Source organism: Fundulus heteroclitus, chromosome 8 (assembly GCF_011125445.2).
Source record: "Fundulus heteroclitus isolate FHET01 chromosome 8, MU-UCD_Fhet_4.1, whole genome shotgun sequence".
Classification (NCBI taxonomy): domain Eukaryota; kingdom Metazoa; phylum Chordata; class Actinopteri; order Cyprinodontiformes; family Fundulidae; genus Fundulus; species Fundulus heteroclitus.
This window is the reverse complement of record NC_046368.1, coordinates 8,345,347-8,489,525: the sequence shown is the minus strand read 5'-3', so window position 1 is coordinate 8,489,525 and position 144,179 is coordinate 8,345,347. Positions and strand designations below refer to the sequence as shown.

The following is a 144,179-nucleotide window of genomic DNA, read 5'->3' as shown; positions in this document are numbered from 1 at the left end:
AACAGTAGGTGTGGTGGCACCACTTTTGCAGCCAAAACAGACCAGATCTGTCCAGACATGGAGACCACTGAAGGTGTGCTCTGCTATCCGACACCAATATGTTAGCAGGAGATTCTCTGAGCGCTCAGCGCTGTGGGGTGGGGCTTCGGTAGATGTGGTTTGTCGAGTACATCCCACAGAGGCTCAACTAGACCGAGCTCTGGGCAACTTGTAGGCCAAGTCAATACCTTGACTCCTCATTGTGCTCTTCAAACTATTCCTGAAACATTTGTGCTATGACTACGGGTGCATTATCCTGTGAAAGAGGCCCCAGCCGATAAATAAGGTGTTCATGGTCTGCAAGGAAAGGTTCGAAGGGTGCTATGTGTCAACAGGAATGGCAGCACCCAAGGTTGGGACAGCAGAACGAGGCACAGATCATCAATATACATCCTGGTGCCACGTTGTCCCTGGGTAAGTAACCTTTATTTATTTGGATCTGTGCTAAATCCCAGAGATAACACAGTTTACCAGACAGAAAATAGGAATCTAGATTCAACAAGTTTATTTGTAAAGAGCTGTTAGCTGAACACCTAGCTTACAGCTGATGATCAGTGGATGAATGGAGACTGCTCACCTCCTGCAGATAGTTGTTTTTATGCCGGCTGCTTCTTCTGTTCTCTGCTTAATTTTTCTTGGTCCAAGCAAAAGTTTCGCTTCATTTGGAAAACCATTAATCAACATCAATTTAAAAAAAACTAATATATTTGGCCTCCCTGGGAGCAAAGGTTGGAAAAATAAGAAAAACTTTTGCACAGTACTACAGATTTCCATTAATTTGGTAAAATTTAAAGGTTCTTGCAGAGAACCTTTGCTTTTTGCTTTTTGTCTGAGATTACATGACATGCAGCATGAGGACCCTAGTAACTGAAAGCAGTTGGTTGCACTGAATTTTATTAAGGGGTATCAGAGTAATAGGGGGATTTACTCAGATTATCTTTGTCTGATATGATAATTTCTTTTGTTGATCTGAAGCATTTACATGTGAACATTCTTCAAACCAAAGCAATGTGTTAGGAGGCTAATACTTTGTATGAAGACATTTCATGTCAGAAGTTTAATGCCTAGTGGATGTTTAGGGCCAGCATACACAGAACCTGGTGGGTCCTGATCTATTGGACCTTAAAACAAGTGATGGAGCTCTGTTCAACTCATCAGTTTTTATGGCCCAAATACAATGCTACAGAGACATTACCAAATAAACATATAAACACGTTAGAGGCCTGCCGTACTTGTGAAGGAGCTGCAGAGATCCACAGCTGAGGTGAGAGACACCGTCAAAAGCACAACTATAAGCTTTATTCTATGGGTTCAAATTTCAGTCATATAGCTCTTTGGAAAAAACGTGATATATAAAGTTACTCTCAAAGCGCTAGTAGCCAAACAGAAATGATATTTAAAGCTACGGTCTCTGAAAAAGTTTCCCCAAGTCCCTTTTTGAATAACTGCACAAGCGCAAGACCGTCTTCTGTCACTCTTCAGTAGGTTAGTGTGAAAAAAATCTCCTAAATCCCCTCTGGTCTTATTTCTTTCTACTGAGGCCTTCCTCTTCTTCTCATAAACATGAACGTGGTTCACTTCTTGTGACTTTCAACCATGTTCAAAGTATACGGTGAGAGCAGCGGAGCTACAATGAACGGCTAACGTCGAAGCTAACCGCTAAGCTAACCGGATACATAAACACTAGAAGTGTGCATGCTAAGGTGACTAGATTTGTCAAATGAAACCGGGGACGTTTCCAAAAAGTGTTTCTGAACAGGATTATCAAATATAGCTTTAACTAAAGAGTGATACATGTGTCACACATTTCTTTCCTTTTCAGAAAAAAATTAATTGTTTAAGCTTTTTTTCTCCACCTTCCTGAATGTTAGTATACTGCACAATGTTCTTTAACGTTTAGGTACAAGGACTGGACAAAAGGTGAGGTAAAAATGCAAGTCCTCCATAAAACATTAAAAGACAGCCTGACTGCTTGGAAGAATTAGGACCAGTTTCCAGCTTTTGTGCAATACTGTAAGGCACAAAGAATTGAGGTCAAGATCTTCAGCAGTCCTCCACGTTGGTCTGTTCACAGGGGGCAAGGACACTCGTGGAAGCGTTGCCTGTCAAAGCGCGTTAGTGCAATAAGTGGAAAAAAGGTCTTTCAGGGATTTGCTTTCTAAAAATATGCTTGTAACGCAGGAAGCTGGTGCGTCTCAGGAGTCAGATCAGAAACTCTGCAGCCTGAGGACACCTCAAGCAAAGGCAGGAAAGTAAACAGGAATAAAAAACCATGCCCCAAACCCAATCTTTTACAGACACAATGCTGCAAACAGTGGGAAACAATTGTTATTTGAGGGCAGAGAGGAGCAGGACGCAGAGTGCTGGCATCTGGGGGCAGAGGGCTGCAGGGCTGGGAGGGGGCCACTCGGGCAGAAGTGGAACGGGGGGATGCTTTAATGGGCTTGGGGAGGCTGTCGAGCCCCTGCTGGAGGCCCACAGGAGGCTCCTAGCCTGTGGTCTTGCCTTGGGCAGGCCTGCCACAGCAGCAGTCAGGTGGACTGACAGACTGAGGAAGAGGAGACCCACCCCATGTGGCCTGCCATCACCCAACACCCCCAACCACCACCCCCCAACCCCCTCCCCCCCACCTTCTTCAGCGCAGATGTTCAGAGTTTGGGGAGAAGCAGGCTGAGCACAAACAAATAAAGTTACAGGTTTAACATCTCAAAGCTCTTTCCCTTTCAGTGAATTGTTCTGTTTCAGTTTATCTCTCTATTTTAGTTCAGACTCAAGCTGCTTAAAACATTTTGCCAAAACATTCAACGTACTTCCTGGTTATCTTGTCACCGGTATCAAAGTTTAAGCTTCGCTGACAACTCTGCTAAACCACTTGTTGCTGCACACAGCCAGACAGCTGTCTTAAAGAAGGCTGCAGCACCTTCCCTGTGCTCAGAAGAAAGAGACATTCAGCTACTTCAGTCATTTCATTAGGTGCAACTGACTGGTAACTGGGTGGACCTCATTTGGCATTCCTGCCTCATAGCTTCAACAAGGAGTCTGAAATGATTTTGGTCTGTTTTGCCATGGCACCTTCATCACATTGTTGCTTCAGATTTTCTGGCTGAACACCCTTCATGTAAATCTCCCGTTCCACCATAAGCCAAATGTGCTCTATCGGACTGAGATCTGGTGACTGTTGGATACGACTGGGTTACAGTGAACTCCCTGTCCTGTTCAAGAAACCAGCTTGAGATGCGTTGAAGACTTTGTGACGTGATGCCCTGTCCTGCTGGAAGACGGGTACACCGTGGTCCTAAAGGGATGGACACGGTCAGCTAAAATGCTCAGATCGGCTTTGGTGTTCTAACAATAGTTAGAACTTAGAGGTCCAAAGCGGGGCCAAGAAAATATTCCCCATACCATCATACCACCACCCGTGTGAACAATGGCTACAAGGCAGGGTGAACATATTCTTTAACTGAGTTTTGTTAAATTCAGATGAACATCAGTTGTGTTTCTCCTTAAAGTGCAGAGCGACCATACAATTTAATTTGCTGTGCCGTAATTATTACTGGAAACGTGTCCCTAGTTTAGTCAATGTTTACTTCAAAGCTTTGCAGCATATCAAAATAAAAACCACCATATACATCCATCCATCCATCCATCCATTTTCGAACACGTCTATCCCTTGTGGGGTCATGAAGGTTGCTGGTGCCTATCTCCAGCTGTCAATGGGCGAGAGGCGGGGTACACCCTGGACAGGTCGCCAGAGTGTACCCCGCCCCAGTCTATCGCAGGGCAACACAGATACAAACAGGACAAACAAACATTCACAAGGAGAATTTAGAGAGGCCAATTAACCTAACAGTCATGTTTTTGGACTGTGGGAGGAAGCCGGAGTACCCGGAGAGAACCCACGCATGCACAGGGAGAACATGCAAACTCCATGCAGAAAGACCCAGGGCAAGGGTAGGACTTGAACCCCGTACTTTCTTGTTGCATGGCAACAGCGCTACCCACTGCGCCGCCCCATCATATCTATATATTTCTATATATCACGCTTATCCCTCCTGGGATAAGAAATATAAGATATATAAGAGATATATATATACACACATGTGTAGATATATACATGTATATTGATTTGGTTGATTGCAGATTTCCACACAGCGATGCTGCACGGATGAAACAATGGGTGCAGAATATAGGAAGGGTGCAATGGGTGCAAGTATGTGCATAGATACTTGTATGTACTGTATAGTATATGCAAATTCTCAACTAGAACCCCAACTCTGTAAATCATTACATCACTGAAGATATTTGTGACCATTTGTTGACTGTTACTTTAAATATTATTATTATTATTATTATTATGCAGAAATGTGTGTGTGCATACACACGCAGTCTATGTAATGTATTGATATACATGTACACTTGAGTGTGTATTTTGCAAATGTATCTGATTTTTCTAGTGTAGAAACTGAAGCTCTATGGAGAGCTTAAATTGGTTCATTAATTTAGCTCTATTGTAAATCTATGTCAGATTTAAAGGCTAATGCACAGACACAGTATAAAAGTATATGTCAATTGACATTTTAAAAGTCTTAAGCCCCCCTGAACAAAGCATCGCTGTTCGATGCTGTAGCGCACGTATTTCCTAGTTCAACAATTTCCCCCTGGGATTATTAAAGTATGTCTGATTCTGATTCTGATTCTGATTAGTTACTGTAGGAAAATAGGGAGTACCAATATGGCGGCTGGTGGCTTTACCCATAGACATAATATAAGAGTAGACGCGTCGTTGGGCGGGTTCTTCCTATGCTGCGATGCGTCAGAGCGTCCGCCATCTTAAATGTGGCAAATCTGCTGTTACTCAGTCACTTAAACAGTATCAGAGGAACTTTAATCTCTGAATATACTTTGTATTCGTAGTATTTTGTTTGTAATATTACAAGTTTATTTTCGTATCCCTTTAGCTTCATTCTCCTGAATTTATTCTCCTAAAGAATAAAAATATTTAAAATAATCTAACCTGGCCTTATTACTCCAGGGGTGAAATAATTCTGCAAACTGTGATTATTCTGGAAATGTTCCCCCTTAATTCTCATAATATGATGTTTTTATCATAACATTATCACTTTTGTGTTTGTTTGTTTATTTTTACTTTATTGACCTAGGACTTTTTTTCCTCATATTATTATTTTTACCTCTTTAATACTCACCCAAAAAGTCTGTTCCTAAAGGTTCACATGTGACACGGTTTAATGAAATAATGAAGACCACAATGTTTAGATTTAACAAATTGATCCTTATATTCATAACACATTCACACACACATACACATACATATACACACACATATATATATATATATATATATATATATATATATATATATATATATATATATATATATATATATATATATATATGTGTGTGTGTGTGTGTGTGTGTGTGTGTGTGTATTTATTGCAGCACAGGAATGAGGCATCTTCTCTGATCCACGTTCACAATAACAGAACTCAACTTTTTTCTGCCACATACAATATGGCGGTGATGTTGACGTGCGAACCTGCGCTCTATGACGCGTCTACGTATATGATGTCTGTGGCTTTACCGCGACGTGTACTACCAATGGCCAATCAGCAATCCAGTGATCAGTGATTTTCCACCACACACAGCGTTTTGCATGTGACCAGAACTTTCCTTTCCCCCAAATGATTGCTGTAAAATAAATAGGAAAAGGTGGGGGGGAAAAGCCAGATGACTTTGTTTCAAAGTTACTATAGATGGTCATTCAAAAACCAAACCGGGAGTCCACACAAATTTGTACAAAGTTTGCAGAGTGGGCTTAAAAGGAGCAAAGGCTGACAGCTTGAGTGTGCCGTTCAACACACACGTTTTCTTTCTCTGTGATGCATTGTGACTGTACTGATAGAATCAACCTCTTGCCTCCCCAAATCCCAGAAGCCCCCTCCATACAGCCCACTGCAGGAGATAAAGCTGGGCTCGGCCCGGCTCGGACTCTCCCCTCCTGGCCGCTGAGGCCTTGTGAAGCCTCTGGCATAACTCTCAGCGCGGGGAAAAGAGCAGCTTTATCACCGCTGCTCAAACATTCATCACACGACCTCTGCTGCAGCACGATCCAAAGGCGGAGGGGGGGGGGGGGGGGGGGGGAACGATAGCGCCCCCGTCTATTCCCATCCCGCAAGCTTCCGATTTGGGAAGACGGTGGCAGAGAGGCAGCTTCAAAGTTTTTTTTTTTTGGGGGGGGGGGGGGGGGGGGGTCGGGTCAACGCGCATCACACCAAAGAAGAGAAAGAAGACGAGGGACAGAAGAGGGGGAGCTCTCAGCAGTCAGGAGGGAGGTCATTATCGGGCCGTGTTTATACCCACGCTGATGTGTGCTGCTGCTTCAGCGTTCAGAATATAGAGCTGCAGCCGCTACTGCAGGCAAAATAGTTTATGTCCCTCTCTTTGTCTCTGGGTTGTGTTGTTGGAAAGGTCCACAGAGGAAGCACTTTATCTGGTTTTTACATTGTTTTTGCTTAAAGCAGGGAAAGCCACACTCTCCCAGCCAACACTGATGGCTTTGCTCAAACACTGGAAACACTTGAAAGCATGGAAACTCAGTAACCCGTCTGGTTCATTGTGACTTCTACTTATATTTTCTTTCAAGATGGAAACAACTGCAGTCTTTCCAACATGTTTCCTATGCTGAGAGTAATGTGAGGACTACATCTGAGGGTGAAAGGGGTTGAGAACTTGACTAGATCACGTTAAGAGCTTCTTCTTTAGTCAATGAAGAGGGGGATTTGCTGGTGTGCTCTGGATCATTTTCTTAATGCATAATAACACTTAAGTTTACCAAACTGACCAACAATTAGAAATATTTTTCGATAATCTGCTGAGAGTCTAGTGCAGGGGTCTGCAACCTGTGGCTCCAGAGCCGCATGTGGCTTTTTCTAAATGTAAAGGTAATTTAAAATGGCTAGCTTTGGGATGCATTTAGTTCTGCAATATATGCATTACATTTCCAGAAAGAAAGAAACTACTGGAGTATAGAATATTTTATTATAGATAAATTAAGTATCTTTTTGTCAATAGGTTGCAAACAACTTGCTTTTTCATCATTTTGATGCCATTTGCTATACAAATCAAATGTCCAATTGAATAAAATGCATTAAACTTAAATATAAAAATAGTGTTGGTAAAATAATAAAAACTGTTGATCTTTAATTAAAAACAAGCTCTTGTTTCAAATGTGTAACTTTTGTGGCTCTAAATAAAATTTGTTTAGCTGGACCGAGGGCAAAAATGGCTCTGCGTGTAGTAAAGGTTGCTGACCCCTGGTCTAGTGTAAGCAAATGTGATTATATGACTAAGAAAGGGGTACAATCAGCATTATTTTATGGGTAAAAAGCCGTGGATCAAGGTAACATCAAGCATAATACGGTATGAAATAAACTTATAAAAATAACCACCGTTTTAAATAAATTATACATGGAGTTGGAGCACTTTGAATATTATTTATTGTGCTATTCATCAAAATTACATGTTTTGAGGAGTGATTGGACTCAACCACAGGCTGGAAGCATGCAGAATCACATTAACGGTTTTCAGTTAGTAAAAAGTCAAAAACTAAAACAAGAAATAAATTTGTCCCATAATAGGAAATTAGGCTATAACAGGGGAGAGTGTGACCAGGATCATCTAACCCAAAAACAAGACCAAGACCTGGAAGGAGGCGAGAAGAAGAATGAAACGTAACCTATGAGAAAAAGTTTTCAAGACTATCAGCACATCTAAATACTGCTGTAAATGATTAGAGAAAATATTTCAGATCATTAACAGCTTCTATTTTAAGATGAAGATAACCAGAGGAAATACTAAAATACATTTTTAAATAGCGATTCCTTAACGAAGAGAAGAAAATGTATTAAAATCTGTGAAAAATTAACTACACCATAAATTAACTGTGAATAACTATGTTCCCTGGAAAGCCAAAAAACAGTTTCACCAGTCACATCCTGACCTGATAACAGATAGATTAAGGAAATCACTTTATGTGAACCTGTTTGACAACATGAAGTAGGCTAAAAGATCTTCAAAAGTAGTCTAGAAAGGGGATTACGAAGCAATTTCTAAGGTTTATGGGACTCCAGAGATCCACAATGAGAACCGTTATTCACAAACTGAGATAAAACGGCATCCGTGGGAAATTTTCCAACACCAAAAAGGACACAAAGTTAGGCCAAAAGGAGATATCATCTTAGTGATGTCCAAGACTTTTGGGAAAATATTATATGGACGCAAGAAAAGCATCCAAATGAGGTTTTGGGATCGGCTTTTTGGATTCTGCAAAGAAGAGTGGGTCAAAGTTCCTCCAAAGGGACTGTTTCTGTTTACTCAGCTTAGCTCTCTATGAAAAAAATGTGTTTGGTCTTAAACAATTAAGTATTGCAAGAAAGGGAGGTGGAGGGGGGTTATGATGGGCATAAAAGTTTCCCGCGATCTTAAAATAAATCAGCTGGACTCACGTCAAAAGCCAGAAAAGGTAGACAACAATGTATGTACCCTTATTTTGGCGGCAGAAAAGTTTACCCATATTTCTAAGACAAACCGTGGACTATGAGTAGCGAAGAGGAGTCAAAGTATGCCACGCCAGCGATGTTAAACATGGCGCATTAAAAGTGGAGATCTGGCGCCGGTGGTGACGCTAACAAACTCGTTCGGAAGGCGAGGAGAGGCTTAGGCGAACAAAAGCCTTGAAAAGGAGTCCAATTCTCCAGCTCCTTCCCCAATCCTTGCCGTTACCCCCGTGCAAAGTACACAAGAAAAAAGAAAATAGTAGCATGCATATCATTCATTAGCAGCAAATAAAAGAAATTCCCTCTAATAGTGCCCCCAAATCCCCAAGCTCCCGGCACCACGGAGCAGGGAACTAAAGAAAAAGGCGGGTGGGGGGGGGGGGGGGGGGGGGAGAAGAGATGCAAAAAGGAAGCCGTCTCCCTCAAGTGCTTGTTAGGCCCAAATTATTATGGCGATGAATAATTTTAAAAATAAATAAGAAAATAAATAAATAAAAAAGAAACATTTATAGATCTAAGTATTATCAGAGGAGCTGCGGGTCTGTTGCCAAGCTCTCCGGGCCCGTTTGAAATCCGTCTTTGTTTTTCACTTTGATCTTTAACTGCTAACCTATCCATCGCTTCACCTGATCCCCCCCGTTAGAGCTGCTTCACCCACTTCCTCTCTGCTAAACTTTTTCTTTTTTTTTTTCTTTTCTTTTTTTTTAATGCCCTCCGCACTAAGCGGTAATCATCACCGTCATCATGGCGAGCTTTCTCACCCTCCTCATCATTAACTTTGGGTTCTCGCACAACAATAATTAACATGCTGCACGGGGAGCCAGATTAGGCAGCAGAAAATGAATGTGGAGCAACGCAGGAAGGGAAAAAAAAAAAAAAACAGTCACAAAGGATGCAGATACAGGAGAATACAGAGAACAGATCCTCCACTCACTTTCTGACTGACTTTCTGTCTCTTTCTCTCATCAGCTCCTTTTCCCCCCTAACTTTTCCTCTCCTCCAACATCGTTTTCTTTCTTGTATTTTCTCATCTGCTTCCCCTCTCTCTTCTGTTTCCCTCCATCGCCCATCTTTTCTTCTGCTCTTTCATTTGTTTCATCAACATATTTGTTTCCTCTGTTGTTTTCTTTTTCTTAGTGTCGTTCCATTCATCCCCTTTCTTAACATTTTCCCAGTTTACCATCTTAGTTTATGAGCTTTTTCCTCCCTTTTTTTTCCTGTTTCAGTTCTTCCTCTCTGGCTCAATCCTTTCTCCCTACTTCTGCCTTTTTCTGCTCACACATTAACTGTGTTGTTTTTTCTCCTGAATGTTTTCCTTTTCATTCTTTTACCCTGAAAATCTTCTAGATGTTCTAGAGGTAGAATATTCTGTGTTTATTACACAGAACATCGTATCTTTTATCTGTTCTGCAAACGAACAGCTAACATTAGCCAGTTCAAAGGCCGTTCAGAGTTTTTATGTTTTTACCCAACTTTATTTCTTAATCATTTTTTTTATTCTGGAATATGGAAAAATAAACGTAGGAAAAAAAACATGGATTCCATCCCAAAATGATCTGCTTTGGTAATCAGCCTACCATCCACTGCTTAACAGACCTATTGTAGCCTGTAAACTTGAGGCCGGCGGATAAAGTTATCACTTAGTTTTTATAATTGGCCATTTTCATGCAGTTATGATAGAACGTGGTGTTCTGTTTAGCTGTGACGTCGTCCTGGAAGGGGGGGCATCCGCTGACCTACTGTTGCCAATAACTTCATATTCTCCCATCAAACAATGGGCCCTGTTGTTCTGTGTTTAACCCTATCTCTCCTCTAGACGGGTATTAGTCTGTGCTGTTTTTTGCTCCTCTAGTCGTGAAATCTGATTTGTTTAACCGTGTTCCTCTCCTAGATAAAGCCACCAAATGAGCAGCTACTGCCACCCTGGATCAGTTCTTCTATGCTTTTTGTTCAGTGGGTTTATAAAACGGATGGTTGGCACCTCTTCTGGTTTTCATTCCACGACTGCTCGTGTTTTATTGCACCAGAGATATTTCAGCCAATCTTCTATTTGCTTTGAGTGAGGCTACACTGTAAACGCCTTCCTAGATGGGTTACGCTGTTACCAGCACTGACAGACTGAACCTGGATCATTTTTGCACCACAAAAACAGATCTAAAAGTAAGTAAAATGTTCTTAAAATTTGTGTTTTTGTCCTAGATTTGAGCAGGTAAATAATATTATCTGCCAATGGAATGAGTATTTCGATCCCTAAAATAAGATAATTAGACATGCAGCACTTGAATTAATACGATGGAGATGAGTTGTTCCTATTTTAAATGCAAAAATCTTATTCCATTGGCAGATCATCTTATTTACCTGCTCAAATCAAGGGCACATACACTCACTTTAATAACATTTTACTTATTCTTAGTTCTGTTTTTGCAGTGCGGCCTGCGTAACCCAAGTGTGCTTTGTGTTTAAGGTCACACAACTGATTGTCGGACATTTTCCTTCAGGGATTTTTTTTTTTCCTGAAACACCAAAGCATCCCCAGACCATCACTCTACCACCGGCAAGTTTGACTGTGGGAGTTTCTGAATTGCTGTTAGTTTTACACCAAGCGTAACAAGACAACCAAGAAGGCCCACTTTTGTCTCATCGGTCTACTGAATATTTTCCCAGAAGTCTTTGGGAACATCCAGATGTGTTTTCCGTCAATGTGAGACGCAATGGACGCTGTTTTGGTCTTTTTTATCGTTAAATCATGAACGCGAATGAGACCCACCAAGCTGTAGACGTTGTTCTCGGTTCTCCTATCACCTCCTGGATGAGTAATTTATGAACTCTCTGAGTAATTTTCCTGGGAACGTTCACCACTGTTCCATCTTTTCTCTATTTTTGAATAAAGGCTCTCAATGTTGTTCATTGAAGACCCAAAGACCTCAGAAATAACTTTGTAACCCTTTGCAGACTAACAGAAATCCAATTAGTTTGTCTCTCGGTCTATATCTCTTAGATCCTTGCATAATGTGTTGCTTTATGAGAGGTTTTAGCCTGTTTTATCTTGACTTGAAAGGTGTTCAGGGGACTTCTCGATTCTACAGGTGTGGCAATGATCAGGTCAGGGCATGGCTAGTGGAAGCTTTCACAAACAATGTGGTTAATCACTGTTAATTCAGGATTTATGTCACACCAGGCTGGTTTGGATAGCCTTTTTCCACTAATGAACAAAACCATCATTGGAAAAAAAACATTTTTTTTTATTTGATCCAGCTATTTCTGTTTGATATTAAAATTAGTTGTATGATCTGAAAGATTAAATTGTAACTAATAAAGCACAACTAAATCTACAAGGAGGAAAACAGCTTTTCATATGAATGAAATGAATAATTTTTTTTTTATTATTATTATTTTTTTTTTACATTTGTATTAATGTGCTTTAATATAATTGACCTTAGCTCAGTCAAGCTACATCCCTCTTTGGGTTTCTGATCTCCACTGAAGGGACACCCCAACCTTGCCTTGTGGTCTCCTCCTGGCCCGTGATTCATATCATAATGAGACCTACACCCCAGCCATCCTCTCTGAACCCCCCCCCCCCCCCTTCTTCCTCTCTCATCTCCCGCTGTCACCCCCCTCTACCTCCTCCTGATCTCCCCAAGCCCCCGAGTGGCTCGCTCCATTCCGTTTCATCACACATCAAACGAGCCCCGGCGCTCTCCACGCAGGGAGGACCCAGGGACCCAAACATCTGCACTGGGAGGCGTGCGTGGGAGGGGTACCCAGGCGTCCGAGCGCATGTGGAGGAGGCAGGTTTGAGCAGATGTCAGCGGGACCCGAGCAGCCGGCTGGGGGACGCCGCGGGGAAAGGAAGATGTAGTGAGGGGAGCAGTCTGGCCTGCGGAGGGAGGAGAGAGGGGAGATCAACCTGCTCTCCTCACCTTAGAGCTTTACGCGCCCCTCCTGCTCCTCGTTCTGACAGTACAATTAGGTAATTAGTCACCTCAGCACTAATAACCTAATCATTGCTTGCCCTTGTGTGTCTTCTCTCTGTTTAAAATTCTGCCGCTCCCAGAAGCCCCGAATTAAAAGTGGAGAGGCCAAAGGAGGCGCACGGTTACCTCTGTCTGGCATCTCCCCGCGGCCCGCAGGAGGCTGCCAGGGCTCTGATCTGGACCAGAGAGAGCCCGCTCTTTTGGAGAGGGTCAAGATGACTCTCAGAGCCATTAACACGGAAGCCATGTCATCAGCGCCTCGCCGTGTCAGGCGCAGGCTGCAGCGGGACTGTGATCACCGCAGTCCCGCCTGACATAGCTGACATTCCCCCGGTTAGGAAAGTGCCAATCCGGTACGTTTTTTTATTTATTTTTTTATCTGCTGTCAGCGAGTCATCAAAGGGCTTGTCTGGGAACAGCTGTTGACGTCAGCGTAAGGCTAAAAGTGTTAACCCTACTCCAGATATAAAGTTTTTTTTATTTTTTTTTTACTAATCTGCATGTGCATCAGGCAGATCTACAACTTCACAGGCATGTTATCTGTCATCCAACCAGAGTTATATCTTGACGGCATTTTTCCGGAGGGATGTGGCGTTAATAAGATGAAAAGCTAACACTGAAGATATATGCTCATCTCTGTACAGGAGAATATCATTAAAAAGTTTATTTATTTCAACGAATCAGTTCAAAATGTAAAACTCACCCGTATAGATTCATTACACACGGTGTGAAAAGTTATTATTTGTTAGTTTTGTTGACTTTTTCAGTCGCAACCTCAGCAACTTTCTGTCTTTAAAACCTTCCAAAGTGAGCAGCACCTGTATGGGGTTCCATTAGTGTCAAAAATATGCTTATTTCTATGGAACCCCACACATCTGGACATTGTTATAGATTGGGTACACCGGCCTGCTCCTACATATCTGTTGAAGGCCCATCTTACCCCGGTTCCAGATTTGGCCGTAAGTGAGAAAACATTGATCAAGAGGTAGAACAGTGTAATATGCATATTTAATTTATTAGAAATTAAATATGGAGACAGAGTATTACATTACCATATAAGATGATTTCACCGCGCGATGTAGGAGTCTGTCTGAAGTAAGTTTTGCCAAGACATCCTTTTAATACAGTGTCTGCCCTCCTCTAAATTAGGGAGGGAGGGGTAATCTGTAAACTACCTGTTTCTCAAACAAAGGGGCTGCTCTTCCCAGTACGAGGTCAGGCCTCAATGACCTAACAGCCATAAAACTAAAGTTGCATGTTATCTTACCCGGCAACAAAGAGGACAGACACTCTGCATTCCTCAACAACCCCCACTAAGATATTTTATTATTCTCAATAACATCAAAAAAGCTGGTATCAGCAGGGACCAGTACTGGTCGCCATTTCAGAGTAACAGGATAGACAGAACTGTTGTTTGAACCAACGCCGACTATCCTCCAAGATTGGAGACCCGCAAAGCCAAAACACAAGTGGTTCTGAGACGCTTTTGTGAAAACAAATACACTTCTATACATTTTGGGCTTTCACCCCCACGAAAAATCAGTTTTACATCACTAAAAACCCCAGCCAAAGTGTAGATTTCTGAAAACTCTGCTTGTACGTGGCAGAACTTAGCTGTAGGGTCCGGCACATCACAGTCTGCGACAAACATATGCGACCATTGTTGGGCTCGGCCATGCAGCGAAGGGAAACATTTATGCTATCAGAGAGGCGCTGATTTCTACGTTGGTGTCGTGATTGACTGTTGCGTCTAATCATTGTTAAACTGGAGACAAAATCTTTTATTGCCATCGGGCGTTACACCGGCAACCGCACAGTATTTCCTGTCTTCACAACGGTGACGAGATTTCAAAGCGGTAGCACACATGGAACGTTAGAAACATTATAGTCGGTTCGGACGCTTTTTGCTTGTTGTTTTTGACGGACACAACTGCTCCAATACAACGAGGCGAAAAGGAGGAACAGCGCTTGGAGGTCAGCTGTTTATGCTGTTCAGCGTCGCCATTGTTTTGAAGGACTCTGCCTGGCTGACAGGTTCTAGCTTTGTGGTACACTGCCCCCTATACATTTGGCATTGGGGTGAAAACCGTATTTACAATGATATTTAAAGAAATTATGTGGGGGAGATGTTTTTATAAAGGCGTGTGTAAAAGGCCTCGGAGAATAGTGTCATCTGACCCATTTCTGTTCTGATGTGGAAAGACGATAGATCAAAGTGGTTTTAAGTTTCTTATCTTTTCAAGTCAAATTAATGCTGTTTTTTGCCGTTCTTGGCTGTAAAACCCCCGTCTTTAAACTCCCGAGAGATTGTAAACTTTTCATAAAATTTTGATTTTTAACCAGCTCAAGTTATATTTTGAAAGATCACCTTATTTTCTTCAACTGAAGATGTTAAAGGGGTCTGGTCATGTACTCTGACTTTAGGAATTTCTCAGGCTGGCTGCACACAGAGGTTTTCCGATTAAATGATCCTGCCCTGTTGGCTTGTTAGATTTTATTTCTGTGATTTACTTTTTGTTTTGGCCCCCGTGAACAACGCACTTTTGTGTATATGTACAATAATTAGACCATGTGACCGAAAGTAGGATATTGTACATGTGCACAATGAGTAAAACAAGGGGGAGCAATGGAGCCAAGCGAGTTAGCAACGTCCAGTGGAGGAGCGGAAAGAAAGAGGTTTATTACCCCTAACCCTGTAGATCGAGTTGTTACTTTACTGCAAGGTATTGCGAAATGTGTTTCTCTCGTTAGTCTGGCTTATTGCAAATATAAATAAATTTGTCTTTAATCTGTTTTAATGTCAGGCAGTGAGAAAACAAGCTCTGTGTCTTTTTACTCAATGCATGCAAATATTTGGTATTTAACATGGAGCCGCTACTTAATCCAGTTATGTAACGACTCACATATGGGTCCCATTTAAATGTAGGCTGGGATGCGGCGTGTCTGGAGAAAAAATGTTGAAACTAGACGAACGGTGGACATTAGAAGTCTCAGGCCTGAAAAAATCGTGATGCCTCTGAGAAACGTCGATCAGCTTCAGTCACCTGGAGGTTTTACTCGATAAGAGCCTTTGGAAATCACATCGTTTGGGTTAGCATCCTATTTTCTGCTATTCAAATTGCATGTTTTGAGCGGTATGTTCTTATCCATACATGAAATACAAATGTTCACACTTGACTGTGTTAAATCTAAAATCATTTGATGTGGTTTTGGGTTTTGCAATATCTTCTCTTCATTGAGGATCGGCTACTGGTATCCAAGGAGCGAGAACATTTCCCATCAAACCCCTCTCCTCTTTTTCTCATTATGTAGTTTGAAGTAGTTTGAATCACCTGCGGCGCCGGCTCCAACAGCTGTCCTGTCATCCTCCTCATCGTCACGCCGTCCCAGAGTCAAACATCTGTTTTACGCGGCGGATTGAGTCAGAGCTCGTAAAGACGCCTGGCGTTTGGGATTTTAGAGAAAAAGCAGCTCTGGATCAGCACAATGGGGGATAAAAAAAAGATCAAGGTGAGTTATTTGTAAAGCCTAATGTTGGATTCCTCGATATACTGATGAAGAAGTGCAAAAGACCTCAGTTTTTAAGCGCACTGTGGGGGTTATTAACGTGGAAGCCTCACTGCGCACATCTATACTTGTATACAAATGAAGTTTTCTTGATGAATAAAACATCTAAACGTAATGTGGAGAAATTTTACCCACAGAGGAGAGCATAAAAGAGCAGGGGAGATAAATCTAATTGATTCAGCCACTCGCAATATTCTCCCCTGTAACAAACTCCTGCAAAATGGATTTCGGATCTTACTCGCCTTTATTAGGCCCAGCTGAGTGCGCCGCGTTCGCTCGACGCCACGGCTGCCGTGCTTTATCACGGCTCTGGGTAATGAGAGATAACTTTCCTCCGACTCCGGCGCTGCTAAAGTTGGGCAGTTTTCACCCCAGTAATGACTTGGACTTTGTTGATGTTTCCTCCGTTGGTTTCAGGGAAGAAGATTTGCATGGGACAACCAGAGGCGTGCTGCAGGGCTGGCCGAGCAGGGTGTAGGAAATGATAAGGGCTCAGGGTTTTTTGACAAAGTATACCCGAGGACCTGCTGATGGCCAGACTGCAGCACCAGAGGTCACAGCTTCATTCTGACACGTTGGCCGTTATAAAATGTGTTTTTTTTTAACATCAACAACTTCATTTTTTGTTGCTGTACAGATGCCAGAATGATCTTAAGAGTTGCAGGTATTGGACTTATTTTCTTGCAATTACGAGAGTTTTAGTAAAGGTTTGTGAAATAGTCAGACTTTGGTTCATTTTTGGTTGCTTTACACCAGATATGCTATTGCTAAGTGGTGCTTTTACAGCATTTATAGTGGGGATGGAATGAAGTAATAAAAAAAAAAAGAAATCAAAATTTAAGTCTTTGATTTAATGTCAAAGTAAAGCACGCGTTACCATTTTTGCGGCATGTACATATCGTTCTGAGTTGACCCAAGTTTGCAAAAGCTTTTCATTTACAATTCAGTTTGTCAGAGGAGTTAATGTGATGAGGCACACAGGTCCATGTCTCTAAGCTGCTCCTCAAAAGTGGAAAGAGAAGAGAATATATCATTTTGAAAAATTCAGATTTGTGTGTTTATCTTCTGAAAACAACAACCTTTAAGCAGGTGTTACACAGACTTTTTCGGTAAGCCACCTTTTCTAAGTTAAGAATGTTCTTTGTTTTTTTGTTCAGTTGTAATACTCTAATCTTAAATGTTGTGTTTTCATTGGCTGCAGACAGAAGACCATCCTAATTAACAGATATAAAGACTTAAAAACATCATGTCCGCAACGAATCTATATAATGTCTTTCACTCCTTCATTTCGCTTACTGAAATAAATTAACATTTCAGCAATATTCAAATGCACTGAATGGGCCTGTATATCTACAGAGAGAGCAATAACTTCAACATGTAAAAGAAGTGGAACTATAAACATGGAGTATGTAAACTTTTCTTTAGATTAGGCCGAGCATTTGTCCTTGATTTGCGCAGATAAATAAGATGATCTGCCAATGCAATAAGATGTTTGCACTTAAAATAGGAACAACTCATCTCCATCATCTTATTTCAAGTGAACTATATCTATTTATCTTATTTTAGGGGCAAAAATACTCATTCCATTGGCAGATCGCCTTATTTATCTGCCCAAATCGAGGACAAATGCACTCAATTCAAGAAAGGTTTACTTACTTTTAATTCCCTTTTTGCTGTATATGAACATGTGGAGTTTGCTAACCCCTGCTGGGACTTTTACTGAAACCAAACACTGGTGTAACTTCTCATTTGGTAAAACAAATTGTCATTTCCTCACACGAGACGCTCTCTGCCCATGCGTAAATGTACTTAAATAAAAGGTTGGATTTCTCAGCATTCTCTTCGTTCGACATTTCGCTATTGCAATTAAATACTTGTTTATTTCAAATATTTTTTTATCCACATCTCCACCAGTGGTTGCAGTAAGTGTGGACAGCACAGTGTTTACTCAGAGTGATAAGACTCATAATTTTTCTCTTCAGCCCAAAGTCTGGACCATAGAATCAGTCTCTTTACCCTAATTAGTAGCATATTTGCTTGTTTATTGCTGCAGCGCTCAGGTTGAAATAATTCCTGCATATCAGTATCTCACAGAACAGGGTGTATGACGCCCGACTGACAGGCAGCCCTCAACTCCGATCAAGGTGGGGATTGAAGGGGTGGCTGCTTCCTGGTGTCTCGCATTTGTTGTGCGTTGACAGGTGCAGCCAGCCATCCAGGAGTTCCTGCCGGAGCTCCGCGTCGTTTATGCAGATTAACGCGTCAAAAGTACAAATGAATAAATAGACCGGCGAGCACAAATCAGGCGTTTAGCCCGAGGCGATGGCTTCATTAACAGATTAAACAAAGTGACTAATCACAAAAACAGTCGGCTTCAGAAGCGGAAGGAGTTAAGAGACGCCAAAGCGCGGGGCTAAAAAGCTAAGCTACCTTAATTATTCAGCCACGTGCAAACACAAAGAATTCAGAAATAAATGCCGGAATGAAAATAAAAATATTAATGGCTAGACAAAGCTTTTTGTCACAACACCGTGGGAGCAAATGAAGACATTCTTGACCGCGTTGAAACGTCACGGTGATCCCAGACAGGGTGGGATGTATGGATCACCAACGCCTGACCGTGAACGGTTCACTCGGGGTGTTTTTGCTGCAGTGACAGACTTTAAGAGAGAAAGACTTTGCTCTCTTAAAGGTAAGTGGACTTGCCAATGATTAGTTTTTGCTGTTATTATAATTAACGGCAGCAGAGTCTGAGATGGAGCTCTTGGGTATTTTTTTTTTTTTTAGTTTCTCCAGGCATCTCATGGCGGGACCTAAAGATTAATTGGAAAGGAACCTCCACTCCCGGGAGCATCGGTTCTTGTCTTAGCAGCTTTTCTCTGTGCAAAAGTTTGGAAATGGCTGCATAACCCTCACCTGATTAATGGGTGGAAACGGTTGTTTCCCTGAGGTCGTTGTTGATGTCTTTCTTGCTTGGCAGCTCTTACAAAGCTGGTCCCACTTTCTGATTCTTGGTTTGTCAATGCTTTTTATTTCTTTCTTGAGTTGCACAGAAGCAGAAAAAGGCGTACTTAGTTGTACAAAGCAGCCTTAACCTCAGGTTCAACCTCCCTCATTCCTGCACACAGCTCGGCTGCAGATGACGTTCTGAATTGGCCTAAAAGCAGCTCCGGTTTTTCCAGGCATCCCTCCACGCGCGCCGCAGACACCGGCCTCCTTTGACCTTCACACCGAGCCGTGGCCTGAAACCTCGGCTATTGATTTTTCTAACTATCTGTTTACTCCTCGTCTGCACACTTTCCCAGCTGCTTGGAGAGCATCGCTTGCCCCGAGGCGATCAGCAGGGCTCAGCTTGTTCCAGTCTTTGATCATCGTTCAGCCAGCGGATTAACATATGCACGCTCTCTTCCTCCCTTTGTCGCTGCGCTTGATAATAAATCTGCAGCCCTTCCTCCATCACTTCCTCTCTCTCTGTCTCTCTCCCTCTCTCCGCCCGTACGCCAATGAGGGACGAGCCGTGAATCAATCGGCCCGCTTTACGCCTCGTGTCCGACACGGATGCAAATCACAGAAGGATCTGCGGGTAAAGCTCTGCTTATTAAAACCCGATGCCGTGCTCATTACGAGGCCGCCGTATGCGCATGCATGTCGCCAAGGCGAACAGCAGGTAGCACTCTGGAAAAAAAAAAACAGCAACACTGGTGGAGATGAAACACAGGCCGACAAGATTAGCCGATTTCTAAGACTATTAGCTCGACAGAGGCCAAAACTAAGCCTCATCCGCTCTGCCAAACCTAAAGGAGAATTGAAAGCTGATGAAGTTAATTACCGAGACATCGTGGGAGGTTAAATTGTTGTCTGAAAGAAGCTTAATCGGAGGGGGGAAACCGCAGGGCAGAGGTTTGGGTTCGTAGCTGCCCTCGCTGTGCAGTAAGTGTCCTAATTAGGGTTAGTTTGAGCCTACAAACCATCGCAGTTAGCGCGCTTAAAGGGCCGGGGCTTCTGGGGCTTCAGACAACAACCGGGACTCTGAAAGTAGAGCGGGTGGATACGTCTGTGGGAAGCAGGAAGGAGAAATACAGGAAGGCGTGGCCTGATTTCCTCACAACTAACCTGTCTGCTTTCTGTGAGGCCACCGCCGGAACGAGCCCTCACTCCCCGCTGCCTTTCTTATTTATTACGACCTCATTATATCAGCGTGTCAGCGAGCCGTGCCTTGCCCTAAATGCGGCGATGCTCTCGTGGCTGAGCTCGTACTCGCAGACCTTATGTTTAGGAGCCGTGTAGCATTTAACCAGCAGTCTCTGGAAGCCACACGGGGTTGTTTAGCCTGAACCTTTTTCTTTCTTTTCTTTTTTTTGCTGCCCGTCAACGATGCAACGCAGCAATATGGAGACAAGGAAGGGTCAAAATTATGCAGTGAATAAAAATAAAGATGCAACATGAGCTCAGGGACTTGTAGGATGAGGAGGTGGAAGGTGGAGTTCCCCTCTTTTTATCATCATCATCATCATCAGAGTGTCGGTTTGAGTCGGCCTGTAAGCAGCCAGAACCTCAGGAAACCTGTTTATGCAACACTGATGGATGAGATCATGAGATAAAATGTCAAACTGTTGAACAGTAATAATTTTAATAGAGCTTAATCAGAACTGTAAGGTATTTTCTCAGAATGATGAGAGAGTTAAATTATTATTATCTTATGTTCTGTATATTTCAGTTTTGGCTGTTAAGTGGAGATTATGAGACAGCATCTCATAATGATCACTAAACAATTTAATAATTGATACGTAGCATCTGATAATAATGAAACAGCCAGCTCATATGTATGAGGGAGACCAGAGTCTTCATTACTTCATGACACAGGATTACTGATGATGTACGTTCTGAGTTACCAACTGTTTTGGTTGTTTGAGGTCGTTGTTGCAGCTGTGTTCAGACATTTTGGCGAGACGTCATTGAGAGACAGAGGGACATCCTTCCTGTTATAGAGAATGCGGTCACAGACGGTAATTTGTGTTTTCCTTTATTTTCTATTGGTGTAGACGGTATAAGCACTCACTTCCTCCTAGTTCGTCTCCTCAGAGCGGGGCAGCGACAGGGAGAGACGTGCTCCAGGTGCCAGTGAGATTAGCAGGGTAGTAAAATTAGATTTAATTTAATTTTTTTCCCTAGATCTGTTTAGCTGTATCGATTTTTATTTGAAAGTTTTTGGGTAAACGGGGTTTATTGATGTAGGTTTGACCTGCAGTAGAAATAATAAATCCACCTCAAAAATGCCTCCCCGTTAAACTTTGAGCCTCCGTCGGTCAAAAAAAAACAATTTGTCACAATTATGAAATCGCTTTAAGATTAAACTTTAAGATAACTATCGTGATTAGGATGTTTCTATTTCATTAATATTGCATAGTAACCTGTTAATTTGATTTTGCTATCTCATAATCATATCTAATAACATAAGGAACGGCCCTTTGCTGTAGCTGTTTGTTTTAGAAATAATGTTGGATTGGATTATGATGAGATGATATAGCATGGTATCTCATTATAACGGCATGACTCATAACCTCTATAGTCTTTACCATGAAGATTATAGCAGAAACAAGTCATAACATCTTATATATATGAGATGATACGTCGCATTAAGTATCCCACAGTATTTCATAATTTTGAAACAATTCAACAAAATGGGATATTATCTAATAGTTATTAGATAACTAGATCATGGTTTTATACATACATATACACACACACACACACACACACACACACATATATATATATATATATATATATATATATATATATATATATATATATATATATATATATATATACATACACACATATACATATATATATATATATATATATATACATACACACATATACATATATATATATATATACATATATATATATATATATATATATACATACACATATATATATATATATATATATATATATATATATATATACAACATATATATACACATATATATACATATATATATATATATATATACATATATATACATATATATATATATATACATATATATATATATATATATATATATATATATATATATATATATATATATATATATATATATATATATGATTTCTTTTTCTCTGGGACATGTAAATCTAATTATGAGGTCTTTTTTTCATGACAGTACCAGAAATTGGTTTCCATCATAACATGGATCCTATTAAGAAAAATAAAAGCTTGAGGCCAGCTTGCTGGTAGAGATCCATCCTCTCGACTTAGAAAAAGAAAAAGCCCACCTAGCCCCCTCGGCCTGACAGCCAGACAATCAGCCATGTGCAGGTGGGAGTGGAGGTGAGGCGGCGGTGACCTGGCATGCCGTGAGGAGGCCTGCTCTCCACACTGATGAGCACTTTCCCAGACATCAAACGGGAGGGGGAAGCGCCGCAGACCTCCCCGCGACCCGCCTGCGCTGCCTTGTCTCCTGCTCTCTGCTTTTATTTGAGCCTGATGCAGGCAGACACATCGGCAAATATCGATCACGGCGAGCTCGGTAAATTTCTCCCTGCAGGTTTTTGACAGGTGATTACAGAGGCTGGGGATGTGTGTGCACATTTAGGTTTTTCTAATCCCCCCCTTCCCCTCCCCGTACCCACAACCTCTGAGACAGTGAGTGGAGCAACCTGAAATTCTTTGGTTTGTCTCAAATCATCCATAGAAGAGAGACGTGTTTTAAAAAAAAAAACATATCAAGACACGGAGGCACACAGTACAACCCAGAAACGAGAGTATGAAACACAGACCTTTGTCAAGGCCTAGCGGTCAGAGCAGGAAGCTTCAGTCCTGGGAAGGCTGCAACTTCCCCGGTTACAATCCTGCTGACTACCCTTTGGGTCCCTGAGCAAGACCCCTAGCCTCAGAATGTTCCCTGGGGGCCCAACGGTGGTAGCCCACTTCTCCCTAAGGGACGGGTTAAAAGCAAAGGACACATTTTATTAGGAAGTACAAAGGTTGTAATGACAAATAAAGATGATAGTTATAATAAAAGACAATGATTATTATATGTCTGGAGAGTAAATCAGAGCCACCCAATGGAAGTCCCTCAGTTATTTCAGTTTAACCAAGAGTCCTAATTTATTTTTTTATTCATTAGAGCAAATGGGTCCAAACAAGCATCAGAGCCAAAATAAAAGGAAACTTGGCACGAAAAAACTTTTCAGAAAATGTTGACGCACACAATCGTATTAACATATTTGAGATTCAAGCATTTTATGTCACGTTTTTGGGTTTTGGGTTAGTTTAGTTTTGCACTTTTCTTTATTTTACTAGTTTATCAGTCAGTGTTTAGTTCAGCTCTCCTACCACCCTTCCTCTGATCAGTCTCACCTGTAATTAGTTTTCACTCCGGTCACCTGCACTCTTCTATTTATACCTGCCTCACTCCTCTGCTTGGTGCCAGATTATTACGAGCCATTTGGTGAGTCTTATCCAGCGTTCTTGTTTTTGATTGACCTGTTGAGTCTGACCCGATTTTGCCTCCGGATTTTCTCAGCCAGCCTGTTTCCTGAATTACCTGTTCCCCTGTTTGATCTGACTGCCTGCCTGTTTTTGCCTGACCCCTGTCTGTTTATTAAGCCTGCCCGTGTATCATACCGGACCTGCTGCCCGACCCCCGTTCTGATCGTAAGCCTGCCCGTTACTGAACCTGGACTGTCCCCAACCACAAACTCTGCTTTATACTGTTGATCATACTGCTTGCCTGTCATCCCGGTTCCGACCCAACACCTGGTATTTAATAAACCCTCTTTAAACGTAACCTGATTGTCTGGCTAAATACTGGGTCCTCCATTTCTGTTCATGACATTTTAATGACAATTCAACTCCAAAACACTTGAAAAAAATTAAATAATCGTTTATGCCATGATGAAGCACATGGGTACTGACAGGAGGTGACTGTTTGAAATGTTTTGAAACATTGTGTTTTCTTGTGTACAGGGGACATAAACCCTGTATGTGATATGCGGGGTTACATGAACTTGTTGATAATTGCATGCGTGTGAAAGAAATGGCTCCAATCCAGAAACCCACACCCTGCTGATTGTGACACTAAACATGAAGAATGATGCATGGGCTTACAAGCATTGGAAAAAAAAATGTTAAGGTGAGAAGCCAACAATGCACAATAAATCTGAGCACAACATTCCCACGGCGAAGCACGGTGGTGGCAGCATCATGGTGAGGGAATGTCTTAAAGCTGGTCAGAGGGGAAATTTCCAGCCAGCGGTGCAATAAAATTGTTTAGATAGAGGCATATTGAGCTGTCAGAATGGTCCAGTCAAAGCACGGTGATAATACAATTGAGAATATGTGGCAAATCATGAAATTTAATGCAGATACTCTCCATCCAATCTGCCTGAGCATGCGGTACTCAACACAAATACAGTCCTACATGTACTAAGATGGTAGAGACCTGCAGATGCACTGCAGCGAAGGGTGCTTCTAGAAAGTGTTTACTCACATTGGCAATGTCATTACGGGTAAAGACTAATAATCCACTTTCAAGTGGACAAGGCTTTTAAACCCTGAAGTTGTTGCACTGGATCCCCTAATTGACTATTTGTTGTAATCTGCAAGCAACCAGATCAGACTCCAGCAGATGGGCCCACTTCCACCTATATCTATGTGGAGTCCAATAATCAGGAACGATGATGCCAAAACGTAACACATTCGTGGTGGAAAACTAACCAATGCTGCACAAATCACCCTGATCACGTCATGGGGATGCTTTTCTTTAGCGGGGTCAGAGAAGCTGCGTACAAGGAATTTTTGTTTTGTTGTTGTGATGCAGAACATGCCACATATACACGGAGTACTAAAATCTGAAGTATACTGCATGATAAAAAGATATAAAGTGAAAATAAACATGTAAGGAGTAAAAAGTTGTGTGTAAGAATGACGTTCTCCAATTGATAGTCTGGGCTTGAGACGTTTTGCAAATAAAGCTGTCTTTAAATCGATAAAAAATAAGCATTTCATAAATACAGAATAGAACAGAGGAGTGATTGGGCCCCCAGCGTCTCACCGATAAGCATCAGCCCTTGGCCTGGGTCCAGGGTGGGACCCCAGCTCCGCTGCACCAGGGGACGTCTCGTACCTTGTTCTCTTAGTTGTCACGAAGGCTTGTGAACCGCTTTTAGTCTGACCCGTCACCTAGAGCTTGTTTGCCATAGGAGACGCTACTACCAAGGCCCCTGGACAACACAGACCCTGGCATCATCCGCACACTCAAACCCCTCCACCGCGTGGAGGTGGCGGTACAAGGAGGAGTAATGCGTACGCTGCGCTAGTCTATTGAGGCGGAGAGAAGGCTGAGTCAAAAGGCGAAGCTCTCGATTTACAGATCGATCTACGCTACTACCCTCACCCATGACCACGACCAAAGGAATGACATCCAGGACACAAGCAGCACTGGAATAAGCTTCCTCTAAGGGGGTCGGGTTCTCCCTTAGAGGAGTGCCATCCAGGAGGAGCTCGGAGTGGAGAAAAGTTGACGTTGAGGAAAGACAGCTGAGGAGGCTCGGGCATTTCCTCCCTTAGGAAGGTGTTTCGGGCATGTCCCGCCGGGAGGAGGCCCAGGACTCAGTGGAGAGAATATGTCGTCTGGCTGGCCTGGGAACATCCCGGGCTTCCCCCAGAGGAGCTGAAGAAGGCGTCCGAAGTAGAAAGAAGTCTGGGCATCTCTGCTGAGTCTCCTGCCTCCCTGTGACTTGGTCCCAGATAACCAGAAGACGCTTGGACAGAGTAGAACAGTTCTTTAATGTCCACCAAGGTGGAAAACTGTCTTTTGTTCACCAATAACTGACAAGAACAACACTAACTTACATGCAAAATAAACGCCACAACTGCAACAAAAACGCATTAAAAACAATGATGTTTCAATTATGCTCTATTTTCATGCGGATGAGGTGAAGCTGATGTATAGGGCTGCCCAGCTGTAGATCTATTGCAGTTTGCATAGATAGAATAAACTTGTGTTTGGTAGGGCACCAAAGGTGGCTCCCACCCAGGGGCCCACATCCTCACAGGTCCGGCCCCGAACATGGAGAATAATCCGCGTGGCTTCCAATCATCGGAATTCAAATGACTTGGATGCCTCCCCAGCCTTCTGTCGAGGCCTCAGCGCTCACCAATGGGATGCGAGGAAAACAGGCTGCAGATTCAGGAGGTTTGCATTAGGAATGGCCCGTTATTAATTAAGCCGGTGGAGAAGAGTCTCCTTTTTTTTCATGACAGGGGCTCCCGAGGCGGCGAGCAGTGTGGATCTTGGCGCTGACCTGGCCCAGCAGGGGGGGAAGGAGTTGTGTCTTTGAGGTGGTGTTTGGGGTAGCAGAGCTAGAATGGGTGGTGTGTGGGAGGAAAGAAAAAAAAAAAAAAGGAGGAGGAAAGGGGGGAGGATGGTGGTGGGAGGCTGGCTTCATGCCGACAGCCAGGCCTGCCACGTCTGCGTGCCCGCTTTGAAGTGTCACCTTGAGGGAAGAGCCGATGGCCGGGAAGCCGGGAGGGCGGGAGCAGCGGAGAGGAGTGGCACTGTTGGCATCGCCAGACATGCCGCTTTAATATTGCATGGGCTCCCGTCCATCTCTGTACACACTCAGGACATTCCTTCTGCTTGATTTAGTTTGAAAGAAGATCTTTGTTGGGGTTTTCTTTTTTTTCTTTTTTTTTTTCTCCAGCATGCTGCGGCTCAACACCTGTGCTGGTTTGGTGTTCGCTCCAGCCCAAACAAATGTCAGGCCTTGCAAGTCGGAGGAACTTTCAAACAACTGTCTGCATTATGGACGTCGACATGTGGACACGTCTGGCATGCAGAATTCAGGGTGCTAAATAATCTGAAAGCATTTTAACAGTTTTCAAGGGCTGATTAGACATAAAGGGCCCGCCAAAAAAGGCAAAATAAAATTATAATAATTTAAAACGGGCATAGTAACTTACTAAAGTACTGCTACTCCTTCACACTTTGTCACAAAATCTCAATGTGTTTTATTTTATACGGAAAACCAACACACACAAATGAGTAAATGGATTTTGCAGCTGATCAAAGGTTACCTTTTCTTCTCTTAAATCAATACTTCTAGAAGATGCATTAAAGAGTGTTTGGACAGGCAATGGCAAGAGCATTTTTTAAAGGTTATGATCGCCCCATTCAGGCTAATAGGTCGACGGGGCCACTTGAACTCTTAAAACTAAATTCCACATAAACATAATTTCTGTTGAAAAATACATCCAACAAAGATTAGTGGTTGGAATTATGGATGTGTCACATATCATGAGGTATGACCATAAAAGATAAATTTTAAATAATTACAAAACTTGTGTTTGGCCATACCTTTATCTCTGCATGAAGTTAGAAGCTCACAGATAAAAATCAGTAAAAAAATGTGACCAAGACGTTGTTGATGGAGAGGACTGATTGTTTATAGGGAATGCTACTTCCATCCCAGGTGACAAATGAGAATGATTTAGGTTGATTTTCCACTGTCTATCTTACCGATAGCTCATTTAAAAGTTGAAATAACAACAAATAGTGCAAAATTGGAGAACAGTAGGAGAACTCAGCAGAGTAAGAGAAATAGACCCTGATGTCGTCCAGCAGTCTAAGTCTATAGCAGCATAACTACAAAGTTAGCTGAGGGTATCCTAAGCCACTGTAATATAAGCTTTGTCAAAAAGGAAAGTTTTAAGCTTAATCTTAAAAGTAGACAGGGTGTAGACAGAAATATTTTTACCACAGAAAGATCCTTTAATGCTTTAAACAAATTCTAAAGAATATACAGAGGAGTGTATATCCAAAAATATTATTTGAAAGTTTAGTGGTAGGAAAAAGTTTGTTTTAAAATATTGCACGAGCGACGGCGATAACGGGCCTTAGGGAATTATGACGCAAAGCAAAGAGTCTCATGAGTTTGGGGGACAAGGACAGAATGTAGGCAGAACTTTAAGACCTATTTTAGATGTATCCAGGGCCAGGAGTGTCTTATTAGGTGTAAGGAGAAAAATAACTGGACTGTTGCTCAATGGTCCAAAGTGCTGTTGTCAGATAAAAGTAAAATTTTATTTAGAAAGTCTGGAGGAAGAGTGGTGAGGCACAGAGTCCAGTGTGAAGTCTCCACTTTCAATCATCTGCTGGTGCTGGTCCACGGGGGTTTCTGAGGTCCACAGCTAATGCAACCATCTACCAGAACATTTTAGAGCACTGACCGGCTGTATGGAGATGCTGATTGAATTTTCCAGCAGAACTTGGCCAGTGACCGCACTGCCAAAGGTACCAAACGCTGGTCCGATGTCTGTGGTGTTACTGTGCTTGATGGGCCATCAAACTGACCTGAACCCTGTGGACCGGTGGTCTCAAACTCCAGTCTTTGAGGGCCGGTGTCTGCTTCAACACACCCGACTCCACTGTGAGGAGAATCTATGGTGATTTGTCAAGAGGAAGATGAGAGACACCATTACACTTCAGCAGAACCGCAGGCTTATTTCCTCCATACCACGCTACAAAGATACAGTAATTCATGCGAAAGGAGACCCAACCATGTGTTGAAGACATATACTATCTAAAAATATCTTTATATTGTCCTTTAGGTCTTAGTTTCTTCCCAACTCTTGAATGTTCTTTCCTTCGTAGCCCTTGAAAGTGTGGCCCTGTTGGCTTTTCACTTCTTTCTGTACCACAGTTCTTCCTTCCACTCAACCTTCCATTAACATGCTTGGATGTAGCACTGTGAAACAGCCAGCTTCTTTAGCAATTGGTCTTTAGTGCCGTTTCCCATCTTTGGAGGGTATAAGTGACTGTTTGCTGAGTAGCTCACTGATTATTCCACAACAGAACATTTTACATTACAAGTCACATATTTATTGGTCACTATGTGAGAACAAATGACTTTATTAACCATTAAAATTAACAGCAATAGCGGTTTGAAATCCATTACTCTGTGTGTAATGAAAAGAAATGGGTTTCACTTGTCAAAACTTATCAAAATAAACAGCATTTCTGAAAATACGTCGGAGGGCTCTACCTGTAGGCACAGAAAATACTTTTTCCCCCCCTTCAACTTGTCCAGATTGTTTCAAATCTGTCTCTAGAACTGAATAAGACTTTAGATAATTGGTAAAACTTTCTTCTGCAAAGCTCTTTTTGTGTCAGGATTAAAAAGAAAATGCCGCAGACGGATAACGGCGCGCCTTTCTCGGCCGACTTTCTCGCTCTGGCTTTTGCTAATTGCTAACGCCGCCGTCTTTCATGAAGCGGGAACCGACTCGCTGGGGACCGAAGCTTCAACTTTCATTTCTGCCGTTCCTTCTTCTTGAGCAGCTACCTTGTCCTGACCTGCAAGCCGGCGCGGTTTCCAGAATCAAACATGGCGTGGGTTTGAGGAGGGGGGAGAGGATGCACGTGGCAGAGTTTACCAACAGCGGGCGCGGGAAGCAGGCGATTTAAAGCGGGGGGGGGAGAAAAAAGGCGCGCCTCTACTTTCCACCCGCTTTAACAACCGTCCCAGTTCACAAATAGCAGTTTTAACTCCCCTGATTAGCACTGACATCTGCAGCCTTTCATCTCTTCCTCCATCTTGTTTTTTTAATCAGATTAACCCAAACGGGCATCCTTTAATGGCCTCTTTTTTTAGGAAAGCTGAAAGAAGGGAGATAATTAAAATAATTAAACCGCAGGGACCGGTCCGCGCGCGCTCATCTCCGGCTCTTTTCTTCTCTTCTCGCCTTTAAGTTTTCATCCTCCTTGCTTACGGATTCAAGCAGCACACAGAGAGAGGAGAAAGGACTCATCATCCTCACTTTAATTGCATTAAGTCGACTCTCGGAGGTCCAATTTTTCTCCCTCCAAAACTGACAGCCGGCATCGGATCGGATGTGATCTTTAGGTGAACGTCAGCCATCTAAATCTGGAGGCAGAGGGAGGGGGTGGACGTCTTTCTAAACAGCCTTTATGGAGCGTATTTATTTAGTCAGTGAGTTTATTTTGCATAAGGCCTTAAGATTAAGAAAAAAAAAGAGAGGGAAAGTATCCTTTTTAAGGATTATTTATTCATGAACTTTTAAGCTTTTAATGAGGACAAATGAAGCCGTTTTCCACAGTGTCAGTATGGAGTATGCTAACCAAAAATTTTCTTGTTTAGCATTTTCTTTTTGCACACTGAGGAATAAACACTTATATTTAATAAGTGCAGCTCGGAGTTGGGAGCGGGACTTTCAGGGCAATCAGTTTATTTTGATCTTCCATAAATTTTGATCAGACTCTGATGACGATGATTATGATTTATTTACTCCAAGCTGAATTGTTAAAACGAACATTGAACCCCAGGAAAAATAATGGATCCACTAAAAGTTGTTAAACACACTGAAACAACTTTTTCTTTTTACTCAGTAAGCTCAAATTTGAGGTCATAGATGGTTTTTTACTCGTCTCATTGTTTATCATTGCTATCCTGGATACTATAATCGGCCATCTTTAGATGGATTCAAATATTGGGTGTAGACAGCACGGTGGTGGCAGCATCATGCTGAGTTGATGGGAAGATAGATGGAGCTAAATAAAGAGGAATCCTGAAAGGAAACCTGTCAGAAGCTGCAGGAGAGGAAACTATGACTGAGGCTCACCTTGAACACACCATGGCGATGCATGGTGGTGGCAGCATCATGCCGTGGTAACGTTATTTTTCATCCATGACAGGGAAGTTAGTCAGAGTTGATGGAATCACTAGTAAGTTAATCTTTCAAATGACATTATTATTATTATTATTATTATTATTATTATTGTTATTATTATTATATTTGGCATCAAACTTTTGTCATGCAGAGCTATGAAAAAGTATTCACCCCTCATACAGATTTCTTCAGTTTTTGCTTTTTTGTCAGGCTTAAATGTTTCAGATCATCAAACACGTCTTCATTTCAGACAAAGATAACATGAGTAAAAACAAAATGTGGTTTTCAAAGAGTGATTTCATTTATTAGGGGGAAAGTAACACAGGCACAGTTTGGAAGCATTAATTGACTTTTTTAATGTCATACCACGTCCTTTTAATTGGACTTGAGTCCAGACTTTGACTAGGCCACTGCAAGACCTTTTTGTCCTGCTGCATAACCTCGATGAGTTTGACCAGAGAGAGACCAGAGCTGATGATACCACCAATTACCGCCATAAGTCCGAGGCCTGAAGCGGCAATACAGACAGAAGTCTCACATTTGATCTGAAAAAAAAAAAAAAAAGAAAGCATGACGCAGGTCTTTGTGTTTTGCCCAGTTTAATTTCTGCTGTTGAATTGTGAACGTTGACCTAAACTGAGGCCTGCAGTGCTCTAGAAGTTGTTCTGGGTTCTTTATGACCTCCAGATCCTTAGAAATGGCTTTGGAACATTTTTCAGACTGAAAAGATGTTAGTGACTTTGTTTTTCCCCTGTTGTTGAATTTCTTTAGATCAGGACATCATATGTTGCTGTTTGAGATGTTTTAGCCTACTTCGTGTTGTCAGACAGGTCCTATTTAAGGGAGCTCCTAATTCTACAAGTATAAGCTGATCTCAGCAACAAAAATGTTGTTTATTGCAATTAAGTCATGATTTACCAAGGAGGGCAATGAATTTCTCTGCATAGACCCAACTTGGTCTGGTTCAGTGTTCACCTAATAAATAAAATCAAAATTCTGAAACTAATTTTTGAATTTACTCTGGTTATGTTTGTCTAATTTTAAAAAGTTATTGATTATCTGAAACATTTCAGAGAGGAAAAAAAGAGTAAAAATAAAAGAGATCTTTAAGGGAGCAAATACCTTTGGCTGTGTTAAATTTAAATTCATGAATAAAAATCATCAAATGTATAAAACTGACCATTATCCTCATGGGCTGAACGATAAAGATCATTTAGCTAATCTTCTGCAAAAAAAAAAAGCTAAACTGATAAAATGTACATCAATAAATAATGGATCAGCTAAAAGTTTTCAAATTTAATACAAACTGAAATAACTTTTTTTAACTCTGTAACCTCAAATTCGATCTACTTTGCCTCTTTTTTAATTTATTCTCCCCTCGTCTCCCGCACTGATAAAAGAGGCGAGTTATGATTTACATTATAGGTGCGTTGAATATTATAATCACTCGTCTTTAGATAGATTCAAGCTGTACTTCCTGTCAGAGGGAGTGTGATAAATTCTTGCATGAGGATTTTACTGAGAGCAACAGCCTCGAACTTTTACACGAGCCCCGATGTCTGTTTCCTCCCCTCCTTGCTCACTTTTCCTTTCGTTCGGATCATTTTCACAGGACTTCTTTTCAAGTCGGTTGGGGTAAAAAAAAAAAGTGGAAGAATCCCTTTGGCTGGAAATACTTAAGATTTATATTTAAATTTTCATGCAATCTTTGAGAACATTGAGGAGCAATTTCACATTTGCACTGACATCTAATTTCTCAAGTAGAGTCTGAAAGCACAAATTGCCGAGGATTCCCTGTGTGCCCAATTATCCGGCATCAATCTCCTTGACCCTGTGGATTGCTGGTAAATTAATCATATTACTTTTTTTTATCCCTCTTTCACATGAAGTACAAATACACACATTTGATAAACTAATTATATTTGGTCAGTTTAACTAAAACAATAATTAAAAAAAGGATATTTGGGTGTTTGGAAGCAACAAAAGCCCCAAGGTCTGATAGATCTTATTCACGTGTCACAGGTAACATAGAAAAAAGGTTTTGTCACAACAAAATATAATAAGAATAGTTTTAGTACATGTAGAAATAAAACCCCTGAAAATATTTGAATTAATTCTAATTTGAAATAATTGTTTGACGCCCAGAGTCATCAAATTGATTTGTAACCAGGAATAAATATAAAAAAAGTATAGAAAAATTCAAGAAAATAACAAAATCATGGTGCCTAGAGTAATAAAAAATGTATACAGACATAACATGTTTTTTCAAATTGGATCAAATAATTTGAGCCCAGGATAGCCCAAGAATTGACATTTAAAAAGAAAAATATTCTGACATATCCAAAAAAAACTGTTTTATACTCATTTTTCTATAAACTGTAAAAAAACAGAAAATATTTAGGAAAGATTTGAGCAAAAGTTGGAAATGTCTGATGTTTTGAACGCCCCTACAGCCCACACGGCAGGCATTTATTTTAAAATTAAAAAAGGTACCTAAAATATTTCTAATAAATATTAAAACTACAAGCAACCCATGAGTTGACTGATAATAAATTAATTTAAAAACATTGTATGAAAAAGCAAATATAACAGAAAAGCTGTTTGTCGCCTCAGCAATGAACTAAAACTCTTTAAGGAAGCTAAAGAAGGAAAAACAAAAAACAAAGCTGTAACAGGTTCACAAACATATAAATACGACAATGCTTTTAATTTGCAGTCCTCTAGGAGAGCTTATCAGGTCAGGATGAAGCCCATGACTCCTCTCTGATCACTGACTGGCTCCACGTTAACCGACCTGTTGAGCCCAACATGGATGAAGGAAGGTTCTGGAGTTGGATTCTGGAGCAACAGTGTCCTCTGGTGGAATAAGGTCCGCACTCAGGAGAACATGAGAGAACAAATTAAAAAAAATAAAGATTAAAAAATACCCCAGGATAACGAAGGAAGGGTTAAAAGAGAAGGTTCTGTAGCGACACCAACTGTGGAGTCACCGAGTCAGAACTTTATGGAACCACTAAAGTTACAGCTGTAGGTGTTCTTGGGTCAGAATCCACCAGCTTCACACATCTTAACATTTTTCCCCTCAGTCCCGGTGAGGATGAGGAGTGACGCGTTTTCACAGATTCTCCGCTGGATTCAGGTTCCAGACTTTGACTAGACCAGAGATCTGTAACAGTTTATAATCCGAAGAACTGTTTCTACCCTCCCGCTAAATAAAACCCGTTTAGAGCTGCAAGTGTTGCAAGACCTTTGGAAAAATGACATTTCATAATTAAATACAACTGCTACAGGAAATGTGATGTCAGTTTTGAGGAACATCCCTTTTATATTTAAGAAAATTTAAGAAAAATAGAACTTTAGGAGAAAGAGGATGGGTCCATGATGTATGTAAAATGAAGTGTTTAGCTTCCCACCTGATGACAAGAAGAATAGATCCAAACAAAAAAAATATTACTGCCACTTTTAGTGTTATTCTGTTGTGGTAAATAAACATTTATTCTATGAAAAAACTGAATAACTAGTGAACCCAGCTTCTGTTATTAGGTTTGCGTAAAAAAAAAAAACATTAGTTGGTTTCTTCTTTATTTGTAGCCAGAGTTTTTCTGAGCCATATGTGGCTCCGGTGGCCATTCTAACACAAATGTGCTGTTTCCTTGCAGCTCTGGCTCCATGTTTCCTGTCACAGTCCAGCTGGAAGCTGAAGCTCCGCCCCCTCTCAGGTCTCTTACAGGTTTTCCTCAAACACTGCTTAAACTATTTCGCTCCAACATTAATGTGCCTGCGGAAGAAAAGTATCTCGTTTCCAACACCATGTTTTCCCTTTTGGGACGGTGTTTTTACAGCGACATGCTCCCGGTTGTTACAAAGGTCTTGTGGCGGGAGCGGCCTTCATTGGCGGTATTTCAGACGAGAAAGCGGCAGAGAGACGACAAAGGTCCTGAATTTGGGAATGGAGCCCTGGACGGCTGCGAGAGGGACCAGTAGCCAGAGGTGTGGATCACTTGATGGTCTCGTCAAAGTCAGAAACTGGGTTAGGGAGCCCTCGGTCCACTGCAGGGGACCAGTGGTTCCCAAGAACCAAGTTAAACATTTATTTTTTGCATGTGTAGTTTCAGATAAAGATCATTTTGACTTGAAATTTAAACCATTGGACTTAAGACTTGCTAATCTCGACTATTAAAGACTTGTGACTTTGCCTCCATGCTGTAATTCGGACACCTGCCACGTCAGCAGAGCAAGCTGCAAGCACCAGGGCCCAATCTGCCAGTAGGGTGACCTACGTCCAACAGGACGCCTCTGGGACATTAGGTTAAGTCCATCAGACTCCGCCTGGTCGCACTTCGCACTTTCCAGGAACTCGGCAATAAACTGATCCTTTGATTTCAGCTCTTTAGCATAAAAAAAGCTTCATTTCCATCCATTTCCTTCTAGTTGCCATCGTCGGTATGCCGGCTCCCCGCAGATGTGTGCATCTTAATCACCTTCAAAAAGGCTCATCTTTCTCACAAATATGTACGGGAAACTTTCAGTAGGCTACGGTCTACCAAACAAAGGCAGCACTGCATTAAAAGCTCGAGCAGAACACTTATGTGGAGAGCTGCACCAAGCGACAATCTGCTGACCAGCACCAAAGCAAACCGGCTGGACTCTTAGCTTTCACTGAGAAAGACAGAGGAACCAAATCAAAAGGTTTGTCAGCACTTTTTCAACGCTCGACTTAAGTTATCCAACTGAAACGCATTCAAGCCAGATATAAACACCATGGTACTGGGGAAGAATGAGCAACGGTCCAAATCATTTTGACCGGTCTGAAATGCTGCACTGCAGCAGGAATCCTTTTAAAGTGCATCCTGGGTCAACTCGGTATATCAAAAATAACTCCAAAGTGATGTTATCATGTTTTTATTATCAAATAGTAGCGCAGTCTTATTGAAAACGTCCTAAATGATAAGCTTGAGCTTTTTTTTTTGGCGGTTGTATTTAGGGCTGGACAATATAAAAAAAACATATCGATGAAATCGAAATCATATTGATCGATATCGATAATTATCTACAAATTCAAAACATATATTTTAAGTGCAGCCCTGGACATTTTATGCTGTTGCTTAATGACCTATTTTTTAGATGCACACTGAATTTAAACTAAACCCTTTATTCAACCAACTTTTTACCAAAACTATAAGTTTTTAAAAATAAACACATGCTCTCTGAACTCTTTGGAGGGGGCGGAGCTTGGTTCCTGGGTCTGCGTTCTGATTGGTTGGGAGGATGTAACGACTATAATATTAACTAACATGGCTAGAATGCTTAAAGAAGGAAAACTGTTATTCTATTGAAACTTTTATTGACCTTTTTTTCTATTATTGATATACGGCTATCGATCGATTATATATCGGTATTAAATTATTGGCCAGCACTAGTTGTATTGTTGGATAATTATCCATGGATTGGCTCTTCTTGATTAACCAAATCAAATCTCCAGTCAGTTCTTTACTAGTCACCATTTTAAGTTCTAAAACCTACAAATTAAAAAAAAGCTACTTTCTTTGTTCCTTGCTGGATAAAACAATATATATACTTTTTACTCTTGGTCGAAGCGCACCCAAAACGAACTTCCGGTCATCTTCATACGCGTGATCAAACATCGCTCCTTTAAACCAGGCCAATAACGACCCTAACGACTCCTCGTTACAGAGGAGTGGACCAGTTTCGGTTCAATCTGCTGGCTTAATGGCTTTAACGACCGCCTATTACTAAGGGGTGGACCTGTTTCTGTTGAATTTGCATGTTATCTAAGCCATTACAAGGCCTTTTTTGGCAGTAATATAAAGCTTGTTACTCCACATTACTCCAGACTTTTTGAATTGAGAAAGCTTCTTGGAGAGGAAGCGAAACGTCTTCAACTACGGAAAACAAGTCCAGTTGCTTTGTTTTTTACTTTTTTTGGAATAATTAACCTAACACTCGTGTTTTTGGACTGTGTGGGGGGGAGGGGGGGGGGCGCAGGTGTACCCGGAGAGAACCCACGCATGCACTGGGAGCACATGCAAACTCCATGCAGAGAGACCCCAGGCCAGGAAATTTGGCAGTGCGGCGCCGGGATGAAAGACCACAAACATCGAGTTGTAGTGCAAAACATTGAAGACGATCTTTATTGTTCACAGTTAAACACAAGCCACTGCTTTATGAACTTCCGTATTTTCTTCTCTGCCGTTTTGTCCCAGATTCTGCAGCTCCGCTCAGAGTCCCGGTTGTCGCGTGTTTGTGCTGATTGTACCTTCTGTTCGTGGTTTCCTGTTGTTACTACGGTTGGCATTTAAAGAGGATTGTTGAACATGCTTCAGACGGCGAGGCAGAAGGAAATGACAGCAGGAGTTCCCAGTGGACAACAGGCTTTACGCAACTTTCAGGATCAGTCGGGAGAGAATTAAAGAAAAACTAAAAGAGGGAGAGGCGGGAAACCCGTTGGACCAGACGTTTGGAATCGGCATTATTGTTTGCGTGGAGGAGTATAGAGATGTTAAGTACCCGGGAGTACAAAACAAAGCAGCTGAATGCGGGAAAAGTGGGATACAACTTTGTATATTCGGGATATTTTTGGCAACCTCTCCCTTCCTGGCAATTAAAGCTGGGAACGGGAACGTTTCAGATCAGCTCGTTAACACGGCTACATTTTGAGAGGAAGTCTGACAACGTTGGGAAAACCTTCGGACGGGACTCCCCAGGGCATAACGGCGCTCTCTGCGACGCGTCTTTTCCAGGTTCAACATTTCATCCTTAAAATATTCTGCCTGGTTTCACTGATTCTAATGTCTTTCATAGGAATGATTATTTTATCTTTTTTTTTTATTAATTCTCAAAAAGAAGACAGGAAGAAAGAGAAGCAGGGAAATCCTGTTGTCCACTCAGAGGAAAAAAATAAAATAAAAAATAACACTGAATGCCAAAAAGTTGCGGACGTGTGACTTTTTAGCGGATTTGTAGCTTTTCTCCGTGGTTCGGCTTTAGTCTCTCTCTCAGTGGTGTCCTTCGCCCCGGCTCAGTCCTGCGTCTTTAACTGTGCTCGTGATGCATTTCGTTGTAGTCCATGATCTTTAGCTGCTGCTGCCGCGGGCGGCCCATCCCTGCGGGGCCCTTACCGCCACCCGCCCCGGTCCCCGCCTTCCTGCGGGGGCTACCCTGGCCGGGGGGTCTCAGCCGGGGCTCGGACGGCGGATCCTTGGCGCACACAGTGACGGCAGCGGCGGGGGTTGAGCTCGGCTCCACGCACAGCTCCGTTTTCAGGCTGTGGGCGAGGCCGGCGAGGCGCGGCGGAGGCGGCTGCTCGTCGTCGCACTGGCTCTCGCTCTTGTTGCGGAACAGCTCGCGCGCCTTCATGCCCAGGAAGCTCTTGGCGCTGGGGTACGAGCCCACGGTGAGCGGCGCGTCTGAGGCCGGGTTGGCGTGGGGGCAGGACGGGGACGGCTCCATCAGCAGGGGCGGGGTCAGGTCCTGGCTGCCGTTCATGGAGGCGGCCGCCGGCTTGGAAGAGCTGCTTGCCTTGGCTTGGCCCGGCGATAAAGTGCTGCCGTTGGTCCCCCGAGGGGAATCGTGAGGCGGTCTGATGTCCGGCTCCTGGCGGGCGGGAAGTCCGTCGGCCACCGCGGCGCTGCAGGACAAAACCGAGAAGAATCTCAGGGTTCAGTTTTCACAAACAGCAAAAACAAGAAGAAATGTCCACAAAAAAACTCAAAAAGACTTTCTGGAAGATTATTTTGTTGAAGACTAAATCTATATATGAGGCAGAATTAAGAATCTGTTCTATTAATTTCTGGATTTTCCTTGTTCAGTTAGACTTAATGCGTAAATAAATAAGAAAGAAAGAAAGAAAGAAAGAAAGAAAGAAAGAAAGAAAGAAAGAAAGAAAGAAAGAAAGAAAGAAAGAAAAAAGAATGGGGAAAAAAAGAAAATTTTCTTTTTTAATTTCTTTAATTTAATTTCTGGATTTTCCTTGTTCAGTTAGACTTAATGTGTACATTTAGAAAGAAAGAAAGAAAGAAAGAAAGAAAGAAAGAAAGAAAGAAAGAAAGAAAGAAAGAAAGAACGAAAGAAAGAAAGAAAAGAAAAACAAAAACAAAAAAGTATAGAAAAGAAAAAAGAAATTAATAAATAAACAAAGAAAAAAAATATAAAGAAACAAAGAAAAAATATATAAAGAAACAAAGAAAGACAAAAGAAAGAAAAAAATAAACTAATAAAACCACAACAAAGAAAGAAAATAAGAAAGAAAAAACAAAGAAATAAAATGTTTCAAACAAAAAGTTTCCTAAACAGAAAGCTCCCTTCGTTAAAACTAACATAAACTGATGAACTGAGAGCCTTTTCCACTTAATTCGGCCTTAACGACACACGATGATGCTAAAGTGAACAACTTCCCTCCAACTGAATAAATTGTTCACTTATTACTGACTTGGTGGGTCACAATGCTAGAAATCCTCACTGCTGTATTTAACTGTTAATTAGACTATCCATTGTAGCAAAGCACTATAATATATGTCAATGACTTGCCGTAAGTGTTAAAAAAATAGATACATGTTTTTCTTTCACTGTGACATTAAATGAGACTAAACTTGCCTTGTTTCTGGTCAGTTTTAAGGTCATGTTTACCATCATAGCAGTGCATGAAAATCAGTAGCCATGGTGACTGCAGAGCTTCACTCACTGACGTAAGAAGCATGGGAGAAAATCTATTCTTCTTAAAAGCAGCTAAATGTATGGTTTGATTAGAGGACATCCCTCTAATAGGTTGTTTGTTTATTTTATTCTGAGCAAAGAAACAGAGGAGGCGGATGAGCATTATCTGCTCCTACTCTGGCATCAAAATAGTTGGTAGGGGGAAGTAAAGTGTAACTAAACCACAAATGTAAAAAGTTTTATTGCTGAAAAGCCGCATTAAAGCCGGCCGGACCTGGAGTCTGCAGCGGTGCGTGTGTCAGCTCTGCCCTCTGGTGGTGAACTGCTGCTGGTGGCGCCGGAGGGACCGGCAGGAGCCTCCATCTCCACTCGGCTGTAGAGCTGCAGGAGCTCTGTCTGCAGCAGCTGAGTGATTCTCCTCTGAGCCTGAAAGCGGCTGTCTGAGGCCTGCAGCTCCGCCCTGCGAAGAGAAACAGACGTGGAGGGAAGAAAGAGCAGAGGAGCAGCATATTCGTGAGATTTAAACATATCTAGATCAGCGGTGTCAAACTTGTTTCTATATTGGGCCACTTTGACATCATGAAGTCATTAAAAGGGCCGGTTGCACCTGTATAGATGATACTTTTGATTTGATAATTTAATTTCTGTTTATATTTTTAAAAAAAGCACAATAACATAAAAGTAGCACCTTAGGTCCAGTTTAAACAGTTTATATACATAAAAGTTGATATTGGGGTGAGTTACAATTTAAACTCATCATTCTGCATCACTGTTTCTCTTTCTGGACATTTCTGGGTTGTTTTAATGTGTTGTGAGAAAACTGACATCTAGTGGCAGGATGATGTTACTACAGGAGGCACAGCTTTAGCCACTTTACACACTTTAAAAGGATATATGTGTCTACTTTTATGACATGATATCCCTATTTGGCTCTGGAGGGCCGGATAAATTGCCTTGGCAGGCCGGATTCGGCCCGCGGGCCTTGAGTTTCACACGTGTGATCTCGATTATATGAAGCAGCTGACATCATACAAGGGATCAGACCAGTACTCACTTCGCTTGGCATTTCACATCCTCGAGAAACTTCTTCTGCTCCGCGATGAGGTGCTCCTTCTTGGAGAGGTGGGTCTCCAGCTCGGCGACTCTCTGTTGCGCCGCCTCCAGCTTCTGCCCCTGACCCAGCAGACTCTGCCTCAGCGTGTCCACTTCCTTCATGTGGGACGTCTGCAGCATCTGGGTCTCCTGGGAGGCGCAGCATGGCCCAGAAAAACAAAAACAAAACAAAAAAAAAAAAAACAGGATATGATATGAACTGTGTGTCAGAGTAAATGTTAAAGAGATTTTTCAAGCTGACGTGTCTTTTCCTGGGTGTGGTTTGACAGCAAACTCTCAATAACCACTTGAAAACATCCATGATGTTGCTTCAAAAGATTACAAAGAAAAAAAGGTGTTTGAAAACTGAAATCATGACCGAACGTGAGGTTAAAATCTTCTGCTTTAACACAGACGGGTAAATATTAATGCTAAAAACTGCCGTTATGTCCGAAAAGCACGCAACGTGACAATAAGCTCTAAGGTTGCTTCCGAAAAGTTCTTTAGCCAAGATGGCGTTGATAAGTGCAGTCAGTAAGGAAGGAGGCAGGAAAAGGAGCCTATATGCTTCCTATTATTGCTCCTACAGCATGGGGAGCTCGCAATCTCCCTCACTGGCGCTAAGGAGCCATAAGGAATCCCACAATCCTTTGCGTGACATGACCGATAAGCACAAACGACATGATGCGATATCATCTGTCCATTTAACGCTACAAATCGCTTTGATATTGGCACAAAAAAAACAAATAAGATTTTACTATTTTATTTCCAAGAAGAGATTTTAAACAGCATTCTTTTAATTTTAAAATAATAATAATAATAACAGTAGATCACCTGTCCACATTAGTCTCATGTTTTGTGAATTTCAATCTAAAAGGTGCATCTTAAAAATGCCGATATGGATCGATATTTTCATTTTGCATCGATCTAATTGGATCGTCAATCATCTGAACGTTATATCCATGTGGACTGATGTATTGTTACATCCCTGGTAATGACGTATGAGTTAAAGGCAGAGAGTCCAAAGCTCCTTTTCTACTGATGGTACAGTTCTTATTGTTCACCTCATGAAACGTCGAGGAACAGGAGCTAGGAGCTGGAATTAGAACATTTCGGACAGAACCTTACACTGATTTGCCAATTTTCCTTTGGCAACATCAGGCGTTGCCCCTATCTGGCAGGTATGTGGAAGGTGTGTGAACTGGATTACCACATTTTATGGACTACAAGTCACTCCGAAATATAAGTCGCATCAGTCAAAAATGCGTCATAAAGAGGAAAAAGCATATACAAGTCTCACCGCATCGTATTTCAGCATATCGGACCGTTATGCTGAAAATTTCAAACTTACGACTAAATTAGACCGTGAGCGTAACGGTGCTACGTGCTAAGCTAACAGTATGACACAAATGTTTCAGAGCAACATAAAGCTCACGCACATCAGCGAAGTTGTAAACCGCCTGGAAAATAGAGCTGTAAGCTAGCGCTAGCTATAGTTAGCTTCAGAGACAGCCCAATAACAGGGTTCTGTCGCGGTCTGGATGCTTTGAGCTGCACCACGCAACGCTCTGCTGCGTGAATGCAGACTGAAACAGTGAAAAAAGATACAACCATTTGTTTAGTCTTTGTTGTCTATAAGTTAATGTTTCAATTAATCTTGAAGTGGCACAGGAGAAGGATAGTTTTCACAAGCCTAGAGAGCCCTCTTGTGGCTATAGACGGTAATGTTATCTCCTTGGTTCATGTTGGTCAGCATGATTTACCATTTAAATTTTATGTATAAGTCATATGATCAGCCAAACTATGAAAAAAAGTGTGACTTATAGTGTGAAAAACACATGTTAATACCACATGTTTAGTAGCTCTTACATACCTGAAACCTGCAGGCTAGTTTTCAGGATCTTCCAATATTCACAAGCTACTTTCCCCAGAGGTTTCCAGCTAAGTTCCCAGAGCTTATACAGGCTACTTTGCTCCAAATTTACAGTCTAGATTCCAAGAACCAGCTAAATTACAGGATTTCCCAAGTGTACAGGTTTCAATTTGAGAATTTACAAGCCAGATTTCACATCATAGAGGCTGTTTTTCCCTTCATCCTATGTTCCAGAACATACAGATAACATCCTGAAATGTGTAAGGCAGCTTTCCCAGACCTCATATGTTACTTTGATATATTTACAGGAAATGTTTGTTGAATTTACAGGCAACCTGTATTTTATTTGAAGTTTAAGTGACGGGAAAAACAAGCTAACACTAAAGATTACAATTATTTTGTGTCAGAGTTTGATTTCTGGTTTCTGAAAGGCAAAACCAGCTAAGAACATTTCACTTTGCAAAATTGTATTTATCTATAATGAATAATATTTGAGCTAATTTAATAAAATACTGCACTTTGACTGGAAATACCTGAAGTGAAAAGTAAAATAAAACATGTATTTACCCCACTTCTGACAGACAGACAGTGCTTTCCAGCATACCTTTGTGTTACTCATCCCTGCATGCTGGGATTCCTGCATGGACAGCTTATGCGCCTCCCCCAGGAGCAGCAGCTGCTTGTTCAGGAAGCTCATCTGCTGCTGGGTGCCCTCGCTGTTGCTCAGCTGAAGAACGAAGGAGACAAACCAATAACATCGAAGGACAAACAAGCAATTAGGCCACAAATAAAAAGCTGCCAAACGGAACCGAGGAGCGTGTCAACTGTACGGATGAGAACATAACTCAGGCTTTCGCTCCATTCATCAACATTTCAGCAAAGAAGTCAACCTGATACCGCCGTGAATGGATGGAGACCAACCTTCAGACAGCGCAGTGGAACGGGGAAACATACATATTTTTAAATCTGTCGTCTTCCCAGACCAGAAAAATGTGCCGTCGGCAGCGAAACTGGAGATCCGTTTTTTTTTTTTTTTTTTTTGCTGCTTTTAAAGCAGAAATCAACCAGCTTCCCCTGTCTTCACTGGTTACTTGTTAACGGTTTGTGAAGCTCAGAAATGTGACGTTTATCCAACAGAATAAACTCCATTTTACTACGAATGGACCCATTTGTAAGGCCGTCTAAAACAGGGAACATTTGTTCACAAGCTGGGGAAGATTCTCAGTCATCCAGGTCATGGTCATTCCAAAAGAGCTAAAAAAACAAAATATATGGACTTTTTTTTAAGTTTGATGACATTTCGCTTTGCTTTGTGTGTCATCTTAAGCTATTCCAAGGCCTCTGTTGGGCAGTACAATAAAGCGTGGAACTCCACACTACTCCAGACTTTTTGAATTGAGAAAGCTTTCAGGATAGGAAGTGAAACGTCTTCAAACTTCGAAAAAAAAGTCCAATTGTTTTGTTTTTTAAGTTTTTTTAGCTCTTTACGAACAATACATGTTGGCCTGGAACATTTACTCAGGGTATTACTATGATCTCCAGTCATTTTAGCTCATCTTAAGTCAAATTGAGTTACTGTAGGGATTCTTCACACATTAAGTCAGACAAATGGGACCAAACTAAGCGTCTGCAACTCTACCTTGATGGTCATCTGGTTGAGAAGGTGCCCCGTGTGGCAGACTTTGTTGTTAGCCCTCTGAAGCTCCGCCTCCAGGTCGTCCATCCTCTTCTGACACTCCTGTAACTTGCTCTGTGGAAACCGTTCAGATGAAGACCGTCAGAAATCAGGGGTGGCGACGGAACGCGGCGATGCGGCTGACGTTCTGCAGGTGAGCACCTGAAGCTCCTGGTTCTTGGTGTAGTAGTCGTCCCGGCTCTGCTGCAGCTGCCGGATCTGACTGTGCAGCCGGGTCACCACCGTCTCGCGGTCGTCCCACAGCTGCCGGTACCGCTGCTGTTCCACCTGCAGGCTGTCCCTCAGGGACGCGATGTCCACGCTCTGCAGGTTCAGCTGATCCTTCTGCACCCGAGAAGCAAGGACAGGACGTCCAGGCAGAGAACAAACACTGTGGTTACAACAACTGAGTGGTTTGGCTGGGATTGTTCACTATCAGTTCCAGACGCAGGTTTCCAGAAAGATTGGACCTTTATGCTGATTTAAAACTATGAAATACAAAAGTTCACCATGCAGATATTTCTACAGATCACAGGCTTTACACACGAGACCTGGGAGGGAAAAAAGCAGAAACTACAAGGAAGTTAAGGTTAAAAACAAGGACATAAGGTTGGAAAGAGGAGAGGTGGCACACGAGGAAGGATAGAAAGGAGGGAAGGGCAAAACAAAGGAAAGGAAGGAAGGATGTCAGCAAAGAAGCGCGGATAAGAAGAAGGAAGGACGGACGGGATGGAGTAAGAAAAGCAAGACGGACTGACAGAGAACGAAGAAAGGACAAGGACATAAAAAGGGGTACAGAGGTAGGAAACGGAAAGAAGGACAGAAGGAAGAAATGACAGGGATGAAAGAGTAAAAGGAAGAACGAAAGGAAGATCACAAGGATGCATAAAAGAAAAAAGAAAGCAAGGATGAAAACAAGGGAGGAAGGACACAGGGAGGAAAAGTAAGGAAGAAGGGAAAAAAGGAAAGGTAAAAAAAAGAAGGACAAAAGGAAAGAAGAAACTGAAGGATGGAGGAAGAATAAAGGATGGACACAAGGAAGGAAAGAAGGCCGGAAGAACATAAGAGAGGGAGGTAGAAAGGAATGAAGGTTGCAAGGATGTATAAAAGGAGAAAAGAAAGCAAGGACACAACAAAGGAAAGAAGGGAGGAAGGACGCTTCTATGCTGCATCCTTCCTTGTTACCGGGCCTTTTCAAAACATATATTTTAAGTGCAGCCCTGCCCATTTTATGCTGTTGCTTAGCAACTTATTTCTAGATACAGACACACAAACACTGAATTCAAACTTAACCCTTTATTCAACCAACTTTTTACCAAAATTGCAAGTTTTAAAAAAAGCAAAAATAACGCATGCTCTCTGAACTCTCTGGAGGGGGCGGAGCTTGGTTTCTGGGTGTGCGTTGTGATTGGTTGGTAGGATGTAATGACTGTAATATTAACCTACATGGCTAGAATGCTAAAAGGAAGGAAAACTATTATTCTATTAAACTTTTTATTGACCCTTTTTTTCTATCATCGATATACTTCTATCGATCGATTATATATTGTTATTGAATTATCATCCAGTCCTAATCAGAATATGCCTTGAAAATACTTCACTCAGATAGACAAAAACAACCAATCACAGCCACCAAATCAAACGACAGCAACAAACGGCAGAAATTACAAAACAAAATGGCAGGATTTTTAAAAAAAAAGTTCATAATTAAATAAACTCTTGGGCGTTTTAGCCTAAGAATATTTATTTTAACCCTAACCCTAAAATTTATTGAGCAACTAACGTGTGAAAAATGCTTTTGTTTGCTTTTTTCCCCCCGGATTATTTTTTTTGTCTTCCAGCTTCAGAGAGGTGATGCCAAACTTTCTTTGGTTTCTACCAAAGGAATAACCATTCTATATCCAGAATATATATATTACTGTACACTTTGGGCGATAGACCCACATGAAAACATTCACAGACTTCATCTGAAGAGTATTTCTCTCACATAAGTCCAGCATTTCAACGTCATACTGACCCCTACAGATTACTTAAATTCACATGCAGTTTTTTCCCTGACTGTTTAACTAAAGTTTCTTGTTTCTAAGGAAGGCAGCTCCGGTGAAACTTGCCATTGCGTTGTTCTGCTCCTCCAGCGCCGTGGCGTTGATGATGCGTCGGAGGAGGCGTCGGTTGCGCACGGCGTGCTGCTCCCTCTTGTAGCGCTCGTACAGCAGCTGGTTGTGCAGCAGGAGCAGCTGGCTGCGGAGCGTGTGGAGCTCGTCCAGAGGAGCCGAGCCTGAGGAAAGGCAGGGAGCGCACGTTCGTTACGATTCAAAGAAGCGGACGGCAGACGTTGCAGGTGAGGAGGCTGAAGGAGCTTTGCTGCCTAAAACATGAAAGAGTTTTCTTCTAAAATGTGACGTAGTCTGGGTTGCTTGCTTTTAGACACTTCGTTGCCTGTTCTTCCTCTGCTGATGGATGTTACCTCATATTGAGCAGCTTTTCTCCTTCAGATGAACTGCTGTATTTTTCGGACTATAAGGCACACTTAAAATCCTTAAATCTTTTACATTTTCTGTGGTACAATGCGCTCAAAAATCTGTTAAAATGTTTAAGTACAACTTTGGTTAGCAATGAAGCCGCTCCACTTAATGGATATTCTGAGCATTACGGTACACTGAGTCACTACCTGATAGGACCCCTGAGCTGTCTACAAGACTGCCTGACTGTAATGTAGAAACTAGAAGTGTATTCATGTACAGGCCCCCACATACTCGGGTGTAGTTCACTCCACGGAGGTCCGCATACAGGTATGCGTTACTCTATAAACTTCTTGGCACCAAGAAGTCTTCGCATCGAACTGTTTCATATGTCACACTGAGCTTGAGTATGCGCACAGTGCGGCCGAGTACGCGCTACCAGCAATGATCCTAGTATGTTTATTCAATGTAAAAGTTTATTTTGGCCTTATGTTAGAAATAGGGCAGTGTAGTCCAGCTACTCTGTCCTCCTGACAGAGACGGATAGAGAGCTGTGGACTTTAAGGAGTGATATTACTCACTTGGGAAGAATATTGGGTGCACCTTATAATCCGAAAAATACGGTATATGAGCCCGAAGACAGAAACCTTCAAAGCATGTGTCCCTTTTTTCTTGGGTTTCTGATAGAAAAGGTGGTCCTGTTATAGTTTTGCCATTCTTAAACCATCCAATCAACGGCACAGATGCAACTCTACCAAAACCCGCCCATCCGCCTCACAGTAAACTGACAGAACACGTAAAGAAAGCAGTGAGGAGAGCCACAGCTCATTTATCAAAGCGTGGCCAGAGTAAAAGTCATTGTTAGACAAACTTCCAAAAAAGCCTGATTTGGGGACGCAGCCAACATGTTTTCTGGTCAAAATGTCATTAAAATTTAACTTTGTGCCATGCATGCAAAGCCCTCTGTGGGTTGCAAGACCAACGCCTGTAACCACCCTGAACGCACCACGCAACATAGCGGCGGCACTATCCTGCTGTGGGGATGTTGACAGGAAGATGGCTGGAGCCAACTTCAAATGGCTCGAGGTTCGTCTTTCAGCAGGATAACGACCCTAAACACGCAGCGGAGTCATGTGAATGGCCTAGTCAAAGTCCAGACCTAGACATGTTAGGGAATCTGTGGGAAGACTCGATCATCTCACACCAATATGATGGAGCTTCATCTTTGCTGCAAAGAGGAATGGACAAATTTTCCTGTCTCTGGCGGCACAAGGCAGGTAGAGACACGGACGGAAAGGTTTAGTGGGTGGGAATACTTTTGCGGGGCTCGGGACGTCCTGAAACGGCTTCTCAAGTGCAGGCCTGCAGTGACGGGAGCAGATTTGCTTAGGTGCAACAGAAATGCCGTGACTTCCATCAGGAAGCCCAGTGGGGATCATTCAATTGCAGAGGCGTAATTGCACACTGGCAGAGGTTCGGCCTATCTGTCCACTTTGTCGAGGGCTGCAGCTGCAGAAAATTAGATTCTTGTGGCCTGGCATCCAAACAAAAGCAGAGTCATCTGAACTGTGGGAACGTTGTTTTGATAAACCTCGGCTGAAAGAAGGAAAAAAAAAAAAAACTCCCTGTCCAACTTGGCAACACTTTAACACACGGCTCATGTCTCGGAGCATGTGACGGATCCCCGCTCCTCCTCGCATACTTCAGACGGCTTTAACAGGCACAGCGAGATCCTTGAGCAGAAAGCCTGGGGTCCGGCTCATAAAAATCCTGATTTTTGTTCCGGTCAGAGAAGGTGCTTCACCTCCGTGTAGCTTTGAGGCTTCATGCAGAGCTACTGTCTTCTTTCCTTTTAGCTTTTCTTTCCCTCAGCACCTCCAGCAGGAGGAATCTGACCAACGGACGGCGTCAACAACCCGTCACAATGCATTAGGAGCTTTCCTGCCGACGCTTTAACATCAACGTCGCCGCTTTCTAAAGAGATCAACTCCGCCGATCACACTTCACGTCCACGCATTCCCAGTAAAAATTATCAAAAAGACCCAAGGCAGCCTTTTTTTACAAGGTGCTGAGGTTAGATTATTAAAATAAGAAGTTGAAATAAGAAGTGAAACTGGTTCATTACACACAGAGTGGTTTAGCCTTACAGCCACTGATGCCTTCCACGAGGAGGGTAAGTTGCTGAAGGTGACGCTTAAAGACGCGGGCTGTGTCAAAGCAGAGGAAAGTTGAGTGGAAGGAAAAAGTGTGGATGAAAAAGATGCACACTCTAGGTGTGAATTTTGGGAACATCGTTCTTCCCTGTGCTTACAGCATGATCAGATCGATGGTAACAGTTTGATTGACCATCAAACTGGCCCGATCTGAACCCCATAGAATACATACGGAGTATTGTGAAGAATACGGCTGGGCAAAATGGCTTAAAAATAAAATCTCCCACTTTAACATACTAAGTCTGATTACATAGACTTTTTTCCCCCTCCTTTTGATTTCACAAAAAGAAATTTTAAGAATTTATTTTATGTCAAGCATTTCATCTGGGAGTTGGCCTGAATTCAAAGTGCGACTAAATACAAGCCGTTAAATATGCTTATAAAACAAGATGGCGGATGGTAAAATGTGTGATTAGCTAGCTGATGATTTAGAGCCGTTTCTTTTCCAGCAGGTTCCCACCTGTCAGTGAGAACACAGAGGGACTGTGATGCTGCATCCTGGAGGCCGCCTGATTGGAGCAGCTCAACCTCAGTGTCACATATAAAAACAGTTTGATGTGAAGACTTTTTGGTGCCAAGAAGTTTATAGAGTGACACATAGCTGTATGCGGACCTCCGTGGAGTGATCTACACCCGATTATGTGGGGGCCTTCACATGAATACACTTCTAGCTTAGATATTACAGTCAGGCAGTATTGTAGACAGCTCAGGGGTCCTATCAGGTAGTGACAGTGTACCGTAATGCTCAGAATATACATTGAGCGGAGCGGCTTCGTTGCTAATCAGAGTCGTACTTACACATATTAACAGATTTTTGAGCACATTTGAGCGCAATCATATATAAGGTGCACCATCAATTTTTGAGTAAATGTAAGGATTTTAAGCGTCCTTTCTAGTCCGAAAATATGGTAACTTCAAACTAACTTAAAAAAACAAGTAAATTAAAGTGCCTCACATTATGGTTAAAAAAGTTTCCTCTTTACAATATATTTTCCTAAGCGTATATTCAGCATTGCGGTTGTTCTCTTCATGGAAGCCCAGTGAGTGCATTGGCAAAATAAAATCCAGATTTTCCAAAATTTAAATCTTAATAAATTGTAAATTGGAATTAACCAATTAAATCAAATTTATCTCATGAGGGAGATGACGGACACCAGAGTCAAACGCAAATGAGCTGAAGGCTGGTGTGGAAGCGGTCTGGATACCTCAGCGGACCCACAGGCAGCTCTCCTCCATGCCACGCTGCACAGTCATTGATGCAAAATGAACCTCAACCAAGAACCGACGGCACATCCTGCACCGCACATGCACTCGTTTTTCAGGAGGCAGGCATTTCTGTGTTAAACATCCCTGTTTTATTGGCCTCATGCAGTTTCCTAACAGGCTGAGAAACCGTTTGGGCTTTTGTTAGCTCCAAGTTCTTATTGTCAAAACTCAACATAAAACAGTCAAAGTTTCACCTTTCAAGTTGATTTATAGAATTTTTTTTTTATTCTAAACATTGTGCATTTTTGGATTTTCTGTGATGTCTGTCTTTTCTGTTTTAGGAAAGCTTGACACCAAAAGGACGATGAGTCTAACCTGACAAACTTCAAGGTTTCAAATCTTTTCATTCTGTCTGAAAGAAGAATCAGTTTTGCCTTTAGGTTATTTGTGATCCGTCCAGTCAATTCAATTCAATTTTATTTATATAGCGCCAATTCATGAAACATGTCATCTCGAGGCACTTTACAAAGTCGAAATCAGGATCTGTTTAAGAGGCGCCGCAACAACAGAGCTCCAAGCGGTGACTCTTAACCCACTTTATGATCTTTTGAACGGCTGCCACCAGGACCTGAGCGCTTCACAGCTTTCTGTGGCAAGCTGTGAAGCGCTCTGCCGGTTCCCGTTAAACTGCCTGGATTACCTTCACATATTTGGATCTATTTGATCATTTTTAACATCCGCCAAAGATCCCAGAGAATCGCCCTCATTTCGCAGCGCCTTACCTCCGAAGTGTGTCCAGTCAGCTGACTTACTTGGCAAAGGTAATCTGTAAGAGAAGAGGGGAAAAAAAAGAAAAAAGAAAATCTGGATCAGTTTTGAATTTGATGTAATCCTTTCCTTCAGTTTACATTCAACACAAAGGGAATTAGGGCTGTGCATAAAAATCGATACAAAGATTAATATTGATGTTTTTAAAAACGACTTAATATTGATAGTCTGGTTTTCAATATCAATATACCTCCCAGCCCCTAGGGGGCGTTATTACAGCGCACCGTTACTGTTCACAGCGAGGAAGAGCAAGTGAGACGAAATTGCAGAATGGCCAACAGAATTTTAGAAACACCTTCGTCCCTAAAATCAGACGTTTGGGCACATTTTTGGTTTCTGTGATACATTAAAGGCATTGAACCAAATGCACTTTATTTTCCTGTTAATACATCAGTGTTCAATAAATTTAACATAAAAATAATATTTGGCTGGTTTTGTTGATTGAATAACTTTGAGGATTAATTTGAAAGTAATAAATATCGATATTGGAGTCAAATAAAATTAAGCTGAGCTATGTATTGAGAATCGTATCGAATTGGATCATCCTAGATGATACCCAGCCCTACCGGGAACCAAACTAAACACACCCAGTAATCCCTGATTTAAGGCAGTGGAGGCACAGACTGAAACAGAGTAATGGTAAGTGTGTTTATTTTACAGACTTTATTTGTCACTACCTCCTGTGGTGAATCAACTAACGGTGTCTTTCATAGGCGTAACTTCCTTAAGGACTGGTATGGACATGTCCCCACCAATCTTGACCGGTAGGGGGACAGTCCCCACCAATATTTTGTACACGTATTTTACTTTCGGTGCTGTGTATATCTGATTAAAACTCCATTCAGGCCGCTCCTCAGAAAGAAAATAAAAAAGTTCTCCCCGCTGTTCACCGTCCACAAACCCCGACAAAAAAAAAAAAAAAAAAACTCCGCCGCTCCTCAGAAAAAAAAAAAAAATCTGTTGCCTCTCGCTTTCTCCCCATCACCCCCTACGCCCCCCCTCTCCTGACGCTTCCTTTCAAAAGCCCCCGCTATTGCTACTCCCACCATTTGATGTGATCGACAGGAGGAGAGATAGCAACACAGCGGTGTTCATTAAATTTAACCGGTAGCTAACCTATTGGACTCAGGGTTGGCAAAAAATGCCACCGAAAAAGCTGCCTGACATCCGGAGCTTTTTCTCCAAACAGCAGCAACGTGTAAGTTTTTTTGGGCGAATTAAAATGAGTAGGAAAACATGACAGCATTTAATGCAGGCTATTCTTCTTTCTAACAGGGAACAAATATAATTCAGATCGCTTCCTCGGTGGAAGATGCTACGGGTTTTCAGCACTGAGTTATATTATACACTGGAGTGCTAATCACCGTCTGTTTAAACGAGTTGCTTTGAAGCCACCAGCCGCCATATTGGTACTCCCTATTTCCCCCCGGTAACTAGGGAATATGTGCGCTACAGCATCGAATAACGAGGATTTTCTCATGTTCAGGGGGGGCTTAAGACTTTTAAAATGTCAAATGCCATATACTTTTATGTTATGTTCTAAAAATATCAAGTACTGAGTAAGTCATGTGCTGAAATATTTAGCATTTTATTCATTAAATATATATTTATAACATTTATAAATATATAAATAACAATATACAAAAACATATTTATACATATATACATACTTATATACATATATATTTTTAATATGAATAACATGTAAAATGTTTCAGCACCTAATTTCCTAGTAGTTGATAGTGTTAGTACATCCACTGACTGTAGAATTACCTATGAAACGTTTTCCCACAGCCAGAAAACTGCTTGTTGTTGCAACCAAATCCTGTGGGATTCTGTGAGAGTAGGGAGTAGCAAGATGGCGGCCAGTGACTTCAGTTTTTCGGTAAAATCAGCACTCCAGTGTATTATATAGCTCAGTGGTTTTCAGGTAAAATGCAAACAGTGTTGCGAAAATAATCTTAATGAGATGTGTGAGATAAAGGAATAAAGGACAGTTTAAGGTTCTATTGTTGTATATGTGTCATTCAGCAGGCCACAAGCTGCTAACCGATTCAGGGATAGCAGTGGACTCAGACTTGCAGGTGAGGGAGACTTATTGAAATATTAAGACCTAATTTTACTCAGGAGAGACTTAATGTAGTAAAAGAATAGAGAATAGAGTAAAAAATAAGTGAATACCTTATTTAAAATATAACTGAACCGTTGGAAAAAAAACTCAAACCACTTTTTCCCGCCCTGTTATGTCAGCTACACTACATTCAGTATCGTTACCATAGAAACAGACAACAGCGCCAATATATCAGAATTATACTAAAAGACACGCAAATAATTTCCCACATAAAAAACAGGACTTTCAGTCCATTACAGTTTTCCGTTTTTAGAGGGTCGTTTATTTTGCGTTTATTAAGTGATGGCTGTGGTATATTAGCTTTCACTGCTATAAGCTTTCGCAGCAGTGATTGATTAATTTAAACACCTGCTCTACTGAACGTCTATCGGAGTTGGTGTTTAGGTTGAACATAAAGAACACCTTTTATTTGAAGCTTCTTGTACTGTTTTAATTCCCGGCTTCACTTAATTAAAACTTTTTCCTGACCTTGTTATCTAGTTGTCATAGTGTTGACATTCAGTAGCAAGCACTGCGCCCCTTTTTCTTTTATATGTCCACGTACATTTAAGATTTAGCGTGTTATGTTGACAACTCATGAGCAAGCTGCTTTTTGCAATCTAGCAGGAAGGTAAGGATAGGATCTTGCAGGTGTGACGTCACGCTGCAGGGGGTCCAACAATGACTCAAGTAAGGCTTAACAATGCTGCTGTGTGCCATGTCCACCAAACAAAACTAGACAATTTAGACATTGATCAAATATGTCAGCAGTTTGTGTCAGTGAGTGACAGAAGAAGACAGGTGTTTGGCACTTTTAAATGAGTCTGTGCTGGGGCTTCTTTCAAAGTTTAGGTTTAATGTCAAAATCTCAGATGGAAGGCAGGGGTATAAAGCTGTTAATATTGAATCTGTTTTCCTGTTCAGAGTTTGTTAGTTTCTGATGTAGAAAGCTTTGATTGTTTTGGGTTTTTGGTTGTTTGTCTCTTGTATCGGCTTATATTTGGGGAAACTTGTTAAGTTTAGATTTATGTGATATTTTTGCACAAAATATATTAATGAATATTGTAATCCTTTCCAACAACAAAAAAAATGCGTCGCGCAGGTAGCTCCCTTTCCCTATGAGCCGTCCCCACCAACTTTCAACACAAAGTTACACCCTTGGTGTCTTTACATTATGAGGACCTTCGTCTCTCTACCCTCGTTAGGACAGACCCACTGGTCTCGTGGCTTGGCGGGATGGTTGGTTGGAGCTGTTGTGTTCAGGGGGGAAAAGCTCTGCATGGATAGTGATGACTGTGCGTGTTAGCAGGAGGACTATCTATTTATTTATTTTTGGTAGAACAACCAGAGCTAACATACTGCTGCCAGAGCAGGACAGACGAAAAAAGTCTTGAATATAACTCTATTCTAAGGAGGTGTGTGATAACTGGCGATGGGAAGTCAAACTAATTCTGTTTAACTTTCAAACGTTTTAGCTCCTACCCATGAATAGGACTCTCAGCTTTAAACAAAGACAAATAAACCGGCCTTCTGCATCGTAAAAACCAAAACTGAGTCAATAAACGAGACAGCCCTCTCCCACCTCTTGAGAACTTTATCGTGGGCGTCGCTCCCCTGCTGAACAAGGCGATCCAGCACCTCCAGTGGCGAAGCTGACGCCACCCCTTCCTCCTCCCCGTCCTCCAGACCCTCCTCCTGCTGCAGCAGCCTCTCCATCGCCGCCTTGTGGAACGCCTCGGACGTCTTCTGGCCCACGAACAGCGAGGCGGCCCTCGGCAGGGCCAGGGCGAAGAACGCCTCGTAGGGCACCGCCGCCGGAGTCTTGCTGCACGGGCTCGGCAAGAACATGTCGAACTTTGGTACCTCGTCGTCCGGGGCAGAGAGGCTCCTGTGCAGGTGGTGATCGATGGGGGTGAAGCAGGACTGAAAGGACCAGGACTGCTCCAGGGTGGAGCTCCGGCTTTCTGCCCCTGCTCCTGCTAGTCTGTCATTACCGCCGCTGTGTGCCGTGCTTTCAGCTCTGTCCGGCGTTGACGCGGCGTAACGGGCTTCCCTGGCGGGTCCTCCCGGCTGGGCGTTGGTGGAGGGTGTCCGGTTTTGGGTCTGGCAGCCTGTCAGGGTCTCAGTGGTGTGAAAAAACGGGGAGTCATAGCCCCTCAGCCGTGGCGGCTCCTGCTTATCTTCAGTGAGTTTCATCAGCTCCTCTGTGATGGCAGCTGCAGCGGAAACACATGAAGAGGCTCATGATGCGTGAATCCCACACTGGACAACAAATAAGAGCAATACTGGCAGTAGAGATGAAAACAACGACATTTAAATAATTACCCAATAAACAACTAGTAGCTCGTAGCTCCCTCAGGGTCTGCATTTGCTATGATACTGAGGTGCATTTCAGAAACCATTCTTTTTTTTACTTGTGTATTTATTTTAAATTATATACCATCCTTTAGAAAAGTGTTTCTTTTATTTCTGCTATTTATTTGACATTGCTGCAAAGCCAACAACAATGCAGACGACTGTCCACTGTGGCTCTACGCTCTTTCAGGAGGAGTGAATGCTGCTTGGAGAGACTTGATGCAACCTGCTGGGTTTCCTTAGAGAGGAAACTTTCTGAACAACCTGTTTGACTTTGGAAAGTGCCTTTAGATTACATGTTTCATGAATTGGCGCTATATGAATAAAATTGAATTGAAAATTTGAATTGAATTGAATGTTAATTACATGTACTTTTATAGATTACCAGTTTTAACTAAAGAAGTCTGCATGCAGAAGTTGGAAGTCTTTGGTTTAAATTTCTTTTCCATGGCCAATTAGCTTGTTTTTTGTTGTATTATATAGAAACTATTTTCCATTGCCATATTTCTTTTGCGTCACAAAAACTGGCGACGTCAACATCCCCTGGTGAGCAGCTGAAAGCTCACCTTCTTCTCTTTCCTTCTCCGTTCTCAGCTGGAGGTCCAGCTCCTGCTTCTTCAGGAAAACCGACAGCTCCGTCAGCGTCATGGAGACAGTCGCTGCACCTCCTGCGTCTGAAGAGGACAACACAGACGTTTCAAGACCTCCAGAAAACATAAAAATGTTTCTTTCAGTAAAGAGGACGTGATCTCAGTTAAAAAACCCTAATAGCTGCACAGGCTTGGCAGGACTGGGTTAGTGTAGGTCTCTACACGCTAGACAGCTTCTTAGTAACCAGACTGGTTTTATTTTCCTTTTCAACTGGTGGAGCGGGGCTTGGATCTGGCAGGGAGAATCCGTGAAGGCTTTCTAACCTCTGTTTGTGGCTCCTTCTCCGCTTTTCTCCGTCTCTCTGACTTGTTCCTGTCTCACCAGCCCGGGCTTGCTGGTTTCTCCTTGTCGACGTTCCTGAAAAATTTTCCAATTATTACGACTTCATCTTAGTAGTAATAAGCAAGCACAACACGTTTAGAACTTTTATTCTCATCTCAATATTCAAAGACGCCATGTTATCAAGTCATAGACCGCATGTTTCGGCAGGGACAGAAATGGTTTGGAAACTTGGTGACTTTGGGTTATTTAACAGTGGCAGCTCAGGTTGCAGCTTATTAAATAGAGCTACCAGATGTAGATGGCAAAGGCAAGGCAAATTCATCTGTACAGCACATTTCAGTACAATGACAACGCAACAGAGTAAAGTTGGAATAAAATGTAGAAAAAAATGAAACAAAATAAAACATGGAAAAATGGAAACTAAGAGCAAATCTTAAAAACAGTTGGACTACAAACTTAAACTAAATATGTTTCAGAATCAGAATCAAGTTTAATCGCCAAGTAGGTTTGCACTTATAAGGAATTTGACTTGGTATTGATGGTGCAGACAAAAAAAATAAGAATACAGTAAAATAAGAAGTAAAAGGATATATACACATAAGCTGTATACAGTAAAACAGTTTAACTAGAAAAGTCAAAGGCAATCCTGAACAAATGTGTTTTTAAGCTTGATTTAAAGGAACTCAGGCTTTCAGCACTTTTACAGTTTTCTGGGAGTTTGTTCCAGTTAAGTGGAGCGTAGGAACTAAATGCTGTTTCTTCATGTTTGGTTCTGGCAAAGGGCTTTGAGGGTTTTATTAACTTAAAAAGTTAACTTTCACTATGATTCTACTATTGCACATGAAAAAAACTACTTTTTTTTCAGTAAAGTCCGCTGATTTTGGCTTAGAGGAAGCCCGCTGTGAGGATCGAGGGGGATTGTGCGAGGTTCCTAACATAACGAGGAACCTCGCTACCCAAAAGTCGTCTGTTTTGCCCTGTTCAATAAATCGACGTAACACTATAACTGTAAAACTACTAAATTTGGAAAAAGTAGCATTTAGTAGCATTTTATAAGGTAGCCTTTAGCTCAGGTGATGAAGCAGTCTTTTTTCTGGGAGGGAGGCATGTTGTCACTGACGCAGAGCTTTTCAACGCCTTTGTAACCGATTATCTATATAGAACATCATGTGCAAGAGAGTTAAACGTTTTAAAGCCCCGAAAACACTTTAGTTTCTGTCAAATGTTTCGGTCAAGGCTGCGTTCCTGTCTCACAGACCCAAGTATGAGTTGTCATACCTTCCTCGGAGGACTGGACTGGACCGTGTTGGCTGGTAAGGAGATTACAGGGAAGTCATCTGACAGAGAAGGAGGCGGGGACGAGGTGGCTGGAGTGCTGGAGGCGGGCGTTCCTTTCCCTCCTGCTCAGAGCCAAACGAGCCGGAGAAAATGAGCCGTGGAGAGAAATTCAGCAACATTTAAACGGGGAGCGGGAATGTGACTCCGATCTTGTTCGGCCCGTACCTGATGTGCAGTGGAAGCGGCTGGGAAGGTGTGAGGCACTGTGGGAGAGCTCCAGGTTGGGCGACATGCCCCGTGACGAAGGGGGCGTGGCCATGCCGCACAGAGAGGAGGGGCTCCACAGAGGGTCCTTCCCCCCGCAGGAGGAGTTCAGCTCACTGTTTGAGTTCTGCACAAACCCAGACGGCTTCATCAGGACGTTAGCAAAAACATCAACCCGACGGCTGCAAGAGCTCTAATTATAGGTTTAGGCCCGATAATGATGTAAAATCTACTTTTTTAACAATACAACTCATAAAAAGGAGGAAGAGTTTTATTTTGAAGGGTCCGTCTTAAATCCTACTCGCATGGGATTGGTTTTACACTGCAAAAACGGATCTAAAAATAAGTAAAATGTTCTTAAAGTTAGTGCATTTATCCTTGATTTGAGCAGGTAAATAAGATTATCTGCCAATGGAACGAGTATTTTGACCCCTAAAGTAAGATAATTAGACATCCTGCACTGAAAATAAGATGATGGAGATGAATTGTTCCTATTTTAAGAGCAAAAATCTTATTCCATTGGCAAATCATCTTATTTACCTGCTCAAATCAAGGACAAATACATTCATTTTAAAGAATATTTTACTTATTTCTAGTTCAGTTTTTGCAGTGTACCAAGGGACCTCATGTAATTGATAAATCACCCCCCCACCCCACGTAAGCTTTTTAAGTGGCTCATTCACACGGGTTAACATGTGTCCGGTTACATTCTCCCGGACAATTTCACTGACAGAAAAAGTTCAGATGCAGCATTAAACGCATGCTTTTCTATAGAAACGGGCTCTGGATGGCTTATCGGCCTTGTTTTGGGCCTTTTTTCTCCTGATAGGGTTTTTGCTGATCGACGACTCAATGCAGCCTCCGTTCTCCACCACAACCAAAGAAAAATGCGCCCAGGGAACAAAAACTGCTTTTTCACGCATCGGAATCATCACAGGACCTCTGAGTTCAGCAAAATAATGCAGGTCATTTGTGGGGGAATTTTTACTTTACAAATTACAGACATGGCGCATTCACACAGAATTAAAAACAACAAAGCTCTGTAATTACTACAAACCACACGTGGTCCCTAGGTAAAACTAATCCGTGCGAATGGGGCTTTAGCTTTATCTTGAAAGTCAAACTCAGAACTCTTATTTTGAAAGCCAAACCTAGTCCCTTTTGTCATCATTAATTTTAATTAGGAAACTTGAACTTATTTTTGCAATAATTTAACCCACTGGAGAGAGACTCTGATTTTTTTTGTGTTTTATACCTTTAAGCATTAACTTTCAAGCCATATTCCTGTCAGAGGTCCAATATAGATGTTGAACCCGCTTTACACTTTTATTTTATAGTGTATCTGTAAGGATCCCTTTGAAAGCTCGCCATATTTCTAATTTATAGTCCTAGTTGAGGTCCATTAGTAATGGGGACCAACTTTTGCAATAATTCTCCCTTTTTTCATTTATCTTTATGTCTACTTGTTCATCCTTATGGTATTTTGTTGTTGTTTTTTTTTGTAGTGAATCACATCACCATGGTTGCCCATGGTGACACTGTGACATTCTGTCCCGGCTTCAACGCTCCGATCGTTAACGACCCACCGATCATTCGGACATCCCTGGATCTCGTTGGGGATGATCTTACCTGCCGCCTGGAGGTCTGCGGGCTGCGGTAGGTCGAGGAGGACTGTGTCCCTGAAAGGGGAGGCAAGGACAGGGGCGGGGGGAGAGGCTGTCGCGGAGTGGAGAACGGGGTCGAAGAAGAGCTTCCTGTTAGGAGGAAACAGCGTCGTTAACCTAGATAAGGTCAGTGATAACGGTTTCTCTTGTGGCTTTTCCAATAAACGGTTTCTAATACGCTAAGCTGACAAAGCGGTGTTTCATAAAACACTTAAAAAAACGTCACTACGCTGATTTTACACCTACAGGACTCCAATGAACTGCCCCTTATTTTTTAAATAAATCTTTCATGCAGCCAAACTTAAAAAAATAAACAAAATCCATAAGATTCACACGTCTACAAACACATGCACACTGCGTCTGGTGCTCCCTCACCGTAGCTGCTGTGGAGGTCTGTGTACGGGCTTGAAGTGGAGTCTTGGGGCCGCAGGTGGGACTGGGGGTAGAAGTTCTCAGGCATGGTGGCGTAACCCTCCTCGCAGGACGCCTCCTTTGGGTCTAGGGACACTTTGGCACATTCAATGACGATGTCGTGGATTTCATACTTTTTCCACCTGGTAGGAAAGCAGATCGCCGTCAGGAAAAAAGGTCAGGCTGGTGGGGAAAACGAAGGCGCAGAGAGGTGGGTTTACCTCGTCGGGTCGAGCTCATGGTCCTTGGTTCCCGTCACCAGCTCAGGATGGATCCGGACATGTTCAAGCATTGGCTGCGGGGTTTTCACACACACAGTTAGGAAGAAATACTCCACAATGAAGCAGCAGCAGCAGCAGCAGCCATGATCTCACCTTCACCACCTCCTCAAAGGTTTCCATGTTCTCCTTCATGCTGTAGTGGGAGCGAAGGTAGGACACGAAGTTACACGGATACATCCCATAGAGCCTGTGGAAGAGGGAGTAGACGCTGGCGTGCAGATGGATCAGGTAAACCTCGGAAACGTGGCCTGGACGGGAGGGAAACCATCGGGAACGTTAGCTTGATGGAGCAAACCCAGACCAGAAAGAACCACCTCCTCCCCCGTTCAGGTCCAACCTGGATTCTTCAGGTTCCACGATGCCAGACGGCCGAAGATATCAAAATACTCCCACAGGTGTTGCTTCCCGGCTTGGGGGATCATGGGCAGCAGAGTGATAAGCACCAGCACTCCGGTTATAAGAACTACGACATCTGTATCCGTCTGCAGGGAAAATGTAGCCTTTAATAATAGATTATGGACAAACATGAAGAGAGCGAGTAAAAAGGGTCAGTTTGCAGAGCAGGTGGATGCTTGGGGAGAAGCCACCAGTGTCTTCCTTGAGTAAATTAGAGAAACAAGATGATTAATCGGGGTTGACTAATTACGCTTATTCAAATGTTTTAAAAGGAGTAAATGTAGAGGGAGTGACTTCCACTTCTACAGCCATCAATCTCTCGCTCCATTTTTGCTTATTAGTCCAACCTTTACATCAATCAGTCAATCCATCCATCCATGTGTGTGTCCATTTGTCCATCCATCACCCTGCAGTTAGCACGGCTAAGAATGTCCATAGTTTGAGGGGATAAAAACTGGTAGGACGGGTTTACATACTTAAATCAGTGTGAAAAGGGAGACAGGGGGACACTAATTGCTACCAATAAATAAATAAATGCATGGGATTTCAAAAAAGTTAAAAAACAAAGCAACTGGATTTCTTTCCGAAGTTTGAAGACATTTTGCTTCCTATCCAAAAAGCTTTCTCAATTCAAAAAGTCTGGAGTAGTGTGGAGTCCCAAGCTTTATAGTACTGCCCAACAGAGGCCTTGTAATGGCTTAGATAACATGCAAATTGAACCAAAACAGGTCCACCTCTTAGCAATGGGGAGTCATTAAGGTCATTGTTGGCCTGCAAATTGACAACAATGACCTTAACGACTTGCATGTTATCTCAGAATTAGAATTGCTGTATATAGATCCTTTTTATTTTATTGTATTATTATTTTTTTGTCTGCACCATCAACACTAAGTCAAATTCCTTGTAAGGGCAAACCTACTTGCCGATTAAACTTCATTCTGATTCTGAATTAAATAATAATAATAATAATAATAATAATAATAATAATAATAATAATAATAATAATAATAATAATAATAATAATAATTACTATTATTATTATTATTATTATTATTATTATTATTATTAAAAAACTAAACAACTGGACTTTAACTGGACTAATAATAATAATAATAATAATAATAATAATAATAATAATAATAATAATTATTATTATTATTATTATTATTATTATTATTATTATTATTATTATTATTATTATTATTATTATTATTATTAAAGCCATTACAAGGCCTTTTTGGGTAGTACTATAAAAGCTTGGAACTCCACACTACTCCGGACTTTTTGAATAAAGAAAGATTTGTGGATGGGAAGCGAAACGTCTTCAAACTTCGGAAAAAAAGTCCAATTGTTTTGTTTTTTGAACCTTTTTTTGGAATGACAATGACTTTGGTGATTTTGAGAATCTTCACCAGCAAATGCATGGGAGATCCTGACGGTCAGTTATAAGGACTTCCAAACGACCGCTGACGCTAACAGAATCCACCCCTGCTTTGTGTAAACGGGGCCGTTCACCTTGAGGCATTTCAGCAGAGAGAGCAGCAGAGGGTAGCGGGCGATCTTGTGGATCCAGGACGGCTGCTTGCGGACTACATGGCCGAGCAGCATGAGGGTGGGCAGCCGGCAGGCTGGTTTGGCCATGCAGTCGTTCATCTTGTCTAGAAGGTGCTGTGGAGGAGGATGGGCAGCCAGGTTAGATGTAAGTATAAGAAGAAGAAGAAAAAAGATGGTTTTAAGGCTTAAAGTAATAAAGGAATGAGAGAAAGTTGATCAACGGTTGCTTAAAGTACTTCTTGATGTTGAGATCATACAAGTTGCTAAATGTTAGAAAGTCCACATATTATTATGACCTGAGGAAAAAAAAAGTTTAAAATTCGATGGAAAAGTGGATTTTAAGGCTTTTTAGCTCAAGGCTCTTAAAAAAATGTTGCATGATCGATGACGAAATTCGTGGGTAGGCGTTGATCTGTTGACATGGTAACAAGATACTTCCTGGTTGCAAACTCGCTTTCTCAAAGACAAATAGACGGATTAAACATGGCTAAAAAGTGTGTGGCTTATGGTTGGTCAAATACCAACAAGGATAATGTCTCTTTACACACATTTCCGAACCCAAAAAGTCCCGGTGTTGTGCGAATTGAACTGAATGCTATGGTTTGTGCTAAATGTACATCTTTTTTTATGTGCTGTTTTGGCGGGTTTCAGCCGTCACAAACGATGCCAGACAATCGAGTTTCAACGAGTTGTTTCCGTGTTTACATCCACACGGTCAGCCATGACCGCGATTATGAGCACCAATTCCAATTATACATTAGCAAATCATTCCGTTTATTCTCCTAAAATGTTTTTCTCAGACTTACCCGAGTCGTAACAGACGCTTGCGCTGTCTTTTGTGTTAAAATCATCACTTTGTGAGTCGCCATCTGAACTTCTCGTGGTGTACTTCATTGAACTCTCGGTAGCGTAGCCTGGGCAACGACCCAAATTGTGGATTTTTAGCCTAGCGGTCGCCGAGGGACAATTTTAAGTCCTTAAAAAAAACCTTTAACGGCGCAATCACGATCTTAATGCTACATTTTTTGAAAATATGGTCACTAACGCATGTATTTCCGAGTTGGTCGATCTCAGAAACAAGAAGTACTTTAACATACGTTTAACTGATATTATTTCTTCTTGGCAGAATATTTACTTTTATACTTCAACCAGGCAACAAGGTAGTTGGTAAATACCAGCGAGGCGGTTCTCACCTTATCGTGTGGCTCTCTGACTAAGGAGAGGATATGCAAGGCCTGGGCGGAGTTGGTTTCCAAGAAGTAATCCACCAACCCGTTCAGCAGCATGGAGCCCCGGTCTGTAAGGAAAGCACGGAGGACATCTGGAATGGTTTCTACGGACGATTGTTTTACTTTTAGTTAAAAAAAAGGTAGCCGAGTCGACCCACCGGTGCTGAGCTGCTCGTTGATAAGGCTTCGGATCTCTTCGAGCTGTTGGAGATCAGAGGTCTCCAAGAGCGGGAGGAGATCCCCGACGTTGGGCTGCTCCTTGGCCATGGTGGTGGTGGTGGCAGTGCTGGAGGTGGAGGCCGCTTTTCTCTCTCACAGTGTCAGTCCCGGCTTGCCTGGAGGACTCCTGGGGCCCGCCCACCAATACAGTCTCCAGGCACCTCTGGCAAAGCACAACCAATATCCAGGATTAGCAGAGAGTTTAGATCAGGGACTGTTACTCCTATGGTGTCATTAGTGGACCCAACACTTTTTATTTCCTCATCTTTTAACGTGAACACTTGCACAACCCGCTGTAAAGGCTTGTTACTGGACCATGGGGGGCCACCTAAAGTCCCTTAAATGAAAGTTGCGTCATGGGCGTTCCATTTTTTTCGGGTCACGTGATCTCATGCGGCCATTTTGGGTCTAGGCTCAGCTAAGCTCAGCGCGTTTACAACACTGCGAGCGACCGATTTCTTTTATTTTTATTTTATTTTTTCTGATTATTTCGAGTATTTCTTTATTTCGAAAATAAGCCACCATGCCAGGGTGTTGTGCCCACGGCTGCAGCAACAGCACTGATAAAGGGACGCGGATGTTCCGTTTTCCAAGCGATGAAGAGCGGCGTTTATTGTGGATCAACGAGTCAGTCGCTTGGACCAAGAGACGAACAAAACTTGGAGACCTACAACAAACTCTCGCTTGTGTGAGGTATGTGGGCTTTTTTTTTCTGAAGTCAGGGTTTCCCGCAGAGCTAAGTTTGGCGGCCACCTCGCCAATATAAAAAAAAACCAAAAAAAAAAAAAAACGCGCAAAGCTTGTCTCTCCCCGCCAGTCCCCAACCGCTAAGCCGGGCATACCCTGTACGAGTTTTTCAGTCGTGGTACTAATATACATCTCAAACTGTACGATGGAACTGCGGGTTTAAAAAGTTCACCGCTCACAATCTGTGCGGCGCGACCGGACTGCGTGCCCCCTCTGGGACCGCTCGCTGTGGTGGCAGAGGCAGGCGAGCGACGGTGGGTGACAGGGACCCGGAGCAGGGGGTCGAGCCCAGCTCACGCACCGCACCGGCGGCCGCGCGGCACGGCAGGTCGCCCGGCCCGCCCCGCGAGCGGAGGCGTGCCGAAACAGGCGGCCAGCGCGTCGCGCGGACCGGAGCGCTTGCCCTCCCCCCGCCCCGCGAGCCGACGTCCGGGCCCCGCGGGTCCCGGGCCGGGCGGAGGTCGCTTTGGGGATGCCTGCTCCCCTCCCTCCCCTGGCGGGGACGGAGAGGAGGGGAGGGCGCTCTCTCGTAGCTCTGCTTGAACAGCAGGATGCGCTCACGAAAACCTCACGACGGCCGACTGAATTTCAAACATGTTTGATTTTCACCGACCGTCCGATTTTTTTATGTGAAATTTTCTTCTGGACTTCTTGCTTTATTTCATTGTGCTGTAGCATAATGTTTGTCTGATTTTTGTCCTATGGGACCAATTCTGGACTTCAAGACAGTAAAAGAGAAGTATACAGTTCACTTAAAAATGTCTCTCTCAAGTCTTATTAAAATGTAATATCAGCTTTTCTGGATGGCTAGTAGGTGATCATCAACACTCAGTTGTGTTTTATTCAGAACACCTGCCTGAAGGGTATTAGAAGGTGCGAAACGCGCATAACATAACAGTGTTAAAGCGCCTGCCTGTGGCAAGTTTAGACCCAAAATGGCGCCACTTGCTGAGTTGGCGCAACTTTCATTTAAGGGACTTTAGGGCCACCCAGGTGGCTCTGTACAAATGTTCTCTGGCACAGGCAACCCTCGCTGTACCTGTGAGGGGTCTACAGGTGCGTTCTACATGTTGAACGTTTGTGTTTAAACGATTTTGTGTTTTATTACCATTTGCGTCGATTTCTATGGTCAAGTTTGTGTTTTACTTTGTTTCGATTAGTATTTTAAACAAAATTAAATTATTCAACCAAAAGATGAAATGGAGACAGGCACTGCAAATTAGCTTGGGCTACAACTGAGAGTATATCTCAAAGAAACGTGAGGAACTGATCTTGGTCAGGCCACAGCATTAACTTTTCTCTTATTTAAAGCTACAGTTGGTAATCCTGCTCAGAAACACTTTTTGTTATGCTGGGTGAAATGGTCCTTCCATCCTGAAAGTAGTTAATGTATTATGTATTTAGAAAAAGGTTGAGGTTGAAAAAAAAACATAGATCTCTGTGGAAGCTGCAGGCTTGTAAAAAACTCTGACCAATCCCTGCCATTAGCACCGAAGGGCAGGGATTGGTTCTGCTCTCCTCTGTCCTTCAAGTTCTGGAGGTATCACCTTATCTATTGGTTGTCCCACATGCCAATCATTCTGACGCACTTTCAGAGTTTTTGTTTGCCAGCTGCGCATGCGCCCTTCTAATGTTTATGTATCTGGTTAGCTTAGCGGTTAGCTTTGGTGTTAGCCCTTCATTGCGCATAATTTGAACATGGCTCAGAGTCGCAAGAAGCGAACCTCCTTTAAGTTTCTGAGAAGCAGAGAAAACTCAAGCTGTTTACGTTTTACATTGTTGTTGTTTTTGGGCATGCGTGGGTCAACTCTGTGTACTCCGGCTTCCTGCTGCAGTCCAAAAACTTCACTCTCAGGTTAACTGGTGTCTCTAAATCGCCCTTAGATAGGGGTCAGTGCGTGTCCTCTGTGTCACCCAGTGACCAGGATAAGTGGTTGTAGAAAATGTTATCCTCATCCTGGAAGAGCGTGACATCCATCCCAAGCTGGAGCCTTGGACTTCAGCTGGAGATTAGCCTATTGGCAACATGTGTAATCATTCAGCACGTGTACACGCCCTTTGAAATTCAAACCTCATTTAGGGCACTGATGTAAACTTAAGAGAACATGAAACTAGATCTAAATAAACAGCCTGAATGGAATATCAACAAAGATTAAACACGATTGTCGTTCCAAGCAAAGGAGCGCTTCAAATCTACGTCTGCAGCCCATTTATAGTCTAATCCTGATGGTCAGGTCATTAATGCCAGGGTGTCTGCAGCCGGCAGCTTATTTGCCAATGAATCAGCACAGACACCTCGTCAGCTCTTCAGATCTCACTTCAAAGTCTCGCAGCAGCAAATACACTTTGGTGGAATCTTAATTCTGAGCAGAAATATCCGCTTTAACCACACACTGGTAATAAAGATGGCATTAAACAGAAAATATCTTCATCTGGTGCATGATGAAGCAACAAAAACGGCATTGATGTAACATGAAATCCCAATCCTATGAGAGGAAACGCACAGTTGTACTTATTCCATCACAGATAAGCAAAAGTACAGCTCAACGTGTTTGTTTGCTCCTGATCCAGCGAAGTGTCCGCAGCACAACTGTCCCACTGTTATCAATCAACTAATGGCTCATGTGGTCGGACGTCTGGGTGTGGAGAGCAGACAGCGAGCGTCTTGCAGTCGCGGGATGCAAACATGAGCAACACTGGATGTGATCTCAGGCCATGAGCGCTCAGGATCGCACAAAGAAGCTTTATGCGGCCCGGGCGCTTCCATGCAGGCGAGGGAAATTACGTTTTTAATCTGTGTGCGAGACGATATCTGTTCCAGCCCGCTACGCTCCTCCGTGGATATTCAAAAAAAGGGGCATCATAAAAAGAAAGATAAATACCCTCATTTGGGAATTTGAATAAACGATTTGGGTCTGGGTAACTGCCCGGCTACTGAGCCAACAGCAAGCAGAAGCTCAGCCATTTATTTAGCAAAGGGAGCGTGAACTAGAGATGCACCGATCAGGCATTCCCTGGACGGACCAAGTTACGTCTTATTTAGATCGGACATAACGTTTCCGATTTTCTTCAGGTCCGTCTTTGTTTTGCTTCACGGAATAGGTTCTTTTTTTTTTAATCAAACTCCAACAAATTGCATGAAATTATCAATTTAAATAGTACACAGCCCAACTTTTACTGCATTTTTTGCACATTTTATTTGCAGTGCACCATAATTTTCCATACAAACGCCTTTTTGCACCATTATTTTTGCACATAGACTGAACATTCTTCTGCATTATTACATCTGATCAATGCTGCACTTTATATTGTAATGTTGTCTTATTCCATCTGCAATCCCATTACACTGTCGAAAGCTGTATGCAATGAAATTTTGTTCAGTATGCACTCCATACATGCAAAATTACAATAAAGTTGTCTAAGTCTAAAAACACATTGTTGTTGGTCAAAGCATGGTTTGGACCTCTGTATGGTTGAATCTCCACAGCTGAGCAGCTGAAGAGACTACACCCTGTCTCACCGATACAATAAAAAACAACAAAGCTGGCATAAGTTTAACATAAACAGCTTAAAGTGCTTTGAAATTAGGCAAATTTCAACTTAACAGACGGTCCGGAGCAGAAGTACTTGACTCCATGCCTCCAGGGCTACGCTGAGATGCACCTCTGCAACAACCTCTGGATTTAAATGGCTGTCTACCTCCTCAGCATGTCATCGTCTTCTGCAGAAGGAGCCATTTATTAGACTCAGGTGTGTTTTGGAGCAGAGATGCATCTAAACCTTGGAGGGCAGCAGCTCAAGTCTTGGTTTACATGCATATTGTTGATGTGCAGACTCTGTGCAGCAGACCCGATCCGTTTTACTTACTCATCCAACGTTAATGACATTAAACCGTGTAGATAATGTTAAAATCTAAAGGAATGTAATTGCATCCAGACAGAGAATCCATTATATTTAAGGGATTAACAGAGACAGATTCTGTTCCCCTCTGAGTTGCACTCATGACTGAAGTCCGTTTTGTTTTTCCCAGTTTAATCTCATCATATTTGACGTTTTTTAACTATCAGGCTTTTTCGTTTCTGTATACAGAATTAATTGATTTTTAGAATGCCAGAGGTGACACTGTACTATTTCATGCTTTAAAGTGCACATTTTAAGTAGTGCTGCTGATGCAGAAGTAAATTAACTTTATAGAAAAAAACACTTAAATAAAAATGGCTTGTTTTGTCTTAAAAGTAATCAATAATCTTAATGGACTAACCACTTTCTTCTTTTTTGATGTTATTACTCCCACCCCCTTCTTTGGAAAAAAAAGAAACAAAAGTATAAATAGCAGCACAAAAGATATAGAACTACACCCTGGGCAAAAAAATACATTGAGTCACTACTTTTGGAGGATGTTGAGACAGTTGTTTTCATTTGCAGCCAAAAAGAGGCAGAAATGAAGCCAAATTTTTAATTTATCAATTGGATATTCTGGATATAAGTAAAGAACATTGTTGTTATTTTCTGAACGTCCTCATTTTGGATCAAGCAAAAAGAAGATAAATGTGGAATCAGAGCATAATTTGCATGTCTAGAACAAATACGTGCACTGGTCTATGGAAAGGGTTATGAAATCCTCACACATGGTAAAGCAACAAAGTATGCGCATGTTCTCAATCAGCTTTGACAAAAACAAAATTTGGAGAGATCCAGAAAAAAATGAGAGGGTTGTAAACGGAGAAATCCGGGTAGAAAATGGGAGGAATCGAAGCAGCCAGGCAGACGATTCAAAGCAAAATGGCTTAAAAATACAAAATGAAAGATGAATGGGTGAAACTGAAGTCAACTTTTAGGAGCAAACTAGGAAATCAGGAAAAGTATTAGGGGTTTAAGTGCAGAAAAGCCCAAATTCAAACATTACACTGCAAAAACAGACCTTAAAATAAGTAAATTGTTCTTAAAATGTGGGTTTTTGTCCTTGATTTGAGCAGGTAAATGATATTATCTGCCAATGGAATGAGTATTTTGACCCCTAAAATAAGATAATTAGACATCCTGCACTTGAAAAAAGACGATGAAGATGAGTTGGTCCTATTTTAAGAGCTAAAATCTTATTCGATTGGCAGATCATCTTATTTACCTGCTCAAATCAAGGACAGATACACTAATTTTAAGACAATTTTACTTATTTTTAGTTCAGTTTTTGCAGTGTATTAAAAGAAAGCATGATCACAGAGCTAAAGATGAACAGTCATGGATTATATATCGAAGTTGAAGCATGATATACTGTAGATCCATCCTGCAGAGCTGATCACCAATAGGACACTACTGGAACCTGACTGATGAAAAATACAGTTTTTCCCTGCTGATAAGCAAGTACAGACCTGCAAGATTCCAAACGCTGAGTTATTCTGTAAAGGTTATCCCTACCTGATGTAAACACAGAACAGTCCCATTAAATACAACTTAAATACATTTTCCAGTTTTCTTTTGTTTGTTTTTTACTTACAGACTCAAATCAACTGCTAAATTGTCATATTTTACGGTAAATTTAAGAGAACAATCTAAGCATCCATCAAGAGCATCGACTGAAGAATTTTCTTTCGGAGATTGCAAACATCGTCCAGACTGACCCGGACACGGATTACCTGCTCTTAGAAACGCTATAGATTCCGATTACTGTGGTTTTATTACTCAAACATGTTGTACGGCTGCTGATATCTGGCTGTTAACAAAAAGTGCCTCTGTTGTGAGAGCTTCCAGCTGGTTTGACATGTGATGCATGAAACAGCGTGCACAGAAGCACGCCTGAACGTTTCTCCGACGTGTACCTCCCAGCGCGGGATTATCCACGGCGTTTAAATTCTCAGACTCTCCTCAGGTCACCGGCTGTAATCTCCACTGGAAATTGTTAACAGGTGTTGGGGACATTTGCAGTAAATCCAGAACAAATAGCGGCGCTTCAGTGAAAGTTTCCCCCCAGCTTTTCCATATTTCACATCGAGTAAATCACTAACTTCGTCTGTTCATACTTTGCTGAGCAAATCTGTTGGGGTGAAAAGATTAAGCAATAAGATGGTGGATTAAGTGAGTATATCCCTGAAACTAATTCTTTGTTGATGCGCTTCCTGATTTAATTTCAGCATTAATTCTCAAATTTACATCTGCCAATTATATTGAGTCTGCCTGGTGTGATATAAAGTAAAGCTTTCCTGGCAGGGCTTTTTAGTCAGGTTTGCATCTTTTAGCTGAAGCCGCAGTTCGCAGAGATCTTACGCACTCAGTTTTTAAAAGTATCTGTCAGGAGCAGAATTTAAACAATTGCTGCTGTTGAAAGAACAAGACTGAAAGTGGCCAGGAAGGCAGCCCGCAGGCCAACAGCAACTGAAGGGGAAGCTGGAGTCCTGGTGAGAATCAGCTCCTACATTCTCCATATACTGGGACTAACAAGAAGTTAGAGCTGGGCGATAAATCGATTTAATCGATTAATTCGAATTTACAATTCTTTAAGATTTCATTTTTGGAAAATCTAGATTTTATTTTGCCAATACACTCATTGGGTTTCCATGAAGAGAACAGCTTGTGATGCTGAATATATGTTTAGGCAAATATATTGTCAAAATATTGTTAAGTGGAAACTTTTTTTTTACCATAATACGAGGTACTTCATTTACTTATTTACTTTTTTTTTTTAAACTTAGTTTGAAGTTCACAAGTGCAGTGAAGCCTGTTCTTAGCTCAATGTGTAATACCACTAGCAGCAAATGTTTTGTTATATTTTTATTGTTTATAATGGCACGGATACCATGTTGATTTGCATGTTTCACAGCTTGTTTTTAGTTGCACTTTGAATTCAGGTCAACTCCCTGATGAAATGCTTGACAGAAAAGCAAGGTTTTAAAATAATTTCTTTAATTTGTTTTTATGAAACAAAAAGAAGGAAAAAAATTGATTAATCGGATTTGGTATGATAAAATCGGAGATTTATTTTTTAATCCATATCGCCCAGCCCTACAAGAAGGAATACACGACTGAAGCATTTTCTTCCAGCGAAGACACCCAGGTCTGGATAAAATCTCCAGAAACCACGTGAGAATGTCCTCTGGGTTGATGAAACTAAACCTTGCTGCCTTGTGATGGGCGTACCCCACCTCTCGCCCGGCTCTTTAACCCCACAACAAATTTATTTGTTTTTAACTGTGCATAAATACACTACATTTCCAAATTACATTAATTTAAGTCACCTCCAATTCCTAATCCATTGGATTCAGCTATAACAGCTATGGAGCTATAAGAGTTTCAACTCTTCTAGGAAGGCGGTCCACAAGGCTCTGGAGTGTTTATGGGAACTTTTGACCATTTTTCCCAAAGCTCATTTGTGAGGTCAGACACTGATGTTGGACGAGAAGGCCTGGCTCTCAGTCTCTGCTCTAATTCATCCCAAAGGTGTCCTAACAGGTTGATATGAGGACTCAGTGCAGGCCAAACAAGAATAATCTCTAAAAGTAATAATCAAGTTGTGTGAGCACTGAGCTGTGCTATGACATTTTTGCACTGGTTGTGCTTTATGAGCTTAGGGCACATTGTGCGTTGCATCTTTATGGTGTAATGTGCCACTGCGTGTTGCCTAGATATGTGGTTTTGAAGTACTGGACCAAGCTGCTAAGCTCACACAAACATATTTATACTCCTTTAACTTTACGTTAGTACAACAAACTTAAGTGCTGTTTTTCTCCTTTATACACCAAGAAAAGATTTGATGAGCATTTTCTCCTTGAATTCAATACTCTGTAGGATCACCATTAGCTGCAACGACATGTGCAGGTCTTTTAAAAGGCGTCTTTCTATCAGCTTTAGACGTCCAGAGGCTAAAATGTATGCCAATTCCTCTTGGCAAAAAAAAACTCAGCCTTAATTGGATTTAGTTCTGGACTTTGACTAGGCCATTCGAACATAAATATGATTTGATTATTGTAGTTTTGGCTGTATATTTATGGTGACGGAGTTGCTGAACGATCACCACCACACTCTCGCCTGCTCATTTCAAAGTATTGTAAAATTTATCCTTTTCAGGATATCTAGCATGACTTGGTTGGCCCGGTGTCAAATGTGCAATGGTGTAGTTTGAAGTGTGTTTATGTTGCGTTAGATGTGTAGTTTATTATACATTTTAATATAAATATAAATATCAAATTAGATGGTGGCTAGAAGGCTTATGCAGTGGACAAAGATTACTTTGAAATACCGACTGTGTGCTAACACTGGTCAGCTGACTCTGAAGGCAAACGGGTGCAATGGACTTTATTTAATGGCATCAAAGTAAAGGGAGCTGAATACCAGCCCAGAACAGAGCATACACAAGAGTGATTGACACTGCTAACAACCAATCAGAGTCAGACAATCCTCCTGGCCCTGATTGGTTGTTTCTTACTGGGAGCGGCGTATTTCTGCAAATGGCAGTCAGACCACTGGAAGGCACCACAGGAGCTTGATTTTGTCCTCCGAAGATTATCTGCCTCATATTCTATTGTCAGGATATAGTGGCAGTTTTTAACAAATATGTAAAAAATACATTTGTACAAAAGTCCCCTGCTGCAGCTTTAATAATCGAAGCAAGAGGGCCATGGTTACTTTAGAGGAGCTGCAGAGATCCACAGCTCAGGTGGGAGCCTCAGTTGAAAGCAACACCTGTTCTGGTGAACTTGGACCCAAATTTGGGTTCCTACAAGTTCTCCTATTAAAAATCCTCTACTTCACTGAATCAAACTTTGGGAATATCTATCTATCAATGTTTAAAAATTCAGGATGTGTAAACATAAAACTCGTACTTATTCAGGGATCATTCATTTCAGATTCTACAAATCATTTTATTTTGATTCAATTCAAGATATCTGAAAGTAATTTTGATTGGCTCCATTTAAAAATCTACCATCTCAAATCGGGAGTGGATTATTTTACAATAAATGCACGTTCTAGGAATCATTTTGTGATCTTTGATCACTTCATTTTGTTTGTAAAGAGCCCCCAAAAACAAAGGTTTTAGGCAGCTACAGCAGACAGCTTAATAACCACATGTAGTTAAAAAAAAAACTGATCTGAGTGGGTCTAAAGGCCAAATAAATCCCAAACAAAACACAGAAATTGTTGGGTTTTTCTTCATTTATAATGAATCTGAATTCATCAGTGGGTTTTCTGTCAGTAACTGACAAAACTACACCACCAATGGAAGTTGGAAGAAATCTTGAGCTTTGATTGGGCACATCAAAGATAAAGGAAGTCATCTAAATCTAAATGGGCGACTGTGGCTCAGTGGGTAGAGCAGTCATCTCGCAAACGAAAAGGTTGTGGGTTTTAACTCAGCTTCCCCTTGTTACATGTTGTGCGCTTGCCTTAACTTGCTCCTTGATCAGAGGAAAGTTAATTTGCCGTATAAATGTTAGTGGGTGCGACTCAGTGTGTGAATGTGTCTCGAGATGTCAGTATGGTTGGAAAAGTGCTGTACAAATATTGTCCGTTTACCATTTAAAAACCTTTTTGTTTGTCAGAAATACAGATGTTTTTATTGTTTAGATAACGAGGTAAGGTCCAAAAACTCAAACGTCCATTCATACTCAATGTTCTTATTTCCATAATTATCAAATGACATCAAGAGTGCATCCTGAACATCTTTTAGGCCTACACACTACACACTATTCCCACCCTGAGCCGTGGTGGCGGCAGCGTCATGCTGTGGGTCTGGCTTTGTTGGTCAGAGTAGATGGAGGGAGATTAATAAAGGACAATCCTGGAGGAAAACCTCTTAAAGGCGGTAAAGACTTGAGACTGAAGTGGAGCTTCACCTTCCAGCAGGTCAACAACTCTAAACACAAAACCAGAGCTACAAAAAAAGGGAAACAATTATATCAGCAGATCTCAAAGCCTCGCGTTCAAACGTCCAAATCTGATTTGCTGATAGGGTCTAGAACAACTATTGATGACCAAATACTTTTTATGAAATATATTTACAACATGCTGGCAAATATTGTCTAAAATTGTTTGCTGAAGACCCAAAACCCACATATTTTACAGTAAACTGTAATGAGCACTCTTATTTTTTCAAAATAAACTCACCTAACATACAGTAAACGTATGAACAAATAACTGCCAGTCCTTAACGCACAAGCATAAGCAAATAAACTTCTTATAAAGTACCGCATAACCAATGCAACCTTTCTTTCACCGTGAACATCGATGTAAAGCGCAAACCGACACTCAGATTGTTGGAAATCCCCAGGTTGGTAAGATCCAAACCACAAATGACCAAATTCAACTTATTCAATGTATCAGAAAAACTTCTGACGTCCAAAAAGCGTTGGTGAATGCTGTGGCGATCATATGACTTGTAATAAATAAAAAACTGCCTAAAACTATATAGGGTCCAGGTTTTTGTTCTACAGCTGCTTCTACAGCTGCTGCTGCAGCTGCTTTGGCAGTAAAGCAACCGGAAGCATTCCTAAAAGCACCAAATATATTACTGAAATACAAAGCACGAATGTTTAGCTTTGTATATATTTTCCTAATATTTATTGCAGTCTAAGAAATTCCACGAGGGATCATTAGTGATATACTTTGCAGCCTTGATTCCACACAGGTTAAGAAAAATAAGGTATTTGCTAGCGCTAGATGTAAAACGTTAAGAATTGCTGATTTAGGCCAGAGTGTCTGTCTTTGATCCTCTAGACCTGAAAACAGGCTCAGAGCTTATCTGCTTAGCTGACTTTCTCTCATAGATCATAGAAGTTAGTACTTTCATTGCGGTTTTACTTTTCTCCCACATGGAAAGTACTCCATGATCAGTGCTTCTGTGTTTCTTTTGTGTGTCTGCTCTGTCTTCTCAAACCCCAAGTCGCCATGACAGATGGTTGTTCACGCTGAGCCTGGTTCTGCTGGAGGTTTCTTTCCCGTTAAAGGGGAGTTTTCCTCTCCACTGTCGCAACATGCATGCCCGCTGTGTAGCCGCTCATCCAGGAGGAGTGAATGCTGCGAGTCATTGGTTTCCTAAAATAGGAAACGTTTTAACCAATCGTTCTGGATCATTTGATTGAACTGACTCTGTAAAATGCTTTGAGATGACATGCTAAAATAAAAATAAAAAAGGGGAAGTCCAGACTTTAATCATATTGATCATATTGTAAGTCTTAAAAACTGACGTTCTCCATTGAATCTGAAGAGGCTCGGTCTATTTTGCAAAAGGAGAAAAGGCCAAAGTGTCTGTCTCTAAATTTGCAGAGACACACCCAAAAAGATTTGCATGCACCATTTTATTTCCACTTCACGTTTAAGCCATACTTTGTGTTTGGTTGATCATTTCAAATCCCACAACAACAACAAACAAACAAAAAAAAAAAACAGTGAAGTTTGAGGTTGCAGGCGTGAATGCTTTTGCAGGGCGCTGTGGTCTCCTGTTAAAGGATCTGACCAAACATCCTGACAGAAATGACGAGGTTTAACTTCTGGCCAAATCGTGAATGCTTACTGTGTTAAAGATAAAGCCAAGCATTGAGGTGCATTAAATGCAACGTGGTTCAAGCAGACGAGCAGCCGCTGCATAGAGGCTGACCACTGGCTGCTGCTGCTGCTGCTGCTTGTCGTAAACAACTCGCAGAGAACAATGGGCAGGGTTGGCTTTACTTTACCCGCTTCTAAAAAACACAAACACTTCTTTTCTGCAACGCACCGAGCAACGCCGTTACACCTTATTTTTTTTTAAACGAGATAAAGTCAAGATGCAATCCCTGAAATATCAACTCTATCCTATTCATTATCGGCTCTGTCCAGTAGGAGATGAAGGGAAAAAAACACAAGTCAACCCCAAGCGCCGACAGCTAACGTTAGCTGGGAGCAGCGACCCACACTCCGAGCAACATTTATTCATCATGTCAGTCCGGTTCGGTTGGAGCTACAGCGGCCAGATCAGCTCAAGCTTAACGTAACACACCGTCCGAGCAGGAATCGGCAGACAACAACCCGGATTATTCACAAATAACTGGAGCTGTTTACCTGTTAGAGTAGATTCACTCTACAGGGCGCCGCCATCTTGGACACCTCACAGCCCATCCCACCGAAGTCAGCCTCCGCTGTCAGACTGCGAGCAAACTAATCCCGCAACTCGCCGCGCATGGGTGCTCACGGATGCCGCTTTTTCTTCCAGACTCTCACCGCGACAGCTTTTAAAAGTCAACGCGACCTCGACGGCTAACGCTCGGCTCACGTTTTCACGCCATTAATGACCGATTCGCGTCGCTGTCGCGCAGCTAAAGTTTAGTTTTTTTTGGTGGAGCGCTGAACTGTGTAATGCGGTTTCGCGTGACCCACATGCAGAGAGCGCACGCGCAATGTAGTTCTTGGGGGAAAAAAAATAAATTACAAAATATATCGCTGTGATGAAAAATGTTATTTATTTATACATATCATATAATAAGAAGTAAACATCTAATTAAAGTTATAAAAAAAACTATAACCTAACTTGAAAAACTGGAATGTGTTGCTTCAAAATAAAGGACAAACCAAATGTATTTGCGTTAGGCCATTAAAATAACATTTAGAATCTCATCCTACAAATAAAAGAACTACCTGCCACCACATTCACACTCAGTAACTACCTTTGGATGGTAGTCATTGAGTCTGTAATTCATTTTACTACAATTTTATGTAACAGATCAACAGTGAATAAGGGTAAAGTGGAAATAAAATGTGTGTATCACCCTGAGTAGATACTAGAGATAGAGTGATATGAAAATGGGGGCTGTCAATATGGTGTAAATCCCCAGCTTTCTTATAATATGATGTTATATATATTTGTCAGGATGACGATGCAATATTTGCCAATATAACAAAGTCTGTTACAATTTCAGATTGATGAGATCGATATAGGATAAGATAAGATATAGGCTACTTTTTTGATCTCACAGTGGAGAAATTCACGTGCCATATGATGGAGTATTATCTGCCCATCTAACACTGTTATTTGTATTGATAAGAACCCACAAAAAAATAAAACTAATATAATTTTTCCGTTTTATTTCTAAGCTCCTACAGTTATCAGGCATTTAAATTTAAAAAATCAAATTTTAACATAATAATCACAATACATCACTTGTTCACTAAATTCAAATGCCTGGATTTCAAAATACAGGCGTATCATAAAAATTATGATATGGATTGATATTTTCTTTTTGCATTAATGTAATTGGATCGTTAATCATTGAATCCATATTTCAAGGTGGCTTGAATTTCTTTTATGTTATACAAGTTGGTCCCTTGAGGCTCAGTGTCTCACTTACAAGAGATGTATTGTTACACCCCTAATATCCGATATCAATATTGCTCTTGTGTTCAATAACTGATATTTACTGATATGCACACATAGCATCTCTGCTTCAGTTAAAAAAAAAAACACATGGTGCCCTGCATCACAATCACTGTCAAGTGACCAAACAAATACCACACGACCAACCCCACATACATGACAACAGGATGGAAATAAAACATTGGTTATTAATTTCAGCTCACTTTTACCTTTGTGAATGTTAAAAGTTGACTTGCATGGACTGATTCTGTGTCGATGCCGATACATCGTGCATCCAAATACTTGTGGGACAAATTTATGTTGCAGTTACAGCATCCGTTTTTTGTGGCTTTGCACACCTATAGAGACTGAAATATTTGTCCAGTCAAATTTGGCTTATCTCACCACAGATTCTTAATGAAATTTTAGATTTAGACTCTGAGCCATTCTGATACTACACAAACACAAGCTGACCTAAATCATTTTTTATTAGTAATGGTAATATCATCTTTATTGTCATTGAAACATACATTGAAACATACATTACAACAAAATTTGTTCTCTGCTTTTAACCCATCCCCTAGGGGAGCAGGGGATGGGTTTTTGTCTGTGCACAAGAAAATTATCCCCACAGCATGGTGTTATCACCACCATGTTTCAGCATGGAGATTATGTCTTTGGGATTACATGCAGCATTAGCTGCAATAAGACACACATTTTGCACAAAACTTCTGGATTTATACTGATATGTACTGGTACTTTCTTATAAAGTGATTCTGCAGGCAGTTAGGTGCATTTGGATTTTGCTTAAGGGTATCAGAGTTAAGGAGGTGATATATATATATATATATATATATATATATATATATATATATATATATATATATATATATATATATATATATATATATATATATATATATTATACAAATAAAATCTTAATAAAACACACAATGGCTGTAATGTGACAAAATGTCAAAATGTGAAGATATGTATAGCGACTGACTAAATGTTGAGCAATATTCAATAAAAGATGAGGTAAAGTTCTTAAGGTTTTGTGGCTACTGTTGAGGTATATGCATTATAAACAGCTACGTTTCTAACTTCCTGCAGCAGATAACTGTGCTACAGTGTTATTGTACACTTGGCCATTGTCTTATCTGTCATCTGTTGGGTAAAATTCCTTCAGCCCCCACAATGCATTACCTCTGTTGTTCTCTAATTGTAAATTACTGTAGCATTATTGCTTACTGGGGCTTATTATGCCTCAGTAACCAATGGTTATGAGGTATGTATCATTAACTTCCTCCATTGGTTGGCTAGACTCCGCTTTAGATATAAGTTAAGGAGTCTTCATGTAGCTGTAAACGTAAAGTAGAGCTGCTGCTCCTTAGCATCGAAACTATATCCTGTTAATGTATCCTATTATAGGATAAAGTTTGAGTTATGTTTTTTACCCTCTCACCTTCCCTTTTTTTGTGGCCTCTATCTTTTCACAGAGTAATGGCAGCGCCTTGTGGTCACCGCGTGGTGCCCTTGGCAGCAAGGCTTCAGTAAATCGTCTCCCCCTGAAATGTTTGTGATGTTTGTTTGTTCATATTATGGCGACTGTACTGAAACAACAATTTCCCCCTGGGATGATTAAAGTATGTCTGATTCTGATTTTGAAAAGAATGAGTTGAGTTGAGGTTATGATGCCCCCTGCACTGCAAAAACGGAAATAAGAATAAGTAAAATGTTATTAAAGTGAATGTATGTGCACTTGATTTGAGCAGGTAAATAAGATGATCTGCCAATGGAATAAGATTCTTGCATTTAAAATAGGAACAACTCATCTCCATCATCTTATTTCAAGTGCAGCATGTCTAATTATCTTATTTCAGGGGTCAAAATACTCATTCCATTGGCAGATAATATTATTTACCTGCTCAAATCTAGGACAAAAACACAAATTTTACGAACATTTTACTTACTTTTAGATCCGTTTTGCGGTGTGGGAGCCTCCCCTGAAGGTGCTCCAGGCATGTCACAGTGGGAGAAGACCTCAGAGAAGATTGATGATATTTGCTTGATGGACGGTTTGATCTCTCCTGGTATAGGAATGCTTTGGCAACGCTGTAGACTAAGCAGGAGACTGTTAATGGCGAGAAGGATGTCTGAAAGCTGTAGTTGATAATCCTGTTCAGAAACACTTTTTGTTATACTGGATAAAATGGTCCTTCCAACCTGAAAATAGTCAATACATTACGTATTCAGACAAAGGAAGTTAAAAAATGTGATCTCTATTGGAGCTGCAGACCTGTAAAACTCTGACCAATCCCTGCCGTTCAGTCCGAATGGCAGGGATTGGTCAGAGTTTAGGTCCTGCCCACACACCCCACTGTCCCTCCAGTTCTGGGGGTATCACCTTATCTACTGGTTGTCCCATATGCCAATTATTCTAATGTGCTCAGCACCGGTGTCCGTGCTCGTTCCTTGTTAGTTTCTGCTTGCTGGCTGCACATGCGCACTTCTAGTGTTTATGTGTCCGGTTAGCTTAGCGGTTAGCTTCAGTGTTAGCCATTCATTGTAGCTCTGCTGCTCTCAACGTATAACTTAAACATGGCAGAGAGTCGCAAGAAGCAAACTATGTACACGTTTATGAGAAGAAGAGGAAGGCCTTAGTAGAAGGAAGACCAGAGTGGATATAGGAGATTTTTTTGTTGGAATCCCCCTGAGGAGTGGAAGAGACAGCTTTATTCAAAAAACAGTTATTCAAAAAGGGATTTGGGTAAACTTCCAGAAAAATCGACGACTCTACCTTTAAGTTTTCCTGCCGGACCTGATGCTCCCTCAAGCAAATCTCAGATTAGCGAAAGGTAACTGATGGACGGACGGATGAATGGACAGATGGATAGTCTACTTTTTGACTCATGTCTGATGTCGTACATCCATTAATCCTAAATGCAGTGCCTGTTCCTGTGTTGCCCTGATTGGAACATCTGTATCATCCTTCAGTCCATCTCTCTCTAATCATTGGTAGGACTCGTAGATATCAACCTCTTCTCCAGGCTCTTGGTTGTACACACCTTTCTAATATTGTGTCTCTATGATTGCTCTTCCCAGTCTCCTTGTACTTTGGCTTCCAGCCGCCTGCGTCATCAATTTAGCAATTCTTCATTGGATCCATGCTGAGAAGTTCAGGTCATACCTTTTGAGGTAAAATGTCATAAAAAGATGAGAGCTAAATTTGGTCTCCCCCACATTTATTCCCACCTGAATTAGTTAAAATCCCACACACTGCAAAAATGGAACTAAAAGTAAGTAGCATTTTTTTGAAAAGAGAGTATTTTTCCTTGATTTGAGCATATAAGACTATTTGCCAATGGAATAAGAGTTTCACACTTAAAATAAGAACATTTCCTGTCCATCATCTTATTTCAAGTGCAGGGTATCTAATTATCTTCTTTTAGGGGTAAAAATGCCCATTCCATTGGCAAATAGTCTTATTTACATCAAGTGAGTTTCCTTGAGTTTTAAGATACACTAATTTCAAGAAACTTTTACTTACTTTTAATTCCCTTTTTACAGTGGCACAGGTGTATCACATCAGGTTTATATGATGATAGAAAGATTATTCCACAACTTGAAGGGGTTTTCCCCTGTTTAAACCAGAGATACTTAGTTTGCTGTGCTTCTGATTGATGAAGTGAGAGCAAACGCCACAGTGAGATTAAATAAATTGTCTGAGGCCTTCAGCAAGTAGATCGAAGCAGTTTATGACAATGATACGGGGTTTAATGAGGTTTAAGTGGAGGAAAATCAAGGAAAATGTCAAGGCCAGATTGAAGTTTGCCTAATAGAATGTGGACAAAGACCAGGGTTCCTGTAATAATGTTTATCAGACAAATGAGTCTGAAGCTGAATTATTTGGACACAAGAACAAAGAATGTGTTTGGGTTAAACTAAGAGTGTCCAAACTTTTTATCACGTGGACCAAAGCTGTCGCGTAGAAAGTACTTCAGGGCCAAAATATGGAAATAACTAACTAAAATTCCCTCCAAATTTTTTTGGGTGATTATTCGTTTTACCGGCTCCACAAATTATGATCATGCACTGTTTTAATAAAATCAATTTGTGAAATTTTATGTATTGAAGGGATGTCTAAATCATTCCAGACAAAAAATTTAAAAGGGGTTTTGCATCTTTTGTTGTGTCAAAAGATGGTCATCCCTTTTGCAAATTCTTTTGGATCGTATTAGATTTTTTTTTGTCTGTTCTATGCAATAGTAACAGGAATTGCATCTTTCTTTGAAAACAGTCACTGTATTTAGCAAATTTTTAAAAATGAATGAGAAGTCGATTTTGCTGCACTAAAGTCTGCATTTGAGTAAAAGTCATTGAACAAATGTGCCCTTTTTATAATAAGAAATTAATGCTACTTTGCGCTGTGCCTACCATTTTTTACTTATCTGTAACACTCTTGCCCTAATTAAGAATAAAAAGTCTCCATTTGCATAACTCACATGTGCTGTTGTGTCAAATCATTGTTGAATTGCACAAAATCCCCGGGCCACGCTATGGACACCATTGGTTTAAACTAAATTCAGTATTATAGGAAAAGAACCTCATACCAATTGGAAATCCTGGAGGTGGAAGTGTCATGGTTCGGTGATAGTTTGCTGCAGTCGTCAGGTCATGCTGTGTGGGATAACAATGGTGTGCTGAGGTGTCTCCTCCCACATCCTGACCAGGGCATCACTGAGCTCCTGGACACTGAGGTGACGTCACCAGGTGGACCTAAATATTATGTTCCAGAGATAGTTCTGTTGAGTTTAGGTCAGGGGAGCATGGAGGCCAGTGCATAGTAAAAGATTCTGCCTGCATACTGCTGCCACATGAAGCCGAGCATTATTCTGCACCAGGAGGAAGCCACGATCCGCTGCACCAGCACAGGGTTCTAATGGATTAAGGAGTTCATCCTGACTCCAATGTTGTAGGCGGGTCTGATTCGGCTGGTTTGATCTCAGTCAGTTATTCCTTCGCTAAACGGGATTAAAGGGAGGTGTATTTCTGTTCTTTGAGTTAAATTACAGATTGATGCAAGTATAGATTTACAAATGTGTAGTTCATTATTGTTTTTTTTTTAAACGGTTGGTGGGATAATAGTTGAGGGTTTGAAGTGTAAATGACTGGTCTTGTGCTTATTTGTTTTCCCTTGCTTCACATTATGTTTGCTTATTAATTTATATTCATAACTAATGTTATATTTTGTTTTTCTTTCCTACGTTCCTACACTTCCTATGCTTTTTATGTGGTACGCCCCTTTAATCCGAGAAAAAAGTCTCACAAGGGAGACTAATAAAGACCCTTTAAGTATGATTGTGAGCATAATGATGGGTTTCATTTGATGTGTAGGACAGGCAAATATTTGCCTGTACATTTTCCATCATCCTGTTGATATTGTTTTCAGTGATGTCTGTTGTATTGAAAACAAATTGTTTGATTGACTGATTGAATAAACAAATCAAACAACCAGTCCTCACATAAAGGAACAGATACAGTCCTGCTGATGAGTTAAGGACATCCGACGGCCCCGCCCAGCTCTCCCAGAGTAACAGCCTGTCTCCTGGGATCTTCTCCATGGTCTTGAGACTGGGCTGGTAGGCACATACTGATGTGCCATCCTGCTGGAGTTGGACTGCCTGTGCAACATGAGTATCACCTCATGCTGGTAGCAACACTAAACCTGGTCAAATGCACACTTGTGGACTACTGCGATGCACTTTATTCAGGCATTAGCCAACAAGCTCTCTCCCGTCTGCAGTTAGTCCAAAATGCAGCGGCTTGTCTTTTAACGAGGACCAGAAAACATAAACATATTACACCAATTCTTGCATCTTTGCACTGGCTCCCTGTTCGTTTTAGAATTGATTTTAAGGTTTTATTGTTTGTGTTTAGAGCCTTGAATGGGATGGCTCCTCAATACATCACCGACCTCCTCCAGATTTATTCTCCGGCACGTGCTCTGAGGTCTGAGGGCTATCTTCAGCTAATAGTGCCTAAGACGAGGCTTAAAACCAGAGGGCACAGAGCCATTTCTGTAGTTTCTGACTTTGGAATACTTTGCCCCTCCATTTACGACCAGCCTCCACAGTGGAGTGTTTTAAGTCTCGTCTTAAGACCCACTTTTATTCTTTTGCTTTTAACACTGTGTAGTTGTGTGGTCCTCTGTGTCCTTTTTATTCATTTATTTTTTTATGTACAGCACATTGGAAACCTTTTCTCTTGTTAAATGTGCTATATAAATAAAGTGGATTGGATTGCATTAGATTATCCACAAATGGCAAAGACGCGGAACGGCGGTGACCAAAACTCATGTTTCACACGAGACTATGTAAGTTTTTTTTCCTTTAATAATAAAAAAACCTTTCATTTTAAAACAGCATTTGTTGTATTTGAATAATTCTTTTAATATTTCTGATGTTTGAAACAGAGGTTTAACAAATGTGCAAAAACAAATCAAGAAGGTGGCAAACACTTTCTCACATCACTCTATATATGTGTATATTTAGTTCAGATGCCTAACTGCGAGTTGCCCTCAAACAGTGCTAATAACCTTTATGAATATTATCACAATGGGAAAATATTACATGAAAACATTCCAAGGGACCAGAACATGCCCCTGACGGTGGAGGGAGCAATGCGGAAGTTACTCCACAAGATGTCGCCCTTGCGCGTAAACTTTATCTTGCGTTTCTGCCACCAGAACGCCTGAATATAATAACTGTATGACATTATTATTAAAAAAATCAACCCTTCTTTACGGTCATTGAATGAATATCCTCTATGTGTCACCAGAGCAAACAGCGGTGCAGCCAGTCAGGTGTGCAGATGCTCGGGGCCCCTGTGGCCTCTGTAAATCCCCCGGACTGGTTTGGCGTGTGTGTCCATGGAGGAGCTAAAGTCACGTACATGTGGAGCCTTTAGACTCCTAAATCTTAACACACAACTTTACTTTGTGTAAATCCTGTAAATCAAACAGAGAGAGTTCAGGGTTCTTTTGAGTTGAACTGGAGTTTTTGTTGTTCTTGCTTCTGCATTTAAATTAATAAATACTTTTAGCTGTTGTTGTTGTTGGTTTTTAGCCCAATTCGCGCGGTGCCGTTGTATAGAAATGAGATGGATCCATTTTGTGCCCTATGGCTGAGGCTCTCTTCCCCTCAGAGCTCGGCCTGTTTTGTATAACTGTTCCCAAGGCCGCTGTTTTTCTAAGCAAATTTCCACCTGCAGCTTGGCCTTTTCATTGGCTGAAACCACAGTCAGATTCCCCTGCGAAGTTATCTGATTGAAAATCAGGGAGGGGGGAGAAAAGGGCCGAGCGGCGAGTGCGCTGATGCCTCTTACTCTGCTTTGCTTCTCCAACTTTTAGGAAACGGATTTCTTTCTCTCTCACACTTTTTTTTTTCTTTTTCTTCTTGCGACGCATTTCGGGTCCGACGGACTTCAGTGGGAATAAAGTTTATTAGAATAGTTTTCATTCAGGAGAGGACGCTGTCCAGTTAACGGTGAGTGTTTTTTTTCCACCTGTTGCACTTTTTTCATAAATTGTATGATCGTTTCATAGAAAGCAACGCAGCTGGTTTACGATGCATCCGTTAGTGGCTATTTTTTTCTTTTTAGAATGAGAAAAAAAATACAAAAACTTCCCGTTTTAGGTTAAACCGATTCTATAAAATGAGAAAAAACACAATTTAAATTGTTAGATTTGAGAAGATTTTGTTTTAATAAAGAGGCAACAACTTTTGCTTAAATATTTTCCATATTAAAAAACAAATAGAAAATGTTGCATGTTATTTTTTCCGATGCAGAATAACCATGCCGCGGTCGTTTCTGGTGAAAAACAAAAGGTGCGCCTCATATAATATCCATCGCACTTATGTAGAGGAGCCGAGGGCCTCTGAAGACGCTGGTAAGACTTTAATCTATCAGAATACGATTCAAATGAACCTTCATCTAAAGCGCTTAATGATAACCTGCACGACTCTTTTGCTTCAAATTTAAACAAGCTATGTTTCTTTTTACTTTTGCCCTTTTTTTAATTTAAATGCATTATCATAGCAGTTAGTTTAATGCAGTTAGTTTAATAGTGTGTTCAGAGAAATGTGTTCAGCTTTGCACAAATCCCACTTTCAATTCTTGTGCATTTATCAGAAGTCCCATCCCAGCTTCAGAGCACAGACTCATCGGTGGGGCCTCTATCTGAGGGGCCGACCCGCTCTGCAGACAGGTGCTCGCCTCGGCAGGACGGTTCAGAGTCTCAGTGTCCTTCACCTGTTCACCCAGAGCCAGCCAGCCCTCCAGTGGCTCCATCACAGCCCTACTACCTAACAGGTCAGCAGTTAAAGCAGGCAGTCTATCCACTGGGCCTCCACGACACACATTAAACGTCCCCTCCCTGTGTTTTGTTAGAGCCCCACATGGCTGAGTTTCCACCTTACTACAAGCCTGCATACGCCTGGGAGCCGGTGTCCTCCTCCTACGAGCTTCGGCAGCTGAGCTTCAGCCCCACGGTGCTGCAGCACGCCAGCAGCCTGTACGGCGGCCACATCAGCCGCAGTCCACCCCCGCAGCAGCCTCTGGACTGCAGCCGGCACTACTCCGCCACCTCCAACACCTACCACTGCATCACCTGTGACAAAGTAGGCAGCCTGCTGTGCTGGTTTCCCTAAAATTTACAAGGTGTATTTTATTACAATTTTTTAAATAAAATAGGAGTTATTGCGCTGTGGAAAAGTGTTTACCTGCTTGCAGATCGTTTTCCTGTTTTTGACTTTGTCAACCTTAAGAGTTTCAGACTAACAAATTAATTTTGATATCAGAAAAAGGATAACCTGACTAAATACAAAAAGCTGATTTTGAATGAAGACTTCATTTATTACAGAAAAGACAAGCCAAACCAACCTGGCTTTGTGTGGAAATTATTTTCTAGACCTAAAAAGTGGCTGTGCTGCACTTCCCAACAACTGCAATCAAACATTAATGATAGGTAGCGCTATTATTTAATGTAAATGTGGAAAAATTCAGCCACATTGAAGACACTTTCTACATATACATGGTCTAATTTAGGTCATGACACAGCATATTACTCAGAGCCAGTCTAGACTTTGACTAGGCCACTCTAAAACCTTCATCGTTTGTTCTGTGAGCCAATCAGAAAATGGCATGTAGAGGCTTTGCATCACTGACCCGCTGCTGTCATGGTTCGGTTTTACTACGGATCCAAAGGCAAAGAGGAGACAACTGTAGCGTGGCAAATAAAGATGTTTTAATGACAAGAACTAAACAGACACAGATCCCAGAGATTTTCAGGTTGTGGACAACAGAGGATCTGACACAGAGTAACTGAACCAATACATTTTTTATCCTTGGGAGTTTGATTGCTGAATGGTTACAAAATGATCAAAAACCCAAAGTCCAACAGATCATGACAGCTGCATAACCCAAGGACACTAAAACTTAAGGTTCAAAGCTGATGGCTGGTAATTCTCCCTCAGAATTTCTGGTTCCATCGCTTTGTCCAGGTTCGAAGGAGCAAAGCGGCCCCAGATCATCACACTGCCCCTGTCGTGTTTGACTATTTGTATGATGGTCTGCCTGAAATGCTGGCTCAATTTTACACCAGATGTAATTGGTGCACACCTACCAAGACGTTCCACTTTATTTCTTCTCGATCCACAAAATCGTACCCTAAAAGCCCCTGGAAAACATGCCCATGGATACCATTTCAGTCCTGTCTCTTTAAATGTGGTTCTGGGTTTATTTTGGTTGGCTTGGCAATCCTGAGAAAATTTACCGCCGTTCCATGTTTTCTCTTTTGTGGATAATGACTCCAACTCCAATTTGCTGGAGTCCCAACATCTTAGAAGTGGCTTTGTAACTTTTTTAAAATGAACAAAGATCATGACTTTGTTTGTCATCTGTTCTTGAATTGTTCAGTTTGGGGAATGATGTGTTGCTTTTCCCATCTTTTAACCTACTTAGTGTTGTCATGCAAAACTCAACATAAGTGATTAATTCTGGTTTGACTAGGGGCACTGAATAAAAAAAAAAGTGGATAATCCCATTTAAATCATGAATGAACAAGAGTCAGCTTGGTTTTTGCACTTTTTTCCCCTTGATAAATGAAATAGAGCATTTCTAAACTGTCTTTTGTATTCACTCAGATTCCTTTTGTCTGTAAAAGCCGCAAAAATGCTTTTTCAAAACAATGTAAGTCACACTCTTTCTTCTTTCAGGTTTTCTCAACTCCTCATGGACTGGAGGTTCATGTCAGGAGGTCGCACAGCGGAATGAGGCCTTTTGGCTGCAGCATCTGCAGGAAAACCTTCGGGCATGCCGTCAGCCTGGAGCAACACATGAACGTCCACTCGCAGGTAAACAAAAGCACAAATTACTTAACATTCCAAATGAATATCATTTTCTGTTTTTAGTGCTTACTATTGCTGCAGAAGTGGTTTATTTTTATTCAGATTTTAATTTATACTTGGAATTCAATATTTTCCCAGTGCTAGGTCATAAAATCAACCAGGATATTAAATAAACAGGTAATTTGCATATATATCATTAAATCTGGGGCAAACGGACCACTATACAACATCTGTTGGTGAAAGTGTGGCTTTATTGTTTAAACACATAGGCTTATAGTGCAAAAAACCTAGTCATTATCAATCCTTTTTTATTTTTTTAATATATATTTTAACACAAGGATCTACGTTTAAACGGATATTATTTCTAAAATGATCTAAATCTGCCATCAGGTGTAAACACCAAACCACTGAGCTTCCACCATATTCGAGTATTTAAATAAAAAGTCTATCCCATGACTAGTTTCCTATTCAACGGGGATGCAGCATCAAGCTCTGAGAATAAAATAAAGAATAAAATATTTTCTAGTTAACTTGACAAGGTTTTGTTTTACATTAACTAAGTTAACCTGATCTCCACCTGCCTCCTAGTGTTAGCATTAGCCGCTAGCTTGACGTTCTAGTTTTTTGTTTTTTTAAATGGAGAAACATGTCAGCTTGTTGCCAAACTCCATTTAGTCCAGAAGTCAGGGATTCTTTGAGTCATGTTTTATAAATCTGTTTAAATCCCAATCTAAAGGGAAAATTCCTATTTGGAAGATCAGATTTTATCACCAACCCCAACTTTAAAAATTCTGCTGAATAATGGCTGCAGTAAAACTCTGTTTATTTGCACTTCTGATGGGTTTCATCTCTCCGAATTGAACTCATACATAGTATTCCAGATCCTCTGACATCAGATGTGTTTATTGCAGTGTTTGTTTCCATTAAATTTGGAGAAATGCATTATTATTGTTTTGTGTTGCTAACAACACTTAGCCTGGTCAAAAATCCCGTGAATTAATCGTTCTGACCCTGGAATGACGTCCCAACCGAGTCGCATGCGTTGCATTTACGAGCTTGAAAAACATTGAGATTTATTTTAATTGTTGTGGTGCTAACTGCTATTACCATAACAAGATTATTACAATGTATTTCTATCCATTTACGCATTGAAACTCTAAAAGAGCAAGTTCACTAACAGTATCATCTGTGACCCTAGGTTATTGAGATCCAAAATTGTTAAAAGTGCTAAGAAATAGTTTATAACTGAAAGTAATAGGCCTGGCAGCCATCTTGAATAATAATGGTGCATTCTCTTTCCACTTGGAAATCAGATTTTCCAAGCTCCCAGTATGAAAAACAACAAGAGCACTGCCTGAACTCGGTATTTGGACTCGAAAAGTTGGAGCTTGCCTAAAGTGAGTTTGGAATCTAATACAGCTACGAGCATGAAGAGTTTATTAAACATTGCCCATTTAAATAATAAAAAAACTGAGTCCTTCTAACTTCAAACAAACTGTTTAATATAACATTAAACCAAGGGTGGAGAAAATGCTGTGTTTATGCTTAATAACATGTTCCTTGTGTGTTTAAATACATAAAACTAAGCAAAATATGTTGTCAGTAACGTTGCTAACTGTAGTTAGCATCAGAACAAATAGCGAATCCAACATTCTGCCGACTTGCAAGCAGAACGTGCCTAAATAAGTCCTAAACTCAGGAGTGTTCCTGTTGCATTTCCAAAATTGAAACTAAAAAAGAATCAGACTTCCGAACAATTAGCAGGACTTTTTGTTTCCCGACATTTACCTGTAAAGAATAGTTAGCAAGTGGACCTCTATCCAATATGGTTGCTGTTAGCATAAAACACAGTGATAACTGCAACAATAAAGTATTTATTTATTTATATTCCTCAGAGTTTGTATATCTTGAAGCGCTGCTCAGTCTCCATTAGCGGAAGTGTTGCTAAAGCATCCAAAGAATAAAATATTGAGACATGCATTTCTGTTTGTCCTGTGTGGCTAACATTGGATAGTGTGGCTAACATTGGTTAGCCATACTCCAACTTTTAACTAGAACATGTTTCAGATGCCAGAGATGTGATTCTTAAATTCAAGTTTCACACTACAAAAAGGTGCGATTTTAAAGGCAATAACTCAGGACTGTTTATAATGTTTCCAATATGGAGAGCATTCAGGCAACTATTTGGTATAGTGAAATTGTTTTCTGGTTTGCAGAACTGATTTTTCTGATTAACTATCATGATGAAATTTGCTTCAACAATAAGAGATGTGCTGCCAGGGATGGCAAGATGTTTAGGTCTTTCAAAAGGTAAAGTTTTTAGGCTAAGATCGTGTCAGCGATATTTAGGAATATACTGTAAGTGTTTGTTTAAAAGCAATCCACATTCTGGCTTAAGTTGTTTCCTGATGTTCCAAGGAGATCCTGAAATGACTGAAATTTTTATTAAAACACAGGGAGAACAAAAAATCTAATAAAGTATCCACTGTAGCTCCATTACCAAAAGGCCACAGGTTATTATTCATAAAAGCTGTCAAATTGGTGCAGAATTTCTTACCATTGTTTCTGTTTTCTAATTGTGATCTAACATTAAATTCTCAGGAAAAAAGTTTTGAGTGCAAGATGTGCGGCAAATCCTTCAAGCGCTCCTCCACGCTCTCCACGCACCTGCTCATCCACTCCGACACCAGACCCTATCCCTGTCAGTACTGCGGGAAAAGGTTCCATCAGAAGTCAGACATGAAGAAGCACACATACATCCACACGGGTAATTAACAGCAATCCTCCCACTCTGTCAACATCTTCCGTACATTGTTTTGGTCTCAGCCTGCCTCTACAGTCTCTGTGCCAGGTCAACCTTTAGAAAAGCAGCTCTTTGAGGACAGTGGGTCTACATTTATACTTTAAAAAAGTATTTAAATTCATTTCTTCCAATAAAAATGAACAGGACAAGCTTTTAGGTAATTGAAAGATTACTGTTTTTCCTTTTTTTGTCTCACTTAAATGCCTCAGATCAAGCAAATTTTAACGTGAGATGAAGATAACCCGAGTGAAAACTGGTTGTTTTCAAATTATTTATTTTTGTTTAGGAGGAAAAACTCAACCTGGCCCGATGTGAAAATGTGATTGCCACCTAAACCTAATAACTGGTTTAGTTACCCATGGCGGCAGCAGCTGCCATCAAGCATTTACGATTACTGGCAATTTGTGTTTTATAGAGAAGAATGACAATTTAAACTCTTTTTCACTTAATTGATTTGGAGGGTAATTCGCCCCCAAATTGACTTTGTTTTGCCAATAGAGTGTCAAAATAATGACATGGACATTAATATATATATGAATCTTATGTTGAAATCTTACTTTCGTGTCAAACTACCTGCCCTCTATATGTTGAACGAGAGTACTGCATTTCAATTTCAAATCAGTATTGGTTTTAGCTCAAGATATCATGAAGTCACCCGGAAAAACTGACAGCAGTAGCTGAGTATAAAACTTTCCTGGAAAGTTTTATACTCAGCTACTGCTGTCAGTAGCTGAGTATAAAACTCGTACACTCCTCCATTGTGAGCTGGAGTTGGAATAGTGAGCTTTGTGATCTTTCTATCAATTTTTTTTTGGTCAGGTTAGTGATATATTACCTTAGCATTCAGTTATTCAGCCTTTATTTACCTTGTTCTAGATGATGCCCATCCCTCAACCCCCGCACGGTCCTTAGTCTGCTGGGCACTGCCTCTTTTAGGCCCCTTTTTAAAAATGTTAGATGTGAGCTGATTAAGGCTTTGGTACTGGGGTGAGTAACAATAAAATTTTGGTGTCACTTGCCATGTCACTTGGCTTTAAAACCAGACTTTGACTAGGCCACTCCAAAATATTTGTCCCATCACTCAACAGACTAGTGTCTCCAAAGTCTTGGGGAAAAACAAGATTTTTTGTTTGGCAAATGTGGGTTTTTGTATTGTTTTTGGCCAGCAGTGGTTTTCACAGCTGAATTCTCCCATAAATGCAGATTTTTCTCTTTGCTTATTTTTTAACCATGTGGTTTCCTGGATGAGACATGTATGAGCCTTTGGAGTAACTTTGGTTGGTCAGCCACTCCTGGGAAGGTTCATCACTTTTCTCCATTTGTGGATAAGGGCTCTCAATGTGGTTCTCTGCAGCCTTAAAAAACGCTTTTTAGCTCTTTTCAGACTAATAGATATAAATGACTTTAAAGTTATAGTTGGTAATCCTGTTCAGAAACACTTTTTGGTTGTCCCACACGGCATTCATCCTAACTCGCTCAAGCAACGCCAGTGTCCGTGCTCGTTCCTTCTTAGTTTCCGCTTGCTGGCTGCACATGCGCACTTCTAGTGTTTATGTAACCGGTTAGCTTAGCGGCTAGGTTAGCAATTAGCTTAGCGATTATCCGTTCGTTGTAGCTCAGCTGCTCTCACTGTAGACTTTGAAAACGGCTGAGAGTTGCAAGAAGCAAACCGCATACAAGTTTATGAGAAGAAAAGGAAGGCCTCAGTAGAAAGAATTTGGGAGATTTTTCATGTGATCCTCCTGAGGAGCAGAAGAGCATGTTGCCAGATGGTCTTGCGCATGCGCAGTTAGAGAGACATGGGCGTTTCTTACCTATATTACCTATTTCGGCTCTACCTTTAATCTTTAGATCTGAACAACATGTGATGCTTGTTTTTAAGATGTTACAGTCCTCTTCATGTTGTCAGACGGGTTCTGGTTTAGTGACTTTCTTTATTCTACAAGCGGGAAAATTTGTGAAAACAACAAAAGAAATTGTCGTTAATCACAGTTGCATTTCAATAAATAGGTGCATTTATCATTTTAAAACTTATTTTTGGATTTATTCAGATAATCTTTATCTGATATTGTTTTATAATCTCAAATCCACAAGAGTGGCAAAACAGCAAAAACTGTAAGCTGAAAGATTCACAGATTTTCAGAGCAACTGCAAAAGTTTCAATTTGTATTTGAATCACCTGCTAGTATCTGTCCTAAGATGCACTCGCTTCTATCGGCCACTTTTCAGGTGCAGCATGGAGGAATGGTTTCCAGTGGTAATATAACTGCTGATAAATCAGAAAAAGAAGCTTAAACAAATATCCCATCAATTTGCATGTCTGGTTTTCCTGCTTCGCGTTCAGCTCTATAAAAGGAAGTCTGTTCAGTTGAAATTTATTGACGGCATTGGTTTGACGAATCTGAACAAAGCCACGATTCTCCAGCACCAATGGGAAAATGTATCTTTGAGACAAAAACATCTGATGCTGTTTTTATTGATGGCAAGTGATTTTGCAGCAAAAGCGAAAATCAATTCAAGATTTAGCTCCTTATGCTCGTTTTACCGTTTCATTCTGCAGGTGAAAAGCCCCATAAGTGCCAGGTTTGCGGCAAAGCGTTCAGCCAGAGCTCCAACCTGATCACCCACAGCAGGAAGCACACGGGATTCAAACCGTTTGGGTGCGATATTTGCTCAAAGGGCTTCCAGAGAAAGGTGGATCTGCGCAGGCACCACGAGAGTCAGCATGGCATGAAGTGAAGTCGAGCCGTGTGCCCAAATGTTTGTACATATTAGATTTCTGTTAAAACATTATGCAGTCCCTGAGTATCTGGTGTTTCTGGGATGGTAGGACTCATTCAGACAAACTGAAATGTAATATATAGGAATACATCTTTGAAACATATCCGTGTAAATGGGGGAAAAAAATGGGAAAACTCAGGTTTTATTGTTTATTTATATTCTGTAGGAATGATTCAGGTTGTTGGGGATAATAAATGATTTTGGTAAAAATTGCCATGTTGGAAAATCCTTGCTTTTCTTTTTGATACAGTAAAGCAAAGCAATCCGGCTTTCATAAGCTCACGTCTTGTTTCTTTTTTTTTCTTCAGTTTTTTTTTTGTGTGCCACGTTCTCTTTTAAAACAGGATGTTGAATTTCTGCAGGACTGTTAAGTCAGGTGAAAATCTGTTGCGTGACCAGAGTGATCCTGCAGTCAAATAACACACCTGGAGCGCCATGCAAATGCACGCTCAGGGGCCTGGTAGTGGACTAGAAAGCAACAGGAAAGGAAAGTTAGGAGAGTGTTCAGGAATTAGATAAGCAAAGGCACAGCTAGCGCCAAAAAAAACCTAAAGAAAACACAAACCAAATCAAAGGTGAATTTTGGTTTCGCCTTTGGATTGAGTTTTATTGGGATACAGGGATTAATGTGTGTGAATGTGTGTGTGTGTGTGTGTGTGGGAAAAGGGATTGATTACTTTAGGTAACTGCCACCCCACCCTTCCAGTCTGTTGGATTTACTTACAACAAACAAACGGTAACAACACCGCCTTCCTCAAACACCAAACCTGTTGGTACATTACGCTGCTCCAGGCAAATCAGATCATCATGTCTGCCTTTTTAAATCTGACAGGGACGACAGTGAGCTTGTTTCTTCAGCTCAGGGCGCAGACGGCGTCCTCATTCCAACAACGTGGCTGCAGTAGAAGTGACAGAAGGAAACGACTATCAGGGCGTCTTTCATGTGGCCTGAGGAGTCGTAGAGAGCTGCTTATATAGCAGCTCTCTGATATGAGAACGCCTTAGAGGGACGATGTGTGCCTTCTGGCCAGGGAACATCTTAGGATCTCCGGCATGGAGATGGGGAGAGTCGCTGGGCCTCGGGATCTCAAGGGTTTCCGTTCTGGACCCGTTACCTCTTGTAGTCAAACTGTGGAGAAGCAGAAGTCGGTGGAAGCCCTTCAACAACTTTAAAGTATTTTGTTAGGAAGAGAAAGGAATATGCAAAAGGGTTTTTATTTTATTTATAAAAGTTTTGTGGATTTGGATTCACTTTCCGTAGAAATTACAGCTGCGAGTCTTTGGGATGTGTCTCTATTAGCTTTGGACCACTCTTCTACAGCTCACTCAGATTGGACTTTGACTAGGCCACTTAAATACATAAAAATTATTTATTCCAAACTATTCCATTTTAGTCTTCTGATGCCTCCAACAGCTTTACTTCCAGGATCGTCCTGGATTTAGCTTCATGCATCTTTCTGTCAGCTCTGACCAGCTTCCCTGTTCCTGCTGATCGTAGCCTCCCCGCATCACGACGCTGCAAACACCACTTTTCATCACGTCGTATTACAGTGGGAGTTTTTCTCCGCACAGAATGTTTTGCACGTAGGCCAAAAACTTTAATTTTGCCTTCTGCAATGCTTGTAACAAACAGCACAGAGGACATCTTTTGGCTTTCTTCTTGCAAACCTGATCAGCAGAAAACTGCAGCTCCTCCAGGGTTACCAGAGGCCTCTCAGTGGCCTCCCTGATTACAGTAATGCTCTCCTGTCAGTTTAGATGGGCGGCCCTCTCCTGGTAGGCAGTTGTGCCAAATGCTTTCCATTTCCCAGATGATAGATTGAAAGTAGCTCTGTGAGATGTTCACAGCTTTGGATTTTGTTCTAAAACTTAACCCTGCTTTAAACTTCACATTTTCCTCTCTGACCTGTCTGCTGTGTACCTTATTCTTCATGATCCTGGTTGTCCTTTAAAGCTCTCTGACAAACTTCCGAGGCCTTCACAGAACAGCTTTACTGTAAAACACATGGTCTGGGCTTTTACTTTAATTTCCTCTAAATAAACAAATGAATGATAGGAGCACAGAGGATGGAGCAATATGCAAATTCACAGTCTTTCGTTGGAAAACGTTTTTTTTTTTTTTTAAACTGTTCACTGATTTTCCCACACATGCATTGACTAACAGTACTTGTGAATACTTTTGCAAATAATGAATGCAATCAACCATTTTCTTAGGACTTGGGCGTGCTTTGCAAACTCACAAATGCTAAATAGATGCATTTTAGTAGTAGAAATTACATTAACAAGATGGAAACATAAGAGGATCAGGATTTGCACAGATTTTTGTCTGTGTTTTAAAAACTTTTCCAACCTTCTGAATATTTTTTTTTTCATTTGCTGGGCAAGACCACATCTACTTTTACACATGCTGATTTTGCAAATCTAACATGAACTGTTTTGAATGTTCCTGATAATACCGAGTTACTGATCTTGTCATAGCTGAACATACGTTTAAAGCGACAGGCTACATTTTCACTGGGTCAAGCTTTTCAAGTTAGAAAAATGAAAATAAAAAATAATATCACAGGTTGGAGTACAAACATGTTTGTGCGACTACAAACTACTGCTGCAGAAATCAGAGTCTGAAAGGGGAAGAGAATGGACATGAGGGCTTACTGTCTGACAAACAAATCTGAGGTCTCTATATGCAAAATATGTTGGCAAATACGGGCAGCAGGGTCAGAGTTTAATCCTCCAAAACAGTTAGCCGTGCTGCTGCTGCCAACGCAGCCGCTGCAGAACCCTGATGTGAGGAGACGGAGCAAATCAAAACGGTCCACAGGTGAACAACAGAACAAAAGGCCTAGGATCCTCCGGGGTGGGACTAAACAAACAGGACATGAGTCCTGGAAGAGGAGGAGCAAAGCTGCCGGGGGTTGCCTGGGGAAAAACGGGAAAAACTGAAGGAAACAGGTGCCGGAGACATTCCTTCAGGATTGCAAAAGTATATAGCGGGTTTAAAAAAGCCTTGTTAGGTAAAATAATTTAGATTATTTAAAATGTGAAAGTTCAGTTGTGTTTTCAGTTCAGTTTTTTTCAGCCTAAATGTATCTCTGTGTTGTTTTTGGGCATTTAAAAAAAATGTATGCCAGAAACTACATAATTATCATTTAAAAAAAAGGCATTAAAGATGCTAAAAACCATCTCAGCACAGAGAAAAAACACACATCACCCAAGTTAGGCTGAGTGCGAACTTTATGTTCCTCTATCTGGCAGAAACAGGTAAAGTGATAGAGCAGGATGTGTCGGATTTGTTTTGCAAATCTCCATGCAAATGAGCCCCAGCCAGTACTTTGGAAACTGTGCAGGATATGAAGGGTATCTGAACAAATGCCCGAGGCATCAATGACGCATTCATCGAGTCCGGGGTGGGAGATCCCCGGCAGGAGCAGTTCTCCCTGCTGGTGAGATCAAAGTAACGCCATCAGAATCAGAATCACTGTCTACTGTTGTAAAGCATCTGCTCTCATCAAGCAGCCCTTATTGTCACAAGTTTCTATGTCAGACAGTCTCTGTTTACTTGAAAACATGCCCTGCGTGTGTGAAAAACATTGCCCTGTTTTTGGATTTTATATTCTTCTGTTTCAACTGATTCTGAATTGAGCTGATTTAAATTTGTCATGTCCAGCTCTTCAAACGCTCCGTTTTCTCATGAGCCAACTTTTAGATATTTTCAACAAAGCCATAACATAAACAATGCATCGCATCACATCAGATTATCATTGCAAAGTTCATTTGTTTCACTAATTCATTTTATAAATAGTGACGATGCATTTCATAGATTTGAAAATAACATTTTTGTAAAAAGAAACATTCTGTTCTGGGACGTGGGCTGTTGACCTGACAGCTGTCCAGCAGGCAGTCATTGGTAGTGAAGTATATAAATGATAAAGTAACAAAAGGTACCAAAGCAACCGGGATAACTACAGCCGTAAGAAGACTTTGAAGCAAAGGGCATCCACGAGCCTTTCTTTGACACACCTGAGCCAACAATGCAGATGAGCTTGAGGATTCTCTTAAAGCAACTTGAGTTTCCTCAACACCTAATCGGTGCTGCAGGCTGATCGCCTCCATGCCGTACACACTGGAATCATAACATGATTCATGCAAAAGGAGTTACGGTGAAGCGTTGAGGACCCATACTGTACAGCACATAGACATACTTTTTTAGTAAGCCACCATTGTTGTATTAAAGTGTACCTAACCTTTCACATAAGACCAACAAGAAATTATTTACTTTCTTTGGCCTCCAGGTCATCTGCAGTGTTCAGTCTGGTGTCTCGCATAAAAATTCTAATTGTGCTTTGCTTCAAAATCCTCTCAGTTCTTCAGGTACTGCATAACTGTCGCTTGTGGTCCTTTTTCTGTTGCACTTTTTCCCTCCACTTAACTTTCCTGTTGAAGGCTTGGATACAGCACTCTGATTAGTCAGCTTCTTTTAGCATCAACCTTTCATGGCTTACCCAGCTTGTACAGGGCGTGAGTGGATGTCTGCTGGTCGGCTGTCAAGTCACCAGCCTACGTGAATGTATAGGCCTAGCGAAATGTTTGTCTTTTTTTTTTAATTAATTAATTCATATAATATTTGGATTGTTTTAAGATGTAAATTATAATCATTATTCAGCCCTGTAATTCCCAAGAATAATACTGAAGCCCTAAAACAACAACCGATGCAAATTATTAGGAAAAAAATAGAAAAGTGTTTGAAAATACCATTGAATTATGATAATAATAAATGCACAAATATTTTACATTTTAAAGAAAAAATTAGAGATAGCACAACAACAACAAAAATACTAGTACATATAAAAAAAAAATAGTAATATTGCATCTAAGTGCAAAATCTTTTTCCAGTCATCTCAGAAATGAAACTCATCTATTATGGAGTCATAACACATAGAGTGATGTATTCCAAGCCTTTGCGTCTTGCAATTTTGTTGATCATGGCTATGAAAACCCAAATGTCAGGGTCTCAGAAAATCAGAATACCATGAAAGAGTTAATTATTGGAAACTCATGGTGTCCTAATCAGCTAATTGACTCAAAACACCTGCAAAAGTTTCTTGAGCCTTTAAAAGGTCTATCACTCAGTAGGTGACATAATCATGGGGAAGACTGCTGACTGGACAGATGTCCAGAAGACAGTCATGGACGCCCTTCACAAGGAGGACAAGTCAGAAAAATGTCATTGCTGATGAAGCTGCTTGTTCACAGAGTACTATGTCCAAGCATATTAACAGAAAATTAAATAGAAAGAAGAAGTGTATAAGGAAAAGGTGCACCAGCAATAGTTGGAAACACTTTACAAGGAATGGACAGAGGCTGGAGTCTGATGATCATAGAGACGAATACAAGACATGGGCTACAAATGTCGCATTCCTCGTGTCAAGCCACTCCAGAACCAGAGACGACGTCTGAAGCATCTTCCCTGGGCTAAGGAGAAAAGGAACTGAACAGCTGCTAAATGGTCCTATGTCCTGTTTTCAGATGAAATAAAATTCTGCATTTAATTTAGAAATCAAGGTCCCAGAGTTTGGAGGAAGAGTGGAGAGGGCACACAATATATGGGCACACAATTAATTAATCATATCGTAATGTGCGTTTATTTGCACCTGGCTTAATTCAGAATAGAACTACACTAACATGAGCAGTTATCAAATTCCCCTAAAACAAATACACAGAAGAAGAAGTACCGTTCGGTCTTTGCTAAACAATAAAAAACAAAATGAAACAAAACAGTATTATATGAGTTTGTTAATCTTCAGAGTGCCCAGGCTGGACAATCATCGGGTTCTAATTACGGTTGAAATGTTACTGAATAAGCAACAATTTTGAGCTCTTTACTTTTTCGAACACAAAGGTTGTATCAGAAACCCCGACAGTTTTACTTCCCTGTCGTATTTCCACCACTCACCAACGTGGAAATACGTCACGTTTACGTCGGGCGCACATATGCACTTGGGTCAGTTTGGCCACATTCGGAATAACTTGAGCCTGACAAGCGTCAACATGCATGTAGTTCGGATTATCAATCAGCATAACCCCCCCCCCCCCCCTGATCGGAATATATTTTCATTCCAATTAGCTTGTTTACAGGACGCTTTTTTAGTCTGATCGGCCCTTTATTCTGATTTCCTTTGTCCATGTAAACGTAGCCGGTGATAGCTTGGTACTTCATGCTTCCCTCTGCTGAAAAGCTGTGTGGAGAAGCTGATTTCAGTTTCCAGCGGGATCTGGTACGAGCCCACACTGCTAAAGGTACCAAAAGCTGGTCCAATGACCATGGTGTTCCTGTTCTTGACAGGCCAGTAAACTCCCCTGACCTGAACCCCAAAGAAAACCTCTGGGCTGTTGTCAAGACAAGGATGAGAGACACTACACTCAACAAGGCAGGTGACCAGAATGCAGCTATCAAAGCAATCTGGGCTTTATTTACACCTACACAGCGCCACAGGCTGATCGCCTCTATGCCACGCCGCATTTATGCAGTAATTCATGCAAAAGGCCCAACCAAGTATTGACATTTCAGCTTAAAACTATTTTTTTGATTGGTCTGATATGATATTCAAATTTTCTGAGGCACTTATTTATTTATTTTCTTTTACCTATAAGCCATAATCATAGAATAACAAGTAATACAAGTTTAGAAATATTTTACTCAATGTGCAATGAATCTCTATAAAATAACTGTTTCACTTTCTGAAGTGACTGCTAAAAAGCATTGCAATTTTACACAATATTCTAATTTTTTTTTAGCCACACTACTATGTTTTTGTTTTACCAAAGCCCCAAATGATATGCCTTCAATCCATCACTCCGAAAAGAGAAGAAGTAACTGTCGGCAGATTTCCTCTGAATGACCGATCACAGGAAAACGCAGAGTGATCACTGCCGCGGCTGTCACACAGTACGGGGGCGTGATACAGTTTGATTGCCAGCAACATAGTGTTTTGGTTCTGCCTTACTACAGATAAGTGCAGTGGTGATGGCTGAGTGACGTGAACTCATGTCCGTGCCTGAGAGAGAAGAAGAAGAAAAAAACAACAACAAAAATGATCAATCAGCAGCTATTATTACTGTTTTCTTTAAAAAAATAATCATCAGTTTTTTTTAAGTTTCATTATAGCTTAAATAAAAAAAAACTAATTGAACACAATTAAATTAAGTTCTGTAAAAAGTCTGGGTTACTTTTTTATATATATAAACTGAGGCAATTATATGTATACCAGGAACCCATAAAGAATACAGTGTGCTGTCTTCATGCATTTTTTTGCAAAATGTGGTTCTTTCTATCCATCTAGTGAATTTAAATAATAACAGAATATTCAGGTTGTGCATCCTTTTCTCTATTTTTCTCCAGAAAAAAATCATTTAACAAAGGCCTCGTTTTGCAAACAGATCATCTGCTATTACCATCTAACATAGAAAGTACTCCTGGGTCAATGTGAGCTTCTGTGCTTTCTGTGTCTCTGCTCTGTCTTCTCTAAGCCCCAGTGGGTGGAGGCAGATGAGCGTTCACACTGAGCCTGGTTCTGGTTCTGCTGGAGGTTCTCCTCCCTGTTAAAGGGGAGTTTTCCTCTCCACTGTCGCTTCATGCATGCTCAGTATGAGGGATTGCTGCAAAGCCATCAACAATGCAGACGACTGTCCACTGTGGCTCTACGCTCTTTCAGGAGGAGTGAATGCTGCTTGGAGAGACTTGATGCAACCTGCTGGGTTTCCTTAGAGGGGAAACTTTCTGACCAACCTGGAGGATTTCTTTGAATTTGATTTTCTAAAGTGCCATGCGATGACATGTATCATGAATTGGCGCCATATAGATAAAATTGAAATGAATTGAACTGAATTGAAATCAATATGTCACAAATCTTGACCTGGCTTTCGTTTGTTTATTTCTTTAAAGTTGGATTGTTTACTGCAGGCCAACTTGCTGTTGTGAGCCACGACAGTTGATGGTGTTTTCCAATAAGTGAGTCAGAAAAGTCAAGAACACCTTCGGAAGTGGATATATTTGGAAACTCTAACCAACCCTGACCTCAAAATACTTTTCAGCGTAATGAAAAATCATTTAGAAAAAATGCATCATTTTCATTCCACGTCTGAATTTTGCACCACGTGGTCACGGTTTGGTACAGAACAGCCCAGCAAAACACACAGAAGCTTGCGGTTGTAAAATGACACCATGTTAATCTTTTTTGCAGGGTGCTGTGGCTTACATCTAATCATCTAATTACGTGAAGAAACTGGAGTAACCAGTATTTTACTACACTTTTATTCTCCATTTGGCCCTTCCATTGCCTTGTATTTAGAGCATTACACTGTTGTGATTCCTAGGGACAACATGCTAAATCACCAAGACATCCAGATGTGGGGGTTTTCCGAGCCTCTGAATATTTTGCATAATATGTGCTGCTTTGCATAGTGCATGCCGCATTTTCACAAAATCTGTACAAATATAGCTAAGGATTCCTGTCCTTCTGGTACGAAAGAAAACTGTCAAATAGTTCCTGATTCTGATTCCCATTAATTGTGTTTAAGAACCCTGGAGATAAACCTAGTGTTCAAGATGCGTTCACCTCTGGTTGGAGTCCATTGTACCAAAAGTCTATTTTTTCCCAAGATCCCAAGAAGTCATTAGATGATTTTACCACACATGAAAGCCAGAAACTGAGCACCAGTAAACTGTGGCACACAGATCAGGGAGAGCAATCTCTCCATTTGCCTACAGAAGCGAGAGAATTTCAAAGTTGTGGCCAAAACTTCCAGTCATGCATCCAAATGCAGATTTCCTTCTCAACTGATAAACAGCCAGCTGCTGAGAAAAAAAGAGTGAAAAGTGACAAGTGAGAAGTCAAAATGAGTGAAAGCAGAGGGCTGAAATCTTCGGGCGTCAGGCTCACCCACAGCGAGCCAGGCCGGTGGAGGCTGCCTGATAACCTTATCACGGCCTCGCCACACTCCAACGACTGCAGCAGCAGCAGCAGCAAGACAGGGAGGAGTGGACAGGCCCTCAGCGGAGATAGCAGCGAGGGCAGAGGGGACGTCTGGCCAGCTACGGCTGGCCGAGACAAAGCGAGAAGGAGCAAAAGATCAACAAAATCTTCACCACAGCGGAAAACAGATTGCCAGCGACAATCCGTTGGGTCTTCAGGCAATCCCTCCCTGAGGAGAAACCTCCACACACAACATCAGTTTGACCTTATTGAAGCACTGTGTTAATAATCATGAGTAACATTGTCTTAATTATCCACAAATCAAGCCTTTTTTTATTTATTTTTGGGCAAACTAATAGAAAAATTATAATAAAAAGAAAACCAACTTTCTGAGGTGAAGGAGTTTTTGAATAACTAAGTACAACCCGTGATTATAGTGCCACCTTCAGCAACGATACTCATTTTGCCTCTCTGTCACATCCTTATGAAGCGATATCGATCCGCTCTTCTTTAGAAAGTTGTTTCAGTTCATTGAGGTTTGGGGTATATTCGTTGATCTCGATTATTTTCTTCCACATCATCACCCCTCCACCACCGTGCTTGACAGCTGGCATCAGGCGTGTTGGAACCAGCAAACTACCAAACCTTCTGCTTTTATTGTGGGTTTCACACTGTCGATGATCGGCTTCCCAAGTGCATTTAACAAACAGCCCTTGACTGCTTTTAATCTTCATTTTTCCTCTTAAATCCAATTGAGGCAGCACTAATGAAATTAATATTCCCAAACAGAACTCGTCATCAGTCTGCCTTCATTCTCCCTTCTTAGCTAATGGATGTTAGGTTCAAATAACATGTTTTTTTCCCAATACATAAACTATAAAATAAAAAGAGGGTGGGTACAGGAAGGCAAGTGTTCCTGTTCCAGAAACACGGATCAACCAAATGCTTGAAATATCCAATTCTTGAAATAGAATACAATAACAACCAACCTCTTTTTCCAATTGCTACCACTACAGCAAATCAGTTTTCCCATTTTTCTTGTCATTATAAAAAATACACACACACATATATATATATATATATATATATATATATATATATATATATATATATATATATATATATATATATATATATATATATAATAAATACATTATTAAAAATAATACATTATAAGCAAGATGAAGGGGAAAAAGGTGTCAGTGACATCGGCGTATGACTGTAAAACACGACAAACTTGAACTAAAATAAATATGTGACAGATAATTATCCAACAGCACCTTTAATAACTCTGTAAACACACAGACAACCGTGGCGTCTTCTTTCCTTCCTGATGGGATGATAATCTGTTGACAGTTCCAGGGTGGGACGGTGGAAAAATCGTATTTACTCAGAACCCTTTTCAAAACACAGGATTTCTCAGATTACTTGAATACACTTTTACCAGCTGCGGAACCTCTCAGTTACAAATCCATAATATTTGCATGAAGAATTAAAGTACAGGTCTGTAAAGTCAAAGCATTGAAAAAAATAAAACGCTATATGGCTAGTGTTGTGTGTGTATGCTGCCATCGTGTGGCCACAAACTGCAAAGCAACGATGTAATTATTTTATAAAATTATATAAAATTCAAAACGACACAATTAAGCATCTAATTTTTTCTACGCTTCCATATTTTAGTTAAAGAGCAGTATAAATTAGACATATCTGAATTGTTGAGGTGAACCTGATAAAAAGGCTACTTTTTATTGCGTCATCAGGTGCAAGAACCTTGCACAGGTCAAAAAGTAGCACAAATGCAAACTTTGACAGATTTAAAGAAAACTAGAAGAACTTTTAACCAAGTCAGCTGTAAAAGTATGAAATAAAAATTTGAAGAAGGAGAAATAAATTTGTTAAAGTGGTCCAGATGCTTCATGAGAATGTGCTGTAGAATTAAGTCACGTTACAGAAAATGTATTATATTAAATAATAAAACGTTGTAAATAATAAAATGTTGTTACAAACTTGTAAACTGACGGGATCCATACAAGGTTCACTTTAGTTTTTAATTATAGGCTTGAAAAAATAATAAATATTGGGTTGAGCCTTTACAGTAGAATGACGGGATAACGTAATACGGCAAATATAAAAATGAGAATGTATAGGAAGATATAATATATCAAAGTAGAACTCATGCCACATAAACTCTGAAAGTCAAATAAAAGTTATAGTCACAGAATAGCCAACAAAATAATATATATATATATATATATATATATATATATATATATATATATATATATATATATATATATAATTTTAATTAGTCTCGGTCTAAAGTTGACAATTGGATCCACAAACGTTGAACCCCAAATGTAGACACAAAGTAATTCTTCTAAAAACTGAAAAAAAAAATCAGAAACAACAACCAGGGATCAAAATTCCTCATGAGTATTAATATATATTGCTTTTGTAATGTTTCTATATATTTTTTTATTTTATTTTCATGTTGGGTGCTAAACCGTGAGGTTTGGCCAAAGAACTGAACGCGGAACCCTTTTTAGTCAAGACAAGCTCACACCCGGGCTTATTTTGCACATGCACCGTACGCCGTCTATATTGTTCCGACCACCGCAGACGCAGGCGCGTGTGAATCTTTCAAACAGCTTCGTTCCTCTTACTTCTAACTGTCGCAATGGCGGCTGCGGATCCCGGGGAGTTGAAGTTAAACTTTACTCTGAAAGAACTCCGTCTGTCCGGCCGAACCGAACCGGCCGCGCCAGGCGGCTCGTCCGCCGTGGAGCTGCGGGACAAGAAGCTGGTGTGCGTGGAGTACCCTGCGGTGGTGACCAGCGTGGACAGGATGCTGGAGACTCTGGGAGGAGAGCAGACCGTGAGCAAGGTAAGCGGAACCGGCAGGACGGCGGCACCGGGACTTTTTTTCCGCTGCCGCGTGATGACGTCACATAACCGGGTTAATTCCACTGAGCTATATAATACACTGGAGTGCTGATTTTGCCGAAAAACTGAAGTCACTGGCCGCCATCTTGCTACTCCCGACTCTCACAGAATCCCATAGGATTTGCTTGGAATAACAAGCAGTTTTCTGGCTGTGTGAAAACGTTTCACAGGTAATTGTACAGTCAGTGGATGTACTAACACTATTAACTACTAGGAAATTAAGTGCTGAAATATTTTACATGTTATTTATATTAAATATATATAAATGTATATATAAGTACGTGTATATGTATATATGTATATATATGTATACACATATGTAAATATATGTTTTTGTATATTGTTATTTATATATTTATAAATTTTAAACATATATATTTAAATGAATAAAATGCAAAATATTTCAGCACATGACTTTCTCAGTACTTGATATTTTTAGAACATAACACAAAAGTATATGGCATTTGACATTTTAAAAGTCTTAAGCCCCCCCTGAACATGAGAAAATCCTCGTTATTCGATGCTGTAGCGCACATATTCCCTAGTTACTGGGGGGAAATAGGGAGTACCAATATGGCGGCCGGTGGCTTCAAAGCGACTCGTTCAAACAGACGGTGATTAGCACTCCAGTGTATTATATAGCTCAGTGGTTAATTCTCGCACTAATTTCTCCAGAGCTGGATCTGTCGCTTAATACGCAGTGAATTTGTTATATTTCTTTTCAAAATGCGTTTTTTGTGCTTATTTGTTCGTTTTTAAATTGAGTATATAGCTATTCTTAGAAGAATCTTTGTTTTTTCTTATCTGATTACCTCCGGCCCATGAATAATTTAGGCATAAAGACAAGGGTTGGGGTGACATAGCAGCCCTCATGACAAAAAGCCGATTTTTGATAAGTTGTTTTGTCTTTTATTTAGTTCGATCTACGGGAAACCCCAAGCTTAAACTGCAGATAACAGTGTATTTGTACTGAGGTGATTTTGTAATAGAGCAGGGATGCCAGGTCTGGTCCTGGGAAGCTGCCTGCCTCCCTGAATCCCTTTACCCAACACACCAGATCTAAAAGCTGTCGGATATATGAGCTCCAGAGCATTGGTTCCCCTCCCCGGTCCTCAAGTACCCCTGTGCTGCATCTCCTTTCTGCAACACGCCTGAGGATTCTGGTATTAAGCTGTAATATGGCATATTCTTATAAAATAAACAGGGAAAAAAACAAATGATGTCCGTAGTGGTGAGTGGTTTCAACATCAGGCTCACATTGCAGGGAAAATACAACAAAAGTTGTGAATCCAAAATCGTGAGGATTTCACATAAATGTTTGCTTTATGCGGCCTTGGTGGAAAATGACACATGGCAACACTTCAAAATTACGCCTGGTTTTGTTTTGTATCTTATTTAACCGTTTTTCTGTGTCATAAAAACATTCAGCAAAAAACTGTTTACATCAGGGGTCTGCAACCTTTACAACCCAAACAGGCATTTTTCCCTCAGCTCACCTCATTAAAACTCGCTTGGAGCCACGTAGCAGCTGAGCATTTTTCATAAATATCTACTGTAGGAAATTTGTTGTAATTTCAAAGAATTTAGGTTTTTAAAAAATATATTTTTAGGTTTTGAAATGAATTTTTTTTTCAAAAAGCGGATGTGTCATTTTGTTTTCCTGTGAGATGTTGATATTTTTTGAAATATGACAGTTTCCAATATTATGACAAGAAAATATGATCTAAGGATTGATCTTAAAAATATATATTATTGGTACTTTTAGTGAAATTAATGCATTTGTTTCATAAAACAACTGAAAAACTGCTAAAACATACATTTGTTGTTGTATATGCATTTAAAAATATAACGAGAAGAATGTTCTTCATCATTTTTAGCCAAAGTTATAAAGAGCCAAAGGTTGCATTTCCCTGATTTCTATGTTTAATTTCAAACAAATGAGCTTAAATATGATTATTGTAATTTTGCTGTTTGACTGGCTGCCGGTTTCGCCCCGCAGACCTACAGCGACCCAAACAGGCGCCTGGAGCTGCACTTCCGACCCCAGGACCCGTTCTGCCACAGTCTGTGTGGAAACCGGCTCTCGTCACGAAACCTCCTTCTCAGGGTGCGGCGGCGGGTGCGAAAGAAAGATCCTCAGGATGCTCAGATCCAGATGGATGTTGTGGGAATAATAGGAACAACATATAAGTTCCAGGGTAAGATGAAATACGCTTTCATAAAGGAGGAGTGTTGAGATATTCCTGGTTAGTTTTCACTCCTGTGTGCTGATTGGTTGTTGAGTTTTCCTCTTGTTTGCAGAAAATTTAGGAGAGATCCAGGTTAGAAAGAATTTCACTATTAAATTGGTTAAAAAAAAGTCCTTATCAAGAAATGTAAATCACATAATTTAAGCCTGTTCGCTCATCTTTATGGGTGGTGTCAGAAATGCTGCCAATTAATTAATAAGAAAGATGGAGGAAAAGCCATGAAACACCAGAGCACTGATTTATTTTATTTTTGTTTGCTCTGCAGGCATGGCTGACTTTCAGTGCCTCGCTGTGGACTCCCAGGATGGAAAGACCACGTCTCTTTACGACAAAATCATCCTCCGTAAAGCCGAGAATCAGGCCTTCTTTGAGCAGGACGTGCCTTACTTCCTCCCCCCGGCTATTTTCTCACGTCTCGACAATCCTGTGGACTATTTCTACCGGACCGACGTCATACAGAAGCTGACAGCGGCCATGTAGGTCAGCCTCAAAACATGAAAACGTGGGAGCTAGAGGTGTTACATAAACGTCCTCCCGCTTTGTTTTTACAGCCCTTCGCCCGGCAGCAAGAACTTTATCGGTTTGAACCGAGCCCGGCGGCCTCACAACGCCATTTTCGTCAGCTTCACCGACCCCACCGTGCCGGACAAGTGCCTGGAGGCGGCCCGGGCGAACTGGGATCGGCTGTGCCTGACGAAGCAGGACCAGGACGCCGAGGAGAAGGTGAAAAAGGTATTTGTTCAAGGCGCAGAGATGTTATTTTTGCCAGAGTCGCCCTGGAAAGTCGGAGCGTATGATTCTGTTATGCAACGATGAACGGGTTTGTTTTTATCTTATCTCTGACCAAACATTTTGGTGCTCAGATGTTTGAGAGCCGTCCCATCTGGTCCGGGAACGCCGTCAAGGCCAACCTGAACATTCACCGTGAAAAGCTGAAGCTGCTGCTGCCCGTCTACGCCTATTACATGGTGAGCCAGCGCGGCCCGTCTCTGCTCGGCAAAAACTGGCTCTTTGTTGTGTGAAAGCTGGGAAACCAGGAACCATGTTGGTTTGCTGCGTCATCAAAGCTTCTTCTTCCCCTTCTGCTTCTCCTCCATGTTCCTCCTCCTCCTCCTCCTCTTCTTCATTTTAATTCCATTAAACACTTTTTATGCTTTTGAACTGAAAGAAATCTGATAACACAACAAAAGACAAGATTACTGCAACCATAGGTGCATCTAAATACATTTCGCTGAGAGTAGGGCTGGGCGATAAATCGATTTAATCGATTAATTCGAATTTACAATTCTTTAAGATTTCATTTTTGGAAAATCTGGATTTTATTTTGCCAATACACTCATTGGGTTTCCATGAAGAGAACAGCATGTGATGCTGAATATATGTTTAGGCAAAATTATTGTCAAAATATTGTTAAGTAGAAACTTTTTTTTACCATAATACGAGGTACTTCATTTACCTATTTACTTTTTTTTAACTTAGTTTGAAGTTCACAAGTGCAGTGAAGCCTGTTCTTAGCTCAATGTGTAATACCACTAGCAGCAAATGTTTTGTTATATTTTCATTGTTTATAATGGCACGGATGCCATCTTGTTTTACAAGCATGTTTCACAGCTTGTTTTTAGTTGCACTTTGAATTCAGGTCAACTCCCTGACGAAATGCTTGACATAAAAAGCAAGGTTTTAAAATTATTTCTTTAATTTCTTTTTATGAAACAAAAAGGAGGAAAAAAATCGATTAATCGGATTTGGTATGATAAAATCGGAGATTTATTTTTTAATCCATATTGCCCAGCCCTAGCTGAGAGGTCAATTTATTTCCATAAATGCAGAAGGTAAACCTCATATAGATGCCTTACACGGAGTCATTATTTCTAAATTCAGTGTCTCAGAAAGTTTTTATAGTACAAAAAAGATCAGTAAAAACATGGATTCTGACACATAAATGTTATAGAATTGTCCTGCAGCTGCTGTCAAGGAGACCCATCGACTCCCTCCACTAAGAGGTTATGCTACATGGAGACATTTCTAAACAATCCGTCTAATCTAAACGATCAATGGAAGGTTTAGTGGAAGGAAAAACTGAGGCAGATAACATGCACATCAACAGGGATAAAAGGCCTTCTAAGGTGTGAGCGGCAAAGTCCAATCTTCAGGTTAGTCAGTCCTCCTGGAGTCACCACACACAGAGATGTGTTAGGCCACTCCTGAAACGGGGATGATGTCAGAAGCGTCGTATCTGGAGTCAGGAGAAAAAGGACTGGACTGTGGCTCGGTGGTCCTATTCTCAAAGGAGAGTAAGTTTTTCATTTGGAAGTCAAGGTCCCGAAGTCTGAAGGAGGAGTTACTGTATTTTTTGGACTATGAGCCGCTTCAGTATAAATCGTGTTTATTTAGAAATTAATTTCATACAATCCGAGGCTAAAAACTGACGACAAGCAAGCCACTCCAACCGGTAAACTTTCAGCGTAATGACCCGTTACACTGAAAGTTGTCAAAATTACGCTTAAATTAGACCGTGAGCGTAGCGGTGCTGCGTGCTAAGCTAACAGTACGACACGGATGTTTCAGAGCAACATAAAGTGCACATGCATCAGCGAAGTTGTAGCAACAGACCTGTAAGCTAGCGCTAGCTGTTATTAGCTTCACTGACAGCCCAGTAACAGGGTTCTTTTGTACGATGACAATAAAGAAACTCTGATTCTCTGATCTTCTGATTTTGGAATAACCGTCTTGTTTTTGCTTTAAACTTGATGGAAAAGCTGCAGAATATTCCTTTGTCATCTGGCTGTGCTTCCATCTGAGCCATGTATGTCATTTTCTTTGAGGCGCCGTCCTGTGGCCAACAAAGCAGTCACAGAAAATGCAAAGTTTTCTAAGCAGCAGATTTGCCGTTGCAGGTGACGGGACCCTGGAGGAGCCTGTGGGTCCGGTTCGGCTACGACCCGAGAAAGAGTTCAGAGTCCAAGAAATACCAGATGCTGGATTTTAGGATCCGGGGGAGCTCCATGCAAGGTGAGGGGAACAAACACAACTACACCTGCCTTAAATACCAGCCTGTTTCAGATCTAAAGTCTTGTCACCACGGCCATTAATGCCACATTCATTTTTGAGTTAATGATTTATTTGGACAGTTTGGACCTGTTGCACATTGTTTAGACAAAATTCTGGCCCTATATTTGATGTCTCTACTAGAGATCATTTGATCTCTTTAGTTTTCTGACATGAACTGAGCTTTTAAAATTTCAATGGGCTTTAGGGCTTTGGAAATGCCAGTAATTGGTTTTATTCATCCATTTCTAAGCTGGTTTCAACATGTTTTCTGCCGTCATCGTACTCTATGCTTTGTGCTTTGCAGCATTAGCGGTAAAAACCATGACGCTGCCACCACCGTGCTCGTATTGGTATATTCTAGTACAATTTTCTTCAATTTGATAAAAAAAAAAAAATTATCTGAAAAGGCTCCATAAGAAGGTGTGCAAATCTTCAATTCTTCTTGTCTGATCTTGCCGGAGTTCCTTCCATCGCGCTGGATATTGATAAATCCAGTAAGCGGTTTCAAACATGCAAAGAGAAGCTACCTGCTGCTGTAAATCATGATCAACGCCCTTAATTAGTGAGACATTGTTGAGCCTTCAGCAACACTGATGTAAAGCTTTATGCACATATTTGACACTGAATGTTTAAAGTTGTGTAATGATTTCACCCTGGGATAAGACAGAATTACTGACATTCAGGTTATAAGGTTCGGACTTAAGCTGTAATTTCTAACTTTTTTTCTTCTTTTCTTTTTTAAGGCTATACTCTACCCAACATACCGGTGAAAGCCAAGAGGAGCACCCTCAGCTGCAGCCGGCCAACCACACTTAACAAAACAGGTAAAATCTTTTATCACTCGTTGTCACATGAATTTTAAATTAGTCCAGGCGTTATGGTGAGAAACTGAATAATCTTCACAATTAAAGGAAGCTATAAATAAGATATTTACTATAATATCAGCCTAAATGATTCTCATTTGTCACCTGGGATGTTAGTAACATTCCCTATAAACAATCGGTCCTCTCCATCAACAATGTCTTAGTCACGTTTTTCAAACCTAGAGGTACGGTCTGAATCTACTTCTGTTCAGACCCGTGTTTACTTCCTGGTTCCTGAGCCAATCATATCAGAGTTCTCAGTGTTCATAAAGCAGAACGCATCATTTGGTATTTTATTTCAGCAAAAAGAGCAGCGGCCTGCCAACATGGAAGCCAGTGAGAGAAGCGAACCAGTAATGGAACAGGATAAAACATTATGTACCGTATTTTTCGGAATATAAATAACGCTGGTATAAAAGTCGCATCGGTCAAAAAATGCGTCTTAAGGAGGAAAAAAAACATACGTAAGTTGTAGCGGACTATACACATTTATTTAGACATTTATTTCACACAATCCAAGACTAAAAACTGACATTTAATCTGGTAAAATAATTTATTAAATTATCCAGCTGCTTCCACAACCAGCTGATAACCTGGAACATAGCTGGGAGGATGAATGGAGTAAATTACCGACTCCAACCAGCGAGGTTTTATCTCAGCACAGCAGGAGGTGGAGGTAGATGCTAAAAGCCACCAATCGATGTCTAAGATCTGCTAAGATGTTCTTTTTTTTCCTTTCAGCTCCTCCCCCTGCTAGTCTGATGGATATTCCTGCACCAGAAGGCCAGAGTCGCGACTCTGCTCCCGTCTCGTACCAGCTGAAGGTCAGTGAACAGAACAGCAGGAGCGATTGTTCTGTTCTGAAAGCAGCTACATTCACCCTCGCCTCGGTTCTCACTCCCGCAGGAGTCCGCTTACATCTTCAGAGAAGGGCTGCTGCCTCCTCACAGACAAATGTTTTACCAGCTGTGCGACCTGGACGTGGACAGGTAGCAGGCGTCTCCAAAACTCAGCACATCTGCGACGAACGCAGGGGTAACTGAGACGCTTTCTGCCTCTCCAGCATCAAAGAGGTGATCGACCAGAACAACGGCGAGGAGCAGACGTGTGACGAGCGCGACGGCTGGTGTGTCGTCGGCACCACGGACAAGCTGAGGGACATCATCTCCACCACCATTAAGAAGACGGTCAGGGAGCAGAACCCAGGTACGAACAGAACCTTCCTTCAAAGTATCTCCTTGTTTTAGGCTCGACTGTTTTAGTCGCGTTGAAAATCATTGTTCTGATGTCTTGTGGGCCTTGTAGGCGCGTGAGGAATCCCAACGGCTGTAAGCATTCAGAAAAGGTCCAGATTTAGGATGTCTTGGTTTATTATCATGGTGGGCAGCATATCGGGGGTCCTGGGTGGGGCCTGAGAGATCCAGGTAGTCAGGAAGGGTTTGTTTCGTTGAACTGGCGTCTCACTTTGTGGATTGGTCGTCAAAAATCGCCGACTGGTGTCCCGCTGCAGCTCTGGGCTTCAACCGTAAGGATCTAAAGCTGCAGCTGCATCAGTAAATCCCCCTGAAACCCTCAGACCTCGTTCACCCAGAAATAACTCCTGCTGGCCCCATTGTGTAAAATCTTCACACTGGCGACACCATCTAGTGGTGCCTCGCTGTAATAACGACTACAGATGCTGAGGAGTGTCATAAATGTGACAATGTAAACATGTCCTCCATGTATTTGGTACCAAGCTACTGCTAACAGCCACGGTCATCGTGTGAAATTTTTGGCACTGTTGCCAAGTCCGCTTCTTTTTTTTTTTTTTCTAAAGTTACTTGTAAATTCCGGGAGTCACAGTTTTTCGGGCTTGTTTCTGAACGTCTAAAATAAACGACTATAAACACCAGTAAAGAAACCCATTTTTGCGCTACAGAAAGCGCAAACAGGCCGGCTGAAATATCCCTCCGCCGCTCCGCGCAGACACAAAGGAGAGAATAAACTTCACATTTATATTGAATTAACTCACCTGCTGTCCCTGCAACCTCTGCATCCGTTTTAAATCCACACTCCACCTGATAATAATAATGACTTCTTTTGCTTTTCTTGGTTAGTTTCTCTTCCCTCCTGCTGGACAAACAGTATGAGTGTTCCTCCATTTCAACAGAAAACGGCAAATATAAGGATCTACGGTCGTCTTTGCTTGTTTATACTCCTCCTCCACCTACAGCACGTCTTCATATAGAAGGCAGATAAGGAAAACGCACATGGCTGACACCTATATATTTATAAACTACTAATTCTAAATTATGAAAACTGTTATTTTTTTATATGAGGTTATTAGGCTTGGCCAGATTATGTATTTATTAAAGCAATGCTTGATTTTTGCTAATTAAAAGCCAAATTAGATACACACTGTCCCTTTTAAGCCACAATCATCAAAATCACAATAAATAAAGTCTTGCAATATATCACCATGTGTAATGATTCTATATAATATATGAGTTTTACTTTCTGAGATGACTGGCAAAAAATATTCTACTTTTACGCAAGATTCACATTTTTTGCAGTGTACCTGTACTTTCTCTAGATCTACAAAAACACGATGCAGCTCTCTCTGATCGTGTCTATACTTTAAATTAATTCAGAAAATTAATCAAATTGATGCAGAAATTGAAACTAATAATTCTGCAGCTCATATTTTTTCCTTCTTTTCCTCCAGAAATGTTCCCCCAAAGACGACGGAAAGGAGATCTGAATTGGACGGTGACGGATGTAGACCCAAAGGTGGAGCAGGAGGAAGAGGAGGAGGAAGACGATGAGGCGGGGGAGTGCGAGAACAAAGAGGATGAAGAGGAAAATGAGGAAGATGAGTTTCAGCCATCTGAGGGGAGCGAAAATGAGATGGAGACAGAGATCCTGGACTATATGTAACAAAATGATCAGTCCATTTTTTTTTTTTTTTGTTGAATGTGAATAAAGAAATTAAATTCTTAAAGGCTTGTTTGAGCTGCTGAGTCTTTGCTTGCAGTCAGCATAATGTTCATTTATCAGAACACCTTTTATTGGACTATGTTAATTTAAATTCATCTCAGTGCCAACAAGCAGATTTATAACCAGCCAAGATGAACTAGTAGAATTAAACTAAAATGAAACTAAGGAGGAAATGTATATGGATGAAACAGTAGAGGAAGATGGTAATTAAATGTCAAATGCAATTTAAAAGTGGTCAAACAAAATAAAAATAACTTGAGATAATAAATATGACAGGCCGCCTCATGTAGAGCCTGATAACCAGTCAGAAACGTAACATTTATTCAAAAATAACCTGGAAACCAACTGAAAGAGGCCTATACTGGTGTGGCTTGACTCTTTCTCAAGAGTCAAGTCATCTGGATGGATGGTTCATCCATCCAGAACCATCCATTGTTTCCCACTTATCCGTAGCGGTGTAAATCACCAGCATTGTCACGATAATATGTTATATCGATTTGTTTTGTTTGATTGATATAAACTCCCAAAAAAAAACAATAAAATATGATTTGACCATTTTATTTCTAAGCTCTTACAGGTATAAGGCATTTAAGTCAAAAGTAGCATTCTTCTAATTTTAAATTAGAAGAATGCTCGCTTTAAATTCTTCTGAATTAGAAGAATGTTCGCGTTAGTCATATATATGAATTTCAAAATAAAGGTGCATCTTAAAACTGATCGATATTTTCATTTTACATTGATGTAATTGGATTGTTAAGTATTTAATCGATATATTGATGTATTGTTACACCCCTACTAATCATGTCGCTGGTAGGTGGGAAACGCTGCAGCTCATTTTGAGGAATCCTCTTAAGTTCCCCGTCCCTCCAGGAGGTTCTCCTACAGGAAAGCACCTGGAAAACCTGCCGAAGGGGACTTGCAAAGGAGGCATCTTGATCCAATGCTTGAACCACTTCAACTGACTCCTTTTTACATCTACACTGAGTTCCCCACTGGTTGATTGAGCTCCTGACCCTCATTAAGGCGAAGTCCAGCCATCCAACTGAAAAAGCTGGTTCACCTCCAGGATCTTGTTCAGTTGGTCCTGATCCATGTCTCATCTGCAGAAGTGAGGATCTCAGCAGAGAGGAGCCACATCCACAGTGCTGCAGGCGAGGCCCTGATCTGGTGGAGCAACGCAACCTTTTTCTGGTTCAGAACCGCGCTGCCATGGCAGGTGGCTCACATCTGAGGCAGAATCTGAATGTTGGGTCCAAAAATGAGCTCCAGAGCCGCTGCAGAAACGGAGCCCTGATGATTATCGGACACTTTTAACACCTAACTGCTGTTAGAAATTTGGTTGACTATCAGTAGGGCTGGGTATCATCTAGGATGAGCCGATTCTATACGATTCTCGATACATAGCTCAGCTTGATTTGATTTGACTCCAGTATCGATATTTATTACTTTCAAATTAATGCTCAAAGTCATTCAATCAACAAAATCAGCCAAATATACTTTGTTCAATTTATTGAACACTGATATATTAGCAGGAAAATAAAGTGCATTTGGTTCAATGCATTTAACGTATCACAGAAACCAAAAATGTGCCCAAACGTCTGATTTTAGGGACTAAGGCGCTTCTAAAATCCTGTTGGTCATTCAGCAAATTCGTCTCACTTGCTCTTCCTTGCTTTGAACAGTAATGGCGCGCTGTACGCCCCCCCAGGGGTTGGGAGGTATATCGATATTAATCTTTGTATCGATTTTTATGCACCGCCCTAACGATCAGAAACATTTAAGCTTGACAAGAAGGCAGAAAGAGAAGAAATCTATCAATACTTTTTCACGGTGGCAGATGAAGTTATTTTTTAGTTAATGCAAAATAATAAAAATAAAAAACACGTGTTGGAAAATATAGAAACATGGTAAAAGCCTAAAGTAAAAAAAAAAAAAAGATTTCCCTTATAGTCCCACAGAGGGGAAATGTTGTCTCTGCATTTAACAATAATTATAATAATCTTTATTGTCATTGCAACATACATTCCAATGAAATCTGCATTTAACCCATCCCTCAGGAGCAGTGGGCTGCCTACAATGACTGGCACCCGGGGAGTAAATGGGAGCTAAGATTCTCTGCACAGATGTTGAGCTTCTTCATCTCTAAAATTTGTTTTATTTGTCCTTGAAGATGTGGCTCTATTTAAAAGTGCATCACATCTAAAGATTAGCCTGTCACATGTCCATTTTTAGGTTGTTTCATTGCATAAGTCAATTTCCATGAGTGGAAATTTTTGACTTGCTTTGAGAAACTGATACAGTAGTTTGTATTTTTTCTAAACATGGAAAATGAAGATGTTGGCAAATTTCCGATGAAGCCAGTTCTCATCCATGTGGAGTTTTTTTCCTTGTTTCTCAAACTGTAATATTTCTGCTGTGGAAAATAATTGAGGAACCTTCACACATGAGCTGGTTAATGATTACGAGTTGTCGTGTCAGATGCTGTTTAAAAAGAGCGTGCCTGACAACCATCCCGGTTATTCCTGATGGCAGTTCTCTGGATTTTGGTTCCTCTCTCCCTTTTGCTGGAAATCATCTCTGCCAGCTCTGTAAGTCCTTTTCTAAAAGCAAAAACTGTCTCATGAACAGATCCTAGTGTCCGGTGGTAAATTGAGCAAAATAGTGTCTAAATGAGCTCAAATTCACATCTGCAGATATATCCTACCTGGTCGAAGCAAAGAGTTTACATATTAAAGGAAGAGAAATTGTATCAAATGCTTCAAATGACAGAAAGCACTTGTTTAAGCATGAAAAGCTGGTTTCTTGACTCATCATCATGTGAATCTGCTTCGCTGTTTTTAACCTTTGCAGCTCGGGGTTGTGTCCACCGAGGGAGGGATGGTGGAGGGACAAAATCTTCTCCTTGGCTACCGGCGCTACATGGATGTTTTCAGAGGCATTCCCTTCGCTGACATCCCTGGACGGTTTGAGAAGCCAGCGCGCCACCCTGGCTGGAGCGGTGGGTGACCCCCGGCACACGATCCCCCGGCACACGATCCCCCAGCACACGATCCCCTCTCCAAAGCAACCAAGTCGAATAATCAAAGCAGACGGATCAGTCCACGCACTGCCAGAAAGCCTTTATAAGCCTGATCACAAATTCAGACATAAAACTAAAGATCTTAGTACACATTTTTATTTAAAATTTTCTTCTGATTATTGGTTTGCTTTCTTTATTTTAATATTTCTTTATTATTTTTGCCAGAAACCTTTCTTTTGAGTCCTGGCCAAGATGGGCAGCAGCAGCTGTACATTAGGTTACATAGATACACACAAAACCCCACTAAAATAATCATAGGAAAATGAAATGCATTTAAAGACAGAACTAAGAAAACAGTTGTACATATAATGGAATAAAGCTCAAATCACTTCAGAACTGATTTAAAAGCTCTGACAGATATTAAGTCTGTTAATTTCATTTCAAGTCTGTCATTTTGCAATGTATTCCCTGCAAAAGGTGCAGAATAAACAAAAGCCTGTTAACCCATCTCAGTATAGGCACATGTACCAGAAAGCAATAGTTTTCTGTGCAGTTATATGTACAAAGTCAGTCATTCAAGCCTTTCATGGTGGAAATGTTGCAATTCATTGAGATTTTAATATTTAACACTCATTTTGACATTGTCTTGGGAAAGGAGTGTCTAAACTTTCTGTCACAGGGGCTAAAATCATCAAGTCATGGGCCAAAGAAACATAATTTTGAGGATAGAATGTGATTGAATTTTTTTTATACCTGGTAAATAATAAACCAGGCATGCAATAAATAAATTAAACAAATTTATTTCAAATTTTCTGTAGGAAATAAATGTGTAAATCATTGTTAATCCATAGCTTAAAAAGGGTTTTGCTTGTTTATTTTATTCAAGGAAATTCACCCAGTTTGCAAAATATGTTGTTGCACAGTTGAAAAAAAATAGAAAAGAATTTATTCTATTCTCAGCAATAAGAACAAGGTTTGGGTCACTCTGTCTTTGAAAACCATCGTTGTTTCAGCCAAGTTTAATGAATGAATGAAAACTGGGCCATGGTTATTAATAGACAAATACTTTGTGTCGTACCCAACATTTTCCATGATGAGAAGATTTTGTCTGTAATAATTTAGCCTACTAAAAAATAAACCAATTACATCTGCATGAACCGCCTGTTATGGCGGGCCAAATTCATATCATTCCTGGTCGCAAATCGCCCTTGGGCCACGCTTTGCACACATTCACATAACGCTACCTCCAATCTAAACCAGTGATGCGTAGGGAAATATGGCAGCAGAAACCATGTCACGTCAGATTTATTTATTTTATTTTCCTACTCTTGTGAATCTGAGCAAATTGTAGCCTCAGTTTTTTGTACTTAGCTGACCGGAGGGGCACCCAGCCTGGTCTTCTGCTGTTGTAGACGGTTAAGGTTTAATGTGTTGTGCATTTAGAAATGTTTTTTGGACATACCTTGGGTATAATGGGTGGCTGATCTGAGAGATTGTTGTGTGTGAAATTCCCTGCAGATAAGCAGTTTGTAAAAGACTTGAACCATGTTTTCTGTTACCAACAACAATGCCACGTTCAAGGTCACTTAAATGTCCTTTTTTAGTTTCATCCGGCCAGGACGTTGATGCGTTCATTGAGTTGCTGCCTTTTGATTTGATTATTTTCCATTTGTTAACAATTAATTAACATGTGCACCCATAAAAAAGGGTTGGTGTGTAAATACTGTTTATTAAAAATGCCACTGTGCGTTTTCTTTGTGCCTCGTCAGGTATTCTGAAGACCACCCAGTACAGAGACAAATGCCTTCAGCTGAACCCTTTCATGACCAGCGTCTCTGGCAGTGAGGACTGTCTTTACCTGAACATCTGGGTTCCTCACATCGGCTCAGGTAAATCCTTAGATTTACCATTGACTTTGACCAAAACTTGACCGAGACTGACAACACTGCTCCCCTAATTCTTCAGTGGCCTCCAATCTGCCCGTCATGGTCTGGATCTACGGTGGAGCTTTCATGTTTGGAGACTCGATGGGAACTAACTTCCTTGATAACTATCTGTACAGCGGACAGGAAATCGCAGACAGAGGAAACGTCATTGTGGTGACGCTGGGATACCGTGTGGGAACCCTGGGCTTCCTAAGCGCCGGAGACTCTACTTTGCCTGGTTGGTACCCTTTAAAACAGGGATGCACCGATATGGAAATCTGGGCCGATATCGATTTCCGATATTAATATTGCTGACATGTCCAATAACCGATATTTACCAATATACTGAAGACTATTCTGACTGAATGTTTGAATGTGGGTTATAGGCTAGACTTACACACTGCTTTTTTAAAAAAAAATCTCTGCTTCATTTAAAAAAAAAAAACACACACACAATCCTGGCCGTGATGCATCACAGTCACTTTAACATGACCGAACCCCTCTTTAAACACACGTATTAAGGGCAACTAGATATCGGAGTGATGCCGATATGTTAAACAATTGCTGATACCGAAGTTAGTGCCGATATATTGTTTATCTTTTAAGCATTCTTCACCTTGTTCAATCTTGCATAGGAAATTATGGTCTGTGGGACCAGCAGGCGGCCATCGCATGGGTGCACAGAAACATCAGATCATTTGGGGGAGACCCCAACAACATCACCATCTTTGGAGAGTCTGCAGGTGGTGCTGGTGTTAGCTTCCAGGTCAGAAGTTTTTCTTGTGCGACGTTCAGCTAATTATGCGGGATAATGAATGACAGTATGACAGAGATCATATCCAGCACATAAAAGTCATTCTAGATGTGTTTTCAATTTCTCCTTCAGACAATCACTCCCCACAACAAGGGGCTTATTAGGAGAGCAATCTCCCAGAGCGGCGTCTCCCTTTGCCCCTGGGCAGTCAACAGAAACCCTCGCAGGTTTGCTGAAGAGGTACACGGCTTCTGTGACCCTGGATTATTTCAAAAGCATACTTTTAGACATCGGTGATGTGACATTTTTTGGAGCGTTTCCTCCAGGTTGCTTTAAAAGTCAACTGCCCCACCGATGACAGAATGGCCTCCTGCCTGAAGATGACCGATCCAAAGGTTCTGACCATGGCGGGTTCGATCCCTTTGTCCAGCTCTGCCGAGAGTAAGCTCTGCACACCAACACACAGTTCAGAGGATCAAATTAGCGATGAAGATTGTTTGCCGTCTTCTGTAGCAAAGATTTAATTTATGTGGCAAAAAATATTATGAGCAACTTTTTGATTACTTTTGGTTTATAAACTCCTCCATATGCAATATTTGTCATATGAATTTACAAATGTTCTCAATAGTTTTTGCCTAGACTTTGCTATTTTTAACTTTCTGCCTTCTTCTTTGTTTTTTTGTATTTCTACGGCAGCCTTACAGCGCCACACAGAGGCTTGGCATAGTTACTGCAGCCATTCCTTTTGGTGCTTCAATGCCTATCAAGATATTTTAATATTTCTCCTTAGAGGGGGAACAAGACTTAATTCACTTAACTTGCTAAATGTGCTCTAGATTTTAATTTCCGGAAGAATTTCAGAAGTTTTGAAAGCTGTTTAGATATTATGAATACCGACTATTTTGATCACTTGGAATAAACATATAACCATGTTTGGTCTGTTGTTTGACACTTATTTATTAAATATTAACAAGTAGTGGTAACATAACTAAACAGTTATAAAGTCGGTGATAAAAAGCTTACTGGATTATGCATTCATCAATAATGAGAATACAAATACTAATGATAAAAACAACAACAACATAAATAATTATATTATTATTATTATTATTAATATTTATATTATTATTATTTATATTATTATTATTATTTACAATTGCAGCATTGTATGAATTGTTTCAAAACAAAAAAATGTAATTTATTAATTCATAATTACATTTAGGAAAAGTCACAAGATATTTGCTGTATGTATTTATTTGCTGAAAAAGTCTTCAGTGAACTACATCCTTTAATTACTTACATTAAAGCGAGTTGAATCACTCTTTTGCAAAATCATTTGACAATGGGAAATACATACCATTAATAAATACATTAATACATTATTTTAAATAGTTTTCTATATGGAAAGCCTTCCAGCTAAAACATGAAAAGAAAACTTGAGATTATTATTATGCAGCGTGGCATATTTTAAACAGATATGTACTTAGTTTGAGCAGTTAAAGCTCATTTAACTGAGACAGTCTCTCCATCGGTCAGACCCTTTTGTCCACAACCTGGTTCTGTCTCCTGTGATCGATGGCGACTTCCTGCCCGATGAGCCGTCCAGTCTTTTCCACAACGCTGCCGACATCGACTACATGGCCGGAGCCAACGACATGGATGGACACTTCTTTGCAAGTTTTGATGTCCCTTCAATCAACTCTCAACTGTTGGTCACCCCTGTGTGAGTTCAAGCTGTATTTACTAGTATCTACTAGACTTGTAACTGTCTGAAAGTTTTAAACCGCCTCTAATTTCTTTCAGCTTGGTTCAGGTTTCCTTGTAATATTTTAAAGTGGTCTTGGTCGTTCGTTCTATAAGCTTTCTTCAAGGTTCTTCTTTGGACTTTGGAGGATTTATCCCCAAATTCCTCTGTCACTTGTTCACCCTGCAGTTGGAAGTGGTAGCTCATCTTTTTTGGTTCAGTTTTACTCTTGAACCAAAACTCTTAGCGATGCTTCTAATTTGTCTTTAATTTTGTTGGTATATTTCATTGATCTGGCCAAAGAATGGAAATAAAATCTGTCTTTGTGAATTGCTGCTGGGGAAAATGAGGCTAAAGATACATTTCCCTTGAAAATAATCAGGTTCTAGACCAAAGTGGAGTGTCAAGGTACCAGAAAGCCAGAGAAAACAAACTTTAAAAGACCTTTACAAGCACTGGGGAACTACTGATGAAGAGCGCTTTAAAAGATCACAAGGAAGTTGGCCTAAGAACGTTCGCACAGCATCCGATGCATTTTGCCAGAACTAAATGTCCAACATTCTCCTCCTGACTGAAGCGACGATGTCAAGAGGCTCTTGGCGGCCTTTACCAAGGAGAAGGGGACCCCAGGTATTGAGAATGGCTTCTCCACGTACACCTTAGACTGGGGGTCCAATCCAAGCTCGGAGACCATCAAGAAAACTGTGGTGGCCATCGAAACCGACTACATGTTCCTGATTCCCACTCAGGCGGCCCTTTATCTCCACGCCTCCAATGCTGGGTGAGGATAGACTCTTTACAAATAGCACTCCCTGTTTATTTAGATGTTTCTTGTTCCTTACATTTACACAGTGCTTGAAAAAGAGATTGAAGAGGTAATTTTTATTTATTTTTTCGTCCCCATTAAAGCTCTGGTCGCACCTACTCGTACCTTTTCTCTGAGCCCAACCGTTTGGGAATCATTAGCAAGCCCTGGCTGGGAGCTGACCACGCGGATGACCTGCAGTACGTCTTCGGAAAACCCTTTTCCACGCCGCTGGGCTACTGGCCGAAACATCGAGACCTGTCTGGATACATGATCGCCTACTGGACCAACTTTGCCAAGACGGGGTAACATTACGACACAAAATGCTTTGTCAAGCAAAGAAACTATTTCACTGACGTTTTTCTTTCCCTCTTGTTGCGTACAGAGACCCGAACACAGGAGACCTGAGCGTACCTGCCTCTTGGCCGACATTTACGTCCACTGGACACAAGTTCGTGGAGATCAATTCCAAGATGGATGCCAGCTACGTGCGACAGAAGCTGAGGTTGCGCTACGTGAATTTCTGGACCAGCGTTCTACCCAGCCTGCCCACAGTCCAAATAAAATAAACCTGCGCTTGCAATTAACCTGTCAATCAGTGGGGATGGTTTAAGAAAAATAAAGACACATATGAGTGATGCAAATACTGTTGTCTTAGTTTTTAATGGATTACTTACACTAAGATACTCGTCCTTTGATGGTTGATTCTACTTTTAAATTGTCCTGGATCAATATTTCTAACAGCTTTCACCAGAAAATTACCTTGAAATTTTAACTACACACAACTGATTTTATGATTTAATGACAGTAAATAACAGTGGACTGAAATAACATTAAAAGATAAATGTATGTATTAGATTTTTATTACCACCTTAACACCAGTACCACACAATAAAGTAACTCCAACTAGCTGTCATGGTGCAACAGTGAATCATTATATACTACAAGTTTTTTTTTTTGAGCCTAAAAACTTAGAAATGACTAAATAATTGGAGCAGAACTTAAAACTGTGAGTGAAAAAGTGCAATAGCAAAAACATTAATTGCAAAAATAGTTTTACAACGCTAAATAAGCATATAATTTCCCTAAATACTAGAAAGAACTACAAATAGGACAGCTTTCCTTTTAGTTTGATGCTGTATCTTGTTGAATTAAGGAGTAAAATTTCATTAAAAAAATATTATTCAGGGACATACAGTTGTAGCAGCCAAGATATAGATATTTTAGTAAATAAGATTTTGTGACCTACCAATTTTTTTTTGTAAAAATAAATAAATATTGGCTCCATAAAAAAACATAGGAACTTTATCTAACATAGTTAATTTAAAACGTAAAATGGAACATTAATTTAATACAAGCTTGCAAAAAAACTAAATAACTGCATTATTTCTTCAAATACTAGATGTAATAATACAGATGTAACACCAACATTGTGTACTCCAGCTAGTTTGCGACATTTTATTAAAAAAGTTTGTTGTTTTGTTCCTTATGAAGATTTAGTGACAATCTTGGCAGCGCAAGGCCTCAGACAACGGTTCCCCCCAAATGTATGTGATGGACGGTTGTAGTGGAACTGTAATTTCCATTGCAATGCAAATTGTAGTTGACAATTAAGATTGATTGATTGATTAATTGATTGATTGATTGATTGATTGATTGATTGATTGATTGATTGATTGATTGATTGATTGAATTTAGGACTTGGCATAGCCTATGCATCTCTTCTAAAAGATCTTGCTTGGGAAAAGCATTGAAAAGCAGAATTATAGCTTTTTATTGTTATGATAGCATACTTTAGTAACATGTTGATTTTATCTCCCTGAACTATTTATTTATTATTGCTGTTTTTTTTTTGTCATTGTCATTGTCATTTCTATTTTTATTTTTGTTTGAATTTTTTCTTCTGTCTGATTTGTCTCTTCTTTGCACTGTGGCCAGAATTGCTTTTTTTTAATTTCTGTGTTACCTGCTTGGCATAAATTGTTAAATAAATACAAAATAAAAGTTTTGTTTGTTTTATACTTGCCATTTATTAGGGTGACCATGTTTTAACTGGCAAAAAAAAGGAGACTTGACCTAGTCGTAGAACACTTTAATTTAACTCTGTTCACTTACAGAGGGTAAATATTAGCAACTTTTTCATTACAACAGCCACTGGAGGTCAGACATTACAACACAACAATAAAATTTCCTTAAAAATAAATCCGTCCACAGTCACTTGCCTACTGCTGGATTTTTAATCAGGGCCAGTCTGGTCTAAATTCCTTTATCCACCTATTTTCCCTCCTACAAAAGCCACATAAAATTATTATTCTATAAATAAATGACCAAATTTGACTGACTGGCAGATGTTCAGATAGATTGCATAAAACCAAACGTTACACAGCTTATGCTACAAAATGAAAAGCAGTAGGTTACTAGTAAATATGGACTGGAAAACCTAACCAGACAAAACTGACAACAGCATTAAAATAATTATTCAAGAAGGTAAAACAATAAACAGTGGTATAACGGAGAACAACGTTTACAAGAGGTCATGGAACAGAAGCTAAAACTGACAGATTTATGGCTTCTAATTTATAGGTTAGCAGCAGGGTAGTAATTATTAGCTGAGTAAATATTTTTGAAGTAACTTTTAAATTTTGGCTTCATGTTTTATAAATAATTGCAATATAGATGCTGCGTGTTGTCCTACTGCTAAGAATAGATTTAAATAAATTTAGAACCTGCTGAAAAACAGATTTTTACAGATTGTGTGCTTGTTGCTTATCGTGTCTATTTTTGGTAAGACTGATAACGAAACAGGCCTGCTATGCAGCTTCTACATACTGAAGTAACAAGTTTTGGTTTTATGAACTTGGTCGTGTTTTGAGACTTTGAGGAGTGTTGTACAGCTGTATAAACTGAGTCTGGCTTCCTGATAAAACTTTTTTTTTTTTTTTTTTTGTTATCCATGTTGCTGTGCCCCTGTGCCGGCTGGCAGCCTGTCCAAGGTGCTCTCCGCCTATCGCCCCAGTGAAAGCAGGAAATAGACACCAGGCTCCATTTCTCCCTTAATTTAGCCTTGAGGTGCACCAGATCAGAAGATTTGCCAATGACATGTCAGTTTTTCCATAAATTCATTACATAAGCCGGTTTCCATTAGCGAATCACGTGGCGTTAGATTTTTGGCTAATCAATATGATATGCTGTATCTTTTTAAAAAAGTTCAAATTTGGTGGCTTCATTGTTAGACCATTTTTATTCTAATTCTAAAACTTAAAAGAAAATGGTGAATTAAATCTTTTCCACAGGACCTGTCCACATTATTTCAAACTTTAATATTTCAGTTGTTTAAGACAATCTTGAGCCTGTACGCCTGAGCTAGTTAGCGATTATGTAACTGTGGGAAAAGTAGCGCATGAGGTGCCTGTGTCCCAGATGTTGTTGAGGGGTATGTGTGGTGGGCAGGTTTCCTTTATAAATAACTGGCAGACAACCATTCTGGTGCTCACAGTTGAATCCTCATGGCGATGCTCGGGATTTTGGTTGCTGCTACCGTTTTGCTAGAGGCCGTTTCTGCCACCTCCGTAAGTTCTTCTCCAATTAAAAAACTTCCCATGTTCTCATATCAGCATCTTCCATGTCATGTTAAATTGTAAACTATATTGTCTAATTTAACAGCTATAGCCAATAAAACAGATTAACAATTTAGTAATGTAAATGGTGCAGAAGGGAAATGTATTTTAGTTTTAATTTTAAAAACGTTCTAAATATGTTTAGGAATTATTTCTTTATTATGAAAAAACTCCATCGATTCAGTTTTTCTGTGTTTACCTTTTGCAGCTCGGGGTTGTCACAACCGAGGGAGGACAGGTGGAGGGGAAAAATATTCGCCTCGGGTACCAGCGCCACATGGACGTTTTCAAAGGCATTCCCTTCGCCGGCGTCCCGGGAAGGTTTGAGAAGCCGAAGCGTCACCCTGGCTGGGATGGTGGGTAAACCGGTCATTATTATCGGTCAAATAATAATATTGGCTGTTCACTTTCAAAAGCCTTTATAGTGCAGACCATGGCTTTAAACTGTTAAACTTTAAAAAAGTTTAATAAAACTGTTCTTAGTTAATTAGAAAAAAACTTTACTAGCCTTTAAGGATTAACACTTTTTAAAAGCTTATTACAAAAACTTTTTTAAACTTTTGCATAAACTTTAATATTATTTAGTTTCATCTTGGCTGCTGGTATCTTGTCTGTCTGCCAGGTAGCTTTGGGTTGCGTCACATCGTGATCCCCTCCATGTAACTTTGACAAACTTCACAAAAATCTCCCTGAGATTCTCCTTTCTCAGGCCTCACTCAGCTATGAATTGTCAATGCTATAAAGCATTTCCTTTTCTTTGACATAGTTCTCTTAATATTCTGTGTTCATCCAAATCCCTTCCATTTTATTTGACGAGCATCCTGGTGTGCAGCTGGTCATGTGCGCTGTTTATATTTCAGAAAAGCATCTTTCCAGTAATTTTTTGAGTTTTCAAATTTGACCCAGTCAAATGCAAGACGACAGTTTGTGGGATGTCAGGAGAGGAAGGAAAAATGTGGTCCCGCACAAATCAGGACATATGATCACTCGACTGTAAAAAAAAAACTATGTGTCTTTTTTGGCTTGAACATTTAAATCTTTCTTTATAGAGATTTATAAATCTGTATTTGCATGCTTTTAGCTTCTCAGGTGGTATTGACGGTCCATTCACCTTGAACATTATGTCTTGATTTGTGTCTGTGTGTTATGTTATGTTATGTTATGTTATGTTATGTTATGTTATGTGTGAGCTGGTGTCTCACCAAAGTTTCCTTATTGTTACATAATGACAACAAGGACTCTTGCCTCTTTCTTACTTCAGAATAAGAGTCTCGGACACTGACATATTGATAGAGGGTGTCAAGTCTGTGATAATTTAGACCTATTTTACAAAATTAATGAACTCACATAAATGCAGCAACTGGATAGCACTTCCCTAGACAAGCTTCACTTTGATGAGAAACGTTGTTGCATTTTGAGATCTCAAGATATTTTTTGCCCCTAAGTATATACCGGCATGTCTCCTTTGTCTCTGACCAGGTATTCTGAAGGCCACTGAGTACAAGGATAGATGCCTTCAGCTGACAATTACCTTGAACGATGTCTACGGCACTGAGGACTGTCTTTACCTGAATATCTGGGTTCCTCACATCAAGTCAGGTAAATCCTCAGAATTACCACAGAATGTGACCAAATTTTGACCGAGACTGACAACACTGTCCCCATAATTTTTCAGTGGCCTCCAATCTGCCCGTCATGGTCTGGATCTATGGTGGAGGTTTCTTGGCTGGAGGCTCGATGGGGGCTAACTTCCTCGATAACTATCTGTACAGCGGACAGGAAATCGCAGACAGAGGAAACGTCATTGTGGTGACACTGGGATACCGTGTGGGATCCCTGGGCTTCCTGAGCACTGGAGACTCTTCTTTACCTGGTTGGTACCCTTTAAAAAGATCCTATTGTTCCTTGAAAATGTTCTTGCAAGCTTCACTTTGGTTCTTGTTTAGGAAATTATGGTCTATGGGACCAGCAGGCAGCCATTGCATGGGTTCACAGAAACATTGCGTCATTTGGAGGAGACCCCAACAATGTCACCCTCTTTGGAGAGTCAGCTGGAGGAGCCAGTGTTAGTTTCCAGGTCAGAAAAGCTGCCCAAAGGGAACAGTGTAAATCAGTTTGAATGTATTTTTAAAAATCAGCTTTCTGTTTTTCCTCTCAGACCCTCACTCCTCACAACAAGGGGCTTTTCAAGAGAGCAATCTCACAGAGTGGCGTCGCCCTCTGCCCTTGGGCTGTCAACAAAAACCCTCGCAGGTTTGCAGAGGAGGTACATGGTTACTCTTGTGTTTTTAAAAATCATTGTCTGAAATACCTACTTTTAAACATCAGTGATGGGATGTTTTTGGAACCTTATCATCCAGGTCGCTCTGAAAGTCAACTGTCCTACTGATCACAACATGGCCACCTGTCTGAAGATGACCGATCCTAAGGCCCTGACCTTAGCAGGAACTCTCCATATGTCTGGATCTCCTGACGGTAAGCTGCAAGCCTATATCAGACTTTGTGTTAAGAGGGTTTGCCAGACCACCATATTGTTAATTAGATCATATCAATGATCTTGTTGTTTTATAGTTCTGTTGAGTACAAATGTAATTTATTTGAAATAGAAAAAAAACACCTCCTTCTTTTCACATAAACGATAAGCAACCTTTAAAAGCTGTATATATATATATATATATATATATATATATATATATATATATATATATATATATATATATATATATATATATACACACATATATATATATACATATATATATATATAGAGAGAGAGAGCGAGAGAGAGAGAGCAAGATAGATAGATAGATAGATAGATAGATAGATAGATAGATAGATAGATAGATAGATAGATAGATAGATGATTTTTTTAGTATATTAGTGTGGTACGGTGCGTCATATTATGAGAATTAAGGGTTTTTTTCCAGAATTGTCACAGTTTGCAGAACTTTTTTAGTCCTGGAGTAATAGGGCCAGGTTAGATTATTTTAATTATTTTTATTAGGAGAATAAAGTCTGTAGAATGAAGCCAAAGGGATGCGAAAATAAACTCGTAATATTATAAAAAATAAAAACATTACGAATATGAAGTATATTCTGAGATTAAACTCCCTCTGATACTGTTTAAGTGTCTGAGTCTAACAGCAGATTTGCCACATTCAACATGGCGGACTCATCCACAGCATAGGCAGTGGACCCCCCCCCCCACACACACACACACACACACACACACACACACCGAGGTGTCTACGTATATAATGTCTATGGTTTAACAACAATAGCCATATTGGCTAAACCAGCAATGAAGGATCGGCCCCTACTGTTGTTTAACGTTTCATGTTAAATTGAAAAGTTCAGCACAGCTTCAAAAATGTCAAGGATTTTGCAATAAAATATGACTTTAAAATGCATATGAGTCTTAAATTGGCAATTTTTTTACGGTTACCACTGACTTCTGTGCGAGCGACCATGTTTTTTTCATGTTGTCCAACAAGAGGGAAACATTAATGCATAAGGATGACGTAATCTGCGACTTGTTAGTTCTAACCTCTTCAAATCCCTGTTGTTTCTTGAGCTTTTCTCCACAGAAAGGTTATAAAATCCATAGGTTTGTAAACAATTGTTGTGGAAAATATCATTAGTTGTTATATTAATCAGGCATTTGTATGGAGAATAATAAGAGGTACTCCAGGCCTCTAAACTGTGTCTCCCCTCTGAGGCAGAAAACACACAGCTCACAGGATGTGTGAAAGCTATTTTATGGTTCTTGAGGTCATTTAGGCTTGACCCCCGATAGGACAAGTTGGGTACTAAGTCAGCTTTACTGAATGAAGACCTTGAGAAAACAGCCTCAATGTTTTGGGAGCAGATAGAACCTGGAGACACAGTGTCTGGGCCCAAAACCCCCAAACTAATCGGGAGGGGCTAGGATTCTGATAAAAAGATGGGTTTGCGAACAAGACATTAGACCCGGAAGTTATTCTGTTTGCGCGTGCGCAAATGAGCTGATGGAACGGATCGTGCTACCGGTACGGATCGGGTAGTGACAAGTGGCAGCATGAGTGGCAGGATATTGATACATCTCCTCTGCACTTGTCTGTTTGACTGCTGGCTCATTGCCGCCACCCATTGGACCGGAGTGGTACTGCAGTTTCTTTCCCCCTAACAGCATCCTATCTGTCATTGGAGCTGTTTTACATGAATGGCCCCAGGCAAATGAAAGCACCAAAAACCCAAAAGCCCCAGATGTTGGTTTGCCCCGGTAAACAAAATTCTTGGGCTTTTAATGCAAAAGGGGCTATTGCTTCTACTCACCCGTGTTTCATCATGGTCCATGTGCTCACAAGGTCTTTATATTCCTTTGAATTCATGCTTTTGTCAAGACTTAGTACAAACATCTAAGGCAAATACTCTAAATGATTGTAGTCAGTAGTGTGCATGATGACTGATCTGACGTGTCTCCATTGGTCAGCCCCTCTGGTGAACAACCTAGTTCTGTCTCCTGTGATTGATGGCGACTTCCTGCCAGATGAACCTTCAAATCTGTTCCACAACGCCGCTGACATCGACTACATGGCCGGAGTCAATGACATGGATGGACACATCTTCACAGGTTTTGATGTCCCATCAGTCAACTCTGCCCTGGTGGACACCCCTGTGTGAGTTCCATGTTTAGTATGTTGGGAGCAGGTCTGGTGCACAAGTTTTAAACCACTTCTGATTTCTTTCATCTTTGCTTTCAAGGATCTAGTTTTTCTTCCTAAGGTGGTTTTGATTCACAGTTCAGGCTTCCCAAAGAGGAACAACAATCCAAAAATGACTTTGTTAGACCTTCAGGAATCTTATCAAACAAAGCAGACCACTTTGAAAGATTAAGAGAAAATCAGGCTGTCTGGAAAGAAAATATGTGTCGTTAAATTTAAGAGTCTGACATTCTCCTGCCTGCAGTGATGATGTGAAGAGGCTCTTGGGTTCCTTGACCAGGGACCAGGGAACCCTTGGTCTGGACAACGCCTTATCCACGTACACTTTAGATTGGGGTAGCAGACCCAGCAGGGAGACTGTCAAGAAAACTGTTGTGGACATCGAAACAGACTACATTTTCTTGATTCCAACTCAAGCTGCTCTTTATCTTCATGCCGCCAACGCTGGGTAAGAAAAAGATCCTTATTAACAAATATCACTTCCTGACATTTTAAACATTTCTGTAGAAGCTGAAAAAAAGGTACATTGTTGTACCCTCCATAAATACAGTATGTCTTTTATGGAAGGGTGGCAAGAAAACCACGAGAGGTATGTCTGTAGTTTGCAACAAGCCATATAGGGGACACAGCAAAACATGGAAAAGGAGGTGCTATTCTCACCATTTGAATAAGGTTGAGTAAAATAATTAACACTGTATATCCGCTCTGTGAGGCGTGGTTAGAGCATCATGCTGTGCAGGGATAGACAAGCAGGTCAGAACTGATGGGAAGATGGATGGAAGCTAAATAAAAGAAATCCTGGTTGGAAAAAAAAGACACCGATGTTGTCAGACGCATGCAAAAAAACAAACAAACAAATAAGCCCAATTATTTTCTATCAAACAGCCCTCACTGGCAGTGGCGTGCTGCCCAAGATGCGGCACCCAGAGATCAGTTTCCCGTAGCGGCTCTTCTTCTGCACTGCCGTGGCAGTTCTTCTTCCTTGGTTTTACTGTAGATCCATTGCAAGGGGTGAAATAGCTCAAAATATCTGATACAAATCCAGAGACATATGACCTGCAATATAGGCAGTATAAGGAAAATAGCAAAAATGTATTGCCTGACAGTAGATTTCTCACAAGCTATTTTTTGGTGAAAAAAGCCGTCACCTCAACGGTCCGTTGCTGCTGTGAATCCCCACTGAATTTATACTTACACAGGATGATGTTGTATTCTGCTCTATTTCTGGCTTCCATGTTAGCAGGCTGCTGCTTTTTGCCAAGATAAATGACCAAATGCTGCGCTCGGTTTTAGCAACCCTGGGAACTCTCATATGATTGGCTCAGGAACCAGGAAGTAAACACAGGCTAGGCTACACTCTGAACTAAAGCTGTTTCCGCACAGTTCCTCATATTTTAAAGGAGAAAAACTTGTCTAAGACATGTTGATGGAGAGGACCGATTTTTTTATAGGGAATATTACCTCCATCCTGGGTGACAAATGAGACCGACTTAGATATATTAAACAGTAAATACCTTCCTTATTGCTCATTTAAAGAAATGGTAAAACCACGTATTGTATTTTTTTGGCCACCTTCTGTTAATCTGTCTCAGAATCCCAATAAAGAACATGAGGGTTTGTTGTTTGTTTTATACATGAGAAAATGCGGAAAGCTTCCAGAGGTATGAACCCTTTTGTGAGGCTCTGTGTATACATGCTATGTTCAATAGATATAGGTGAAATATATTTATTTCATCTGTTAAATCCTTTTGTGCTCCATTAAAGAACGGGTCGCACCTATTCCTACCTGTTCTCTGAGCCCAACCGCCTGGGAGGCCTCCTGGCACCCTTCCCCAGCTGGCTGGGAGCTGACCACGCTGATGACCTGCAGTACGTCTTTGGAAAGCCCTTCTCCACCCCGCTAGGCTACTGGCCTCGCCATCGTGATGTCTCCGGATACATGATTGCCTACTGGACCAACTTTGCCAAGACGGGGTATGATTTGCACCACAATCTACACTTTTAAAGGCAGAAATAGATCGTTGCATTACTGACATTTTCATTTTCTTTTTGGTTGTGCTCCCAGAGATCCTAACAGAGGAGATCTGAGCGTGCCTACTTCCTGGCCATTATTCACATCCAATCGACACGAGTTCATAGAGATCAACTCCAAGACGGACGGCAGCTTTGTGAGAGAGAAGCTGAGGTTGCGCTTTGTGAATTTCTGGACCAGCGTCCTGCCCAACCTCCCCATCATGTACTCAGAGTAAAGAAAAGTGATGAAGCTGTGAATCAGTGGTACCAGATTGGTAAAATAAATGTATGAAAGAAACAAAAGTGGTTCTCTAGTTTTTGTTTAATTATTCATTTTATAGTGCTGTACTCAAACATTTTTTTGTTTTTTTCAGCCTCTTAATGTTTTCTGAAATTGCAGGAAATATCATATTGCCTTTTTTGGTTTTTGAAAACCTTATAAATAAAGCATAAACTCTGAAAAAAACTGTACTTTGGTTCTTTTAAACAAACGTTCAACAAACTGCCATGAAATAAACTAGAATACAGAAGTATTTTTATTACCTAGCTGATGCTGTCCCAATTAAAAAAAAAATAATCAGTACAACATTTAAGCATTTATTAGATTTTTATGCAAACTTGGTACCAGTCATGAATAAAATAAAATTAAATAAAATTGTATTAATATTTTCAAGAATTATTTTTATTCTATTTGATCAGAATGTTTGCCAAAATAACAGCAGATGGCGTTGAAGACCAATTTGTCTTCATCTGCTTGAGTAATGTGTCATTTTATTTAGATGTTTCTGAGCCATGTGAAGAACAAAAGGTTCTTTTTAAATAACAAAAGGTAGTTTTTTTTTAATAAATCGCTTTGAAACAGTATAAAATAGTAATTAATTATATTTTTTATCCCCAAATGTAGTCCCTCTCCATCATCTAAATCAGGTGCTCCAATTGTTTCCATGGCCACAGGTGTATAAAATCCAGCACCAGGCCTGCAGACTGTTTCTACAAACATCTGTGAAAGAACGGGTCACTCTCAGGAGCTCAGAGAACTCCAGCTTGGTTCTGTGATAGGACGCCACCTGTCCAACATGTTCAGTTGTGAAATGTCCTCGCTCTTAAATATTCCTGTCAGCTGTCAGAGGTTTTATAACAAAGTGAGGCGATTGATAATTACAGCAACTCAGCCACCAAGTGGTCGGCCACGTGAACTGACAGAGCGAGGGCAGCAGATGCTAAGGGGTATAGAGGTCAGCAGCTTTCTGCAGAGTCAATTATTACAGACCTGCATACTTCATCTGGCCTTTAGATTAGCTAAAGAACATAGCATAGCTTCATGGAATGGGTCTCAATGGCAGAGCAGCTGCATCCAAGCCAGACATCACCAGGTGCAAAGCGTTGGATGCAGTTGTGTAAAACACGCCGCCATCAGACTCTAAAGCAGTGAAGAGTTCTGTGGAGAGATGAATCATACTTCTCCATCTGGTAATCTGATGCATGAGTCTGTTTTTTTTTTTTTTTTTTTAGTTGTCATGATAAAGGTGCTTGTCTGACTATATTGTCTGACTATATTGTGCCAAGTGTAAAGTTTGGTGGAGGCAGGGTTCAGGAGCTGGGCTTGGACCCTGAATGTTTCAGAAGACCAAGTGATTTTGGACAACTCCACACTCCCAGCTTTGTGAGATCAGTTTGGAGATGGCCCCTTCCTGTTCAAACATGACTGAGCACCAGAGCACAAAGCACGGTCCATGAAGACCTGGAGGAGAGAGTTTGGTGTTGATGACATTGACTGACCTGCAGAGTCCTGACCTCAACCTGATAGAACACCTTTAGGATGAACTAGACCAGAGACTGAGAGCCAGGCCTTCTCGTCCAACATCAGTGTCTGACCTCACAGATGCAGTTCTGTAAAAATGGTCAAAAGTTCCCATAAACACTCCAGAACCTTGTGGACCGCCTTCCCAGGAGAGTTGAATATGTTATAGCTGCAAAGGTGGATCAACGTCATATTGAACCTTATGAATCAAAAATTGGAAGATCACTGATGTTCATATGCGAGTCAAGACAGGTGAGCAAATACTTTTGGCAACATAGTATATTAGTATGGTATATTTCTGTAAAGCAATTTAATTGATTTATTTTTGTCTAATTCTGATATCGTAAAAAAATATTCATGAACAGTATAATTTTTATTGTAAAAGTCAAACCAGGCAACAAACTAAATAAAATATTTGTTTAGTCTTTTATTTAATTTAAACGACAATACATGAATAAAAGCAAAATCGTACTGATACTTAGAAACCCATCAAACATCTATCTATCTATCTATCTATCTATCTATCTATCTATCTATCTATCTATCTATCTATCTATCTATCTATCTATCTATCTATCTATCTATCTATCTATCTATCTATCTATCTATCTATCTATCTATCCAGAATAAACCACCATGTAAGTTGTATATTACTGCTGTTGTGAAACTGAGTCCAGGCTTAATTCAGACAGAATATTTGCAAAATCCAGGTTTAATCCTGTATCTTGGTTTTGTGAAATAGGTCTCTGGCAACTTGTTTGTAAATTCACCATAACAAGAAACTGGATGTATTGATGTGCTTTTTTTGTGATATGTTGTGCATATCGTGATCACTATTATAATTTTTTCGCAGCGGCTGGTCCTTCCCTTTCTGTTTGCAGGCTGTCACATATGCTCCTTCTTGTGTATAAATGAATATTTCCCCGGTAAGAGGGAAGTAGTGGCAATTCATGGTAAGGTCCCACTGCCAATATGAACTTCATTCCCAGGCTTTTCTCCACATGTTTGTTTCCAGAGTTGGAAGCAAACTGGGTGAGATAGCATTTAAATGTGCTGGACCAACAGCCTGGAATGATTTTAAGCCTAAATTAATAAAGCAATTGCCACTTGGTGAACTGCAAGTTTTGCTGAAAGACTGTAAAGAAGACAGCTTTATTAACTGCAGTTACTTTTGACAGTCATGTTTATTAGTTAATTTATTATGTTGTGGTTTTATGCTCTTAAAACCAAATTAATGCATATCACTGCATGAATGCCATGCAGATTTTTGTATATGGCATTGCTCTATCTTCCCAAATCCCACTTAAAAAAATTAAATTTAAATCTCAATATGGTTTTACCTGGTTAAATAAAGAAAATTATTATACAGTAAACATTTAGCAGGCAGTCTTTTAAATCTACTCATATCTATAGTTCTATATCTTTTGTTTTATTGGATATTTCTGTGTTTAATGTCAACTCAAACATTAAATGTAAAGTATTGTAATTTAATGATTTAAAAGAGTCTGGGTCCATTTTTTTTTTTTTTTTTTTTTTTTTTTTTATCCACTATTGGCTATTTAGTTGTGGCTGGCAGTAACGGCTGATGGTAATAAACACGAGCAACAGTGCAGCAAGTGTTTATTCAGGTGGCGTTTATAAGGCTGATAGCTGCTGGAATAAAGTACCCTTTGAACCTGTTTGTGCTGCGTCATGGATTGACGTATCTCTGCCTGATATAACTGATGATATAAACTCTCTCCTTAACAAAGATGTATCAAAGTTTCTTCAACAAGCGTTTCATTATGTCCCCAATGACCCAGGAGGAAGTCCCAGCAGCTTCGTCGTACACCCTCCAGGGGATTTTAACTTTATCTTTTTTCTGTTTAACAGGGTAGGGCCAGATGGCTGAAGGCCAGCTGCTTGGGATTAGTTTCTTACCTGAAAGTCTGGATAATCGACATTTTAAAGTCTAAGTTTAATCAGAAGGCAACGTTCTTTCTGATCCAAGTTTAAAAACCAACTTTTGAGAAATAGGTGGGAGAGGCTAATTTACTTGTTTTACGTCCATACACAGGTGACATCAGGACTGGTCCATGTGGTGAAGTCTACCTGTCACTTCTTACTTTATGAGCTTCATCGTGAAAAAACAACAAAAAAAAAACAACCCACAAACATTTTAAGATATTAGCCTCTTTGCTATTCCTGGAAGATTATCAAAAATGCAGCAACATGTGTGAGCGAGTTTTCTCTCACCTCTTTTTTTTTTTTTTTTCAACTAGTGCAAGTACAAAATAAACAATTTCATGCTGATAGCATTACACCGGCTTTGCTTTTACCTTTTATGTGGCCTTAAAGCCTGTTTAGAGATGCTGTCTTTAGGTGTGTCATAATAAGTCTGGCACATTTTGCCGTACACCCCCAAAGGCAAAATTACACCCACTCTTTCAGTCCAGACTGGTTCCAATAACGAGCTGCAGTCTCCCAGGCATACTGGGACTTTGATGAAGTGTTGATTTATTATTGCTTTCAGAGCTGCATATGCTGAAACAAACTAATAACTATTTTAAGAGCGAGTGTGCAACCTTAATCTTCTTTTATAGAAAGACATCTCAGACACAATATTCTTATTCTTGAAGGCTTTTACAGGTATTTCTTTGGACTTTGGAGGCATTTAAATCCAACATGCTTTTAATTATTAGAAGATTTGATCATGGTCGCTGATTATCATCCACTTTGAGATGTTTTTGCTTTCCTTTAGAAGAGGTGAAACAACATCATGCTGGAGAAAAGCAAGAAAAGTTTTTGTCCGTACAATATTTCAGCATTTTTGAATAAGCAATGATTTCAATTCATCCATCTGTCTGTCTGTCCATCCATCCCTGGGTTCAAAATCATATTTTTTGGGGGTGGGCGAGGGTTGATGCCTAACAGTGAATTTATTGTTTTTTTTTTTTTTTTTTAAAAAAGAAACATTTTATTTTAGAATTGGCAAGCTATTTAGCTGAAAAATCTTTGTTTTTTTCGTTTCTGTGCAAAATTCAAAAATGTAAGTTGCTGCATTTAAAAGCATTTGTAATTGTTATTGTTTTTACTTGATAACTTTTAAGGTAGCTCTTCTGTGTTGTCCTTACTCTTTTTGAGAACTAAAATGTTGACATTTTAGACAGAGCAGACAGATGGTTTGAGAGAGGGGTGAAGGATGCCATTTATGTAAAGTGAGAAAAAAAAAACTAACAGCTTCAGGTTTTCAAAAGGCCTCGTTAAACAAGTCATATGTTACATAATTATTTGAAGTTACCTCAGAGGGATGGTTTAACCTGAAAAGAGACAAAAAAGAAGATATAAAAGAAAAAAAAGATATAAAAGAAATCTAACCATGCTGCAAACATCTAAAAAGATTTCTCAGCTGTGTCAGTTTGTTTTGGCCTTGACAGGAATGGAGCATGAAAAGAATAGATGATTTTCACAAGAGGTAAAAGGAAACTCATTAAACACATTAAACTGACACTAAGAGGACCAGGTTTTGACTGCATGCCTTATCTAAATACTAACATAAATGCTTTTTTATGAACTATTGCTATTCCAGAAGTCGGACGGAGATCCTGACATGCCACCTTTCTTCCAACAGAAGACTCTGATAAGCGAGCTTTTGCAGGCGTACGATAAGAAGTCATAATCAATATTAGACATGCAGGCCAGGGATAAGCCGATATGGCTAAAATAAGCTAAGTTTTAATCAACTCACACAAGGCAATTTGATATCTTCCAACGAAGGCAAGTGACGTTATAATTTTTCTCTTGGTTTTCTTTTCTACTGACCGTTATTAACACTTCTATCCTGCTATCTGCTCATTTCTTTGCAAAGAAACCTGGTCAATATAATTGAAATGTGCTAACAAGGAGATTTTAGTCTCTCTTTAGACATTCTCAGGTACTGAATGGAGTACAGCAAAGACATGATGGAAGAGAAAAGGTGATGTAATTGACTTCTCCCTAATCCGGTTTTTGATTAAAATTTTAAACAAACATCAGAATGTTTGCAATGGCTGTGCAAAGGTTTAACGTGGAAATGTGATGGTACAAGGTTAAAGAGAAAAGTGTTTTATTCTTAGTTGTATTTACACAAAGAAAACATGTGAAAGAATTCTGCTTATTTCAATTTTTAAGGGGTTTACACCTGGGGGAAAGGTGGAAAACCTTTCTATGACTCATTTTTTAGAGGAAACCCTGTAGTTAAAATGTTTGTTGAGAACTAGAGGATGGGGGTTCATGGATAATTGCTCTTGCTGGATGGATGGTGTGCAGCTGACCAGAATTCAGACACGGAGGGCCATGAAAGCGACACTAAAAATGGAAAAACAAAGGGCAGGGGCTAAGACGGAGGCGTTGGAGAAACTTCAACAAACCTGTAAGCAACAAAAACAAAGATGAGTTCGGCAAACACACCTTTGGCATTCACTTCAGATTTTTTTACATAATTAAAAGCAAAATACACAAATGACAAAAAACACATTGATGGATGTGTAAAGGTGAAACCTTTGAAAGATGCAACATTAACATATAATAAGCTTCACAAAACAAGACACCTGTATGAAAAATAGGGAAAACCGCTAAGAAAATTGTTTTGCACCACAATATTTACGTGATGAAAGCAAAAAGCAACTTCATAATAATTTGACAATAACCAGGTTTGATAACGTATACATATTGGTAATTGTAGCATCGAGATAGAGGTGACTAAATCTGAACACAGACGGATTCATCCTGACAGCTTGAAATGGAGCGAGCAAACATGTCCACAACGGGGCAGTAAAGACAAATAACTAAAGACTTTAAATGTTTTTACTCTTTTCTTTTTTTTTTTCTTTTACCAATTACAAGATTGATATAATCAGATTAAGATATAGAAATTTTTTGATGGAGAGAAACCTGGTTAGAATGCACTCGTATAATTACAACTCAAAGAAAAATCATATAGCAGCGCCATCTACACTTTAAAAGAGTACGTGTAAGAAAAATAAATGCAATTCAGAAGCTATGAGAAATATAAGTCTAAATATATAAACAATAAATGAGACAACAAACTTGTGGGTGAAGAAGTTGAAGTGAAAGTTACATCAGCAAATAATGAATAAATGAATGAATGATTCGATAATTAAAGTGAATATTTAGTATAAGCGCAATAAACTCTGAAACCTTACCTGCTGATGCAAAGAAGACATTGCAGAACCTGGATTTACTAGATATGTTGAAGTAACTAGAGGCACAAATAAGAAGCAAATAATTAGGATGCTGCTTAAATCTGCCACAATTGCAGACATCAATAAAGCACCACAAAGGGTATTGGCTTAAATGGATAAAACTGTGAAGTTAGCATAATGACTTATTACTATATTAACTAACCATGGTAAATTGAAGGCTAAAGTAACAGTGAAAAATTATAATGGACTCACGGCAAGGTTTCATGGGATTTAATATCCCTCCGCTTAGACACAAATAACCAAATAGTTCTCCTTTTAACCAGATGTTAAAACATCCTAATACAATAATAAACATTTATAACTAACTCTTTGCCCAGGGATCTTTTAGGCCAGGATTATTTAAAGAATTTCCTCTTACTTACACTAATGAAAAGAGTGATTTCTTGGCCATTTGGGATCTGGTCGGGATAGCAGAGCGACACAAGATGATAATAAAAGAATAACGGCTTGGAGAGGAACTTGAAGAATGAAGGTTGACTCTGAGAGACGTTAAACTGCAGTGGCGCCCAACATTGAAACTCCTGCTGTGGGGAGAACATTTTAATGACGACTATCCATGGGTGTTTTTGCTTTACAGGTGTTGGACTTTGGTGTTGGCATTGTTTCACAAACTTGCTGTCATGATGAGGTTTGATGGCTGCATTTTTAGCAGTTCCTGCCTCCTCCTTCCCAGCGCAGCCTGATCAGAATCACCTGTCAGGCTGCAATCACCGACTGGCTCCACCTGCTCACCCTGCTTTAAATCTTCACCTCAGTTGGTCTTCGTTTCCGGCTCGTCTTCAGTCAATCCAAGACCATGCCTGTCCTCCCGTCTTGGTTCCCGTCTGTCCTGTTTTGTTCATGTTTGCTGCGCTGCTGGACTCTGTACCTCCGTTCCCGTCTCCTTGGTCTGTGGCTTCACTTTCGGTTCTGCAGCAGCGCAACTTCCCCGTTTCCTGGTCAGTCTCTCCGCTCTGCTCCTGCCAGCCAACTCATGCATCCTACATCCTCGCCTGGTAACTGACTCTGGTTCATCATGTCATAAAACCACAGCTCCTCAAATCACGGCAGAATTAAATGTGCACCTCAACTCTCCTGTTTCCACCAAAACTGTCCACCGGGAGCTCTACAGGGTCAATATCCACGGCTGCTATAGACAAACCTTTGGTCACTCGTGCCAATGCCAAACGTCGGTTTCATTGGTGCAAGGAGCGCAAATCTTGGGCTGTGGACAATTTGAAACATATATTGTTCTCTGATGAGTCCACCTTTACTGTTTTCCCCACATCCGGGAGAGTTACGGTGTGGAGAAGCCCCAAAGAAGCGTACCACCCAGGCTGTTGCATGCCCAGAGTGAAGCATGGGGGCGGATCAGTGATGGTTTGGGCTGCCATATCATGGCATTCCCTTGGCCCCATACTTGTGCTAGATGGACGCGTCACTGCCAAAGACTACCGAACTATTCTGGAGGACCATGTGCATCCAATGGTTCAAACATTGTATCCTGAAGGAGGTGCCGTGTATCAGGATGACAATGAACCAATACACACAGCAAGACTGGTGAAAGATTGGTTTGATGAACATGAAAGTGAAGTTGAACATCTCCCATGGCCTGCACAGTCACCAGATCTAAATATTATTGAGCCACTTTGGGGGGTTTTGGAGGAGCGAGTCAGAAAACATTTTCCTCCACCAGCATCACGTCGTGACCTGGCCACTATCCTGCAAGAAGAATGGCTTAAAATCCCTCTGACCACTGTGCAGGACTTGTATATGTCATTCCCAAAACAAATTGATGCTGTATTGGCCTCAAAAGGAGGCCCTACACCATACTAATACATTTTTGTGATCTAAAACCAGGTGTTTCAGTTTCATTGTCCAACCCCTGTAGCTCTCAGTTTCAAAAAGGTTGGTGACGCCTGCTCTAGAGGAAAGAACATTTAAATATGGTGATTCAGCAGCATGCGTCTTGGGTGAAATTAGGTCTAAAGCGGGACACTTAACAGGACATGAGGTGATGTCCTGTGCTCACAACTCTGCTTAATAATTCAGCCTGTCGGAAGGTATGAATATATATGCTCCAAGAGGATGATGTGGAGACACCCAGGACGAGCTGCTGTGGTTTAAAACTGAAGGCACTTGGAACCAGGTGGGACACAGGAGACGACGAGGTGGTCCCACAGGGATTACCTGACCCTAACACTGACTGTAAATGTTTTTGGGGTTTGCTGGAGTTGCCAAAAGAAGAAGCATCAGAGAAAACCTTCTTAGTCCTGACCAGGTGCACGCTCAAAACACAAATATCCAATTACAGAGGTCCAGGCATACGTAGAGAGAGGCGTTCATACAAGAACTCCTTTAATCCACTGATTAAAATGCAGATACTACGGCTGAGCAGAGAATTAAGTGGCACAAAATGAATGCTGACGTTTTAAATGCAGGTGGTCAATATTTAAGGGGTTTGAAGGAACTACACGACTTCTCCAATATTCTCGATAGACAGCAATTGTTAATTAAATGAAAAAGCCAATTATAGGTTCAGACAAAACTATTATTTTAATGACATGATTAATCTGCTTGGACAAGATGTTGTGCACAAACATAAAATAAGGATTTACGGATCACTGGGTGATGAAATTTCACGACCACTGCGGACCAACTTCAGAAGAACAATAATAATAATAATGGATCAATGAAAATATAAGAAAATCATCAGTACTGTCTGGTTAAGTTTTTTCTTCCTTCTGCAGGGTTTAAACTAAACGCATGAGAGCTGAGAACTGGATACTTAATAAAGGACTGAATCGGACTAAGTTAATACGTAATATGTAATTGTGGGATCAATGAAATGAATGTTAAATGTATGAAATAGGTTAAAATATATATTTATCTAGCTGCACGAAGCAGTTAAATTTCCACTAACTTGAATGTTGCATTTTATCTAAATATGAATCATTATTTAATATTAATAATTTCTAAACATTAATAAATGTGCTATATATTTTCTTTCTTGCCTTTCTGATAAATTTGCTCTCTTTTGTTTTGGAATTTAACTTTAAATTAGCTTGTTATTCCTTACAAATCTAGTGTGTGTGTGTTTTGTGCCACTGTCACGCCCAAATCTATCTGCCGTGGGACAGTAAAGATAGAATTTCTTCTGTTATCTCATCTGTTATTTTCCCCGCACACAAACGTTGTAAGCTCAGTCTCCTCTGGTCCAGCTCTAAAGTATGGTGGCTCCTCCTGGCCAACTTTCCTCCACCCGTTCTTTGGTGTTGGCCTAACTTCTTATTTCAAGCACAGCGCTGCTGCCGTGCAGTAGTAACTGTGAGAGACCCTCCTTCCCCAGACTGGCGTTTTCCAGCTCCAGGTGTGGCTGACGCTCGGCATATGCGCCATTGGAGAGTGTAAATCCAAATTTGCGAGCAGGGGAGTGACAGCCTGCAGAGACCGAGGCCCCCGAGGGACAACTGCAGCATGTCTACTTATGCAGCACTTTCGGTGGGACTGGGACTTGGAGCCGTCCTTCTGACGCTTGACTCAGGTGTTTTCCACCTGAGGTGGGAGTTCCCGGCGCTGCGCGGTGCAGCAGAGCGAATCGCCCTCTGCGTCACTGCCGGAGTCACCGTCCTTGCCCTGGGCTGGCTGTACCGGCTGCTCTTCAGCCCCCTGGAGCTGCTCCGGACCCCGGATGAGGTGGGATACATCGCCGAGGACGGGCGCGCCATGGCGCGGGCTGCGAACGAGGCGCGCCGCAGGAGGAAAGTCGGGGAGCTGCCGCCGGTTTACCCGAACGGCTGGTACCGGGTTCTGGACTCGCACATGCTGGCCCGGGGGGAGGTCAAAAATGTCTATATTTTAGGTATGGTACAACTTTTGTAAGACTTGCGT

The 144,179-nt window shown here is 40.7% G+C and overlaps 6 protein-coding genes across 8 annotated transcripts in view; 5 read left to right on the top strand and 1 right to left on the bottom strand.

The window, feature by feature from the left end:
* Window positions 1-36,986: 36,986 nt before the first annotated feature.
* Window positions 36,987-76,641, bottom strand: tsc1b (TSC complex subunit 1b). The gene is made up of 22 exons (XM_012864194.3): window positions 76,351-76,641; window positions 63,519-63,742; window positions 63,325-63,428; window positions 62,093-62,245; window positions 60,519-60,663; window positions 60,275-60,429; window positions 60,122-60,195; window positions 59,865-60,043; window positions 59,455-59,579; window positions 57,787-57,952; window positions 57,562-57,683; window positions 56,265-56,358; window positions 55,917-56,024; window positions 54,578-55,211; window positions 50,840-50,883; window positions 46,288-46,454; window positions 44,339-44,521; window positions 44,141-44,251; window positions 43,106-43,228; window positions 40,591-40,778; window positions 39,811-39,996; window positions 36,987-38,511 (listed from the first exon to the last, which is right to left on the bottom strand). The coding sequence occupies exons 2-22, from the start codon at window positions 63,625-63,627 to the stop codon at window positions 37,917-37,919; spliced, it is 3,765 nt and encodes a 1,254-aa protein (XP_012719648.2). The 5' UTR covers window positions 63,628-63,742; window positions 76,351-76,641; the 3' UTR covers window positions 36,987-37,916.
* An 8,310-nt stretch (window positions 76,642-84,951) lies between these two features.
* Window positions 84,952-93,883, top strand: gfi1b (growth factor independent 1B transcription repressor). The gene is made up of 7 exons (XM_012864158.3): window positions 84,952-85,185; window positions 85,489-85,589; window positions 85,832-86,011; window positions 86,090-86,319; window positions 87,916-88,053; window positions 90,649-90,814; window positions 93,411-93,883. Exons 2-7 carry the CDS (start codon window positions 85,496-85,498, stop codon window positions 93,587-93,589), a joined length of 987 nt encoding a protein of 328 aa, XP_012719612.1. The 5' UTR covers window positions 84,952-85,185; window positions 85,489-85,495; the 3' UTR covers window positions 93,590-93,883.
* An 11,292-nt stretch (window positions 93,884-105,175) lies between these two features.
* Window positions 105,176-114,694, top strand: gtf3c5 (general transcription factor IIIC, polypeptide 5). 2 transcript variants are annotated; one of them, XM_036140070.1, is made up of 11 exons: window positions 105,176-105,487; window positions 107,546-107,744; window positions 108,061-108,271; window positions 108,347-108,518; window positions 108,659-108,763; window positions 110,693-110,807; window positions 111,590-111,670; window positions 112,451-112,533; window positions 112,616-112,698; window positions 112,773-112,915; window positions 114,414-114,694. In XM_036140070.1, exons 1-11 carry the CDS (start codon window positions 105,281-105,283, stop codon window positions 114,623-114,625), a joined length of 1,611 nt encoding a protein of 536 aa, XP_035995963.1. In that variant the 5' UTR covers window positions 105,176-105,280; the 3' UTR covers window positions 114,626-114,694. The 2 variants fall into 2 exon arrangements, with proteins under 2 accessions (XP_035995963.1, XP_035995962.1); XM_036140069.1 differs by having other exon boundaries at window positions 105,177-105,487; window positions 108,347-108,527.
* Window positions 114,695-116,826: 2,132 nt separating this feature from the next.
* Window positions 116,827-123,623, top strand: LOC105927443 (bile salt-activated lipase). Its single transcript, XM_036140071.1, has 11 exons — window positions 116,827-117,273; window positions 117,536-117,683; window positions 119,474-119,593; window positions 119,670-119,867; window positions 120,265-120,395; window positions 120,516-120,623; window positions 120,710-120,824; window positions 121,920-122,106; window positions 122,705-122,908; window positions 123,037-123,237; window positions 123,318-123,623. The coding sequence occupies exons 1-11, from the start codon at window positions 117,211-117,213 to the stop codon at window positions 123,499-123,501; spliced, it is 1,659 nt and encodes a 552-aa protein (XP_035995964.1). The 5' UTR covers window positions 116,827-117,210; the 3' UTR covers window positions 123,502-123,623.
* Window positions 123,624-126,399: 2,776 nt separating this feature from the next.
* cel.1 (carboxyl ester lipase, tandem duplicate 1) lies at window positions 126,400-133,568 on the top strand. Of its 2 annotated transcripts, XM_012864191.3 has the most exons (11): window positions 126,400-126,501; window positions 126,758-126,905; window positions 128,029-128,148; window positions 128,225-128,422; window positions 128,496-128,626; window positions 128,708-128,815; window positions 128,910-129,024; window positions 131,021-131,207; window positions 131,497-131,700; window positions 133,017-133,226; window positions 133,318-133,568. In XM_012864191.3, the coding sequence occupies exons 1-11, from the start codon at window positions 126,439-126,441 to the stop codon at window positions 133,499-133,501; spliced, it is 1,668 nt and encodes a 555-aa protein (XP_012719645.3). In that variant the 5' UTR covers window positions 126,400-126,438; the 3' UTR covers window positions 133,502-133,568. The 2 variants fall into 2 exon arrangements, with proteins under 2 accessions (XP_012719645.3, XP_035995961.1); XM_036140068.1 differs by lacking the exon at window positions 131,497-131,700.
* Window positions 133,569-143,488: 9,920 nt separating this feature from the next.
* The window catches only part of zgc:92275 (Rieske (2Fe-2S) protein), a 20,583-nt gene continuing 19,892 nt past the window's right edge, over window positions 143,489-144,179 (top strand). The window contains exon 1 of the mRNA XM_036140067.1: window positions 143,489-144,150. Within this exon, the coding sequence (XP_035995960.1) occupies window positions 143,766-144,150 (385 nt within the window). The 5' untranslated portion in view covers window positions 143,489-143,765. The remainder of the gene's footprint in view (window positions 144,151-144,179) is intronic.

Coding starts and splice junctions, on each gene's coding strand:
- LOC105927443 (XM_036140071.1), top strand. CDS start 117,211: ATGGCAGTTCTCTGGATTTTGGTTCCTCTCTCCCTTTTGCTGGAAATC. Junction 120,624..120,709: donor CTCGCAGGTTTGCTGAAGAG/GTACACGGCTTC, acceptor CGTTTCCTCCAG/GTTGCTTTAAAAGTCAACTG. Junction 122,107..122,704: donor CAACTGTTGGTCACCCCTGT/GTGAGTTCAAGC, acceptor TCCTGACTGAAG/CGACGATGTCAAGAGGCTCT.
- cel.1 (XM_012864191.3), top strand. CDS start 126,439: ATGGCGATGCTCGGGATTTTGGTTGCTGCTACCGTTTTGCTAGAGGCC. Junction 126,906..128,028: donor GCGTCACCCTGGCTGGGATG/GTGGGTAAACCG, acceptor GTCTCTGACCAG/GTATTCTGAAGGCCACTGAG. Junction 128,816..128,909: donor CTCGCAGGTTTGCAGAGGAG/GTACATGGTTAC, acceptor CTTATCATCCAG/GTCGCTCTGAAAGTCAACTG.
- gfi1b (XM_012864158.3), top strand. CDS start 85,496: ATGCCGCGGTCGTTTCTGGTGAAAAACAAAAGGTGCGCCTCATATAAT. Junction 85,590..85,831: donor GAGGGCCTCTGAAGACGCTG/GTAAGACTTTAA, acceptor TGCATTTATCAG/AAGTCCCATCCCAGCTTCAG. Junction 90,815..93,410: donor GCACACATACATCCACACGG/GTAATTAACAGC, acceptor TTCATTCTGCAG/GTGAAAAGCCCCATAAGTGC.
- gtf3c5 (XM_036140069.1), top strand. CDS start 105,281: ATGGCGGCTGCGGATCCCGGGGAGTTGAAGTTAAACTTTACTCTGAAA. Junction 107,745..108,060: donor AACAACATATAAGTTCCAGG/GTAAGATGAAAT, acceptor TTTGCTCTGCAG/GCATGGCTGACTTTCAGTGC. Junction 112,916..114,413: donor GGTCAGGGAGCAGAACCCAG/GTACGAACAGAA, acceptor CTTTTCCTCCAG/AAATGTTCCCCCAAAGACGA.
- tsc1b (XM_012864194.3), bottom strand. CDS start 63,627: ATGGCCAAGGAGCAGCCCAACGTCGGGGATCTCCTCCCGCTCTTGGAG. Junction 46,455..50,839: donor TGACTGGACACACTTCGGAG/GTAAGGCGCTGC, acceptor GCCTTTCCTCAG/GCTCGGCTCCTCTGGACGAG. Junction 40,779..43,105: donor CAGGGATGAGTAACACAAAG/GTATGCTGGAAA, acceptor TGCGCCTCCCAG/GAGACCCAGATGCTGCAGAC.